General features: G+C 35.2%; 7 protein-coding genes and 1 long non-coding RNA gene across 12 annotated transcripts; 3 read left to right on the top strand and 5 right to left on the bottom strand.

Moving 5' to 3' along the window:
- Window positions 1-6,149: 6,149 nt before the first annotated feature.
- On the bottom strand, window positions 6,150-32,437 carry LOC129000450 (uncharacterized). Its single transcript, XM_054427413.1, has 23 exons — window positions 32,392-32,437; window positions 31,743-31,781; window positions 31,099-31,212; window positions 30,423-30,568; window positions 29,723-29,851; window positions 28,708-28,839; window positions 27,971-28,129; window positions 27,102-27,250; window positions 26,701-26,851; window positions 25,821-26,005; window positions 25,125-25,293; window positions 21,743-21,884; window positions 14,917-15,098; window positions 14,228-14,448; window positions 13,651-13,849; window positions 13,054-13,267; window positions 11,499-11,697; window positions 10,459-10,622; window positions 9,987-10,126; window positions 7,348-7,469; window positions 6,820-6,934; window positions 6,202-6,358; window positions 6,150-6,154 (listed from the first exon to the last, which is right to left on the bottom strand). Exons 1-23 carry the CDS (start codon window positions 32,414-32,416, stop codon window positions 6,150-6,152), a joined length of 3,258 nt encoding a protein of 1,085 aa, XP_054283388.1. The 5' UTR covers window positions 32,417-32,437.
- A 631-nt stretch (window positions 32,438-33,068) lies between these two features.
- LOC128999314 (protein phosphatase 1 regulatory subunit 42-like) lies at window positions 33,069-40,471 on the bottom strand. The gene is made up of 7 exons (XM_054425745.1): window positions 40,215-40,471; window positions 39,795-39,961; window positions 38,504-38,642; window positions 35,212-35,446; window positions 34,558-34,692; window positions 33,767-33,889; window positions 33,069-33,300 (listed from the first exon to the last, which is right to left on the bottom strand). Exons 1-7 carry the CDS (start codon window positions 40,347-40,349, stop codon window positions 33,122-33,124), a joined length of 1,113 nt encoding a protein of 370 aa, XP_054281720.1. The 5' UTR covers window positions 40,350-40,471; the 3' UTR covers window positions 33,069-33,121.
- Window positions 40,472-42,235: 1,764 nt separating this feature from the next.
- On the top strand, window positions 42,236-51,830 carry LOC128999313 (26S proteasome regulatory subunit 10B). Its single transcript, XM_054425744.1, has 9 exons — window positions 42,236-42,487; window positions 42,990-43,069; window positions 45,028-45,067; window positions 47,973-48,208; window positions 49,144-49,293; window positions 49,777-49,900; window positions 50,381-50,481; window positions 51,096-51,258; window positions 51,585-51,830. The coding sequence occupies exons 1-9, from the start codon at window positions 42,391-42,393 to the stop codon at window positions 51,773-51,775; spliced, it is 1,182 nt and encodes a 393-aa protein (XP_054281719.1). The 5' UTR covers window positions 42,236-42,390; the 3' UTR covers window positions 51,776-51,830.
- Window positions 51,831-55,581: 3,751 nt separating this feature from the next.
- LOC128999308 (protein asteroid-like) lies at window positions 55,582-80,708 on the top strand. Of its 5 annotated transcripts, XM_054425735.1 has the most exons (4): window positions 70,376-70,435; window positions 70,782-70,850; window positions 77,146-77,966; window positions 78,919-80,708. In XM_054425735.1, exons 3-4 carry the CDS (start codon window positions 77,148-77,150, stop codon window positions 80,506-80,508), a joined length of 2,409 nt encoding a protein of 802 aa, XP_054281710.1. In that variant the 5' UTR covers window positions 70,376-70,435; window positions 70,782-70,850; window positions 77,146-77,147; the 3' UTR covers window positions 80,509-80,708. The 5 variants fall into 5 exon arrangements, with proteins under 5 accessions (XP_054281714.1, XP_054281713.1, XP_054281712.1 ...); XM_054425739.1 differs by lacking the exons at window positions 70,376-70,435; window positions 70,782-70,850 and adding an exon at window positions 55,582-55,619; XM_054425738.1 differs by lacking the exons at window positions 70,376-70,435; window positions 70,782-70,850 and adding an exon at window positions 70,219-70,248.
- Window positions 64,160-69,702, bottom strand: LOC128999319 (uncharacterized). The gene is made up of 4 exons (XR_008491275.1): window positions 69,430-69,702; window positions 66,226-66,379; window positions 65,367-65,530; window positions 64,160-64,286 (listed from the first exon to the last, which is right to left on the bottom strand). It is a non-coding gene; the product is annotated as an uncharacterized LOC128999319 (long non-coding RNA).
- Window positions 80,709-81,294: 586 nt separating the features above from the next.
- Window positions 81,295-109,541, bottom strand: LOC129000869 (mediator of RNA polymerase II transcription subunit 16-like). Its single transcript, XM_054427924.1, has 16 exons — window positions 109,437-109,541; window positions 107,105-107,251; window positions 105,334-105,532; window positions 104,954-105,083; window positions 103,114-103,233; window positions 98,554-98,709; window positions 98,133-98,308; window positions 97,212-97,370; window positions 96,606-96,771; window positions 96,268-96,368; window positions 95,415-95,661; window positions 94,893-95,065; window positions 90,685-90,880; window positions 85,759-85,868; window positions 85,015-85,160; window positions 81,295-82,030 (listed from the first exon to the last, which is right to left on the bottom strand). Exons 1-16 carry the CDS (start codon window positions 109,502-109,504, stop codon window positions 81,910-81,912), a joined length of 2,415 nt encoding a protein of 804 aa, XP_054283899.1. The 5' UTR covers window positions 109,505-109,541; the 3' UTR covers window positions 81,295-81,909.
- Window positions 109,542-109,878: 337 nt separating this feature from the next.
- Window positions 109,879-120,746, top strand: LOC129001797 (inactive peptidyl-prolyl cis-trans isomerase FKBP6-like). Its single transcript, XM_054429239.1, has 9 exons — window positions 109,879-110,048; window positions 110,991-111,097; window positions 113,023-113,245; window positions 114,159-114,438; window positions 115,422-115,608; window positions 115,999-116,208; window positions 117,260-117,371; window positions 118,914-119,000; window positions 119,501-120,746. Exons 2-9 carry the CDS (start codon window positions 111,015-111,017, stop codon window positions 119,732-119,734), a joined length of 1,416 nt encoding a protein of 471 aa, XP_054285214.1. The 5' UTR covers window positions 109,879-110,048; window positions 110,991-111,014; the 3' UTR covers window positions 119,735-120,746.
- A 1,399-nt stretch (window positions 120,747-122,145) lies between these two features.
- Window positions 122,146-130,562, bottom strand: LOC129000817 (class E basic helix-loop-helix protein 22-like). The gene is made up of 4 exons (XM_054427842.1): window positions 130,355-130,562; window positions 124,920-125,071; window positions 124,229-124,517; window positions 122,146-123,990 (listed from the first exon to the last, which is right to left on the bottom strand). Exons 2-4 carry the CDS (start codon window positions 125,069-125,071, stop codon window positions 123,877-123,879), a joined length of 555 nt encoding a protein of 184 aa, XP_054283817.1. The 5' UTR covers window positions 130,355-130,562; the 3' UTR covers window positions 122,146-123,876.
- Window positions 130,563-144,179: the final 13,617 nt, after the last annotated feature.

Below are 144,179 nucleotides of genomic sequence, written 5' to 3'. Positions count from 1 at the left end.
AGGCGTTATGGGGATAAAAGCTTTTTTCCCATTTTGACCCCCAAAACATAACATTTTTAATTTTCTTTCCATACCGTTATGTAGAGGTTAAAAACAAACAATTAAGTATATTGTTGTTCGCTTAACAATCACAGATAAAAAATTTATAAAAAATGCAAATTTAACTCTCTGAATTTGTTTAGTCTGCAGGTTTTTGTAGCAGGGTTATTTTAGGTATTTAAATATATTATGATATTAGTATTGCAATTTTTTGTAGTTTATGAAATCCTGAGCATACTGACTTTCAACATGTTTGTGTCTAGATTCGAAGAATTGGGAACGGAGGACATATTCTCTCTGACTGATTATATACTGAAAATCACCGGGAACCAAAAGATCTCCTTTGTCTCAAATTCCATGGGAGGGACCTCTATCTTGGCTGGTTTATCTGTGAAACCTGAATACAGTAAGAAATACCACAAGCTGGTGATGTTTGGGTCACACTCCAACATGAAGTACACCTCTGGTAGTGTGCGGCTGCTGAGTTTGTTGAGGCCCCAGATGGAGGTAATTATACACTTTTTGTTATGGAATTAAATAATCAGAGTCAAAATATAGTATATTTCATCGCTAGCATAGATTGACTCTTTTTGAGACAAGCTGAAGTTCAACAACTAAGGCGAAGCTGAAGTTGGAAAATTGAGCCAGGGTTAAAACGACATTTTTTGTTTATGAGCTTAATTTGTTTTGTCATTACACCACTATTTTAGCAAACTAAGTTACAAAACGACTTATCAGAATATTGACACATTTTAAAATCATCGCCTTGGTATACTTCGTTCACAAAATTTAGGAGGTTTGAGGGGAAGTTCCCACACTACTTTTTTTGTATTTAATGTGTTTTGCTTAATCAGCTGCTGAGCGTTATTTTAAAGGTAAGGGTCAAGTGCTGGAGGGGATAGATTTCTTCCCCAAAACTACCTTAATATTCTGAACGAAGTATAATAAAAATCAAACTAACCAAACTTACAAATATTCCACACATCATATATATATATATAATACGTGAAGCCGTTTTTTGTTAACGCAACTCCTCCCTTATTTGTAGACCAATTTTAACGTTTAAGGTGTCAAAAGATTCGTCTCAATATGTAGTTTTGCAATAAGGTTTTGGAATTTAAAAATTCCTACTCTTAAGGGCGTGAGACCTTCTCAAAGGTCGGGTTTTCCCCATAAGAAATACATAGAACAAATTTAAAAACAAAAAACAGCTGTTTATAAAAAAGGGAGTAAATATTAATGTTTGTAATTTTCAGTAGGTTAACACACACTGACACTGACAGATCGAGATATTTCAAAAAATTTAGTACAAACTATATTTATGCCTTGACTTTGATAAGTTCAAGTAGTAAGATAATACCAAATCTTGGCGGACCTAATGTTTTTATTGTAAACTTTTGTATTACTCGCTCTACTTCAATTGAGAAAAAAAAACGCAAAATGGATTGTTTACTTCTAGGTTAGGTTGTCATGCCGGTTGCTTTGACAAACGTATGTTTTATCTATGCTTATACACAGTTTTTTTTACTGAATTCACCAACACAATCCAGACATTTCAAGTCAAAAATAAGAAGTTTCAAAAACTCATTTACTATTGAAATTTTTAGTGGCAATATTAGACCAAACATAAGTGAAGGAATTAGTGTTTATGTATTCACCGATCGAGTAGTTACGGTCAAGTTTGCTCATTTTTATGATTCAGGAAAGGCAAATAATATACGCTGTTCAAAAAGAGAAAATGAAAATTGCAATCGAAAACTAGCTACAAGAGTTATTGAACCTATTTTGACAAATGAATCCATACTTTCAAAACCAACGCGAGAACGTTCTGATGCGGGGCATATACTATGACTGACAGATTGTAATCTGTGATTGTATCTGTTCGTGTACGTTAAAATACGTTAACCAACTTTCAATGGTGTTGCTGCTTTAGCTTATTCAAAGCAGATTATGAGCGTGCAATTGGTATTTCACAATTTGTGGGTAAAAAATGGAGCACATGGAATGGTTGATATCACCCCACTTTTCAGGTTGTCTACGGAGGAAATTTGTTTGATTAGGGGAATGTCTCAAACCAAATAAATAAAATGACCCAGCTCAAATTACTTTACACAGGTTATCAGGAAGGCAACAGTTTTCTTCAATTCTCAATGCTGGATAAACGTTTTTGAAACATGTTAACTCGAATTGTAACGGATCATTTACCATTCATTAGAAGTTATCAGTTAAAACTGAGAGCAGAAATAATGAAGGTGAGCCTTGACGACGCAAATCGAGATATTTAAAATTAGTTTCTAACAAGTGTTTAAACAACTTTAAGATGTAACTAGAATTACTCAAATTTAAGCATAGCGTTTTCCTCGACGTTATGTTTCATACTATGCGGCTCATTGAGCCGCACGGGTTCTCTAGTCTATTCTACAGGTTGAAGATTATATTTGAATATCATCAAGTGAATATGAATAATTTATAATAATTTATACTTCATTTTGTTTGAGTTAAGCCTCTTACGATTTTGTTCCAGAGAATGTCTCGTGATCTAAAAATATTTCAAGTTCCTCCAAGCAATTTCGGAGGGTCGTTTGACTTTTTGTACAACATTTGTTTGAATCAGGACTACGCAACAAATATATGTATGGCTATTCACAATGTGTTCATTGGAAATGGAGCCTTGATTGACTTTGTACGTATTGGTAAACCTAGTTGATATTGTTGTAGAGTTTCAAAAGCTTGGTTTTTATTTTATTCTAAGCATTTAAAAGTTCTAAGGTGAATATCTCAAAATATTTCTCTCTTTTGTTGAAGCAGCAAACATCATTTCTCAAAATGATTTTAAATTTATTTGTTATATGTGGAAAATACAAAAAAAAAACGTATATCCACTTCTTAAACATACATTACAAATTTGTCTACTAATATCATTGACTATTGGAAAGATAATATGTTCATACATTTTTTTCTAGGCCTGATAGGACAAACTCAAAATGATTCTGATGCAATCAAAATATGCTGCTTATTATTTAAAAATGGAATTAAAACTAGCAATGACAATATGTAATCATATTTTATTTTTTCCAGCCACTTTTCACGAAATATGTCAAATATTATCCTACCGCAATGTCTGTTAAATGTCTTCTGCACATTTTTCAAACAATGGGGACAGGTGGGTTTCATGTTTTCTATCAAAATAAAAGATTTAAGTTAGTATTAAAATCACGTATCAACCAAATTATAAACAAACTATGTTTCCTGCTGAAAATGGAGCACAACACAGTATTTACAATTTATACAGAAAAATTTAATTACCATCAATAATACAGTCTTTTCCTACCAGTTATCATGTGTGTTTGATATTTCTGAAGCCTAGAGTATGGAAATGAATTGAGTATATTTAGTTTTGATTTAACAAATTTTAATGTTTTATTTTTTGGTCAAGTTTTTTTCTGACTTTACCTTCACATAAAATTTAATTTTTAATGGTTTATACACAAGAAAAATCAATATAAAAAAAGATCAATATAAAGTTTTAGTAATATAGACTATCATTTTATACCCATTGCATACATAAAACTGAGCTATGAAATTTTTTTAAAGTTGTATTTTTTCAATTTCAGATAAGTTTGCAAGATTTGATTACGGTAAACAAAAAAATTTTAAATTGTATGGCTCACCCTACCCTGAAACCTACAATTTGAGCAACGTTGAAGTTCCAGTCTTCTTAATTTATGCGAAAAAGGACAACCTAGTTCCCCCTCAGGTAAATTCAATTTGAATCTTGTTAAACACAGCACCAGTACCGGTATTGATTTTACTATGAGACACAGTTTAAGAAGAAATAATTCTAATGAACCACACCACAACTATATGAAATCAAACAGCTTTCAGCCATAGTCTAGTATTGAACAAATAGTTGTACCTGAGTAGTTATAGTTTTTGCCTAGTAAAGAAAAGGTCGCCAGTTCGATCCTGAGAAAGGTTAGTAGCTTTTTGATGGTTCATGGTTTGAGACAGGAACCAGTTGTACTTGACATTGGCTTTTAATAAACGGTCCTCACTAATTTAACAGTTATAAATTAACCTAGTTAAATTTGAAAGTAAATGTGTCTTGGTCAACTAATAATTTCTCAACAACCCAAAACATAAATTCCCAGAACATGTAGTTGAAATTACTAGCTACTATTCGGTAGCGGTACTAAGAGTATATGGTAATGAAAGTAAACAATAATTGTTATAAAAATGTTTTATGTCCTTAAAACAAAACACACAATTTTAAAGCTACCCAAGTGTTTTCTATACAAAGAATTTTTCACACAGAAATTCCTTTTGGTATCAAATCATAAAATCTAAGAGTAAAAAAGTAAAGTGCTTACCGGTATGTAAAATAATGGATTTAGTAATAGCAGTGATCCTGATCATCTCTAATGTCTATCAATTCTTTTACTTTTCAGGATATTCAATTACTTATAAGTCAACTTCCAAACGTAGTTGAGACTTTGTACATCACACGTGATGATTTTGGACACTCGAGTTTCCTGTGGCATCCCAACATAACGGAGATTGCTTATAAAAGGATAGTCTCTTCAATATCCAAGTTATAACAGTTTTATTCACTCAGCAAGAATTTTAATATACATTAAATGCTATTTTAATTGTTTTGTAGCTTTCCAATAATTAAAAGAAAAGGTACATCAAGTATACTGGTATAGTTTAACTGGTTGTATTACACTGCCGTAGCATTAAAAATACTATAATATAGATTGTGTAGTTTTTACCACCATCGAACAATATGCAACCTATCTTACATTACATTAATCACCTATATTTCATTAGATTAATCCTGTTTCTTTAAAATAATGGTACAGAGTAAGTTGCCACAAAGAAATGGTAAAAATAAACCACTTATTCAGACATTAAAAACAAAAAATTGAATTCTCAATGCTGCTATTTGTAGAAAAAGTTGTTTTTGCTGAAATGTATTACTTACATTAAAGTAACAAAAACATTTCATCTTGTGCCAGCAATCATGGAACTCATGAATAAGTAATTGTAATACTGGTAATGAGATCTTAGTTAAAACTAAAACATCATAAAAATCAAACTGAAAATTGTCTCTATAAATTGTATTTTGTTGCTAAATAATTAAATGGCTTAATCAGCTCTAATGTAAAGTATTAGAGAACAAAATATGCTTATGAGGCAAATGTAAGGAGTATTTACTTTTTGTAAGATTTACAACAAATGTTGCACCGGTTTCATTAGTACCACTTTCTTCCTCCTTGGTTACTTCCGCATCTGATCCAGCAATGAGGTGAAGAACAGCATCTTCTAAACTTGTTGGTAACTGAAATTAAAATTAAAGGAAATAAAAAAAATGAAATAATAATTCAATATTACTTATTATGCCAAACAATTTTTTTACAACTGTTGTTATAAAAGAACGCTTGGTTCGTTTTCTCAACAAAGTTTATTAACCGTGGCATTGCAAATGACATTCATTTCTGCAGATTTAATTCCTGTAAACATCAAACATAATTAAAATGCAACAGTCTATACATTTTTTACCATTCCTGTTATTCCCTAGATGTGTAGGGAGTTTTGACAACATCCAAACCATTGGGTTTCGTTCCCTTGGAATGGAAAGATTCCCTGTAAATTTTGTGGATTTATATTTTGCATAAAATGTGATGGTTTTAGTTGACTGAATTATCAAGTAAATATAGACAAACAAATGAGAAGAATGTTTATTTGGTTGTTTAATAGGTTAAAAAAAAAAAATGAAAATATCGCTAATTGATTTTTGAAATACAAGTTTTCTCCTATTCATTTACTGAGCACTAAAATTCATAAACAACGTCAACCCCAAAAAAATATTGAAGAACAAAGTTAACCATGATTTTAGAAATCAAAGTAATTTCAGAATAAACTGAGAACTTAAGTAATTCCTTACCTCACTAAACTTAGCGCTGAGTTTCATCACTCTTTCTTGGTTGCTTCTCTTCATTTCTGTCTGCATGCAGCTCAACAGTTGAGGTTTGATTTCTTTATCGCACCACTCCTGATTGTCAGCGTAACTGTTTGATTTCGCAATTCCACAAGTGCTGACCTTCCCTTTAAACTGTTCTTTGATTTTGGCCTCGAACCCAGCCGCCAGTTTCCGCTTACATTGTCCCATCAGCTCTTCCTTGTCGTAGGAGCCTTCAATCGATCCATCCAGCGATAAAGAGATTTCCATAATGTTGGGTGCACATCGCTCTTCGGATATGGAATTTCCGATCATTATAGTTACATTGTTTATCTGTTGAAGAGACTTGATGCAAACCTGAATTGTAGAAAATAGTTGTAGTAATGATTATATAAAATAATATCTAAGAAATACAAGGTTTATTTAATGCTTACACAATATATTCTATCAGTAAAATTCTAAAGTAAAGTTGTAAGTCAAAGTCTTACTGGTCTGTTTAAACCTGCTTATAAGAAATTAGGTAATCATAAACTAACATGTTTTACAGGCGCACTTTGAAAAAAGTTGAATTGCAATACCACACAATTTTCCTGAAGTCAACTTAAGTTGAGAATATTTGTGGATTGAAAATTATAGCAAAAATCTTTCTAAAATAACTGAATGAGTAAAAAGAGAAATATATTTTGAATTCATAACTTTACAACATCCAAAAAAATTGTATTTTTGTAAGACAGTTGTTTTGGTTGCTATCCTACATGATGATCCAAGTGTATTCCCATATGTACTAGACATAGATGTGAGTAACATAGTTAACTTACAGAATATTCCTGACTTGGAGTGTAAACTGTAGAATAGCCACAGCTTCCACTAATTGGCAGACCAAGCAAATATTTTTGGAGGAATAATCCAGCAGATAATGACGTTCCTAAGGTGCTGTTGACAAAAGAAAGTAATGAACACAGTTGTATATGAAACCTGGAGGGGAAAGCAACCTTCTTTAATACAATTGACAGGTCAATTGTTGTACAAGAAACTCTTAACTAAAATATAGCCTCTAGACTACGATATTGATTTTTTTTTTTTATTTACAATACCTGTCAGCAGTTTTGGAAGGTAAGCATCAGTGTTACATGTTGGGTCAGGAAAAAATATATAATTTTGCTGGATTGATTTATTTGGGAAAGGCATTTTGCTGAAAAATAAACACCTTGTTTGTTACCATTGGAACTGCTGATAGGTTCTGTACTTTCATATTTAAGTTGTCTCCTAACACCATTGACTTCGGGTTACTATACAGACTGTTTTTCTACAGGTCTAAGTTTAGATTCAAACCATTTTAAACTTACTTTAGTAGGTTTGTAGCCTCAAAACCTGGAGTAGATCTTAACAAGTTGGTGCTTCCATCATCTTCACAGTCAAATATCTTACTGTGTAAACTATAGCAAAGATTGTCTAGTTTATTTTCAACCTGAAGCAAATAAAGACTGAAATATAACATGTGAAAACCCTGGTAAACACATAGTTAATTGCAAATGCTATTTATTTTTTAAACATATAGGAGTGAAAATTTAAAAACGTACGTTTTCAGGAAAAACACTTTGCAAATTTTTTTCCCCTTTTTTCAAAACTTTTATTATTTTTTTTATTTCATTAACATTTGAAGTTTCATAAAATGACCATGGTAACGCAATATCTTTGGTAGTTTCTTTTTAAAAGAGCATCTTTAGTGGAAAAACACAAAATCCTGTCACGACCATAACGGACGTTTAAATGAATATTAAAAATAGTTAATATTATTTTTATAACTATGTTTTGCTAAAAACTAATTTACTTTTATGACCATTATATAATAAAAAGGTCACTGAGCTTTTTGTATATTTGGTCTTTCTAGAAAAAAATAAAAACTCAAAAAATTGAAATAAAGCCAATAAAATCTTATTAAGTTTGTATAACTCCGAAAAAACTTACCTGAGACCCAAAAAATTGTTATGTTTGTATAGAGGTGTGCTTCTTTTGTGTATAAAACATTGAAATATGACGATATTTTAATTTTTGAAATTTGTATGATAGAAATCATAAACGTGATGGTCAGGGACAAGCGGTACGGTCGTGAATTGTCTGGAATAATCTAAATCTTTCTAAACAATCCTTCAATTATCCTGTTAGTTATAATAAAAATATGTGTTTCAATTGAACTAAACTGTTCTATTTACAATTATATTAAAGTTATTGTCACGACCAAACACACTATAATCCATAAGGCTGGATTGGTCGTGAAAAAACCCGCGATGGTCGTGAAACTTTGGTTGTGAAATTACGTGTTATTTGGCTCTGTTCTGGCGGTAGCCCTGCACCTCATGTTCGAGGATACAAAGTGGACTTCTAGGTTAATCTAGCAATTGAAATATCTTATAAACAAAAATTAACACCATGTCTACTTCATCGAATGACTACGTACGGTCATGGACACACCAAAATTACAAAAAACACAATCTTTCCTTTATTAATCTTGTAATTCCTCCTTTCAACTCGAAACGACCGGCACTACAATCCTGACGTACACCCCGAACTAGTCTCTAAAACCAACTGACTCCATCGACGCCAGGCTTGCCACTGTCGTGCTCCAAAGTTGAAAATTTTTCCCAAATGGTCGTGACGCCAAATCGAGGGACAGACTTATTTTGTCATGGTAGTCAGTTTTTAATGACAATAAAATTATAATATGCTCCTTTTTTGTAAGTTTAATAACCATTGATGACATAAAAATATGGCATTATATATTTTGGCATGAATAATTAGTCTAAAAACAGTGTGAAAGTTGGAAAATGTACCCTAGGGACACGTCATGGTCGTGAATTTCAAGACTTTAAAAATACGAAAAAAATACCTAGAACCTATTTAAAACCAAATAAATGTGTGTAACATGTTGCCCCCGTCCCAAAAAATATTTAAACACATAATAATAAACTACAAATCCAGTATCTACGAAGTAAAAGGCCAGGGACATGAAAACGTACGTTTTTAAATTTTCACTCATTAATATATTATATTTTACATATAATATGAGAGACAATAGCTGAGACAGTTTCTGACACTCCATCTTAAGAAGGTGTTAGCGTTAGCACATAATCATAGCTTTAAATACATATCCGCAATCTCCTGAATAAATATTCAGAAGTTGATCAAGAAAAATCAAAGCTCTCGCTCTGGAACTATGAGATGAATGATGCAAAATTTTCCAAGATGTAAAGGTACATGGTAAATATTATACTGGATAATATTATTGAGGGTGCGCTCAAACACAGTTCGATATATTCGCACAACCCACGACGGTTGAGCAGTTTTGCATGTCGTTCGAGTGAAAAGGTTGTATAATGTAAAAGCCCTTTTTAAGTTATTTATTATGTGTGATTTTTATGGTGTATTGTGTGTGTGGAAATCACATTTCCAACCAAGCCACTAAAAAATGGTACACTTCTATAACCTCCAATAAAAACTTCCTTTCAAAATCATTTATCATATTTACAAACAATTATACTTCACAGCGTAAATACATAAGTCGCAAATCAATGTTTAAAGTACACTGTTTAAACAACTCTAGCGTTAGCAAATGGCCAGAGAAACAGCAAATTGACAGGATATTGAGCAATAATAATTTGTACACGCTTCAATATTTTGAAAGTTGTGCAATATATTTTCAAAATTTTTAATGTAGTGCACAATCTGTTTACGCTTTCAATCCAGAACATACGTTTAACACTGTAGAGTATTGAATATTGTGCAATAATATGGTGTATGTGACTCATAAACCTTGTTTAGCACTCATAAAAAACTGTTTTCCACAAATTGTAAGGTTTCAAAATCAAACACAAACTGATTGCAACATCAACTTATGGTTTTCGCATTATTTAAATAGCTGACTGGTCATATGTGGACTTGCTTATGTTAGTATTCAAGATCTCAACTGAATGATAAATAAACTCACAGTCTGTGATGTTTTGCCCTTCACTGAAGAGAGTGGTTTGCAGTTGTTACATGACACAGATAATGCATCATAGTTCTCACTGTTGGTCACAGTGAATATATCTGTTTGTGTGTGCCATTTGAACCCAACGTGGTTATTCTCTGTAAAAAACAAATAAGAAGGTGATTGCAACTAAACAAACAAAGTAAAAGTTAATAATTGATGAAAATTGTGAATTATTTCAATCCGAGAGAGTTAAATTCAAGTTATTGTAACATATCCTTCAAGCTATTTCATAGCTTTAGTCTGTTTGAACTGTTAGTGTTAGACATGTAATTTTGTTTATCTTAGGAGTTCAAAATGGCGATCAAGTCCCAACAATATGTTTCAGAGAATTATAAACATAAACAGTATTTAATTATCAGACTTTATTATGGTTCCATGTACTCCATAGCTTAGTACATATACAGATAATTTTTATGTATAGCTTTACCTTTATCCAAAGCTGGCTTCAATGTCACATATATGTGATCGCTAAGTTTAATTTCTAAATGAAGAGGCAAATTAAAACGGCTGCTGTGAGAGTTTATGATGCCCTGCCAAATGTCTACCATTGTGTTCTTGATTTTCAAAACAGCTGAACCTTGGGACCAGTACCTAAAAAAGTACATCTAACATAATAGAGGGAGAAGCATAAAAAATATCCAACTGCAAAATATTAAATACAACAAATTTAAATTGTCTTTGATAAAATATTAGTCATAGGAAATTCAGTACTCTATTATGTTCTTAATTTAAACTATTTTGTAATCTCTGCTAAGCCAAGAGTAGTTCATTTGCTGTTGACTTGAAGGATCAGCTTTGCAAGGATTTATGAGAACTTATCATCCACGGGAGGTTCAACAAAATGTTTTGCCTTGAGTAAATTATATCCATAACGCTGTTTGACGCTGTAACATTTCTTGATGAAATTGTAATAAAGGAATTGTCTATTGTCTATAACAAATGATTTTGTTGGAACTGAGCTCATGAACATTTTACTCAATAGTTATGTCCAGACTCGTGCGCTTTCAATTTCAACGTGCATTTCAACATTTGATTCAATATTCAATTCATCATCTATCAACGCATGCGTTATTATTGCATGCGCTTTGTGACGTTTCTTTCAGCTGTCCACACTCATACCTCACTTTTTTTAGATGCCTTTATCTAGATGACGAAAAGAACACTTTTCTGTTGGGAGGTATTAGTTACGGCATATTTAGTGTTAAGAAAGCGTCCATCTGCGTCAATGCATGCGCTTAGCACACACAAAAATGCACAAGATATTTAGCTATTTAAACATAGCTATTTAGGTGTATTAGGTTATAAATTTAAAATAACTTACCATCCCTACAGCTAAATAAATATAAGTGGAGGTATAGCAGTGCTCATTTCAAAAAACTGGATGAAATTCTGAAGAATATTGACAAGAACACAATAAAAGCTAAAGTAAATTTTAGGATTGACTATTGTTTCACAAACAATATTTACCGTAAATCAAAATTCACATCTTGAGTGGAGGCACTTGATGATTTTTCAGCTTTGAAACTGAAAATATTTGGATAATCCAAGGATACAACTCCAGGAAATCCAATATCAGTGACAAAAAATGTTTCCTTGTTAAAGAAACTGGATGCATGCAAGACTGAGAGGTTTAAGATGTTCTGTGATTGGAATGTATTGATCAAGTCTGAAATGGAAAAAAAATACATTCATTGAATTAGAGAAACTCTTTTGGTTAAAAAATTTCAGCACTAAATTTGAACAAAGAATGTGTTCAAAGTGGTATTAGATGTATATAATGTTTTAAGTTACATTCTCGATCTGAAATATTTTAAATATTATTTTCCTGTACTTCTAGTCACAAATATTAGTGCAGAAACAGTATGGATCATAAACATAAACAAATTATGTCACTGGTCCGAAAGTAACATTACATAAAGAACTGACCAAACCAAATAATGTTATGTAATTAGTACAGTAGACTCTCGCTCATCCGGACTAATGTGGCAGGCGTCCGGTCCGGATTACGAAAAATCCGGACTATCGAGAGTCGAGCAAATACACAGTACTGTATATAGCCGTTTTTTCCAATTTAGTTCCAGGTCCACAGTAATGATAGCCGGGCATATGCACTTCCACCGGTAATAATCTTTACGGCTGAATTTTGTTCCAGGTTCACAGTAATGATAGCCCGGACATATGCACTTCCACCGGTATAATTTTTTCGTCCGAATTTTGTTCCAGGTCCACAGTAATGATATCCCGGCGGATATGCACTTCCACCGGTAATAATCTTTACGGCTGAATTTTGTTCCAGGTTCACAGTAATGATAGCCCGGGCATATGCACTTCCACCGGTATAATTTTTTCGTCCGAATTTTGTTCCAGGTCCACAGTAATGATATCCCTGCGGATATGCACTTCCACCGGTAATAATTTTTACCGCCGTGTTATCCGATTTTTTTCATTATTCAAGGTAGTCTCGGCTCTGTTTCGCTTGGATAATCGGACTTCTACTGTACTGTGCCACTAAAGAAAATCACGATTGCCAATCCGGACTACCGGGAGTCCGGACAAGGCCGATCCGGATGAGCGAGAGTCTACTGTATAGGTTACGACACGTAATGTCTATGTTTATGAAACATATCTCATAGCCCCCTTTAATACAAGGCTGCAGGAAGACAAAAATGGCAACGCCACTGACTCGGCATACTGAAACAGCTGTTGCACTCATTTATAATGGAGCTCGCACAATGTTTATGTCTACTTAGGGTAAAAACTATGAGAAGTTTATCAACACACTTTAAAATTTGTTGTTGGTTTGTTTTATGTCTTGGTGGCTTAGTAATTTTTTTTCCTCGGTTTCATTCAGTTAACAAGCTTACAGGTGTTTTGTATGAGACATAGTGACATTTATTTTCAAGACATTTGTCTTTTACTTTCAAAAATTGTTGTAAAAAATTTATCTGGTACTACAACACAAAATTATTACAACATAAAGTTAATCAAAATCTTAAAAGCATATTATCAAATGGGCATTTACCTTTAAGTAAGCCATCGATGTTGTCTTTATCATAGTTCCTCAAGCTGACCACTTGTTGTTGATATAACAATATAAGCTCAAGTTGAAAGTTTTCAGGAATCAGATCATGTTGAATCAGTTTCACCAGAATATCTGCTGCTTTTGAAGGATGAACAATTGTTTGTAAAATATCGTTCAGCATTTCTATTTTGACTCCTTTTAATTTAATGTAAATCTGTAACAAATCAGATCCATACAAATACTTCAGATTGTAAAATAAATCATTTATATAATTTTAAGAAACTGGTCGAGTTTCCTTAAGGATACAATAAACTTTCAACAGTTTTAACACTCTTTGATTAAAACACATTGCCTTTATACACAAGGACAAGAAACATAATATTATTGTTTTAAACATGGGTCTGTTCAACATACCCAAAATTAATTATAATTAATTTTAATTGAAATATTAATTGACACGCCAATGACAAATCATCATTGACAAATTATACATCAGTATAAAAGTATTTTTGTTTGTTAATAAATTTAAGGGATTTGTTAATAAATTTAAAGGGGAAAAAAGGGCCTAAGTAATAAGTAATTAATCTTAAAACTTACTGAATAATAAGTGATAGGATTCTCATCACAATTAGATGAGTAAGTAATGTAAGCAGAACTTCCATGTTCTGGTACTGAACCAACAACTGACAACACTCGCAACTTCCCATCAGCAACAGAAAACTCATAAAAGGAGGAAGCAATCTCGGATATAACAGGTTTCTTCATTGTTCTCATAATCTGTTGAGCAATATGTTTCCTGAAACAAGATATAATATATTACTTTAAATTTCAAAAGCATTTAAACATAAAGGTATTTAAAGTTTTATACCCAAGTTTAGGTGTTAATTCTTTTCAAAGTATGTACAAATTGCTGAATAAATATTGCTTTATCAGCTCCCAAAACATCACTTGGAAAGCAAAATACCCCCACTGCATCAGACCTGCGGACCCAGTGAATTTAAATTTGTCTGATTGGATTTTACTAAAATATTTCCACAAACAATGGGAGTTTTTGGCCACTGGGGACATCAAAATGAAAAAGTAAATCAGGCCCGGGTCTAGGTCTTTCTATGCCACCTTCGGTAATAGTTTCTTTCCTATAAAAGTGTAATTTAAAGTAAAAGAAAATACTGACCTAGTTGAATGGCAGTGCTGCTTGTCTTCTGAGTAGCTTTTGATCAGTTTGTAGTAAATGTTGTGCAAGTGAGAGTTGCACTCATCAACTGTCATAGTCTGATGAAGCTGTGTAAAAACTGACAATTCTTGCTGAGCTTCCATCAACAAAGCCAAGGCTGTTGCCCTTAGTTCCAGAGTGTTATCAGGGTTTATAATAACAGGCCAGTATATCTTGTAAGCCTGCAGAAAAACCGTTGTGTTATTGCTATCTGAGAAATAAGGATTAGAGTTAATAGTTTTACTTGTGAACACACCACCATCAGGGTGCATATTTTGTAGAAGATGAGCAAACAATGACTGTTGTTGAATGGATGAGATGGCAGCTTTGTTACTGACTAAGACCAACTGTTTCTTTAGTCAGGACCATTTACTTAAATCCCAATGATCAAGGACAGCTGGGACCAGTTTCAAACAACCGAAAAGCTAATGACTTTTCTCAGGATCGAACTGGCAACCTTTTGATTACCTGCCGAATAGCTGAGATGTTTACAGGTGACAGTAAACTATGGAACATTGTTTTAATTTTAAGTATTTTGATTCAAAGTACTATGTATCTATGGTCATAAATATTACCATTGACTATATATAGTCAATTATATTACCTAATACCTATGATAACCAATCAGATTCTCTATCCTGTGGACTTACCTTATCAGGATTTGCAGCAACCACTGGGAACACAGCTCGCAATCCAAACACTTTGACAGTCTCACTGGACACTGGGTCTTCTCCTGAGATCAGAGGCTCCACAATCCCAACGAGATTCTCCAAGTGTAGATTGCTGAGACCAGCCAGATAAACTAACTGGTTTAGGTATTCCTTGCTGTTTTCTGAAGAAAAACATATCATAAGTTTAGGAGCTGTTCGATTTGTTTAGAAACAAAATTTTTAAACACTATGTTAGTTTTGGAGTTAAGAGACCATGGTTTAGGAGAAAGAATTGATACACAACTAAATGATCCAATAACAAATTTCCAGGTAGTTTACAGCTCATAAAAAATAACCTCAACACAATATCTAAACAATGATATAGGCTATGAAAGGGCATATAAAATAATTTGCTATGAAAACTGTTAGTGTGCTTCATTTTATGTTGTTTGTTGTTGTTCCGGATCGGTTGACAATCAATAATAGGTTAAATTACCTGTGTCCGCCGGTCGATCCTAAAGTATCCTATTGCAGGATATGCATTTCGGCGAAGTTAAATCTCCATCATCAGTCCTTAATACAAGATCTTGAACTACAAATTTTGAAAACACGTACACAAATTTTACACTTACACACATGACGAAACACGTAAGTTAACCTTTTATTGTTTGTGTGCTGTTAACTGCCTGTAAATCTGTTTCTGTTTTTGTTCATGGTGGAATTTTTCAGAGGAGAAGAGTGATGTTAAGTCATAAGCTTTTTGGGAAAACTGTCCAAACCCATTTGAATGTTCTTGGGTTGGTTAGTTGTGTAAAGATTATGTTAACATTTCCTTTATAGAGTTGGTGGAAACTGAAAAACATTTATTCGTCAAGTGTATTTGTACAAAATATACAAAAATTATACACAACACATGTTTGTGCATTAGTGTTTTCTTGTCTTTATTTTTGTCAATATTATTTATTGTATGGTTGACAATCTTCCCCCTGCGGTTTCGGGGTTAGAATAGAACCGCAGCCTTCCCGGGCTTGTCGTAAGAGGCGACTAAAAGGGTGACCGACGCTCTCACTGGGAGTCCTTGGGAGTGCCCCTGTTGTGTTTGCAGGGGTTGATGTGTGCTCTGCACTGCCGATGGGTATTCTCAGTGAGTCGTGAGGAACCAGCCACTTCGGTCCTTGGTCAGGGAGTGCGGCATGGATGTAGAGGTCGGGCTCTACATTGTGACGGGTGACCCCCGGCACGTCAGGTATCCGGTGCTGGGAAAACGGAGGTTGGGCCTCGGGGAACTGGGGTAGGGGCGCTGTCCCCGAGGGTATACCCGTTCCTGACTATTCCGGGCCGCCCCTTGCCGCACGATGCGCTGGTAAACACAAGATGGCTTTTATAACAAATACCCTGAACACATCTTTAATAAGTAGCTCGAATGAGCAAGAAAAGAAGTCGGAAGTAGAGCGAGACCCTTTTGGGCGAAGCTCCAAGGTCCAGAGATCGCCAACATTGAAAGGCGTGAAGACGTCCCCTCCACCTGCATCTTTCAGGTGTACAAAAGACTTGACTTTGGGATCTCCCTTGACAAGTGGAGAAGGAAACGGTGGACCACCCTCTAAGTCTGGTGAAGGGATGCCGGAGGAATCCCTAACAACAGCGTTAGATTTGGAAGTGTCGGGAATGGTACTTCTGCGTCAGCAATATCTCGACGCAGAAAATGACATTGAAAACCGGCTTCGAAACATGGAGCAGACCATAAAGGCAATGCTTGAAACCTTTAAGACGCAGAGAGGAGTTAACCAAGTGGTTAAAAATGGTATGGCTAAGCTCGAGGACGACCTTGGTTTTGTCTTCGCCTGCCGGCTGGTGAGCAAGGCGGCCATGGAAAGGATCGCCGAGAAGGTGGTGTCCCTACCTGACGACAATGCGCGACCTTCCAAGAAACGCAGGAGGCCTACATCAGAAAGCCCTCCAAAAAGAGAAGAGGTTGTTCAGACAGCAAAGCCTAAAGTTAAGGTCAAGGCGACCCAGACTTCTAGGTCCTTCTCTGACGTAGTTGCCGCTCCAGCGAAACCTCAACAGCCACAGCAACCTGCGACACCCATTGAGGGTAGCTCCCGAAAGGGGTCAGTCGTAGAAACACCATCTGGGACTGTGTGGGAAAAGCGCCTTACGAAAAAGGAGAAGAGGAAATTGAGGCACGCGGAAGTCGGCTCCAAGACATATGTGGCAGTGAGGGCGCAGTCGACCGGCGTGGCACAAGCTGTGCCTGGCTCGGCACTCGCTAAAAAGTCGCGGCCCAAAAAGCCCAGGACTGAGGCAATTTTGGTCAAGCCTTTGGAGGGAAGATCATTCGCCGAAGTCTTGGGTGTTATCAAGGCCAAGGCTAAGCCAGAGCAAACCGACACGGTTGTACGGTCGATTAGACAAACCCGGGACGGGGACGTCCTCCTCGAACTGGGTAAGTCTAAAGATAAAGCCGCCTTTGCTGCCGAACTAAAGGCAGCTGTGGAAGGTCAGGGCACCGTTCGTGCTCTCGAACCCAAGACGTCCGTCGAGGTTCGGGATATGGATTGTGTGTCAACGGAGGATGACGTCATTGATGCCCTAAAAAAAGCTGTCCCCGAGCTTGCCGGACAAACGGCTAGTCTGAGGGTGTGGCTCACGAAACCAAACCGGAGTCAACAGCGGATGGCGGTCGCCGAAATGGCAGACGCAAACGCCAGTAAGGTTTTGGCACTCCAGCATTTGAGGGTTGGATGGGTTAATTGCAGGTTGAGACGGAGGGTGGAAGTAACGAGGTGTTTTAAATGCCTTGATTTCGGCCATTCCTCCCGAAACTGCGAAGGGCCCGACCGAGGCAAGAACTGCCTTCGATGCGGGGAGGTGGGTCACACTCGTAGGGACTGTAAAGTTGAGACCTGTTTCCTCTGTAAGGAGAAAGGCCTCAATGATAAAAACGCTAAACATATAGCTGGGTCTGGGCAGTGCAGTGCATTTAAAGGCGCACTACAACAAGCGAAAGCCCAACCACGAAGATAAGGATCCTCCAGTGCAATGTAGATCGATCCAGGACGGCTGACGCGCTTCTCAGTCAGCTTGCCCTCGAACACGGTGTTGACGCGCTCTTGGTCAGCGAACAGTACCAGTACCGGGACAGGGACCCATCTCTTTGGTTTCCCGATACACTTGGTACTGCTGCGTTCTGGGTTCGTAATACAGCTAAAGTGCAGGTAAGGAGTCACGCGAAGGGCCGAGGATTCGTTTGGGTCCGGTGCGGGGATGTCACTTACTTTAGTGTATACAGCAGAACCTCTTTAATCCGAACCCCCGTAATCCGAACGTCCACTAATCCGAACGCCTCATTGCTGTACTCTATACACAGAACATTAGTTTATCATTGGATACTGTATTTATTGGTATACGCACCGTAATTGTTTCTATTGTAATGTACAGTACTGTTTATTCCCTATGTTTACTACTGTATTAAATAAAGACTGTATTTTACTTTATAAAGCATTTATCACTTTTCCCTAGGGATTATTATGTAAAAACAACAATATGTTCTGTAATCCGAACTATTCAATAGTCCGAACTACCCCCGGTCCCAATTAGTTCGGATTAAAGGGGTTCTACTGTACCTCACCCCCAACGAGGCTATCCGTGACTTTCGTGGAAAGATAGACCGCCTGGAAGAGAGCGTGCGCGATACCGCCGGGCACGTTGTCGTGGCGGGGGATTTCAATGCTAGGGCTGTCGAGTGGGGAATGACTCTCACTAATTCCCGGGGGAAGTACATCCTGGACTTTGCTGCCAGGGCTGGACTTGTTGTCATAAACGAGGGCAACACGCCAACTTTCCAGCGTCCCGGAATGTGGGGAACGATCCCAGACATCACGCTTGCATCTGAGTCCCTCTTGCCGAGGATACGAGCCTGGAGAGTCCTAGAGGATTATACGGCCAGTGACCACCAGTACATCATTTTTGATGTCATGGATAGTCATCAGAGACAAGCTACCGTGTCTCGGCAGGTGCCCGTTCGGTGGAACACCAAAAAGCTGGACGTGGCTAAATTCACTGAAGTCATACTACGGGGAGAGCCAGTGGTACCTGCTGCATCTGGCGGGGCTCACGCAGAGACATCAGTTACATCATTGATGAGGCTGATAGTCTCGGCCTGCGAAGAGTCAATGCCTTGCAGGAGATCCCGGTGCGATAAGCGACCTGTGTACTGGTGGACAACCGAGATCGCAGAACTACGACGGGCAGCATTGAGAGCCAGACGTCTTGCTACCAGGGCCAGAGAACCTGAAGATATTTGTCTTAAGTCTGACGCTTACAAGGTGGCTAGGAAGTCTCTTCGCCGGGCCATTAACCGGAGCAAACGCAGTTGCTGGGAGAAATTAAGGGACGATGTCGATTCCGATCCGTGGGGCCTTGGTTACAAGATAGTAACCAAGAAGCTTGGCACCCGCTCTCCACCTTCCGTTATGGACGGGGCCTCTATGGAGAGGATCGTAAAGTCCCTTTTCCCGACTCACACACTGCGCCCATTGCGGGAGTTCGGAAGGGTGGACGACGTACCGCTTTTCAGTCTCGAGGAGTTGGAGGCGGCCGTTCTGTCCCTGAAGAACAACAAGGCTCCTGGACCGGATGGGGTACCTGGTGAGGCCCTGAAGAAAGTCTTTTCAATAAACCCACAAATCCTTTTGAGCACGTACAATGCCTGTCTGGCCGAGGGGAAGTTTCCCTTCTGCTGGAAAACAGCTAGGCTTGTGCTCGTGGGGAAGGGAAAAGGAAACCCAGACCTACCCTCCTCTTACAGACCTCTCTGTATGTTGGACACTGCTGGGAAAGTCTTGGAAAAGTTGATCCGTTCCCGACTGAATTCAGCCGTGGTTGCTGCAGGGAATCTATCCCCTCGTCAGTACGGCTTCAGGAAGGGACGGTCAACTGTTGACGCTATTGAGGAGGTAAAGCGAGCCGTAATGAGAGCTGAGGAGTTTAACAACTATTCTCGTCGGGTTGTGCTGCTTGTAACACTTGATGTGCGAAACGCATTTAATTCCGCGAGGTGGTGCGATATGCTCGACGCACTGGAGAACACTTTCCACGTCCCGGCATACCTCATGCGCATGATAGAGGACTACCTCCGGTACCGCCTCATCATTTACGACACTACAGAAGGCTCCAGGACGATGGATGTAACTTCTGGTGCTGCTCAAGGATCCATACTGGGCCCGGACCTCTGGAACGTCGCCTACGACAGCCTCTTGAGATCCGAGATGCCTGAGGAAACTGTCCTAGTTGGGTATGCAGATGACGTTGCGGCTTTAGTAGCTGCACGTAGCATTGAGCTTGCCCAGCTGAAACTAAATCGAGTCATGCGAACCATTAACGCATGGATGGCAGAACATGGTCTCTCGCTCGCTCTGAGCAAAACTGAGATCGTGATTCTGACTAAAAAGAGGATTGACACCATCGTGCCTTTGATGGTGGGGAACGTTGAAGTCCAAACGACTCGTGCCGCAAAGTACCTTGGGGTCATGGTGGACAGCAAGCTCAGCTGGCGAGACCAGATCACCCGTACGGCGGACAAGGCCGCTAAAATGGTTTCTTCCGTTAGTCGGTTAATGGCCAATGTCGGAGGTCCACAGTCCAGCCGCAGAAGGCTGTTGATGTCTGCGGTCCAGTCCGTGTTCCTGTACGGTGCGGAAGTCTGGGCAGACGCTCTCAATAAGGAGGTATATAGGATGCGGCTCGCCCGAGTGCAGCGTCAGGCAGCACTAAGGGTAGCATCTGCCTATCGAACAGTGTCCGAACCCGCCGTCCTGGTGGTTGCTGGAGTCATCCCCGTCAAACTTTTGGCGGCGGAGAGGAAGGCAATTTATCAGCGCCGTGGGGAGGACCAGGCAAGAATTGAGGAACGCACCCGGACCTTCCAGCTGTGGCAGGAGAGCTGGGAACAGGAGACAAGGGGGCTCTGGACCAGGCGACTGATACAACAGGTCCAACCTTGGGTTAATCGGCGGTGCGGAGAGGTGAACTTCTACCTCACCCAATTTCTGACGGGTCACGGCTTTTTCCGGTCGTACTTGTTCAGGATGGGCAAAGCCGTGTCACCCGATTGCATATACTGCCCAGGCATTCCCGATGACGTGGAACACACTTTCTTCCACTGCCAGCATTGGGAAAGGCCCCGCCTAGAGGCTCAACAGAACGTAGGACTGCTGTCGGTGGACACGGTCATACCGATGATGATGGAGGGTGAGGACAATTGGACCTGTGTGTCACTTTACATCCAGGGTGTTCTCCGCGCCAAGAAGCTTGACCTCGACCGGGATGCGGTGTAGGTCAAAAAATAAATAATGCCAGAAACAGTGCGAGCCCTGCGGGCTTAGGTCACATGTTGGCCTGACTTGAAGTAATGTGACAAACAATTCCAGGTCTGTGTCCAACAGAGTAGAGGGGGTTTTTTTAGTGAGTAGTCTGTGATAAACTCAGGAGTCTCACACTACAGGCTGGCTACCTGTGTGCGTAAAAGCATTTTCCCTCCTCAAACTAAAAAAAAAAAAAAAAAAAAAAAAAAAATGGTTGACAATCTTATAGGTAAGACTACTGCTAGCATAGGCTACATCTATTCATTACCCTTTTTTCTTACAATAAGCTCTCTACATTTCTAACGCAGCAACACAGCACTCATTTGTTATAATTGTACAAATCAATCCTTGTATTTATCCTTGATTCCAAATTTATTTTCTTAAAAGTAAAAAAGTTAATATTGCTTATGATTAAATAAGTTTTTATACCATTGTGAGATTGTACAAATATTGTTTACCTATAAACTGAAGAGTGTATTTGTTTATGGTCTCAGGATTGCATCTTCCACTCTTGCAAGTTTCGTAAATTAGAGTTGCAAAACTTAAAATTGCTGCATTCCTCACATCGGTTTTTGTTTGTCCAGGAAGATTTAAGAGTCCCTAAAATGTTTGAAATTTGATTAAAAAATCCCTAAAAAAGGTTAAAAATTTCTATTCGCTTTTAGATAACTATCAAAAAGGAACTTATAGGACAAAAATATTACTCTTTTTTTACTTAGTTGTCATGAAATTTCAAATCAAATCAAATCAAATCATCTTTATTCCATAGACACAAATTGTGAAAAGTACAATAGTGTATAGGCTGCGTCAACAATATAATACAACTTAAAACTAATCTAAGGTTGAGGCAAAATAATCTTCTATTTTATAAAAACAGTTTTTTAGAAGAATTCTCTTGATGGCTACTTTAAAAACATTTAATGGTAACTTTTTAACTTTAACTGGTAACTTGTTGTACAATTTGGTAGCGGTATATTTGAAGCTAGCTTGAGTGGTAGCATAAAGGCACTGATCTATTCTTAAATTATTACAATTCCTTGTGGCATACTTGTGCACATCCTTATTACAAAGTAAAATATCACAGTTGTTTTTAACATATAACAGACATTGAAAAATATAAATACAGGTTAAGGGCATCACAGACAATTTCTTAAATATAGGCTTACAATGACTACGTGGTGGAGCATTACTTAACAGTCTAATGGCTCTTTTTTGTAAAACAAACAAGATGTTGGCATGGCTGCAATTAGCCCAGAGAATGGCACTATATACTAAATGACAATGAACATAACTAAAATACACAGTTAACAATACATCTGGAGAAACAATTGATTTTAAATTTCTTAAAATAAAAATTCCTTTGGAGAGTTTTGGAGCGATAAAATCAATATGGGAAAACCATTTTAGGTTGCTCTGTATCATCACACCTTATAAGAATTTGACTGGAGTTTGAGAGTTCTTAGAGTTACCATAGGTCATTTCCAGATTTTGAGTTTTGTTTACGTTAAGAGACAGCTTATTGGCCTTACACCAGTCGGACATTGTATTAACAGACTCAGAAATTACACTGTCCTGCATACACTTAGTAGACTTGATATTCAAACACACGTCGTCTGCATACATAAAACATGAAACATCATTACTTTGGACATTAAAAGGTAAGTCATTAACATAAATAATGAAGAGTAGGGGGCCTAAAATGGACCCTTGTGGCACTCCGTGGGGAGTGTGTTTAAGCTCTGACAGTGAATCCTGGAAATAAACAGCCTGGAATCTGTTGCTCAGATATGACTCAATCAAAGACACGGCATTATCACAAAAACCAAATGACTTTAGTTTGCCTAGTAAAACACTGTGAGACACAGTGTCGAAGGCCCTTGAGAGATCAAAAAATTTTGAGCAAACACCTTGTTTTCTTTCCATGGCCTCTAGAGTGTCCTGAATGTAATTTAAGACCGCCTCCGTCGTGGATCGGTGCTTGCGGAAACCAAATTGCGCACACGAAAGCAAACCGTTTGAATCCAGAAAGTTAACTATTTGCCATGAAAGCACCCTCTCAATGACCTTCGACAGAGTGGGCACCAAGGCCACAGGCCTATAATTGCTAACATCCAATCTATTACCTTTTTTAAATATTGGAATTATCTTAGAAATTTTAAGTTTGTCTGGGAAAGTTTTTCCCGTAATACAGGAGTTAATGATGTGTGCAATGACTTCACATAAATAATCACTACCAAACTTTAGAATCTGAGAACTTAAACCAAAAATATCAAGACTGCTGCTGCTGCTTAAAGACAAAATAGCTTTATGTACACATTCTACTGATACCTCACAAAATTCAAATTTAACATTACACAAAGGAACACTAGACATATACTCATCGGCACTGGTTAAACTAACAGGAATGTTATCAACAATAGCATTAATACTACTTACAAAAAAAGAGTTAAAATTTTCTGAGTTTAAAGGTGAATCAACATCTGGTAATATAACAACTGGGCGCTCATTTGTTGAGATATTTTTTCTAATAATATTCCACATTACCCTGGGCTTGTTGCAGGCATTAGAAATACATGAGTTATTGAACAATAACTTAGCTTCCTTTACTTTCTTATTATAGACCTTTGTTAATAACTTGTACCTAACCTTAAAAGCTTCACAACCAGTATCTTTACTTAGATATAAATAATTTAAACATTCTTCTTTTAACTTCCTAAGTTCACCAGTATACCAATTACCAATGTGTTTGCGTGGTTTAGCAGATCTTGGCCTAACGTAAGGAAAACAACAATTTACAAAAATAATGACTAGATTAAGAAATAACAATATCTTAGTATTTACATCATCTGCGCTGTAGATTTCATTCCAGTTTGTATCCTTGATATGATTACAAAAAACACCAGCGTTATCTTCTGACACCCTGCGCCTAGACTGTGACGCACCCATGGACCTCGGAGGATGTGACTGTGTGGAAGCAGGAGCCAAGTCCAAACACATAGACGAACTTACGATGTAGTGATCAGACGCCGTAGTCGGAATAACAGTAGCCTTCCACCTCGAGGGATGCAAATTGGTTACATAATTGTCAATGCACGAACCATCAAGCATATTTAAAAGGCTGGGTCGAGTTACTTCGTCTCTTAGCATAATGTTGAGCCCAAAACTTGTAATTAAGTTACAAAAATCTTGACAGACATGAGACACGTTATCTTTAACATCGATGTTGAAGTCACCAGCTATAAGAACATCACATTCCAAGGATGCTGTTACAGTTAAAAGTTCTTCGAATTTGAGCAAGAATAACTCAGTATTGTCTTTGTCTGGAATTCGATAAATGCACACCAATAAAATCTTCGGATTGTCTAGGAAGAGAGCACTAATTTCAAAAACATTTACCAAGGCTAAACTGGTAATAATAGGCGCAGGAGACCAATTAATAGCATTGTTGTCCCTAATAAATATTGCTGAACCTCCTCTTTCTAACCGAGGCCTACTAAAGCTTGAACATAGTGTAAAGTTTTCTAGTTGTAATGATTTTATGTCAGAATCCAAAAGCCAATGTTCAGTAATAAAAACAACATCACTGTTTTCGTCATTAGCAAATATTTCAACGAAGTTGACCTTGTCACAAAGATTACGGCAGTTCCATAGCAAGGTATTGAAGTTAAAATTGTTTAGGCCTAGGCCTACGTCAATTATATGTGCACAAGGGTTGGCTACGTCTGTGCTTACCTGGTTTTCAAAGTCAGTCACACCAGGTAAGCACAGACGTTTTAGTTCCAGACGTGTCTTGCTTTATAATTTTACCAGAGAATATTCGTGGTTGAATCTGTTACATACCTCAAACTTCGACAGGTGTTCCTCGGACAGTTGCCGAAGGTGAATTGGCAACGATGAAATTAGAAGTTCAGCCTCGTAATCATTCACTTTATATTCTTCCACTAAATTTACAAGAAACAAAGCTGAATCCTGGCTTCCAACCAAGGGTAGTATTTTGATCAACATGTCACTAAAAAGAAATATTTTATATAAGAAATAAAGATTTGAAGAAAGGTACATTTTTGTTGCTGACTAAGATCAGCTGAATCATCGGTCAGGATAATTTTAAAGCTCAGTGATCAGGGAAAGCTGAACCCAGTTTTGAACTATCAAAAAGCTAATGACTATTCTCAGGATCTAACCGGCGACATTTTGATTGTTAGACAAGCACTTTAACCACTCAGCTACCCAGCCTGCCACAGGTTGTTAAACTACCTCTTTCTATACACAAAACTATAAAATTTAATTGACAGTCACTTTTTGAGTTTGAAAGAAAGACATATTTATGTCCAATAATATGTCCAGGAAGTTCTACCTGAACTGTTTCAATTTTTACATAGAGTGATAATATTTTGTATTTATTATGCCAGAATGAACGTATTCCCATTCAAGAAAGCCTACTTCCTCAACAAAGGTACAGAAATCTAGTTTTTAACAAGTCAGCCTATAGCTAAAATTCAAATAAAACTAATTAGATTTAAATTTAAGACAACATACATGGATTTAATGTCATTATTTTTCTCCAACTCGTCGTACAGTTGCTGTAGCAAGCCAATATCCAGTTTACGCAAGTACGTGATCACCAGCGGGACCAGATGTGGTTCCTGAGCTCCAATTTGTTCTGACAATAAAGAGTTTATTCCCTCCAATTGTGAGCGAACTGTGGGAAGTAGGTGCTGTACCTGTAAAAAGTACTCCAGCAAGTGAAAATTATAGCAAATATTTTATAGTCCCCTTTATTTACATGATATTACATGCATTCATATTAATTATCCTGGAATGGCCTCTCTGGAACATTGAATATGCAGAAAGGTTTAACTAACTTATGTCTAGAATTCTCAAAAGTGACGTGAATAAACTATTAGGGTTTTATTTCATATCAAAACTATATTTTTCAAGTTCACTGACATTAGAAAACTCTAGTACTGTTGAGAGGAGATGTCCTATAGTGGCTTGGAACAAAATATCCAAGTACTTTTTTTACCAATTACACAGGGGTGCGCCACAATTCCATTTTTATTTTTCACTCAGCAATACAATTACTAGACTACAGTATACAATAAATTTGGTCATGGACACTAGGTGAAAAATTCTGAAGTAGGTCAAGCCATAACTTTAAAATGAGACCAACATCACTAAAAACATCTCATCATTTTGCACAATGCAAAATATTTAATCTTTTTATTAAAATAAGTCGTTTAGTTGAAAGATAATAATTTTTAAATTCAGAAAAAGAACCCGAGGAGAAATTTAGTACCAATATCTATCAGTGAATCACTATTACAAGCCCATAAATACGATAAATAATACTGGTATTACAATAAACCAACAAGTATTTAAAATATTTCCTAAAATGATAAAACTGTACATTTCTTACCTTTTTCACAACCTTATTTAAATCTTCATTGGTGGAAAATTTAAAAGAATCAAACTGTCCAGATTTAAATTCTAGACTGTGTATTTCCTCGGGGTTAGGAATATCGACAACTCTGGTGATACCATTCATTGATACAAGTTGCAACTTCTGGCTGAAAAAAAAATTAACTTTTTACTGAGCTTTTAATGAAAGAGTAAAGATCATATGACAAAAACTTCTTTGGAAAAGCCATGAAAATTAAGTGTGAATGAAAGTAGAGAAGAAATTGATATGCAATCACTTCAGGGTAGTCATGACGTAAGGACAGTCACTGTAGTATATTCAGTTCACTAACTCTTTACAGCACAATTTCTTTTATCGTAACGTTAAAAAAAATATTTAAAGCCACAAGTTAATCTTACCTAACAGTAATGTAATGAGAAGAATTTGAGTTTCCTCTCAGGAATCTGTAGGTTTTGCCTTCTGTGAATACTTCTCTTATAAGTAGAGTATCTTCACCATAGGGAGTCACCCTGTAAGTCTTTTGGCTAGTAGACTCCAAATTATTAGTCTGAAAGCAAAAAAAAATAAATAAATAAAAACGGTTTACCTGTTTTACAAACAAATTGTTTTTAAAGAGCAATATTGGGTAATGAAAAGGTGAAGTTATACTATTCTTCTAGTCTTGCCCCTAAGTATCACCATTAAATTTAGTTTCAAAGATGACCTCTTTATGGCACATAAATTGCTGGTTTAGCTAAGAGAGAACATGGTCCAGTAAGCATCTAAAGGAGTCATAATCTCACTCATGTTCCATATACAGTCCTTGCTTCTTAAAGAGAGAAAGGGTCCAAGTAGACCAGGTCAGGCCTAATCCGCTGTTGTCAAAACATAGCTATTGTTGTGAAGCCGAGGAGGCGTGCTACCCAAACCAGCGGTCATTGCCACTACCTCCCTTAAACTCTTAGAAATAAATCGGTCCAGTACAAATTCTATAAGATCGACTAACCAACCAACACCAGTCAGTGAATTGTGATTCAAGTTTTGTGATATTCGTCTTCACTTTGGGAATAAAATTATCTGTCATTAAATTATAGGCATCATCCGTTCGATCTATAGAATTTTTACTGGGCCTTTCTATTTCTACGAATTAATAGCTCGGCTTCACACTAATAGCTATGTTTTGACAACGGTGGATTAGGCCTGACCTGATCTATCTGGACCTTTTCTCTCCTTACGTGGCCGGGACTGTAATAAAAGCTACATCAATTATATTTGTTTTACCACTTACCAGAGGATTAAAATTCAAACATCCAGGTTCAGTTTCCACATTAGACCACTCCACAGTGTCTCCAAGACAGTCTCTTGTGTTGTAAAACTTTGTGATGTGAAGCTTGTTTTTGTGCGGTTTTACTGAATTCAACACTGCACAGAGTCCGTGTATATTTTGCTGTAATCAAGAGATATTTATTTACCGCAGGTCTGAAAGTGTTGACTGTTATTTGTTTTTTTTTGTTTTTTTTTTTTTTGTAAGAGGTTTGCAGCCTATTTTAACCTTGCATTTGCCCGTCCACATACACTATTTGGCCGTGCGTGGAACGTATCCAATCCAGCAAAGCAAGGGGTGAGCTGGTACAGTAGGAAGGTGAACTGTACCAAATAAATGTTTGTGGCAGTGACCAGGATCCGAACCCACGACATCGCTGCCAAGTCCGTGACACTACCGATTGAGCCACCGACTCACCTAAACAAAACATATAACAAGACAAAACAGCTACAGTAGACCCTCTTATCCGGACACCTTTTTAAGTGGACTGTACTCGGTAGAAGTGATATCACTTTAACCAGACAATTTTTATCAGAACAACTATTCAACCAGACTGGATCAGTAGTAAGTGAGAGAGGTACTGAAACGTCTCTTCTCATGGGAAAGATTTCAGATCAGTGATCACTACTGAAACCACAATGCTACTAGAATATCATAGCTCACTGATGAAAAATATATTTAGTGAAGACCATTGCACTTACTTCAGTTGACAAAAAAGCAGAATATTCCTCAATGTTGATTTTCGGTAGATCAAACTGCAGAATACCACTAACGGCTTGCTTTATACTTCTTGACCACATTGGCGTTTCCGATGACATTTCTAATTTGGAAACCTTGAACAGTAAATATACTGAGTGTAATAGGCACATGAACAAAAATATTTGAGTCAATTGCGACTATCGACTTTGAATAATCCTTAGATAATTCTCTGTAAACATTTCCAAAAATACACGTTTTTAATTGTTCTGAGATATGTTGAATAGACAAACTATATCCATGCAACCCTCAACTGAGCATATTATGTTATTTGAATAAATCTCTGATTTTAGTAATAAATCATTGTACTAATCACCATTGTGTTAACCAATAACATGATCAATTTGAAAGCTTCATATGAAATTATAAAATTATGATCAACCACGTGTCATTGTCATTCCAATTAGTGCATACATCGGACTATTTGGTTGAATAATTATTGGTTAATATGAATTCGGAAATAATTGTTAAGAAAATATTAAAATATTTCAAATTAAATTTTGACAATTGTACTTAGCGCCCTCCCCACTTCTGATTGTTATTAGAGTTAAATAATGATTAAATACAGTGCTCGATTTGCGGCGGAACGTGCCTTACAGTGTTCCAGTAAGTACATCTCTTTCGGAAGGGAAAAAAAATCATAAAAATAGGCACATGGCTTTGAACACAAAGGAGTGTATTTAACCTTTCTCTCACTTAAGTATCCAAAGTACAAAGTTTTAAGGCATATTAGTTGTGAGGTGTCAAAATCTAATGAAGAGAGAGATTTGTATTTGTGCCAATAGCCAAAGTGTAAAGTGTGCTGTATACTTCCAATAATCTGAAAGGCAATCAAATGTTACATACAGCTTATTCCATAAAATCACAGTTTAGTATTCTTACTGTAGTTTGAGTTCTTTATACAATAATGATCATGTATTATCCGGTTATATTTTATAGCCAAACACCATTAATTCTTACCTGACCATCTTTGTAATATATATCAAACGGTTGATACAATGTCGCTGCATTGTCTGGTAGTTTGGATATTTTCAACTTCTTTTCAGCCGCTACATCACCACTATACGAAACAAACTTCAAGTTGACAAACTGGAACAAATTAAAACAAGAGATTTAGCAATTAATTATAGAAGTTTAGAAATATGCATTGTTATTGGAACAGAGCAATAAGAGATGCACCAAGTATAAAATATTGTACTACGGATGTTTTGATAAAATATTCTTAAACCACGAACACACACAACTAACGCTGTGAAAACTCTTCACGTATATTTAAAAATACAAAATTCAAAAATAAAATGTACATTGTCGATTAGATTACGGCTTGATATTTACATCAACTACATCAGTTGGGGTCTAAAAACTTGCAAGACTTTAATAAACTCAAAGCAGCTAAAAAATTTGATTATAATAATGGGTCTTGTCTTATTAGTCTTTTTCAAATTTATTTACAAACCGTAAGATTAAAGTCTTTGGAATAGATAAAGATCAATTTATTTTATCACTAGGTCCTAAAAACAACTCTTTTTGACACAAAGTTTAAGAAAAAGGCGAAGCCAAAATTGAGCAAGGGTGTAAAAGACACTTCCTGGCAAGTGTGATGAACAACATTTGTTGTCATACTGCGCCATTAACTAAATCCAACAAAACCTTACAATACCTGTACTCTGGCTCTATTCTTGAATCCCTGCACTTTAATATTTCCAGTCAAATTGAACTGAGACACAAACGGTGCCGGAGACTTAGTTCCAGTTGTAACCACTGCAGAGTAGCTGTACAGAACCTCTTGCCCCTCGGGGTAAAGTCCTGTAAATAAATAAAAAATTTTCAACCAATATGTATATCAAGCAAGTGTATTCTTGTCATTTTGAACAAGTCCACAGTAAATTTGTTCTTTTAAGGTGGTATTATTTGTAATTTGGTGTTTGAGATAGAGAACTAACAGCAGGATATTTTGTCGGTGGCTAAATTGAACTAGCTCCTTTTCTATCCTCAATCTGGCTCCAGCGTTAATCGAGGAATGCCTACTTTACTTAATCTAGTCAAAGATTACTTTATTCCCTGAAGAGTAGGTACCAACAAAAATCTGGAATCTAAATTAATGACAAACTTCTTTATTAAGGAGGTACTCTAGATATTCAACAGGGAACAATGATAAGAGAATAATCTCCATAAATAATTCAGAAGATTATAATTCTTAGCTATAAAAAAATTTTCATTATCTCCTTATTTCCAGCCCTTGTTGGCAATTGCTAGTAGTACCCTGATCAAATTGAATTCAATTAAAACATTGTGTCATGGTGATAACAATAAAACTACCTCCCACAAAATGTTACCTTTAAATGTGTTCTGTGGAACTTCATTATTTTGCAACAGTTTCTGCTGTCGATAGCTGTAGTCCATGCCAGTACAGCTCAATGTGAATTGTTTTGAGTGAAGTTTATCTTTTCCTGCAAACATTTAACGGGGAAAAAATGCATCAACATAATAAAACTAAAACAGTTTTAAGTTTCATAACTGTTAACCCTGTATCCTCTCCTCTTAAAACAAAAGTAAACATTTTGGAATTAATAACGCACAGTGGGTGGTTTTAATATTTTAAATTGCATTTCTAAGTAATATTTTTATACATTTAGCCTCCTCTCTACTTGGTTAATAGCTGTGTTAATTGTAACAGTTTTGCCTACACTAATTTTTTGTTTCATTATTTGGAAGTTTGTTAAGTTCAATAAATTAAAATGACGATGACAGTTCAAAAATTGTTAAATTGATTGTACAGTGTCTTTTTTATCCAATGGATATTTTGTTAGCCAAAAAGTATTCCCTCCAAAACACAAGTCCAACTGAAAATAGGAGACCAAAAGTAGTAAAAAAATGTTGTAATAAAAAAATCTTGGTATAAAATTTTTTTTGGGTGTATGGAATTTAAATGAAAATGGATAGGTATCCAATATTTCCCCCATTTATAATTTTTACTTACCTATCAGTGTGCTGAAGACACCAACAATTTGGATGATACCTAAAACAAAACACTTTTATATTTTGAAATACTTTAGTTGCAAAATTATTGATTTAAAAAGCATATTTTTGGCCAAAAATATTTTTATGGGGAAGCACAGAAGTTTTTTAAGGTACAACTAAAATGTTGGTTTCATAAAAATTTTTTAGACAAAATATTTCTTTAGCTATAAAGCTTTGAATTGCTTGTATTTAGTCAGTTTGTCAAATAAAGTAAAATTTAATCATGTTACGAATGGTTTCAGTTCATAATATTCCTTTTTCACTATGTTACCCACCGTTAAACATAATTATAGATAGTTTAACAACTGCATTTAAGATTTTAATAACAGATTAGTACATAAAAAGCATTTCATCTCAAATGTAATATTTAGTTATCTAATCCAAACATAAAATTAATTATAACAACAATTTACAGTTTCTCAACGTGATACCAATAAGTACTAGGTAAAACAATATTTATGTTCAGTAACTAAATTTTAGTTTCTGAATATTTGAGGCAAATTTTTACAACACGTTATCAAGCTTTGTAAGACTCCAGTAGATAGATGACATTTAAAATGGTTTTAACATATAGTTATAACTACAGGTTTATATATTCTAACACTAACCTACAAACACATCTACCAGCTTCATGTTGAATACACCTCAGACTCCTTTCACCAAGTTCATACGGTAGTTATCTCAAACAAAACAAACAAAGTTTCTTATCATCAAGTTCATTGTCCCTGATAATGACTGTCAAATTTTAGTCAAGTAATTATATTTTGCATTTGAAATTTAACAGTACTTAAAATGTGTGTAGTTTTGAGTTAAGTGTATTGACAGAGTAAAAAATATTAACGGTAAATAGGGAAAACATTACAGACTAATCAGAAATCATAGATAGATAACTTGTTTCTCTCAAATCATTTTACACACACATAAAATATTTCAAGTAATACGTTGCAATTTTTCCTTTTTTATACGAAATTATAGCATTTTTGATTTCAATATGTCATTATTTTCATAATGTATGACTATGTTTAACAAATCATCACACAGTGTATGTTCTGCTTTGATTGAGCTTTCTTCTGATAAATACATTGCCATATCCGAGAAAACTTTCAGAATAAAGATATTTAGAAAAATTTTACTACTATGCACATATTCCATACAAGACCTATTTTTTAAATTTATTATATTTTTAAGTACTACTAAAACTGTTATTTAAACGCATGTAAAAACAACTTAATGAGTTAAAAAACAAAAACAAAATATAGCTACAAACAGGGAATATGAAAACATGTGAAGAGCAAAATGGTATTTATTTATAATTTTAATATTATACTGAGGCTGGAGTTAGGAAGGCTTGGTCATTTTAGGTGAGGAGAGACTGCTCGCTATCCCATCACCGAGCTGTGGTTGAACGTCTCGCTCCTTCTGCCTACTTCTCGCCAAACTCTCGGCATTGGACACTCGTCTAGACGGTCGAGGCTGCAGCCCACTTTTAGCTACCGCACTGTCGTCTGATAAGAACCCTGCAACACATTAGTCGACAAAATAAAGTACCATATCAAGGTTGACAGTACAGTAAAACCTTGATAACTAGACTATCTGTAGACCCAGAGGTTGTCGAGTTATCCACAACATTGAAATTTGTAATGGATTTTAATACATGGATAGATAGCTTACTAATTTCCCCATACTTACGTAAGTATTTTACATATTGAGTCAAAAGGTTCTGATGATTCTATAAAAACAAGAAGTCTAGCCATTTATTGATCATATAAAGTAGCGCGTAATACATAGATCTGATCAAGAATGCTTTCAGTTTTAGAGTACAGTTTATATTTAAAACCAGTGCTCGAACGCAGCAATATTGGCAAAAATGGGTACATAAATATGTAGGGCCTACGGTACTAATCACATGTGTTATAATTCCGGCACCTCACTTTTTACAAATCGAGCTCTGCTTAAAAAATCATTCTTTTGAGAAGACATTACCTGGTGAATGTACAGGCACTTGCATCAAAGAGAGGGTTAAACTCTTAGCTCGAGGGATCGCTTCTTTCCTGACACTGGCCGACACGGACTGTCTCAGAGCTGGAGGCAGATGTTCAGCTATACCTGTATGATAACAATCACTTAAACACAAATACAAGCGACAAGAAAATCATGTAAAGGCTTGCTACATTTGCTGATTATATTAAAACTGCTGGTATTAAACTTTTTCTGTTAGCTTAACACTTAAAATCAAAATCATCCATTATCAAATGCTAGTCATGCAAAAGAGGTAATATTTTTAGATGTTCAAAACCATCCTTTTCAACCAAAATCACATTTAACATTGATAGTCAGTTAAGTACTTGATTATCCTTCCATTCTGAGGTAAGAACTTTAAATATTTTAATTAAGAAAAAATAAATTCCATTTGACGGTCTGAAAAAGCAAGGAAGTGTAGCTACGAATATAATTTTAAAATGTTTCATAAACAATTTTCTTTTGATTTAACTAAAACCTTTACAATACACTATACAAATCGATATAAGATGTCAAAACAAAGAAATTTAGACAATTCGTACCCTGGTCTCCATAAGGTCCATTCAGGAGTCGTTTATTGTTCGTACAAAAGCGCCAATCGACATATAAAATATGCTAATCAAAATGTAATTTCATACAAAAATATTATCCCATTATTAAAACGATATCTGTCGAAATAAGACTAACAGTAGCAGGCTTGAAGACACAGAAATGTTGCTGATTATAAAACTAATCATATTCAAGCCAAAACTCACTAGCTATGTCATCACTGAAAGGAGTCTGGTCCTGGTTGACTTTGGATAATTTCTCCTTTCTTTCTTCTTTCACCGATTCAAACCGATGAATGAATGATCTTGTGATGTCATTGATGTCTTTATCATCCAGACTAACTGTAAACAAATCTTTATATAGTTATACATATACTTGTACTATAAATATGTATTACTTCTTGATCAGTTTTTGTCAATTTTGGAACACAGGCTGCTACTGTGTTTTCGAAAGTGCAAAAAACCACTGGCCGTATGTACAAATGTGTTATTGGTTATTTAAACAAATTTTAAATTTTAAAACAATTTTAACCAAATGAAACAATATATTCACAAATGACTGATGAACTGGTATTGCATTATTATTTGAACAGAGGGAGTCCTCGAATGCTGTTCCTCCTCAAACTGAACCCTCCACATTAAAAAAAAAAAAAAAAAAAAAAAAACACACATACACACACAGCAAACAAACAACAACAAACACATTCAAAAGCATTCAGTTCAATCTGAAAAATCTAACATTGGATTTTAACTAAAAGTTTGTATCCTGAAACTATTTATTGTTTCAAAAATATCCATACAATTTTCTTAGAGAAGAAAGCTTAAATTTAACAAATTATTAGCAAATACAATGTTTCTTACCGAGACAATTTGTGCTTGCTATAATCTTGTCTCTGTATTTGGGAATCCTTACGATTTCATTACCACGGAAGTCTATATTTAAGATTCTCGGCCACTGGCAAATGACCGAGCAGACGGCTGGTAAGTCCCTCAGCAAGTTGTTGCTTGCATTTAGTTTTTCAATGGCCTTCAACTCTTTTAGATCACTTATTGATGAAATATTGTTACCCGAGATGTCTAGTATCCGTAGACAGCGCTGAAACAACAGATTTTATAATTATGTTTTTTTATCCATGTTTCTAGCCCCCTTGATATAATGTTAGATTAATCACTAACACAATTCCCATCAGACAGTTCAAATAATGTACTTTTTAAGGGCATGTTTTGGTGTAAAAAAACCAAGTCAACTTCAAGTACTTGTAAAGTTACTCCGTTGGAAATCTGGTCATGTAGGATGAACACAATTTGAACAAAATACCCCCCACTGCAGCAAACACGCTGTTTAAGCAAATTTTCATTGTCTGATTGGTTTTTCACTAAAATATTTCCCTTTATCAGACTGATTCTGTATTTATACAGGGGTGGGCTGAAAAAAATCAATAATTTCTTTTCGAGTTGTAATACCTTTGAAAAGTTGCAAAATTGTAAGACCAAAACAGGGTAAATGTAAATATATTAAAAATATCGGTCATTTTTTTCTGGTCACCCCCTAGAGTTAGAGCAAAAAATGAAAAACTCGATTTTTTCAGAAATTTTTATAATTTTTACATTTTCAATTTTTAATAGTTGAAAATATCATCTACAAGACACTACAAGAGGAATTGATATTCCAATAATATTATTGTATGTAAAGATCTTCCGGTCACGCATCGGCGGTAAATATAGCCAAAAATCAAGAAAAACGTCATTTGGTGCTAGATTTATTTGAAATATAATTATCGATAACAAAATTTAATACCAAAAATCTGCTACACATTCAGATAGTCATTTAACAAAAACAACAAATTCAGAATTGATCTTCCAGGCGTGCATAGCAATACAAAATTACTTGAACACGGTACTATCGGGTCAGTGACCCGAACGACGTCATGTGGTTTCGAAGTTTAAGTTTCCAACAACAGGATGTTGATGATACAGTAATGTATTCCTGTGCTCGCCAACTGAAATTGACAACTGGAAGACAACGACCAATATTTTTAATATTTTTAGTTTTACCTTGTTTTGGTCTTACAATTTAGCAACTTTTCAAATGTATTAGGCCTACAACTAAAAAAAATTACCTATTTTTTTATTGATTTTTTTCTGCCCAATAGGGTGTTCATAAAAAATGTTTCGGGACTTTGGGAAATGAATCTTCATACTAAAAGAAAGAAACAAGGTTATATTAAGCGTATGTCCTAAAATGCATATTTACCCAGATATCCACCATTTTGTATTTTATACTAAATATTTTTATCTCTGAAGTTTTTCAACCGTTTTTTATGAAACTTTGGTATTATGGTACACAAGACCTATTATGTAAAAAATTTAATAAAGTTGGTCTGGTTATAAATTTCAAAATGGTGGCCGTTTTAATTTGTACTACTTCTAATAATAACTAAAAAATTGATAATTTAATTTTAAAATGTCAAGTTGGTATACTTTTTAAGAATTTTTAATTCCCTATCAAACGATATCAGACGACAAACAACTGAAATAGAACGTTTTTTGGCTGTAAGATCAGGCAAAATGAAGTGTAGCCTGACTAACTTTGCCTTATTTTACACCTAAAAAGAAATATTTCAGTTATTTTTTGTCAGATTTTTTTGATCTTGGTATCCTTTGATAAGGAAAATGCTAAAAAAAAGTGTATTTTAAATTTTTTTATAAACTATCTATTTTTGAGTTATTTAAGTAAAAAGAATTAATGCTGCCACCATTTTGAAATTTATGATCTGATTAACTTTATTATTTTTCTATTCGAACGGATGGTGTTTTTTTGGAGACATCAAAACAATAAAGTAAATACGTCCCGGGACTAAGTCTTACCATGAGACCTACGATAATAACCTATTCCCAACCTGGAAAATTTGCTAAAACTGTAACATTTAAACAAACAAGCTAAAATTGTACCTATTTAAAATAAACATTTTTTTTATTATTGTAAAAATGTTATAACACAAAATGAGACTGACTACACTGATAGCATTGGAAATTACAAGGTTTCAAACTGAGCAACTTAGGCTAGGATTATACTAGGACGCTGGCGTCCGAGAGGCCAGCGTCCGGGACGCTAGCGGGGCATTAAATCAAATGGGGGCGATTATACTATGGATGCTAGCGTCGGATGCTAAAAAAAGCCACCGGACGCTCGAAGCTATTATGTAGGTGGCATGGTAAGACATAGGCCCGGGACCGATTTACTTTTTCATTTTGATGTCCCCAGAGGCCAAAAACACCATCCGTTCGTATAGATTTAACTATTATATATATATATATGTCTGTAAACGCGATAACTGGAGTAACTTTTGTCCTATTTTGAAGAAATTTGGTTTTAAGGTGAAGCGTGGGATGAACTTGAATGAGTTCGCGAACCAGCATAAACAGACCTTGGGAACGGCGTTTTATGTTCTAAAAAAGGGGGTTTGTCATTTTTGACCCATAAAACTGAAAAGTTCCCAATTTCTCCCTAGACAATTTTAATGAGCTTAAAACAAATAATTTAGTATATTTAAGTGTTTTTGTACTGTTATCAGTTATGGAGAAAATTAAAAAAGAGTATATTAAAAATTGCCATGTTATTCTTATAGAAAATGCAGTTAAGTGTTGGCATTTGCTTGTGTATGCATATATTTTGATTAAACTTGGCCAATTTGTTTTATACTAAGCTAATAATACAGTATTTACTTTATTAGCCCCCTTAAAGCATCAAACCTTGCTACTCGTTAAACCTAATGTTATTTATATAGATATAAACAAAAAGTGACTAAACATTGAAAATATTTAAATAAAATGGCAGTCCGAGAGGCTAGCATCCCAACACAAATCGCGTCAATTTTCGGCTCGAGGTGGGACGCTAGCCTCTCGGACGCCAGCATCCCGGACGCCAGCATCCCGGACGCCAGCGTCCTAGTATAATCCTAGCCTTAGCAAGTAGGTACCTGAAGTTAACTGTTGAACGACGATTTTGCCGAAACATTTCCTGAAGAAAAATACTGTTTTGAGCTGTTTGCACAAATTTGAATAAGTAATTTGGTCTTACATTATGCTATTTTTTAATTACATTAGTTACAATACACTTTTTCTTAATACTGTATAAAAGAATCGCACTTACAGCTAGATTTTTGACAGTTCTGGGGTCAAAATAAATGGTTTCTCCAGGCTGCAATTGCTGACTCTCAATGTGCAACTCTTCCAGACTAAAGGTAGACTGCAGTCCTTCTACTACACTGATGCTGTTGCATCCTAGGTAGCTGCAAACAAAACAATACCAGCACAATAAGCGACTACTCCGTTTTTAAAATTTAGGCGGTTTAAAGGGAAGGTTTTCCTGGGTTCTCCCAGTTAATTTTTTAGCTTTTATATATATATATATATATATATATATATATATATATATCAGCTGTCGGCTGTTTCATACTTAGAGCGAAGTGGAAGGGATGGAATCGTTTCTCCGCAAATCCCCTAAATTTTGTAATCGGAGCATAAAGCCCTGCACACACCAGAGCGATACTCAGTACGATACTTGAGCGGGCACGATACTTTTTCTTCAAAATTCTCTTGCAATACCAGTGATCCATGCGATACCATGGTGGCTTATGGAGCCGCACACACCAGAGCGAACGGCGATACCGAAACAAATGCGATACTGTAGCGATAGTATCACGGTAACGCTGCATGCACTGTTATAAAAGTGCCTACATCAGCAATCAATGTCTATAACCATGTCATGAAATACATCTGTACCTATACTATCTTTCATGTACATGGCTGGTTTTACATGAGTAGGCCTACACTAACACTACAGAAATATAGAGACGAAATTGCTTTGAACTATTCTTACATATACAACATTTTTCAAGACGGTTCCCTGATCTAGACAAATTGAACAAAATAGCCTATTTAATCTATTTCTATAGATCAGTGAACTGTCTAGAGACGATTTTTTATTACCATATTACAATTTATGGAGTAATATTATCTTATAGGTTAGAGAACAAAGTCTGTGTCTTCAATAACTAATTAAGTAGGTACCGTACCGGTATATTAAAACAAAATTTCAAGAATGGTAATTTAGACACAAATTGATTAAGAGGGTTTTTAAATACAAAATTGTTACCGGTAATGTTTTTGTCAGTTATTGAGTTAACAAATTTACATTGTTCTGTAATTCCTATGGCATATTTCTCTATTATTCATTAACAACATTTTCTTATTGTACCGGTATTGAATTATTCCTTAATGGATTGTCAGAAGCATGTGCACAGACCTGTATATTTACTATGAATGATAGAATAGACAGACAAAGGATTCAGTTACTAAGGCAAGCAATGGCATTTCGCTGATAGTTTATACTGTAGATGTAAGCACCTGGGGAGACTAAACTAGCTCAATAACTTACTCACAGCTTTTTCAACCGTTTTATGTTGTTCAAGCTATCCATTTTGGTGATCTTGTTGTGTTGAAGATGCAAATGTGTGAGGTATTCATTTTTATCAAGATTTTCAATGACTTGAATGTTGTTGCGATGAAGATACAAAACATTAAGGTTTTGTATACTGGATAGGTCCCCCTAAAACAAATTTATCTCTGATGTTTCATTTTCGATGTAGGCTAACTTACTTAGGATATGGTGCCTTTCAAGTTTCTATGACAACAAACAACAAGAAGACATGAATCAAGACAAACATGAGAATAAGGAAAGATAACTTAACCCTATAAAATATTATTCAAAAGTCCATTTAACTTATATTGATATTTAGGAATAATTAATTTTGATAAATTGATGATCAAAATGTATCTATTGTAAAAAAAATATACTCAACTATAACATCAATTGATTTTTCAGGAAGACTTAGATGAGTTATTTTTCTCAGACAATCGTCATTCTTTGATGGAGAAGTTGCCTTTGGCTTGACAGAACAATTCTTTTTTACATAATCGACAGTTAAGCGAACCATTTACTCTAATGTATACCTATAAATTACACCAACAAAAGCATTTATTTTAATATAACAAGCCAATTAATTAACTTAACTCCCAACATGATAAAAGTTCTAACAACAAAACAAAACAACTGAACTAAACTAACTGAACTGAATCTGACAGGATGTGTAACAGTAAACAGTACTCACGCTGTTGCTGTTACCGGTTACTATGGTTACGCTTTAGCTAATGGCATGGCATGGAATAATGAATTGCATTGCTCTTTAATTTGTGCTCAGAGTACGAAACATAACGGCCGCCTTTTAAGGTGGCCGTGAATTCTTCCTTCTTGACAATGAAAACCAAAATTATTGTTTGATTACTAAAGCCACACACATTACCATGTAAACATATTTATTATCAGGGACTCCACAGCCATCAACTCTCTGAGACTTCATCGACAGCCTTGCCTTCAAGCAAGACTTGAAGAAACGGTGGATGTTTCCATGGTGGAGCACATCAGGGACCTTGTTGCTGAGGATGTCCCCCACCCCCAGATCTGCGAGTAGGCACTGAAACGAAGTTGACGTCTACAGGTAGCTGAGCTACCAGGGCTTGAACCTACAGCTGTCAAGAAGTATAAGCTCCCAGCGAGCAGGATGCTTCGAGTGAAGTTGCGCAAGTCACCACAGTCAACAGGAATCTTTAATTACCTCTTCCTTGATCGAGACCAGCAGAGCCGGATAGGTTGCGTCAATTTTCTATTTACACTATATACACTAAACTTCCATAGATTGAAATATGAAAACTATGTTAAGTACCTACTTTGGCAGTGGATGATTTTGCCGCAGTCTTATTAAAGTTTCTCATTAAAATAGTCTTGTAGGCTGCAGTATGGTTTCTCCCTCAACAAGTTTTTCAGGGCTGTACGAAAGGCTTTTTCCCATTGGTTTTTGATTGACGTAGGCAGGTGGTTGTAAATACTGCAGGACTTGACTTGGACTGTCGCGACGGTCGGCCGTCTGACAGACAGCGCTACACACTCACAGACCAGACAAAAATAGTGGCGAGGGAACCTTCCTTAGACCGTCTGTGGTCTGAGGGTTCGACCATCAGACACGCAGACAGTCTGGTCCGAGGAAATCGTTCCTCAGACAGCCCCACACACGATACGACAAGTGCCAGACACCAGACCGGACTGACCGGAGAGTCTGGTCTGAAGTTGACGTATACAGTGGTCTGGCAGTGTGTGGGGGGCTCAAAATACCTTTTATCATAGACTAAACAACCCAAGTAATCCTACTAATATTATGATGAGATTATAAGTGAGAAAGTTTGGATGTATGGATGGATAAAGTATAATGGAGTATGAGGCTATGCTTTTATTGACTACTTATCCACTTGCAATAAATTGTACAGTATTGTCTCAACTGGAAATAGCCTTTTGAACGTAAAATATTTTGAATGTGTATAAATAAAGTAGATGATGTTGTGAAATATTTTTCAATTCACCCTTATTTAAATTTTACCATACTTTGTAATGGATCTTCAACGAAGTAGGGTTACTTATGTAGAACATATTTATGTATTTTTGTTGTTTTTTTATGTTTTAAAATTACTATGTTTTATTATTACTATCATTTAAATCTGACGATATCATGCATTTTGAATGTGGTTTTCATCACAATAAAATGTTATGATTAGTTAATGATTATACATCTCTTAAGGGATTTAATTTTACTACCCTAACTAAGAATATACATCCCATCTTGGGAGACTATGTGTGTGACATAAGTCTCCAAGGTTTATAATCAATGGCAGTATTATGGATTTCGATATTTTTAATCAGAGGCAGTTATCCTACTCTATGATAGTGACTTGCAAGCTCATTTGTTTTTTTTTTTCTGTTAGCAAACGCCTAATGTCATACAGGTTAGGGGGTTTGCTTATACACTAATCACTCAAATAGAGACAGCACAAATCTTCTAATAACAGTGAAGTTAATTTATATTTTAACACCAACAACATTGTAAACAAAGTAATTTTTGCCAATCATATAAGTGGTCCTGGCTCAAGATGACGACTGCTACAGATACAGTCAGAGAGAAAGCTCTGCAGGATTACAGAAAGAAGTTGTTGGAACATAAAGAAGTTGAAAGCAGGCTGAAAGAAAGTAAGTTATTTTTATTATTAAAATCCAAAGCAAAGCCTAGGCCTACCTCAATTTTACTACCTGGATAAGTTAGGTATACAGGAAACATGTTTGCTGGGGGGTAGCGTTAGGCCTAAACCTAAACCAACTTTGAGGACTAGGCTGGCCTTTATTTGAGTTGTGTAATTGTCCCTATAAATTTACTGTCAAGTCTACAAGCTTATTGCCAGGAATCTGAATCATTTGCAGGCCAGATTGTAATATCTAGGCTAGAGGTTTTCTGGTGTTGATCATGTTGTTGAACGAGTAAGACTATAGGCTGATGTTTCGGATGCGTAAGTTAGCAGTTATCTTTCTTCAAGGCAAACTACTCAACTTAAGAAGGTAGTGCACATTGAAGGTACAACCTATTTTCAAGAGTTATTTCGGCCATTAAGATATTTACAATTGGGGTAGGGGTGGCTGCTGTTCTGCATGTTTATTGCCGTAAACTTATATACTCAGCCTAAGTTATTTTTTACAGTGAGAGAACAACTTAAAGACCTAACAAAGCAGTATGATAAGTCTGAAAATGATCTAAAAGCTCTTCAGAGTGTTGGACAGGTAAGACAAATCAATTTCCTAATTATTTAGGACTTACCCTAGGTCTAAAATTACATGCATGCATCAAACCAAGTGTTAGGATTGAGCTTATTACCATACCAATCATTGAGTTTTACGTTAAATATCCCTTACTAGGCTATTAAACTTATTTAACTTTTTCTAGTTATTGTTGGCATTGGTACCTACTGTTAAAGGGAACATTCATTTCTATCGATTTGATTTCTTTTCGATATATGGATATTTATTTTGTTTTTTGATCCGATATACCAATATTAACGAACGAGATATCAGCTGACAACTACGATAAGTGAATATTGTTCAGTATCAACAAACAATTTAAAATATAATTGAAATGAAACTGTTCTAAGCTAACCTTACCTAGCCAACCAAACTTGCACACACACAACACAACATTTCCAAATTCCGTTTCATATTACCCACATGCCTTTTCTGCTATCAAACAAAATTTTGAAATGGTACAGCAAGTTTGGTTGGTTATGAAATGAAACTAAATGCTTTATTGTCGTTAAGACTAAGTACAAAGTCCATGACAATCGTCAAAAGAAAAAGAAAACAATCAAGATGGCAACTTGATGTTAGGTATGTTAGGTTAGTTTAGAACAATTGAATTTCTGAATCCACATAATATATTATTTTTTCCTTAAAAATATCAGTTTTCATTTTGTAATTTAAATGTGTTTGAAGATATTAAAACAGAAAGAATGGATCATAAAGGAAAACAAATAGCCCGCCGCAGAAAACCTGCAGACTAACTTAAGCAAATTTTAACTTCTCTGATTAATTTTTTAATAAAATATTTCCATAAGTCATAAGTTATTTATTCCCAAAATAACATCAGATTTAACGAGTGCTAAGATTTGCTGCTACCGGGAAGGTAAACAGAGTTTTTGACCGTACGTCAATAGTATAGGATGAGATAAATAAATTTGCAAAATTTTGTCAATCAATAAACAAGTAAACTACGGTACAACAGTTTTAATTTTCTGAAAATCACATGGAAATTTAAAATTACACTATTTTTTTAATTTTCTCTGTGACCGTTAGGCATACAACTGCGCTTCAATAACCTATACAAAATTATTTCTTTTTTTAAGCTCTACAAAACAGTAAAAAAAGTAATGGCAAAACTTTTTTTTAGGGTAAAAAATGGGAAAACACAAGTTTTACCCCTTAAACCCCCGTTCCCATGGTCCGATTATGTGGTTCGCGAACTTGTTAATTGGATAGTTAAAGTATTGAGTTTTTGCGTGCACTAAAACAATTAGACCCTAGAAGGCTCTAGTTTTTTACTTAGTTGAACCCATAATGTGTCTTAACTATTGAGTGTCGAACTATCAAAGTTCTACTGTACTGTCATATTAATGAGTTAGTGTGAACTATACTCACTTTTTAAACTACAGTCAGTATTTTATTTTAGCCTATAGAATATAAGGATGCCGAAACAGGAACCTCTTGTTTAGTCACACCACGATCTGCACGCAAAATTTCACTATCTTTTATGATTGCTTCAAAAGAAACTGATGAACGACCTCACAAAAAATACCCCATAAATAATTGACCACTAAAATCCAATCACTAAACACTCTTTATTCTTAGTGGGGCTGTAGATTCTCATTTAGGCCTACATCGTTATTGGCTACTTAGACAAGATTAATGGTCATGCAGGGGTGGGATCGGTTAGAATAGCTGCTGTGGAAGAAGTGAGGAACTTGGAGCTATGGTCATATTCGAATTACAATTCTTGTATGATAACAATTTGAAATACTGGTATGATTATAATCCAACTTGTTATCTTCTTTAATGTAAAAAGTATAAGTTTAAAAATAAATAAAATACAATAATTTAATGTTTGTGTTAGCCTAGTCTAAGTAATTACATCAAAAATGTCAATAAACGATTATTTGGCTGTCCTACTTTAAATATCTTTGCATTTTTAGATTGTGGGGGAGGTTCTGAAACAGCTCACTGAAGAAAAGTGTAAGTAAATAATCCAAATGAAAAGAAATACCTACTAGTTATGCTGTTGGAACTTAAGTTACCTATATAGCCTAGTTAAATTGAAATAGCAGCAAACTCTTTTATTATACCTACAAAGATTGACTATATATGTCTAACAATAAATAAACTAGGTCTAGAGGCCTAAAAGCTCTACAGGGTCCAAGACGGAGATATTTTTATTTGTTATCTTAAACTATAACTTTGAATGGAATTCAATAAAGCCCAACTTAATGTTGAATGTAGAATTTCTTCTGCCTCTATACACCTTGGGTAGAAGAAATTCCACCTCGGTAAAAACACAAAGCTTAATCATGTTTGTAACTAACCCAATACAAGTCAATATTTCTTTAGGTTGAGAATTTTCAGTGGTTTTTGTCAAAACTACATCCTAGCTTGCACTCTACAAATCCTCAACAATATTGATGAGTTTTCTTCTGAAGTTGCCATCCACAAGCACGGTACAAGGCAACCATCCAAATATTTGATTCCTCCAGTTAGGCTGGCCAGAACTAAGAAATGCTACATTAAAGCCATCAAGGTGTACAACGAATTGCCCAACTTCTCAAAAGCCTGGTCAGAAGCATACTACTCCCAGGGCTAGAGATATACAAGGGCTGGCTCACTCCTTTGATGTTATCGGTCGCCGCCTGATCCTACTTCCCCTCCCCCGCCCCTCCTCAGTGACGTAGCGGAGATACATCGGCGCGAGGCGCGACGGTAGCCTAGCATGGCAGTGCATATTTCGCCCGGCATCTACGTACATATTAATAATTGTGTTTATAATAATGTAATTTTATAGTGTGATTTATAAAGCGGGTTTCGTTAACCCTCCAACTTGCAATGGGCAAACTCTGTAGTGGCAAGGCATTTTTGGCAATTTTGCAATCATATTTTCGAAAATTCAACTAAACCAACAGATCAAACCTATGAACCGTATTTATTATTTCCAACTTGAAGTGTTCGTAATGAAATGAAGAATTTGAAAATGGCAACGAAATAAATATTAAAAATATTGTAGAAAATATTGTCAGTAGGTAGAAAAATTGCTGCATGAACCAAAAATGTTTCATAAGATATACAAATTGTTTGGAATTTATTTCCCTACATGGAAATGTAAAAAGATTCCAATTTCCATTTATACAAAGTTATGGCCCAAAAACAATAAAATGACAAGTTTCATGATTTTGCACAACAAATTTCTAATAAAAAAACAAATAAATGTATTATCAAGAGATAAAGTAAAAGTAAACATTTTTAGGCAATAATATTGGAGATCAAATGAAGTAAGAATTGTTTATGTATACTGATAATTTCAATAGATGTTTATGACTTTTAATAAATGTTTATATTTGTCTAGAAAAACATTTTGTTATTCACACGTATATATTATTTTAAAAACCCAAACCAACTATATAAAATGAAAGTAAACTTATTCCCCTACATGAATATACATAGTTATAAAGGCAAATATACAAAAATAAATATTTTATATTTTTTTTTATAAAATGCTGCTGTTAATTATGACAAAATGTTTCAAAAACGGGCTAAATGTAATGTCCCAGACCTCAAATTAAGTAAGTGTATCCACATAAAACAGTTTATAAACTAAATAAGTACAATTTTTACAACTAATAAATACGATTAAAGTGATAAAGTCTAACCCGCGATATTCGTTGTTGGTAAACAGTCAATGAAGTTCACAAAAACTGGCTAAAAAATAGTGTCTCAAGTTTCTAAAAGTAATGTCACATTACAGTCGAGGCACAATAAATAATATCGTAACTAAACATTTACAACGTATAATCACGATGTAAACTGATAAAAAGTAAAATCACACCAAAACTCGACTTTTTAGTTATTGGTCAACAGAGATTGAGGTTAGTTAGTCAGGCAAGCTGCCATTGCTTGAGACGGTTTTCAGGAGCTGTCAGGAGATCAGGTTCAGGTACTGCTGTGAGGGGTGCACCAATCAGGAAATGTCCGGGAGTCAGTGCTGCGATATCCGAAGGATCATTTGAAAGAGGTGTCAGTGGTCGGGAATTGAGCATTGCTTCGATTTGGGTCAACAATGTGATGAATTCAATGTGTGTTTAATGTATTTTTGCAACAATATGTTATTTTAATGAATTGAAATTTGTAGGGCCTATAATAAAATGTAATTGATTAATTGAAATTATTTTCCTTCCTGTAAAAGTTACAAAATACTAAGTATAGGTAATGTATTATTATACTACCTCAATGTATTTTATATAACCTCAATGAATCCTAAAAGGTATGAATAAGTAATAAATAAATACAATTAATAATCCATACATTAAGATACATTCGAGCAACACGAACACAGATATTACACAGTAACTTTAATGCATTGGATCAATAACTACAGTAATCTTAGCCATCGCTTTACATTCCACTCCCATCCTTAAATATCTAGTAAAGTTAATTTTTTACTTATTAAAATTTATGTTATACGCAATCCTATTTGAAAATCAATTACTTTTATAAAATACATTAATACCTAATAAAAAATTTCCAACATAGAGCTTAATAAACGCTAAATGTGCGGTAATACCAGTGCTCACACAGGCAAAGATATACGGTGCCGGGAGCCCGAGGTATCGCCGTGACGTCACAGCGGCGGAGTGGTGGGGAGCCACCTGGCATTACTTTCTAAGCTCGCGTGGCCTAGCCCTTGTATATCTCTAGCCCTGTACTACTTCCCGGATAAGAGTTTTGATTACCCGCTATTAGGCCTAGCCTGAATTTTTACCAATCCACAGCCAAGTTTTGCTTTTAATGTGATTAAGAAAGTTGTTTAAGAACATCAATCTCCCACAGGGAAAGTTGAACTGGCAGTAGGTTAAAGATGGTGTCTTGTTCTCAGTTATCGTTAAGGCCACCAACGGACCGAGGTACGTGGTGGGTTGTCGCCGCCAGCTGGACAAGGCCAAGTTGAAGTCTGGCACCAGAGTAGCTCTAGACATGACTACGCTGACTATCATGCGACATCTGCCTCGTGAGGTCGACCCTCTCGTGTACAACATGAGCCATGAGGACCCTGGACACGTCACGTACTCTGCAATCGGAGGACTGAGTGAGCAAATCAGGGAGTTGCGAGAGGTGATGTTGCTTATGTTTTGAAATCTTTTTAGAACAGTATTGTATAAAATCACTGCTAGAGCGCTCTACCCAGTACTATTGTGAAAAGTGCTAGACCACTCTAGGCAATCTGAACTTAAATTACGTCTTGGTAGACAGTCATGTCTCCCTTATTTTTCAATATATTTGAGGGATCTCTTTCCTATTTTTTACATAAATGATAACTATTTTGATTGAATTTTATTTGTTATAGTCATTTTAACGCTGACCAAAATGGCATGACTACCAACGCTGTAAAACTTATAGAAAAGTTTTTGCAATTGTTGCCACTTTCCCTACAAAATTTCCTAAATATCTACAGATAGGCCTATAGTCTACACCTGTGATCCAATAACTATATTTTTGTGTTATTTGGAAGAAAATATTAATTTTCCACCTCCCTTGCAGAAGTAAACTCTATTTCTCCCATTGTTGTTTAAGGCTATTAATTTATTCAAAATTGAATAAAATAGGGCTTGTCCTATGGCTAAGCCCCTAGGTATCGTGTTAATCTCCTAAACTAACCTCATTTGCCAGTATGTACAAACTTGAAAAGGTGATCTAATGTATTTTAAGGCCGTTTGTATGCAGCCTTTGGCTGCGCTAATTAAAGTTGGCATGTGCGGTGTTCGTGTTAATGAAGTCCATCTATTTACTGGAAATTGGCTCAGTCTCAGTCTGGACGGTTGTAATAATATAAACAATGCAGAGAACTAAAACCTTTGATATTGAGTGTTATTGTACACTACTCTAAGCATATTGCAGTCCTTACTGCCGTCAGTCAACAGTAAATAGTTTACAATTTACGTTTTGTTTTGCTCTTAAAAGACGTAGGCGTTAAACAAATCAAATGGTAGAAAGCATATGTCAGTTTGCTGATTCCATATATATTTACATGTTCTGGTTGTTTGTCTCAGGTTATTGAACTGCCGCTTCTGAACCCGGAGTTGTTCCAGAGAGTCGGTATCACTCCTCCCAAGGGTTGTCTGCTGTACGGACCTCCGGGCACAGGCAAGACTCTACTGGCCAGAGCCGTGGCCAGCCAGCTGGATGCAAACTTTTTGAAGGTAGCGCCAGAAAAATATTCAGCTAAAGCTGTCATTTATGTTTGGATTGTTTTTAGCATTTTTGTGAGGATAGCAGACTTATCTGAATGGGAAAGAGGAACCAAATTATTTTTTTAATACGCCTATGAGTATTTGATTGTATGTGTACTTATCATACAAAACCGTTTCCCTTAATAAACAATATTAACTTTCTGAGAATGTTACCTTCTTTAGCTAGGTACCGTAATGCTCTAGATACTCTTTAGGAAAGTGCTTTTAATAAAACCAAACTGACATAAAAAGAATAGTATGCTGTTAAACTTGTTTGTTTTCTACGTTGTATTCAGTTCATATGGTTTTGTGAGCAAAGGAATATCATCAATACTGCTTGCCTCGTATTCAATGAATACAGTACAGTACTTTGAAGCTTACAAAGACCTCTGCCACCCTTAGTGTACCTGTTTGTCATGTCAACTCATATTCTTAGTCATCTTTGTTGCTCAGGTTGTATCGAGTGCCATTGTTGACAAGTACATTGGAGAGAGCGCTCGATTGATCAGAGAAATGTTCAACTATGCTCGTGATCACCAGCCTTGCATTATATTCATGGATGAAATTGACGCCATTGGTAAGACATGAACTAAGTTTACCAAAAGAACATCTCCAACTAAAATATTTCAACAAAGTAAAATAACTCAAATCCAATCCAACCCTGTAAGTATTTCATAAGTATATCTTAAATGCAAATACATGTAGTATTAAATGAAAATCATATTTTCTTCTTGATCCATTATTTTAATTATATGTCAATTTCTCATCATTTGAGTTTTGAATTTTAATCTCAAAAATTTCAAATGAAGTAACTGACACCCTGCAAAAATAAGCTATAATATGAAGTACATGGGTTGGTGGAGACTAGGGATACCAGGATCAGAAATGTTGTGGGTTGGTGTATTGCCGTATGACATTTATCACGTTCATTCTTGTACTGTTAGTCCACTGTTTGCTCGATACATCCCATTCACAAGCCAGAGGCCCATGTGGATGAGGATATCCTGTTTATGTTTTGTTTATATCGTGTTATATCCTGTTTATGTTTGTGTGTTAGGTGGACGTAGGTTCTCCGAAGGAACGTCTGCTGACCGAGAGATACAGAGGACGCTGATGGAGCTTCTCAACCAAATGGATGGTTTTGATTCACTTGGCCAGGTAGATTTGCTGTCCATCAAGCTTTTTAAAGAATAATGTTGTTTACTAAATGTTAGGAATGGCTTTAATCTTAACGTTGTGCCAGTATTAGTTGTATTGATGTATAAGACTTACCCAACAAACCTATAGTTTTTGTTTTTAATCAGTTTTAAAAATTTAGATTGCATTTTCTGCACATTGACGGCAAAACTTTTTGGCACAGAAAAAACATTTTGAAATGTTAAAAGTCTATTGATAAATTTTTAATAAAAATAAGGTAGATTTAACGTATTCAAAGAATCAAACAACTTGTGTTGATTTAAATTTATAATTACCGTATTCCAATTATTGTAGCGTACAGTAGCTCTTAGCCAGATGAACTCTGTATGGTTTCAAATGAAAGGGAAACTAATTAGAGGCATCAATCCACTTAATACAGGCACAGAAATTTCCAAATACTTTTACACTACTTTTAGAGAAAATGTAAAGTACATGTAAAAATAGAACCGGAAAACTAGGGAAAGCTCCAGGCTGTATATATTATATTTAGCATTACTATTTTAAGCCTACCTTTAACAATTTAGTTGAATCCTGAAGGTATAATGATGCCTATTACAGAAAATGTTATTTTGCAGGTTAAAATGATCATGGCTACCAACCGTCCGGACACCCTGGACCCTGCCCTCCTGAGACCTGGACGTTTGGACCGTAAAATTGAAATACCTTTGCCCAATGAACAAGCTCGCCTAGAAATTCTCAAAATCCATGCTGGACCAATTGCTAAGCATGGAGATATCGGTATGTGGCCCTACCCTACACCTCTCATTAATTTCTTGTTTCTAGTTTGCCTTCGTAAGACAGAATTATTAATAGTATATTATCCATATACAGCCTAGGTTTGGCAGTGTGTGTAAATGCATTTTATTGATTAAATTAATTGCTCTATGGTTTGGTAATATTTGTTCAGACCTACAGTAAGTAAAGGAAATATATATTTTTAATGTATTAAATTGAAGATTGAGAAACTAGACTAAACTTTGGGACTTATAAAATGTTCAGTCGCAGTCGTGATCCCAGAAAGGTTCGCAAAAAGCTGAACTAATATTTAAATTATTTGTTTGTAGATTATGAAGCTGTTGTCAAGTTATCTGACAGTTTCAATGGAGCTGACCTTCGTAATGTTTGTACGGAAGCTGGATTGTTTGCTATCCGAGCCGAAAGAGAATACGTGATCCAAGAAGACTTCATGAAAGCTGTTCGTAAAGTCGCTGATAACAAGAAACTTGAGTCTAAGCTTGACTATAAGCCTGTCTAAGAGTGTTGTGTTGTAAAATAATTTATTCAATAAAATTTTGGTTTTTCTATCTATATTTTAAGTTAGAGCTTTTTTCTAGCCCGATTCCAGTAGGCTACTGAAAGTTAAAATCTAGTAGTAACATTGGAATAGTTTTTATAGCTCAAATGAAAATGATCAAGAATCATGAAAAAATATCAAGTTTAAAAAATTTACCCCAAGGTTCATGTTTTGAACTAATTTGGTTGGTTCTATTTTATATTTATTACCACTGTCTAGTAACAATGCGCAATGTGTACAGGTATTATTTGAGTGGAGGAGAGGAGCTAACAATTAATAGACATATAAAAATCATCCTCATTGTTTATTGCTAACAATGAGTTTGTTTGGGGTGGAGTTGATGCAACTATTGAAAAAAGGTATAAAAACCCATTAGATTTTTACTAACTACAGTAGAACGCCGCTAATCGGATATTGGCTAGTCCAACTCTTCGCTTAATCCAACCATGCCATCGCTTATCAGTGGCTATGTTATCGTGGTAGGCTAATATTGTGACTGTTTGCATTGGTTGTATGGGGATCTTCACCGTCTACCACAATGGCAGCAGAAATTCTTGTTTATACCTTGCAATCTCGGATACATCAAGTTTTCATCGATCATGGAATCATTTATCGTCATCTTCCATGATTGTGGCAACATATTGATCGTCTCACACGGTTAAGGGAACATTATCATTGTCTTCTGGCATAAACAAATTTTACGGTCACGGAACAAATTATCATCATCTTAGGCAATCGAGGCAAAATCCTGAACACCCCTCGTAGTCGGGTAGGCACCGTCTTCCATGATTGCAGCAAAATAGTAAACATCCCCCAAACTCATAGGGACAATATCAGATGGTCCCCCGCAATCACGAAAACTATCGTTGTTGACTGCAATACTGCAAACTCCTGAAAATCTCCTGCAGTAAAGGAAACATTATTGTTGTCTCTTGCGATCAACATTGAACCTCTCCTGCGATCACGGAAACATTATCGAGTTCTGAAATTGTGATAAAATATTAAATGTTTCTTGTTGTCACTGGAACATTTAGCCTACATTGTTTTCTAAGATAGTGAACGTTCAATTACCAGTTGAGCAATTAATTTGGTAGACCCTCTAGCCTAATTTAATATGCTCCTCTAAGGTACCTATCAATATTCTGACTATGTTCTCTTAGGTGATGGATTAGCGGGGTTGTACTGTAATGATATTTATGGTAATATATATGCAGACCCAATGTTAATTTAGAGGCTATTTCAGACGTAAATTACTCTTATAAAGAAATAGGTAAAATAGGCAATTTTTTGACAGGCTGACTGTTTTCATCAGCTCACCCATTCTTTTCAATATCTACATTCCTTATCAAAACTGCTGAGAGTCAAGGCGTATGAGCCTTGGCTGAGTCTTCTACTGCTAAAGACAGAGCAATAAGTGACGTATCTACTGACCCCTGTTTGCCAGATTCTGGTAATTGAAGGCTAAGTAACTCAATACTGGAAAGTGGAAGAAGTGGATGAAGTTCTCAATCAGGTAAAGTGGACAGTAAGCTTTCTGTAAGTAATTTAGTAATTTTGGTCACTAAACTGTTTCCAGTGAAAATTAGGCCTAACTTATTTGTTGAGAAACTTGGGATACTTAAATAAATAAAACTAAGCGATTAGAATATGTGAGCAACTTTAATTAAGCTTTAACCTTTTTATTGGGTGGTTCTGTAGCAGATAATCTGAGCTCTTTCCGTCTGAGATAATCTTGAACATTTTCAAACTTCCTCTTGAAAAGAAGATTCACAACATTTTTCTTCTGGTCAGCAGTCATATTTTGTTTATTTATTTCCTCCACAGCTTTAGCCACACACCCGGTCATGTTGTCTTGAAACTTGAATACTTCTAGGTTAAAAACCATGCTTTGCACAAGTACAATGTCATTTAAACTCATAACTAGCCATAAAATATTTGAACTCAACGACAAGCCCCATGGATGGCTGTTTTGAAAAGGTATGTTCTGGATAAAATTGCAACAAAACTTATCATTCTCACTTGAGCACTTGTACACTAAACAAGCATTGAAGTTGTCAACGGTTACACAAATTAGTGAAGTTGAACTATCCAAAGAAGTTGTTGCAGCATCAGTAATGGCTGCGATGTTACTTTCTGATTCCTCTTCTCCTTCACCTTTATCTTGACCAAATATTTGGGAGACATTGCAAACAGTTTCTTCTTTTCCAAGTAAATAATTCCAAAACCTAATTGTGCCATCACCAGAAGTTGAAATCAAATATTTTGAATCATGAGGGAGTAGACGCAAAGCACTTACGAATTCAGAATGGCCCAAGCAAAATGCAACAATATTGTAGCCACTGGGATAGCTGGACACCCTTATTTTCTCGTCCCTGTCACAAGTTATGATTAACTGTTCATCAGGTGTAACTAAAATATCTAACAAAAGAGAAAGGTGGCCCAATATGAGTTGTCCAGAGTTATCATCTGATTGAGGTTGGAACAAGTACACATCACCAGATTTGTCAGCAACAACTAGATGATTGTTGACAGGGGTGAATCTAACTTTGCCTGCACCTCTGATAAGCTTACATACTTTAATAATAGAGGGCTTACTATCTTGTAGGTCAACAACACAAAGAAGTTTCCCCAGAGTGCAGAATGCCATCAGGTGTCCATTAGAAGAAATGTCACAACATGCCAGACCTATCCCTATTTCTTCACTATCACTTGATGCTTTATTATTAGTATGAGTATCATCATTAACTTCAGTTATAATCGTTTCACCGATATCTGAATGTTTAAAAGGAAACAACACTCCATCACTTAATCGAGTAATTACAGTTTTAGTCCCGCAAGATACAGATACTACGTCGGAATTCGCACAAATACTTGCCATTGTCTGATCAAGACATAAATAGTTTACAGCACAATAATTAACTTCCTAGACACACAGACACAATCTAAATAAATATTTAACAAAGTTAGGTTAACACTGACTGACTGTAAATCTCCAACCCTAACCTCAATTCAATTTATAAAAAACGTAAACTTACTGACGACTATGAACAACTGACAAAATTTAGCTTCCCCACCATAGCATACCGTGCTGTATGAAAAAAGCATAGAGTGTCTACCCACTGATCCATAACTATGCACAGTACAGTACCATGTTTTATCTATGACAGTACTATAACAACATTATGCTCGAGATGGATCTCTATGGGTAGAATTTTCATGGCATCTGTTTCGTAAATTTACAGACACAGTTTTTAATCTTTTTCATATTTGAAAAATTTCAAAAGGACCAGGATATAATACAATCGGTTTTATAAATGTAGGCTAACTTATGCTTATATGTGCCATCTTGGCAATCCATACATTTATTTGACTGTAATGTAACCTATTGCATATTGCATGCAATAGTGAAAGTCAAACCACTCAAAGCACAGAAAACATAGTAGTATGTTTTCTGTGGTCAAAGTCAGAATAACAATGGTAGAATTAAAGGTAAGACGGCCGTGATATAGCCCAAACAATAACGATGATTTTTTGTTGGTTTGTTGTGCCACAAAAGAAGAAAAGCCATTTTTACTCCGTTCAAAGTTCTTATTTTTTCGAATTTAGTTAAAAATACACTACCAACCGTCCAGTCAACTTATTAATGACGCTGCAAAGAATTTAAAACCACACGAAATAAAATTCAAAGATCACCCTCAAGAAAGAAAATCGAAGCAATCTTCCTCTTTGACAAAAACTTACGAAGCAACCAACAAATAGAAGTTAGAAGTGGTTGCTATTTGAGTTCTAAAATGGATTCATTCCGGTATGTTTTTTCCTTCGTGATGGCATTATTAATGTTATTCTTAGGTTGTCGGTTACTCATCACTAAAATAAATTAATCACAATTTACTAAAAAATGTCGAGGTATATTTCAAGTTTACATCAAAACTCATCTTCATTCTTTTTAGTGATGAGTAACCGACAACCAAAGAATAACATTCTATTCTAAAATGGAGTAATTGTGAAGTTACATATACTTCGAACACCAGCCTAAAAGGGTACGATGTCATAGCTTATAATGTCATAGCTTATAATTGCGAATTTGTTGCATAGCTTATAATCTTGAAAATGTGGCATAGCTTATAATGGGAAATGTAAATTGTTCCATAGCTTATAATCGTGGAAATGTGGCATAGCTTATAACGGTTTTCTTAATATGTGGCATAGCTTATAATGCTATAGCTCAAATGTGCTGCAGCTTATAATATCTCGTTTGTTCTATAGCTTATAATTTTAAAAATGTGGCATAGCTTATAATGCGCGGGAATGACGTCATAGCGGATGGAACAGCTGATTGCTCATCAGTAAACAACCAAATTATCGTGCGATGGTCCTCAAATTATCGTACGGACTAGCAGCCACTACTCGGCAACAGAAGTTGCGTTAAGTGCAGCCAACATAGCAAAACCCAACATATTTTAAAACTCCTGAAAGCAAAAAGGTTATATGTACTCGATGTATATTAAAACGTGTTTTTGTTTAATAGTAGAAAAATAATTTTGGGTATAGGTTAGGTTAGGTTAGGTTAGGTATAGGTCTATGGTATAGGCCTACATTGTTATTCTTTAATTATGTAAACTGAAACATATTATCAAAAGTTTGATACTGCTCGTGATACTAAATTATACTATGCATTTTTTAACAAAGTTTTATTTACAATCGTATAATAACTAGTTCTTATTTTATAATATTTATTTTGTAATATTGTGTAATACCGGCACAAAAATACTTTATCGTATGCCACATAAGTAGACTTCTCATCCCATTGTTAATTTTGAAGCTTGTTTTCCTTGTCTATTTCATGTACACAATACTACAAATAAGAAATAGGATAGTTTATAGGTACTCATCATTACTGAAGACGTAATCTTGTTTCTAATATTTTAGGGGTATTTTCATTTGTGCTTTACTGTTTGGTTTTATAATTAGGACTAGGAGACCAGTTATTGTTTATGATTATATCTTTTATATGGTTAAATGAGGTTTTAAATAACTGAAATAACAAGAAAGAGTAGTGTCTATACTCATGCCTTAAGCTTTTAATGTCTCCTCATAAGTTCGTGGATATGAGCTTATGAAATACAGGAAATAATACATTCAAATTTATTATCTTTAGAAATTATATTTCTTGTTATGAAAAGTCAATTTTTTGTTCATGTGACATTTTATACCTGCAATTGTCTGTTCATATTGTGCGATAGCTTATGCTGTTTTTACTTCATGCTTTCATTTATCTCATAATTTCGTGAGTCTGTTTTCAATAGCAGAAACCTAGATTATCCAGGGTAATGGTGGGAGGTACACCACAGATAAGTATGAAAACCACGGTTAATCCAAACATGTCTAGCATAAACATGTAGCCTATTACAGGCCCATAAATATGGCCAGACTATATAAACGGACGTTAATTGTGATTATTAATAAATACTTTGGGTCCGTTTAAACCACACGTTGTCATGGTTAGGGTATTTATCACCCAACCACAAACTGTTGCAGTGGTTGCAGTGTTGTGACATAGCAGACCGATGTGTTAAGGAGCAGACGATTGTCGGTGCAAAAGCGGATAGTTTGACCTTGAAGCTATTGATGGATATTTTTGTCTAGCTTCAATTTTATTTTTGTCAAATGAAAGGCGATGACAATACACATTCTGAATTGTAAATTTCAAACAGTTCCAATTACTCCATTATTATAGTTTGATGTTATTTTGTATTGTGTTAAATTACTTTTCCTTCTACATTAAACATTTCATTTTGATTGTCAGAAAGTTTGTTTTTGTTTGTTTGTTTAAAAAAAAAAAAAAAAAATTTTGATTGAAATTTGTCAGTAAAGGTCCTTATAATTCTACACAAAATAGTGCAACCCCCATTCCTGTAACAATTATGTTTCAAAAGTTAATGCAACTTTACTTTTCTGTTAAAAAGTAACCCAAGCATGATTTTTTATTGCAAGAAAAATTAAAATATTCTTCCCAAAGATCGGAAAAATACGTTTGACAATAGTTTTGTCCATCATTGATGTAATTTCTGTAATTTCAAAAATGATATATCCAAGTATTTATAAACAGTACTAAAATTCTAAAATCCATACTGAACTCTACGTCATTAGCATAACTTGACACAAGAAGGCACTTAGTTACCAAAGTAGTCATAATGTAATAAGGAATAAGTAATAAGTTCATTTAAGATTTTATTTGTATTGATCAAGTGATTCAGTACTAAGTAAAAGTGTAAAGAAAAAAAACGGATTTCTAAAAACATCTATACTATTATATAAAAATCTAATGGTGTCTGTCTGTATGTGTGTTACTAATAGGTGCAAAAACTACTGAACCAACTGGGCTTAAATTTTACAAAAATATAGATATCATACCAAGGACCATTATAGGATTATTCACATTTCGATACTGACCGTAGGCTTTGCCCCTTTGGTATTAAAAGTTCTGAGGTGAACATTTTAAAAGTAAATATTGATTGGTCTCCATGGCTGCGATGAGAACACTAACAATGTTTGTTTACATTTGCTTTGACATTTACATGTAAACAAGAAGAACTGCTAAACTGCTTATTTCACAATTTCAGACAACTGATACAAAGAAATTAAATATAATATTTTCAATAACTATGAGGTAGGTTTATTTTAATTTAACCTTTTATCATGAATTATTTATTCTAAAACGATGTCAATGATTATAGAAAAAAAAGATTCTATAACCGTTGCTGTATCAACTCCGGCTCTGCTTTGGATTTTTTAAAGCGTCTAAGTTATGAAACTAATGTTATTGATATGATTTCATGGAAACAGTATGAAAATTACAGTGTATAGATGTTTTGTATGGATTTGGAGGCTACTTTAAATAAATTCTAACAGCTTAACAGGTGTTAGATTAACGTAACATAACTTGCACATCACATTGTTTTTTATATGTATATTTAGGTAAATTAAGTTATTGTGTTTTGCTAAACCTATGCTTAAATTAAACTAAAGAATATCCTCAATTACTAAATTGTATGTCGTTGATTTTTGTTTTTTAAAATCTGTTGTATGTGTGTAACTATATTTAACTATCAAATGGTAATACATAATACTCTTATTTTATCTTAACATAACTTTCAGTTCACATTTACTTTATTTGATACATTTATTATTTGTGTTTTGCCATACCACTGATTAAGCAGTACAGTGTTCTTTTGTTTCTAAAATCAATGAAATATCTGTTACTATGTTTACTTAAAGGTAAGTGTGAAAATGTAAAGGCAACGGACGATGGAACCGATTAAAAGAACTGGTTTGTATATTAAGTTGTTATGATATTTTTGTAGAGTAGAATCAGAGATGCAATTAAACACTGTATTTGCTATTACATTTTTTAGACCTTGATGCTTTGATAATCATATTAGTTTTGTCTGCTGTCTTTAATGATAAATTATTTGTTTAACATTTTTATATTACCTAGATATAGTTTCTTTAAAATTTCAAAAGACTGTATTGATAAGGCTCAGCAATATTTCTAAAGTTTATACCAGGTGACTTAGTTTTGCTAATGATTTATTGTGAGTGAAGAAACTGAAGATGGAAGGACTTGTGATTTAATAGAAAGAAGAGTGAAATTAAGATATGTACCGGTAATTAATGGAGATGAAGGTAAATCATGTATGTCAAAGTTTTATTCGAAGATTTGGTCAGCTTTTCTCATATCAGCCTACACAAGATTTAAAATTAATCAAAACCAAAATGGTGGTATCCACTACTTACCAGACTTCAAAGTCATAACTTGAACGTTTCTATTAAGGCCATAACAGTTGAATTTTGTTTCTAAAAGCGTTGGCGGATGTGTAACTACTGTATTATATGCAACAGATGTAAAGATTAAAACGTTTCTATTTTGTGTCCTCTTCCCGTTGCAAAGCACGGGTACAACAGCTAGTATTTAAATAAAAATATGTTGCTTAAAAATGTGTTAAAGATGTTGTTCTCGGTAGAAGAAGTGATTGGCGCGGTTACAATATAGCCGCGACAGTGACATTAAGGTGTGAAATTTTCATGTTTGAGACGATCCAACACAAAAAATCCAAGACTATAAAATTGAAGTGTAGATCTTGTTGTCCAATTTGTTACACAGTATAACTGTACGTAACTCAAGTCAATGGTATGAAAGATTATTTATTATTTATAGCTAAAGAGTGTTATGGCGGATACGTCTATATTGGAAAACACTCCCACTAACTACAATCGCAAGCCAGAATCGAACCTGCAGCCCTTCCAAGTGTATTATTACATTTTCCAATTAATTTCACCATTGGCAATTATACTCTTGTAACCTTTTGTTTGGAATAGTACTGTGTTATGGGAACAATGTGTTTGCAATGACGATTATAATACAAACATAGTACAGCCAAGTACAGTACTGCCAAGTACAGTATATTTTTATGTGGTGATTTTAATTTTGATTTGTTCAAAAAAGAACCTCACACAGTGCATTTCAAATCCCTGATGGAATCTTACAGCATGTTTGCTACTATTTTACAACCCACTAGGATTACTAATGTTTCTAAAACCTGTATAGATAACGTGTTTACTAATGTAGCTTTAGACAGTTGTCAAACTTTTAGTTGTAGATACTGACATCTCTGACCACACTTATCAGATTTTATCGACTAATATTAATTATAAAGTAAATAAAAACAAAACTGAGACCAAAAAGCGATGTTTTAAGAAAGAAAACATGTTAAAATTCCAAGATTCAATCAGTAATGAAAATTGGGATTCTTTATACTGCGCTAAAATCTCTGATCCTAACACTGCTTATAAACATTTTCTTGGTATATTCATGTATCATTATGAATTGGCATTTCCCTTGGTAAAGACAAAGAGCAAGGAGATAACAACAAAAAGCTGGCTAACAAAAGGCATTATAATAGCTAGTAGGAAAAAGAGAGAACTACATAAGTTGAGCAAATTATCAAATGATGTCAACTTTATCCAATACTAGCTGTAACCCGCGGGCTTTGCCCCGTTTAACTTCTTAATTTTCAAGATTATCTCGTTCGCATGGCTCAATCACGTCCTGGTTGAAGTTTGTTCGCTACGCTCACTCACCTTTAGGTTGGAGCTCGTTCGCTACGCTCACTCACCTTTAGGTTGGAGCTCGTTCGCTACGCTCACTCACCTTTAGGTTGGAGCTCGTTCGCTACGCTCACTCACCTTTAGGTTGGAGCTCGTTCGCTGCGCTCACTTGCCTTCAGGTTAGCTCGTTCGCTACGCTAACTCGCCTCCAGGTTGAAGTTCGTTCGCTACGCTCACTCACCTTTTGGTTGCAAATTAGCTGTTGTCATAAATGTAAAAGAAATAATAGTGCTGCACCCTGTTGGTAATCCTTGTAACTTTAATGTTATTGAACATCATAGTACAGAACCAACTTGTTTAATTGAAACAGCTGTTAAGATTCAATAATTCCATTTCTCATAAGGTTAACATGGGAAACTCCAGAGCCACTGGGGCGGAGCCCGAAAGGATTTTTGAAATAAGAATATGCCTATATGTTAATCGGGAATGTGAGCTATCATCATGCCAAATTTCAGCCCAATCCGACCAGTATTTTTCTAGTTTACTTTTCCCATACACACATACAGCAACCACCTCTTTTTTATAATAGTATAGATAGATGTTAGATCTTATAAACTAATTTTTAAAAAGGTTGTACAGTGTGCTAAAATGAAGTTTAATAATAAAAGAATTAGTTGTGCAGAGAACAAAACTACAGTTGCTTGGTCAATTGTCAAGGAGGAAACTGGTAACAGGAAGCAGGATTTTAATTTTAATTTAAACGGAATCCAGAAATCAAATAAAATAATAAAAGACCCAAAAGCAATTGCAGACCTTTTTAATGATTTTTTCTTGCACACCAGTGAACAGCTTAATCTAATGGGAAATATGGATAAAGTGAATAAATATTTAACTAATGCTGGTACAAATTGTACTGACTTCTTAGATTTTTTTAAATTAACTACCTCAAGTGAGATTAGGTCGATAATTAGTGAATTGAAAAATTCCAGATCCTCAGGATGGGATGGCATTCCCTCTTTTATTTTAAAAATTTGTAAAAACAGCATTGTTGAACCTTTGTCATACATCATCAACATTTCTATTAATAAAGGCATATTTCCAGATTTACTGAAATATAGTATTGTTCGTCCAATCTACAAAAAAGAAGATAATACACAGCTTGAGAATTTCAGACCAATATCCTTATTGCCAGTTTTCTCCAAGGTTTATGAAAAATTAATCTGTAATAGACTAGTATCATATCTTGAAACCATCAACATTCCTTGTAGTAATCAGTTTGGATTAAAAAGGGGTTGTAACACTTCAGATGCTCTCTTTGAGGTCTTGAATTACATAGCAAGTGCCGTTGATGGATCACAGTATGCCATTGGCATTTTCTGTGATTTGTCAAGGGCATTTGACTGTGTCAATCACAATATTTTATTGCACAAACTTAAGTTTTATGGAATTAGACAAAAAGCTTATGATTTGGTGGAGTCCTACTTGTTGGGTAGAAAACAAAAAGTTCAACTGAATTACTCTAACTATTCAGGCTTCAAAATGTCACTAAAGGTGTTCCCCAGGGTTCAATAATGGGTCCGTTGTTGTTTCTTATTTATGTTGATGACCTCTTGAAACAAAATCTTAAGTCAAAATTGGTAATGTATGCTGATGATACTACTGCAGTATTAAAAAATAAAAACCCTGATATTTTAAAAATTGAAATTAAAAATGATCTTGATCTTATGACTGAATGGTTTCTGGCCAATAATCTTAAACTTAACAGAAATAAAACATATTGTGTGAACTTCCATTCTAATTGCATAAAAAGTAGACAGATTGACTATAACCCGTTAGAAGACACATTAAGTAAAATTCAATCTTGCAACCTTTTAGGAATAAAATTAGACTCAACTCTAACATGGTCTGATCATATAAATTAATTGGAATCTAAGCTTAATGCAGCATTTCACGTTACTTTAGTGCTTTCAAAATTAATAGATGAAAAAACTCAGATAATGGTATACTTTGCATATGTGCACTCTAACATTGGCTATGGTGTTGAGTTCTGGGGAAATGCCACTGACAGTAAAAAAATATTTAAAATAAAAAAGAGAATTATAAGAGTTATTGCACAAGTTAATCCAAGAATATCTTGTAGAAATTTGTTTAAAAGAATGAAGATTTTACCTGTGCCCTCTTTGTATATATTCAACACTTTAATCTTTGTCAAAAAACATTTTTCTATTTATGAAGAAAAAAGAACTAACTCCCAATACAGCTTTACTATAGCCCAATACTATAACTGGTACAATTCAGTTTCACATCAATATTTACTAAATGCAAAAAAAATATTGACGACTAAATGTTCTAATTAATTTAATATTCATGTTTATGTTGGTGTTAGAAGTTTAATTATTTGTTTTGTTAGTTGTTTATGAAAAATTATTATTGGGTTTTAAGATTATCAGTCACATTCACATATTTATGTTTTGTCATGGTCAGGAAAATTTTATGATTATGTGTATTTTTTGTAACCTTGACCTTTGTAACCAGCTAAGTAAAAAAGTTTCGCGTTTAGGTTTTGAGATTCGAGATTCAGGATTTGATTTTTTTAAATTTTGGTTTCGGTTTTGAGATTCGAAATTTCTGGTTTTGACCATCACTATTGCATCACATTCGGTACAAAAGAATGAAATTTAAATTTTGCGTGTCGCTTGTTTTGGGCGACACACCAAGCCTTAGTTACAACCCAAACTTGAGCATAAATGGGGCTTAAGGTAAATATCAGGGGTATCCCTAGGGTTGGCAGCGCCCGGAGCAAACGTGGTTGTGGCGCCCCCTCCCCCCCAGTAATAATAGTCGCATTCACATATTTTAATCAATTTTATGTATAGATTATGAGAAAAGTTATAAATGAACATAATATTTGTATTAGCAAGCCTATTCTTTAAATATAATAATCTTAAAATTTGGTTGTCCGGATCCAGATTAACTCCTAGGGAGGAATTTGCAAATCCATTAGCCTATGTCTTACTGGGATAATTATGAAGTACTTGTATTTAAGGACTGGTGGTCTTGGTTGTGTTACTTACTTTTTTTAAAGTAGAAAATCAATATGATTAGGCTCAATAATGGAGTGTATTTTAATATTTCATCAAGAATAATAGGCGAACAGCATTAAACATTTTGGTTTATAAAATATTTTTTAGATAAGGGTAGGGACCTTAATAAAACACAACAATGAATCACAATAGGTAGTCTATAAATTGGAGAAAGTTTTACTGTTTAAAAAATACTTCTTACAACACAATTGAAATAAATAAAGATTATAAGGCGAAGTTAATAGCTGAGCAACCCTTCTGCATTCTTCTGTCATGATATCCTGAAACAAATAAACAATAACTCAAAATTGTTATCAGAACTAAATAGAGAAAGGGGTGTCTTGTTAGCTTGGTGGTTAATTTGTCCTGGACTTTGCTGCAAGAGGAATTGAGATTGGCTTCAAGGATCCTTGGACAAGGTGAGAGGATTCAACATAATTTTTCCATGGATATTGCACACACTTGCCCAGCACAGCACAAACCTGCTAACAGCAGGCTACTATTAAAATTAAAGTATTGGTAAATCCTGTTGGTAAATCTTATAACTTTTAATGCCTTTGCATATCATAGAACCAACCTTTTTAGTTGAAACAGCTGACTAAATTCTTTAATTCCATTTAAATATGAGTACTCATAAGGTTAACATGGGAAACTCTAGAGCCACTAAGACGGAGCCCAAAAGGATTTTTGAGATAAAAATATGCCTATACCTATGTTAATCGTGAATGTGAGCTATCATCATGCCAAATTTGAGCCCAATCCATCCAGTAATTAACACGTGATTGAACTTCAAACACACAAACGAACAAACAAACACACAAACTTTCACATTTATAACATTAGTAAGATAGTAGCCTTTCTCATTTCACATGATCTGACAAGCACGGTGTCTCATCAAACTAGTATGATCGTTTTTGTTCAAGCTCCTACATATGAGCAATCGATGTATCTAAGGTTTAATGGGTGTTGGAGAAAAATAACTAATTTAATTCTGTGCTGGTATTAAAATTTTTTTACCACAAAAAGATGTGAAACTACTTTATTGTTACCAGTTGTGTGGGGGCAATAAACTATAAACAAATAACTTGATCTTTCCACATATTTAGACTGGTGTAGTTGTACAGCGTAAGTCTCCGGTTCCGAAGATAACGGATTCTCATCCTGGAAATCACCATGACAATTTGATAGATGGCCACCCTGTGCGTTGCTTCTCATGAACGTTGGTGCGGCCATCTTTAAATGCCCTTACCCACCTGCGTAGGTACAATTCCGCCACTCATAATTTTCTCCCCATACACTTCACTAATCTGTCAATGAATTTAAATGGCTTTCACACCTTTAGCACTTAAAAATCTAATTACCGGTACAGCGCAAACTTCACAGGCGACGGCAGTCTCAATTGGCGGCACCGTTTTGAATGCTCTAAACCGGATGTAAACACAGCCGATTTGTGCCGAATTTCCAGCGCAGGCTTGCCAATACATCCACATACACAGCACAAATGTCCAAAATGCCAATCGCAGCACTGAAACGGAGAAATTTAAAAACAGTACTTACTTAAATAACATGCCTTGTATTATTCTGTCACCATAGGTAACTCTGAAACTTGAACAGTGCTGTAAGTTGATTAAAGTGTATTTTTTCCAAATATAAAAACTTAACCGCCACAGCACATCATAAGTTAACACGATGACTGCTGAAAACAACGTACAGGCGCTCCCCAATGGCGGGCGAAGCCCCGGCATGCAACCGAATCAGCGAACGCAATTGGCATTCAAATATTTCAGTCTGACGAATCACAAAAGAGCAGTGGTGACTGTGCTGCGTTACCCCGAGAGTGGATGTAGTTCACTGAAACACCCAAAGGTAGCAGCACTGCACGGATCCGTATCCAGTGTCTTTGTAATGTGGGTTGATCCCCGAAACCGGGACAAAAGCATTGCCAGACAGGATTTTACGGGAAATTTTAGTACCAACCTACACCAAAGTAAAGCTCGCATTCTAAGCTGGCAGGCTGGCAACGATTATAACGTCTCCGTCTGAGGCTAAGCTCACACTGACTCAATATATTTCTGTTGGTCTGGTGCCGACTTTTGTCGGCGCGCGCCACATTGAAGTGCTAGCGACGCCGACTAGAGTCGGCGTTAGCAGTCAACGTGTTAATGTTAAACAAGGACTGAAAATGCTTTTTAATCATATTGATAACTTAGCCAAACTTACTTATCTTTATTGCTTTCGATTCCAAGAAAATTTCTCTCCTTCTTATTTGGCCCCAAATAAGCAGACAACTTCATCAATATTGTTTACATGTGAAGTACTCTCATACATTAACACCAAACATTTGCAATGCTCCAAGCTTTACAAGAAAATTTACCTGGAACAAAAATAGGCAGTGTACATCATTCAGGTCTACTTCTTGTTAAAAGTAAAAACAGAATATAGAACTATAGCTCAAGGTAGGGCATATTTTCCTTGTACAAATATTTGGATTGGTAGATAAAAACTTAAAAACTCGAAGGCCACTGGTTCTCTCGGACCCAAGTGTCATTACCCAGGTGGAACTAATAAAGTGTGTTTTTTATTAAAACATTAATAGCTTAGTATAAAATAAAGCTTTCAAGTGTGATTTATAAAAATAAATATAGCCTATATATATATATACTTTAAAATATAAATCAAGCTTTTTGTTGGTCGCAAAACATAAACAAATAAAAAGTAGAAGAAGGTAGCTTCTAATGTTATTCTTATGGGACAAATTTAAAAATGTATTTTGAGGGTTTTATAATTACTACTGAACGGAATCGTCTAAATTTTATGGTGTCTTTCCATTGGTGTCATAATTAAGATTCGTGCAATTTTTTAACACTATAGGTGCAACGGTTAGCTTGAGTTTTTTATGCGAACACTTACACACACACACAGTTAAGCGGACAACTAATCCACGACTCCACTATACACAACACGATACATAGATGACATATTATTTTTTTAAATTTCTTTAGAAAGGTCTAGAGAATAATTGATAAATTTTGTGTTTTAAGGGTAAAAAATGAGAAAACCCCATTTTTTGGCCTAGGCCCCTTCTCTGCATAGAACTCATTAAAACCCGGTCCCATGGCCCGATCATGCTAGTTCGCGAACTCATTCAGATTTATCCCGCCTTACACCTTCAAACCGAATTTTCATTTGATTTTAGGTTATGAAACATAATACAAGGATATTTGCCTTTGCCAATTACAATCAATTGTAAGTATGGTGGGCTAATATGAAAAAAGTTGACCCATAGGCCTACTTGCCTAATTTGTAATTTTATTCATGTACTCAGGTATGTGTCACAATTTCATTTTCTTAGGTAGCCTACATGTTTTTTTGCCATAAGTTAACTGCATGGTTTGCTGCCTTGTTTACTGTGTGAAATTAACCTAACTTAAGTTTTGTGACGTTGCCTATTGTAAGTTATTTTATAGACTACTAAATTTCCATTCATACTTGGCTTAAAATACCTAATATGTATCGTCGCCATTTCATTGAATAGTATTAACAGTATTGATGGTAGAATAAGTTAAAGGGTACAGTTTCTTAACTGGGCTACGCTAATTTTATTGAAACTATCGATTCGATTAGTAAACCTACATGCGATTTTTTCACCATCAGCAAGTTTGGTTGGTTAAGTTAGGTTATGATAATTTAATTTTATAATAAACTTCGATAGGTATATTTTAAAATATCTATTATTAATCAATATTTTTTATTCAATACTGTAATTCAATAAAATATATTAACTTAAGTTAGGGTAGCCCAGTTAAGAAACTGTTGGCCTACCCAAGTTAAATCTCTTGGCTCAGTATTATCACGCTTACCATTTCTAAGGTTACACAAATGATACAAACTTGATAGCCTACTTATATCGAATAGGCCTATAGGCCTACTCGAATACTTAACCCTCTATCTGGCGCTGGTCGATTTTCGACCACTAAAACGTGAGTTCTCAGTGGCGCTGGTCGATTATAGACCAAGATGACATGGGTCGGGTTTTTCTATTATTAAAATATGAAAACAGTTTTAAAACGCAATAAATCTTATATCATTAGAAAGATGAGATTCTGAGGATTCATTTTCATGCATAAAACATTATTGAGTGAGTATTATGTAGCGAGAAACGGTAGTTTGAAAAACTAGAGAGTTCAAAATAGATTTTGGCGGTGGAAAGTTTTGGTCACCTGACTACAACAACAGCTGTTTTTGGTGATTGTCAATTAAATTGTATACAATATTAGTACATATTCTGAAACTACAATAAATTCCCTACAATTCCCTGTGAATCTATAATGTTGATTGTAAAAATTTTATTTGTTTTTAAAAATGTCATAAATATTATTTTTTTGTAAAAAAATCTTCAAAATTTTACATTCCGACGTAAATTTCTCCGACATTTTAGATTTCAACTAAATATAACTATATATTTTCAGAAAGATCTTTTTATTGCCTATTGTACAGTATCATTTCATTTTTTGTTGATGCATTCTATTATTTCCTACGTGACAAAAAAAAATTTGCTAGTTTTTCAGAAAAGAAAACATGTATGAAGAATTTATTTTTTTATTATTTTATTTTTATGAGAATTTAAAAAACATTGATATTTCTACGTAGGGAATTATATTTCACACAAACTTTACATTTAGATAAAATGTGTAAAAAAATTATTTTGTGGTTTTCTTGTGGGTTGCTTTTGAAATTTCTAATTTGCATAATCCAAAAATTTGCAAACCTTTTGCTACTACGCCTAAACGCATTGCTAGGAAAAGAATATTTTTATATTATTATATTATAAATTCATCACTGAAATAGAAAATATATATATGTGTGTACTTATATTCACAAATAAATGTTCTGTGGCAAAATATATGATACCACTACAAAAGCGCCAAAATATACCCGCCACTGGTGAATAAAATGACCGCCAGATCTAGGGTTAATACTCATTCAAATGAGTGTAGGACGTAAACTTAAGGGCTGCACTTTACTTTACGTCCTACACTCATTCGAATGAAAATATCGATCGATATATCGATTATTAGATAAGTTATATCATTTGGTTAGTTAGGTAAGGTTAACCTAACCTAACTAACCAAACGATATATCGAATGAAACAATCTAATAATCAATATTTTCATTCGTATGAGTGTAGGACGTAAAATAATGTGCAGCCGTTGAATACATTCACTGATATTTTTATTAAGTTAATTGTTTAGGCCTGTCACAGGAAATCTGTAACTTGAGTCACAGCTACCTTAAGCTTAAGTAGGCTAGGCAACTGTACCTACTAACTTAACCTAATAACACTCAAGCAAATAATAGCCTACTGCATTTTGTTACTTTGAATAACAAGGCCTAGGAACAGGATTGGATTAAAACACAACTTACTGGATTTCAACACCTCAATAGTTTTGGAATTTTTTGATGTTTACAATTTATTAATAATTATTGTTCCTCTTCTTTATCTTCTGTCAACACCAGCCGGACTATTGACAAGATTCATTAATTTTCAATGCCGTTATCCTTCACTTCATTTTCATATCTTTTAACTTCTCACTATAAATATTTCTTGCATTTTCATTGTCATATAGCATGTAATTGTTGCCATTTCTCGTATAAAAATCGTTTAAAACATTTAAATGAATAAATGTTTAGGTTATAAATTACGATATCGCAGTTGTCAGTACGGTCAATTACAATAATTATCGTATCCTACCATAAAATATCGTATATATGGTAGACCTGACTGAAGCGAGCAGCTGATGCCATTCCCACAATGCAACATTCTCTTCAATTATAAGCTATGCCCCAAAATCAGGATTATAAGGTATGACTCAAAATCAGGATTATAAGCTATAGAACAGAATCGGAATTATAAGCTGCGCCACTATTTGACCATTATAAGTTGTGGAACTGAAAATGTGTCATACCTTATAACGTTTTAGAGAAATTGTGGCATAGCTTATAATTTTTCGTGAAAGTGTGGCATAGCTTATAACTGATTATAAGCTATGCCACATTTTCAACATTATAAGCTATGGAACAAATTCATGATTATAAGCTATGACATTATAAGCTATGACACCCCACGGCCTAAAAGCAGATTTGAAAAAGTTTCTAAAATGCAGATAGCATAGGAGCATCATAATCAATGATAGCAGACAGATCACAGAACCAGAAGCAGACTGCGAGCAGACTAAATAAAAGGTTGAAAGGAAAAGTCATAACATGTATATTGTATTGTATACGTACAGTGTCCTAACCTAACACAAACGAAAATAAAAGTTAACATTTTTATTTTACTAATTAAATCTTTGCTGGTGGTAGTATCGCGGTACAATGATTTTTCAAATATTTAATAATATAAATGAGAACTATTTCTGAAATATTTAAGGTAGGATATTTTGAAGATTGTACGTTTATGAATAAGATAAATAAATGAACTCTAACCTATGTCGTTAACCTGAACTACTTAAGATTTTCTATGAAGGATGTTTTGGTGATCAAAACCAATTTATTAATTGATCAACACACATAACATCAAATTTATTAAAATAGCATAAGATCGGATAAAAGTATAAGTTACAGTTAGTAGGCCCCTAACTTAAATGCAAATCGGGCAAGATTTGTCATCGGGTAAGATGGTTCTTTTTGTGAAATTTCCCCAAGTTTAGCTAATGTAATCCTAGAAAATTGCATACTTTTGATTATCTGTCCTTTATCATTCTTTTTGTTTAAAGGAAAAGGGGACGTCTGAACATTTATACATTGTTGGAACCTAGGCCTAGCATAATTTTTAGTGTGACGAGGTAAGTTAATGACGTTACATAAACAGGGTACACTTCCATATCTGTTGGCACAAACAACCGAATGAAAATATTGATCGATAACCAAACGATATATCGAATTAAACAATTGAATAATCAATATTACTCATTCGGTTGTTTGTGCCAACAGATATGGAAGTGTACCCCATAAACACTTCACCTGTAAATTTTAAGGTGTAAGACAACAGAGTCAAAATTTTTCAAATGACCTAACTTACATTTATTTATTATCCTTGTCAATAAGTCATTTATTGGGCCAAACCATTTATTGAGTCAAAATTTTTCAAATGACCTAACTTACATTTATTTATTATCCTTGTCAATAAGTCATTTATTGGGCCAAACTGACAATACTTGCATTAGCCAAGCCAATACAAAAAAAAAAAATTAATTTAGTAGGCTAGGCTCCATCTTAATAAAAAAAAATTCCTTACTGAAAAAACTATATATAGGCTAACTAAATAACTAAACATGGTCATTGACTTAGTGAATGACCACTAAAGTAGGTATTCACGGACGCTGTAAAATGATATGTCTAACAACATGGACTTTAGGCCTTTTCTAAACTTTTTTGGATCTTGTTCGGCCTTCAGTTGAGGTGGAAGCCTATTAAATAGTTTTATGGAATTGCAATGAAAGTTTCTTTGAAAGAAAGAAGTGGAATGCCGGGGAATTGGTGGTAGATTTAAGTATTGCGCGATGGATACCTGGAATTTTTTTCAGATGAGAAAAAGGAAGGTTGTGTATTGAAGAATAAATCTAGTTTCAAATGTGTTCTCTGAATTGTTCCACTAAAGTTCGTCCGCTTAGAGAGCGACCTCCTCTAGCATTGGTTAGCATTAGCGCGCAGGTCGCTTTCTAAGCGGCTGAACTATAGCAACATCTAAGATATGTATAAAGCTAATAAGCATCTCAAACGTTTGAGAAAACTGTAAACTGCACTTGAATGAAGTTCTTCGAATGTGAAACTTCCCACACAAACCTGAATTTAAATGGCCATATTCATTCACATTTAAAATGCAGATTTGTTTTAAATAGTTTGTTTAACTTTTTCTGAGTATGCTTACATTACAATAAATTTATTGATTCTGTCATAAAAATTGTAATGCAAATAAGTTACACAAGAGATTTTCATTGTAATAAGCAATAAGTACAATTTAGATTTGCCTATAGCCTACATTTGCATGGGGTGTGTAACAGTATTTTACAGTAGGCCTAGGTTTAAATACCGTACCTTATAAATCCGACATACAGCTTAATTTTATGGAAGGTCGTTTACATGTTTCGGTTTGTATCCGCCATTGTCAAAACATCACAGTTGGATGGCATGTGTGTATACACATCGCGTATGTGTGTATGTGTATGTACTTTTAGTAGCAAACAATGAAAAAGATTTCACCATCCAACTGCGATGTTTTGACAATGGCGGATACAAGCAGAAACATGTAAACGACTTTCTATAAAATTAAGCTGTATGTCGGATTTATAAGGTACTATCTGGCCCGACAGAAGTCGTCCTGTCCCAATGTGGTTTTATGTCAAATGCTTGTTCATTTTCAAGATCCTGGTTGAAGTTCGTTCGCTACGCTCACTCACCTTTAGGTTGGAGCTCGTTCGCTGCGCTCACTTGCCTTCAGGTTAGCTCGTTCGCTACGCTAACTCGCCTCCAGGTTGAAGTTCGTTCGCTACGCTCACTCACCTTTTGGTTGCAAATTAGCTGTTGTCATAAATAAAAAAAAAAAAAAATAATCGTGCTGCACCCTGTTGGTAAACTTATTAACTTTTAGCGAATTTCCCATATAGGGAATAAGCTATTACAGTAGTACTCATGGTAAGACCTGGACGCGGGACCGATTTTTTTTTTCGTTTTGAGGTCCCTAGAGGCCAAAAACACCATCCGTTCAAATCCATATATATATATATATATATATATATATATATTTATATATATATATATGTGTCCGTCAGCACGATAACTCGAGCAAAAATGATCCGATTTTGATGAAATTTGGTACAAACGTGTAAACGTACGTTTATTCGAACGAGTTCGCGATCCAGCATGATCGGACCATGGGAACGGGGGTTTACGGGGGGTTTTATGGGGTAAAAATAGGTTTTTCCCATTTTTGACTGAAAAAACATAAAATTTAGAAATTTCTTTCCAAACCATTTTGTAGAGCTTAAAAAAACAAATAATTTAGTATATTGAAGCGTTATTATGCGCCTAATGGTTACGGAGAAAATTCCAAAAAATTGTAAATTTAAAATTCCCATGTTATTCTTATGGAGAATAAGTAAACTGTTGTAGTTTGCTTGTTTGTGAACATATTTTGATCAAATTTGGAGAATGTTTTTATTTCTTACTAACTATTCACATTTTACAAAAAAAAAACAGTTTTACCCTCCCTGATGCAGCAAACCTAAGTACTTGTTAAACTAATTCTATTTAAATCAAGAATACATGTTATATTTTTAAGAGTAGACATTTCAGTGTAAATCCAATCAGTCAAATGGAAATTCGCTTAGTCTGCAGGTTTGCTGCGGCGGGGGTATTTAATGCTATTGAACATCACAGAATCAAATTGCTTAGTTGTTCCAGCTGTTAAGATTCTTTAATTCCATTTAAATAAGAGTACTCATAAGTTCATTGTGGATGTAGCCTCCGGATTGCCAAATAATATTAAAAAGGTTCAAATACCTGCTATTAAGCAATCCATTTAATTGCAGTTGCAACTAGTTTCGACTCCTATGTGGAGTCATCATCAGGCGGTACAAGGACTTCTTCTTTCTTCATATGAAGAGTGTCATATTTAACGAGTAAAAATAAATAAACATTTACACACTACACAAAACACGTTACGGACACGAAACATTTACTGATCAGTTACGACAACAGACGACGCTAACCCGACGGAGTTTAAGTCCAGACTGCGGGTGGTCATTGCAGTGGTGTACGTCCGTTATCTTATCACCTCAGGTTAGGTCCTAGTCCTGTCTAACCACTTCCACCACTTCCACTCTCCAGTATCCCTATGGCAGTGTCATATATAAAATTGGACGAAAACGTTAGTTGGTCATTTAACATATTTTCGTGGTCGGATGTTACTGCCTTATAAATCTCAAACTCTTCTAAGGTGTTTAATTTAAATCTGTCTTTAGAGAAATGTAAAATATTCATGTTGTTACTAATGCTGGTATAATTATGGCCTTGAGAAATTAAATGTTCTGCAAAAGATGATGTCTGGTGTACTGGTGACGCTTTTGGTAGATGTTCCTTGAAACGTTTAGTAAAGGAGCGTGCCGTCTGGCCGATGTAAAATTTAGTACAATCGGTACAATTGATCTTGTATACGCCGGATCTGTCTAAGGGTTGCGTCAATGAAGGACTGCGCTCTTTTAACAATGCGCCAAGTTTGTTCTCTGTTCTGAATGAAACTGTAATGTTTTTTGTCATAAGATTTTTTAATTTATTACTCATGAAGGTGCCATATTTTGCAGAGATGTAGTTTGTCTGTTTTTTAGTTCCTGTTTTATTTTTATTTTTATGTTTGAAGATGAGTTTATCAATAATAATGCTTGGATAACCATTTGCTACAGCTATGTACTTTATTGTATTTAATTCTTCATTATAATCCAGTTCATTCATCGGAATTGTGAGCAAACGGTGGACAAAACTGTTGTACGCAGCTAGTTTTTGTGAGTAAGGATGATGGGATTCATAGTTAATGGTCTGGTCAGTGCATGTTGGTTTCCTGAATATTTTGAACTCCAACTTATTTTGATGTTTTATTATGGTGAGGTCTAAAAAATTTAGACGATTATAGCATTCTTCCTCCAATGTAAATTTTATGTTGTTGTGAATATTGCATAAGTAGGAGTTGAGTAACGACAACTGTCTACTGTTACCGTTGAACAAAACAATAGTATCATCTACATATCGGAAATAAAACAGGATTTTTTCCCTGTAACGGTTGGCATCAGAAAACAAGTGTTTATTTTCCAGGTTGTTGAGAAAAATTTCTGCCAAGATACTGGAGAGGGGGGAACCCATTGCCAGTCCTTCTTTCTGGGAATAATAGTCGTTGTTGAAACGGAAGTAATTCTGATTTAGTACTAATCTAGTGAGTGAAACTAACTCATTTATTGACTCTGTAGATAGATTTGAGTTCTTAATTAGGTTTTGGTGCAATAGACTGATCGTTTCTTGGACGGGTACATTGGTGTACAAATTGACAATGTCAAATGATGCCAATTTGTAGTTGTCTTTGACAGCATGGTTCTTAATTTTATCAACAAGTTCTAGACTATTTTTTATGCTATGACTATTTTCTAAGACTATTTGATCCTTTATTATTTGATCTAACTTCTTGGCTATTTTGTAAGCTGGACTTGGCATGAAATTCACAAGGGGCCTAATCGGGACATCAGTTTTATGAATCTTGGGTAGGCCTCTGAGTATGGGGGCTTGTGGATTAGTAACTTTCAATGACGCAATATCGTTTTTTGATAATAAATTCTTACTTTCGGAAATGGCTCTATTTATCAACTTGCTATAATTTAAGGCGGGATCTTTATTTAGAATATCTTATACAGAGGTGTCCATCCCCCCCAAACCCAGAGGCGCAATCCCCCCCAAGCCAAAGGAGTAGTTCCCCCCAATTTATGCTGCCGTCTATTTAAACCTACTCTCCCCTCACCAATTTATCTGACAATTTTCCCTTTACCTCATAAAACAAGCATTTAAAGTATTTAGTAAATTGAGCAGGTACGAAAAACAAACTTGCTGATAATCAAAATTAAATGTTTAATATGAAACGTCATTTAACAATACATCAATATAAATCTAACTAATGGATGAATTAGAAGTTTTTCAATTTACAATTCAGAATCTGTATTGTCAGCCAATATGTGTGCTCAGTATTGCAATAGACAACGTCTTCAAAACGTACAACAATATAGGCCTACTCGGTGAATTACTCTACTCCAACACAGTACTGTAACTGTGCAATATATTAGGTGGCGTTAATTTTTACAGGGCTTAAGAATTCAAACAGCTTTAAGTGCATTAATAATACTTTGGCAAAGAGTATATTATTGATTCACAATTATAGGCAGAGTCACGAAATAAGTCAGACTTGTTGCTCGCCACTCCCAGGCTGCCGCTGCCATCTACAAAAATCGCCGGGCAAAATACCCACAATATCTCTTAATAATTGCCACCAGTACAAAAGGTTTTTGTGACGAAGTAATCCTATAATTCATTTTGATAGCCCCAGGATTGCCTGTTATGACTAACAATGGTAGAAACGCATCTTGTCAGACAATCCGTTTGTACACAAAACACGAAACGATAACAGATAGGCCTTGCGGGCAGGACTGGAAGTAAACTGAATCACTCTGGATTGGTGTTTGTGTTATCAAAAGCTGAAATTGGACTAACTCTAGTGACGGAGGAGAGTGTTGAAAATATAATGGGATTCATAATTGATTTTTCCATTCAAAATTATTGACAATAATAACCAATTTATATGCTGGATGGTCTCGACATTCTACATTACTGCAGAAAAGGAAATTTATTAAATACTTTGAGGAGTTTGAAATATATATAAAACTATTGACAGCACAAAATTGTTTAGTGAAAACACTCAATTAATTGTGAACCCCATTATATTTTCAATACTCTTCTCAGTCACTACAATAGTCCAATATCAGCTGTTGAAAACGCAGACGACAATCCAGAGACCACGTCGGTCCGTCATAACCTGGACCAGATTCAGTTTACTTACTTCTTCTACTTCCAGTCCTGCCGACGGAAATGTACGAATTGACAGGCATATCTGTAATCGTTTCGTGTTTTGTATTAAATGTTTGTCGTATTCTGACGACACCTCCAGAAGTGGATGTTTTTTTAATCCTGACGATGGTGGAGTTAAAGAACCACCAAAACATTTGTAGCAAGTAAAATTCGACACTGGTATATTAAGGATTGCCTGGCAAGGTCCGTTTCTACCATTCTTAGAAGCTATCTTAATTACGAACGGCAAAATGTTGTTATACATTCATTATGACAGCTAGCAAAAAAATATCCCCCCCCAAAATCTCAAAATAAGTCCCCCCCCCAAAAATTCCTGTGGCGCAAACGCGCCACAGTACCCCCCCTCTGGGCACCCCTGTTCTTATAACAAAAATATAGATCTCATTAATATTGCCCCATTGTAAAGTACGGGCAGAATTATGATGAGAATGCAATTTTATAAACTGTCCTTATTTGTTTCAGCTATGGGTGTCAGAGGACTTACAACATACATTAAAACCAATGAAAAGAAGTTTTTAAAACTCCACAAGCTACACAATTGCACTATTTTGTTGGATGGAAATAGCATTGCTGCTAATTTATTCATTTGGAGCAGCATTGAGTCTGCCTTTGGTGGAGACTACGACAAGTTTGCTAAATATGTCAAAGAGTTCTTTAAACTTCTACAGAAGTGCAAAATAAAACCTTTTGTGTTGTTTGACGGAGGTTATGAACAAAGAAAATTAAAGACTGTATACTCTCGATTAAGAGAAAAGTTTAGAACAGCATGCCAAGCACAACCATTTACTGGTTCCTTGAACTTCCCTCTGTTCATGAGAATTGTTTTCAGAGAAGTAATGGTTGAATTGAATATCCCATTTGCACAAAGTGATTTTGAAGCGGACGATGAATTAGCTGCTTTGGCCAGACAACTGAAATGTCCTGTCATGAGTTACGATTCTGACTTCTACATTTATGATATCCTCTACATTCCTCTACCCTCACTCAATCTTATTCCTGTAGAATTCAACAAAAGTGACTGTCAAGATGTTGGACCAAAATATTACCTAGAATGCAAAATATATAGCGTTGATGTGTTTATTGAAAGTTTTGGTGGGCTTGATAGAAATATGCTGCCTCTTTTAGCTGCCCTTCTTGGAAATGATTACATCAAGCGTTCGGTTTTCAAAAAGTTCTATACCAACCTGAAAATTCCCAAGGGCAAAACAAACCATCTTCAAAGAAGGATTAAAGCGGTGATTGAATGGCTGAGACATGAAACATTCGAAACTGCCGTACACAAGGTAAAGAAAAATACAAACTGAAAACATTTTATTACCTAAATGGTTTTTATCTATATCATTTTGCCTGACTGTCTTTCTGGGCAGCCCAGATATTAGCTTATAAGTTTTTACGTAGGATATCCACTTGACGATTACCTTGAGTCATGACTATAGTTCTGGACAGTGGTATCAGATCAAATGTTAAGCCTGTGTCCTGAGCTGGGTGTTGTCCATTAGTGTGGTGGTCGGCCATTTGTTACTGCTGCTGGACTGATTTCAAATTAAATGGGACTAGGAGCCCCTAACAAGTAATTTTCTTTAACACCTTACCTTTGCTGTGGTTGCGGATGGCCAGCCGCTGCAGGGAGTGGGAGCAGCCAATGGCTTAGGACATGGACCAAACCATTGGTTCCACAAATAGCTTGACCACAACTCTATAACTCTTCTGGCTGAAGTAAACAAACAGAATCATCAATGCCAAATAGGTAGCCTACCTCATAAATCCTAGAATGTCTCGCTCCACTCCATGTGTTTGAGCCGTGCTATACACTATATCTTTTTAGAAGTACTTTGGGATCACAATTTTAAAAACTTGCATAGTTTTACCAAATAACAATTCAATAAAAAAATATTCCTGAAAATTATCATTAATTTGTCAAAACATCCTGGGTTAGGACTGTCAGAAGATACATTTTGTATCCTCTCGATTGAACTTTGATCAAAGAACATTTTGTTAAATAAAATGCACAATTCAATGGATTGCAGATTGTCTGTGACAACCTGGAATGCATTTTTTCTTAAGATAATCTCAACTTTAACATTATTAAGCATAATAAACATTCTCTATCTCTGTCTACTTTTTAAACTATCTGCTAATATAGACAAAGATACATTCAGAATTAGGCTATATTTAAAGTGACGTTTCTGAAAACTGTGGTTATATTAATAAAAATTAAAAATCAATTCTTTACAGATACTGTGCCGTATGAGGAAAAACCACAGAAGATTTGTCAAAAGGCAACTAAAGAGAATCGTCCAGGGTTATGTTCAGTGTGAGAGCATATTAAGCGAATATCTGGGACTAGAACTTGACACAAAGAGCACAGAAAGTTTCAGTGTGTTGCCAGACTCAAGTCTCAGTAAAGTTGATTCGTCAATGGTCAACATTATAGAGCGAATAAATGTGGACTCCATAGAGGAAGAAACTCTGGCTGATGTGGACAATAATGATGTATCCTCGTCAAGCGAAGAAGATTCCTGTGAAGAATCTGATGCAGACGATAGTCCCGAAGGTGATTACAACGCAGCCAACCTTATCGAAAACGACAGTGTAAATGAAGTCTGTAGCTCAGTAACAATTTGCAATGGCAACAGTACCAATGTTCCATATTGGTTACTCGATTTTGCAAGAAAAGGGAAAATCCAGTCTTGTGTTTTTGATATTTTGACTCTGCAGCAATATTTTTTCCTACCTCAAGTTGAGGACTTTACTCTTCCTCCTTCTCACCTCATCAGCTTGAAACTTCTGAATGCGATTGTAGGGCTGTTACAAGGAGAAAATGGAAATCTAGTCAAGTATTGGACAAGAAATGGTTCTCAGTTGTGTTCATACAACGTGGAGCCTATTACTGCAACTCCCACTTCACAGTTTCCTCAGTGTGAAAGAATCCCTGATATAAGTCAGGACATTCGCAAAGCGTTGATCTTGGAAGTTGCAGAAGCTGATTTAGATTTAACCTCAGTACCTGAAGATTGGCATTTGTTTCTTATTGCCCTTGTGTTTTGGTTAAAAAACATGAAACAGCCTGCACCATCGGAAGCTTACTTGCATACCATGGTCATGTGTTTGGTAGGAATTTATACGGTAGATAGTTCCATCGGAGTGTATAGAAATAGGCAGACGTTCATGCGCAAGTACAGAAACTTTTTGAATAAAGTTGTTGAAGCGAGAAGTAGAGAGAAACCAAAATTGAAAGATAGTAATGAGGAGAGTAAAATAGAAAACGAGATTGAAAGTTCAGATCTTAGCAATCAGTTGAAGAGCGTTTCTAGCGAAGACTGTGTTTTAATAATTGAAACTATTCTGCCTTATCATCATGTTAGTGAACAAGTTAAAATGAAACCAAAACTGTTTTGTTTATCAACAGTTCATGCCTTCGCTCAATTTCAAAGTAGTTTGCTTCACCTGATGATTTTAAATTCTATACTGGGATATCCTTTGAAAGATTGTTTTGTATCAAAACTTTTTTCTGGGACTTTTGTCTACAATGTCTTCCAAAATTTTTCCAAACGCAACAACATTGGGTTGTATGTAGAGACACTACTCAGAACTTCTCCCTCTCTACTTAAACTGTACAAGAGTTTAGTTTGTTATCTACAAAAATACTTGAACAGTGTTGCTCTTATTGAAAATCCCACTAAAAGTCGTAGGAAAAAGAAGAAAGACAACAAAAGACTAAAATTAGAACAATCTCACGAAAGACGACCAGAAGAGGAAGAAAGCAGTGAAATGTTTATTGACGACAACAACAGATTTTCAGGACTCTGTCTTGAGGAAACATAATTTGTTAAGGCTACCTATTCATAGCCTGCAAGAAAACATAATTTATATTTTACTGAATAAGCTAAGTCCCTGTCTTGCATTTTAATACAAAGATGTCTACATCTTTTTATATCAAGTAAAAAATATGTACTTATGAGGCTAGTTTTAAAATATAACAACTCAAAAATGAATTAATAGGAAAAAATTTACAGTAATTCTAAAACCATCATAATCATTAATTAATTAACTACTAAACCATTATACTGTACCTACAACATTTTGTATTATACCAAGGTCACACTAAAAAACACGCCGTAATGCTCCTCAAGCATGACGTCACGATAGAAGACGGCAATGACGTAATGTTTGCCGTTTTTGATCAGCTGCTTGTTTTAATCTTTGCTTGGAAAATAAATAAATACGTCATTGCCGCCTTCTATTGTGACGTCACGCTTGACGAGCATTACGGCCTGTTTTTTTTAGTGTGGCCTTGATTATACCCATATAAAGTAATGTAGCAATAAAATTAAATATTTATTTAATCTTATATTGTTATGATTAATTTTTGAAATAAAGAAATACTTTCTGTATAGAATTTTGTTAAAAAAGCTACCTTATAAAATAGTACAGTTGTAGTGATTTAGAATATTTCTCATCAAATAGTAGTTTCTTGTAATACAGTAATATCACTCGATGATTAATGAAAAATCAATTTTTTTTCCTAGGACGCTAGGCACGTGCCCGAGATTGTTTTTCACATTACTTTAGGCTAGACCTAGGGGTTGCGGCATTATCACTTAGATAAAATCCATTCGTGACTTGGCGGGATTTGAACCCGGGACCTCGGGGACTGAAGTTCCGCGCTATAACCACTACACCAGCTCGTTCCCCCAAAAAATCACAATGGTGGTAAACTAAATAAACCTTTCAAAATATTGAATGGATTTATTTTTTTACAAAATAAAAATATACAAACACATATTTACAATGATGTTTACGATTTGGAGCATGAGAAATACAAGTCATAGAGTTAAAATGATCTTTGGCCGTTCATTCACTTGAAAAGGAATGTTGATGGTTTATCCAATTTGTCACAGGCTGAAACATATTCCAGGAACTGTGTGCTGGCGGCAATTTCTGTTAAGGTTCGGTAAAATAGCTTTTAATTGTTTTTTTCTCCTAATACAGCACTAAGGAAAAACTTGAAATCGTAAGTGTATTCAACTTGTTTTGTAAAATCTATTCTATAGTCTAGAGTAGAAAAAAATATAATCCGACCTTTCCTTGCCGTGAGCAGTGAGTAGAGATTCCTTTGAATGGTAGGATAGGTGGACAGTAAATCTGCCAAGCCACAAATTGATAAACCAAAATCCAATACATTTTGAGGGATTTGATTCAAGTCAACAAATATGGTGGTTAGGTTCATGAACACTTGTGTATCCGCCAATGGCCTCCACATCTACAGCTCCTCGCCCAGCGCAGATCCCACGCTCTGATGGCAGCTGTCCTGGGACAACTCTGGACCTGGGCCTTACCTCCACACCTGCAAATACACAATTTACCTCAAAATACAGCAAACCAGGTTTTCTGGTTGTTTTGGACCAGAGACTTTTTGGGACAAAAAAAGCCACGGCCATAGAACAACTTGTTTTGCAAAAAACTTGAAAAGTTAACATTGGGCTCATGCAGTTGTGAAGCAATACAAATGTAAGAAATTTTTTTCTGCTGCATAATTGATCTCAAAATACAACAAAAAGATTTTCCTGTATGTTTGGATCAGAAGATTTTATGACCAAAAAAGCCACTGCAAAAGAACAAGTCACATAGCGCAAATAAAAACCTTAAAGTTTAAATTGGGCTTATGTGGATGAAAATCAGCACCATGCAATTATAAAAGCTATCTAACAGTCTTTAGTAAACTAGACATTCCATCCACCATGTTAAAGTTGTAGCCAGGTTTTTTATCAAATTTGTCTTAGTTGATGTGAGCGGGACCGCGTCTCGTTGTCCCTCCGTCTCGTTGTCCCTCCGTCTACTTGTACCTCGAGGTCTAGGGACAACTAGTCGTAGGTACAACTAGACGTAGGTACAAGTAGACGGTGGCTCACCCGACTAGTTGTACCTGCAGATTTTTAGGAGGTACAACTAGACGTAGGTACAAGTAGACGTAGGTACAACTAGACGTGTATCCCACCGACAAGTAGTATCACCTAGCTTGTACGGATGCGACCAGTTGTCCCTACGACTAGTAGTCCCTACGACTAGTAGTCCCTACGACTAGTAGTCCCTACGACTAGTGGTCCCTCCGTCTAGTAGTCCCTACGTCTAGTTGTACCTACGCGTATTTTGCGTCCTTATAGTCTAGTTGTATCTATCCTTCAATTCGTTACCCTGTTTAATTGATTACTGCACGAGTACTTTTTAATAATACCCTTAATTAAATCAGGAACTGCAGTGTTCCGAGTCGATTGTGTATGATTGGCAAATATTTTTCACCGCAATACGATGTTTTAGTAGTTTTACAGACGTTAATTGGAGGCTGAAAGCTACGCATTGCTGTCCAGGGTCGAAATGGCAGCTATAGTTGTGATTAAAATTTTCCAGCCCTAGTACCGAAAATCGCTTATTTAATTAAAACATTAATATATATCATTAAATACAGGGTGTTGAAAATGTCTGGAACCAACATTATATCTGGTGAGTGGTTAAAGAAAAACAACTGATATTTTGTGTACGGATATACTATGGTTTTACCTATCTTTTGGTGCCTTATGACATTTTTTACAACTTATAGGGAACGTCCTGTGGAGGATGCAGTAAAAAGCTTTAATGGAAGCCTAAGGTAAATGATACATCATTTTAAAGGCTATTTTTTTTCTGAGTAAGGAGCCACAAGTTTCATCTCAAAAGGACCACCCTAGCAAAAATGGTGACTGTTTGAAGTTTGTGAAAATAATTTAAAGCTAATTGGTATTTCTGTTAAAAATAAGTTTAGTAAAACGCCATTTTCGCTAGGATGGTCCTTTTGAGATGAAACTTGTGGCTCCTTACTCAGAAAAAAATGGCCTTTAAAATTATGTATCATTTACCATAGGCTTACAGTAAAACATTTTACTGCTTCCTCCACAGGACGTTCCCTTTAAGTGGGTTTTTAAATTTCAAACAGTCGCCATTTTTGCTAGGGTAGTCCTTTTGAGATGAAACTTGTGGCTCTTTACTTAGAAAAAAATTGCCTTTAAAATGATGTATCATTTACCATAGGCTTCCATTAAAACTTTTTACTGCATCCTCCACAGGACGTTCCCTATAAGTGGTAAAAATTCCATAAGGCACCAAAAGATAGGTAAAACCATAGTATATCCGTACACAAATTATCATTTGTTTTTCTTTAACCACTCACTAGATATAATGTTGGTTCCAGACATTTTCAACACCCTGTATACAAGCAGTATATCCCTAATGAATTACAATAGACCGCTGCCCAGCAATTATGTATTACTATTTTTGCTGATTCCTTTAAATATTTTTCACATAACCTTAAAGTATTTGCATTGAGTTTCTCAATGAGCTGCAGACAAGCCAAATTTTCCTGGCTTTTGTAGCAAATTGTTTATAATAAATTGTTGTAAGATTGTATGATTTTTAAAGAAATAAAATAAATCCCTTAAACTGGTGACAAGTTGAAGGGGAGATACAACTAGCCGCAGGTACAACTAGACGTAGGTACAAGTAGGCGTAGGTACAACTAGTCGTAGGTACAAGTAGTCGTAGGTACAAGTAGTCGTAGGTACAAGTAGACGCAGACGTATGAGGTACAAGTAGACGGTGACGTTCCCGACTAGTTGTACCTGTAGATTTTTAAGAGGTACAACTAGACGTAGAGACAACTAGACGTAGGTACAACTAGACGTCCGCACCATCGTCAAGTTGTCTCTACAGCTTTGGACGGGGTACAACTAGACGCCTGTCACCAAAATGCAGCAGGTACAACTAGACGCCGGTACAAGTAGACATCGCCCCATGTGAGCCACCTACAGTTTGCGCTGATCTAAATTACTGATTTCTGCTGATTACACAATGGTTTTTGCCAAGTCAAACTGATGGAATGACTTATTATGAGCTATAGCAACTGTTGTGACCCAGCAACTATGTCAGTAACAAAAAATAAGGTACAAAATAGAGTTTTAGACACTAGCGCAATCTGTGACTGTCTCACACAACTACGTTCTTTTTTAGTAAAAAATTGGCGACAGCTGATCCATATAGATGGGATGTCTTGGTAAAATACTCAAGGTGCCTTAAAAATTTAACTGGGTACATAAATGAATCCAGTCAACTTATATTGTGTATGTTTAATTTTTTACCCCTATTTATAGTGTATTATGGAAATGTATTGTTTTCGTCAACTTTTTTGAGTTTGAGTTTTGGGTGGATATCATTTGATCTGAAGATTCTAAGGACATACCTTGGGCAGCTTGATCAACAGATTTATCTTCTCAAGAGTTTTCAAAATCATAGGTTACTCACCGACAGCACTGTTTAACGACCAGTGGCTGATGTCCCAGGTAGATGTGTCGGATTGTGTCCACTATCTGGTCTGTAGCCATGGCTCCTTCCACAGGGCTCAGGTCTGGCACGTACAGCAGGCAATCAGGCTCTACACCAAACTCCAACTGGGAAATATACATACAATCACATTTAACATTAAAGTAATCATCATTATTATTATCAGTTAGCTGAAGAAAAGTAATTAAGTTCAAGTTTTATCACTATAGAACAAGTTCGCAAACCAGCATAATGATACTATGGGGTGAAATGAAATGATTTGTTTCCATTTTTGACCCACAAAACATAGTTTTGCAATTTTGCCCAATCCATTTTGATGAGTTTGAGAATAGAAACAATTAATTATATTGAAGCATTGTTATACGCTCAATGGTGACAGCAAAACTCTGAAAAACTAATTAAAAAATGTCCATGTTATTTTCATAAAGAAACTTGGCAACTTTTACGCTATTAAACCTTTTAGTTTCATTAAAAACCAGCTTTACTACCTTCCCTGTAGTAGCAAACCTAAGTACTCATCAAATCTAATGTTTTTAAAATGGGGAATAAATCTAGAATTTTTAATAAATATTTTAGTAAGAAGAATCCAATCAAGCAAATAGAAATTTGCTTAGTCTGCGCGTTTGCTGTATCAGGTGGTTCATTTGCTTATAGAGTAGTTTCTGTTTTACAAGGATTTTTACAGAAGGTTGAAGTGTTATGTACCTTGAGTGGTTGAGACAGATAGAAGAGTGCAGGTGAGGTGATGGCGATGATAGGTGTGGCTGTGTTGAGCGGAGGAATCATCACTTGGTTGGGCAGTAGAATACAGTCATCTACAAACAATAAATCCCTTACAAAATATTGCTCTTTGGTACCATACTAGGGACGGGAAATACAGTTGCTTTGCATTAATAGTAAGGAACGTTAATTAGCTTTTCGGTAATAGGTGAAACAGTACTATTAATTTCATCACCAATTATAATGGTATTATCACAAATTATAATGTTGTTTTAACTCTGGGTTATTTTTACTGCCTATTATTTTGCTAATAGGCCTAGTTCCTCAGACATAGGAATAATTTTCAATGAGTTGTTTTTGTTTGGCCTCCAGACATTCCTCAGACAGGTAATTACTACTTAAATATGTTCGGTGTTAATAGGAAGACATCTTTAGCGTTATTTTACTCGCAATTAATTGCTAACTGTCCAGACAACGTAAACAAAATTCATATGATATTCTCACTTATCTATTACCAAGATACCATTATTTTATGTTGTACTGTATGTGGAAATTATTTTGATGTTTTTGACTTAAAGCTCCGACGATGTTGTATTTGTAGCGAAACATCTCAGCTTTGAACAACATTATTTTAAGTTAGACGCAATTTAGGACTACTGACGGAGGTAAGCCTATAAAGCCGTCTACATACTAACTTTACATCTGAAGTACGAGTATGTACCATTAAATCACCATGAGCAATAAATGGAAGACATTTCAGACCTGACGGAAAAGGAATTTAACCAAGCGTTCATTCTAAAAACTAGTTCTGAAGAATAAAAAAAACTATCCTGAACAACTACCTGGGTATAGTACCTAACATTTTATGCCACAAACTATACATACCTTGTGAACCGAGATTGTGAACTACCCAACGACCAAATGCATCAAAACTTCAAAATGTATTTATTTCTTGGTATTCAATGTTGGATTGTGAGGTGAAAGATAGTTTCTTCACTAACACTCCGTTTGTTTTCACAATATTCTATGTCAACAGATTTCTCTACTCCATGGTCCATCTAGTGTCAAGATCTGCGAAGTCAATGAAAAATTTTTCTCTATTTTGATACCATACATATTGTCGGTCTGTTTAAGTTGCACACTCAAACCCAGCTTGTGATAACTGCCATGAGTCTTTTTCTTGTTTGTAAATAGTTTTTTTTATATTTTGAATAGTAACTATAGTTTATTTATTTTGCATACTTGTGTAACATAATTAAAATTTTCTGATAGTGAAACTCCACTCCTTCAGCATGGACAGTTAATAGCCTATGAGAGAAGTGTTTCTCGATACAACCAAGTTTTTTATTGTTTTGTTACCAAACTTTTTTTATATCATGGACAACTATTTATGAGATAAAGATCCTTTTGATTTGATTTCCATACTAAAAATTGACTGTAGGGGACTATCATGATTATGAAAAGATTGTTGACAACACAAAGTAAGCAAATGCTCTAAAAACAGATTGTCTACAATACATTATAATATTGGAAAAACAGTTAAGTGAGTTTAAAGTATTATTTGCTCTGTTCAGTGTTCACACACAAGCTCTACCATTAAAATTAATAATAACATTACATCAGCTTGATGAAAAAATCTTCATTTTATTGTAGGTATTTCAACTAAAAACCTTAAAAGACAAATTAAAAAAAAAACTCACATAAAAAAACAAACAGTATGTTACAGCATAGTAAAAAAAGTAGTACAAGATATAAAGTAATTACCCTAAGATTTATTTGAAAAAAGCAAAAAAACTTCTGACACAAAAGTCTGGGACATAGGAGCGCTTGCAACAAAAAACTCATTAGCCCCTGTGCTAGGAATATCAATAAACACGTCATCATTTTCTATACAATCAAGAGTGTCCTTAGTTTTCTCAACTCGAGGAACTTCGTGAACTGTAATTTCACCAATTGAAGTTAGAGTCTCCTTAGAATCTATACCAGATAGTCTCTTTCCGTTTCCGTTCCGTACAGCCTTAACTACACTCGGTATTCTAGTTTTTGACAGTCCGGATATTCTTCCGTAAGTTGTGGCTTCATTAGATAAAGCATTTACATCACCTGATGACTGACCCAAAATGCTTTGTCTTTTCTCTTCTAACTCGGCAGCTTTGATGAGATCAATGAAAAACTCTTCTCTCGGAGTTAAAAGTGAGTTTGAGGACCAAAAGCGATCGCTTAAGGATTGTGGAAATATCGATGTGAATTGAGTTTTGGGAGAATTATAACGTCTAACAGACAAGTCTTGCATCTCTATGTCAACCGTATTGGAAGCAGGAAACCCATGAAAAGTGAAGCGCTTACTTGAATCACATGGGGCGTTATTTGTATTCCCTCTTTCACCAGCTGGTATCCCGATATCCACTTTCAATGAAGTTCTGAATCGGCTTCTTCTATTTCCTGACCTGTGGATGGAAGCGAATTCCACATTTTCCCTATTTACTCTCGGCTTAACTTCATCAATATTTTCCACGGTGGGATTAAAATTCAAATGATTGTTTGGAGAAGTACGACTATTTTTACTTGGCCTTAAGTATCTTCTCTTCCTCTTTTGTTCAGTACAAACCAATAACACAACCATCAACAGCAACCACACCACAAACACTACACTAACCACCACAACGGTTCCCACGTTACCACAGAGAGGTTCAATGCAAATCTTCACAAAATCAAAGAAAAACGGATAACCAATGAACCAGTATAGGAAAAATACACCCAGGACTAACAATACGATCCCAGCATACTCCATTGTGGCAATGTATAGAGCCATGTCAAATGAACCACTGTTTTCTGCACAGGAAATTGAAGACCACAGACCACATCCTTGCATCCCAATCTTGCATCTCCTGATTATAACTTGGTTTAACATAAACTGTGGGTTTCAAAAAGTATTCAGATTCAAAGCTTTGTTTATCACTAACAGCAAAATATAAACATTATCATTTAAAGATTAAAGAAAATTACAACCGATTTTTATATTTAAAATCGATTACTTGTTACCATCAAGCAGAACATCGACGTGTTAAAAGCATATTTAAGCCGATTTTAAGGAAATAACTTAGTATGACAAGGAATAGGTGTGTATGAAAATTTATCCGTGAAGAAATATTTTACCTAATATAATATGGTAATAACAATTTTTCATTTTTATAGGATTTAGTGTTTTAAACAAATCTTGTAGTGTCTATGAGCTGTTTTTAGTAAATGCTTAAGTTTTTGAAACCATTTACACTACAGTTCTAGTTAATATATTTCCATTTAGTCAAATAGTTGTCAAGGGATATTCAAAAACTCCAATTTTGAATCACAGTCGTAAGCAAGCAACAGAGTTGTTGAGTGTGTTTAACTAAATTCTCAACTGAGCAATAAGGAAATCAAAATCAAACTAATCTAAATTGATGAAATGGTACATTTAGAATGACATTAAGTTACAGAATGTAAGACTGTAAGTTACAGAATGTAGTTAAATATGTGAAAATAGTGAAACATTGGCTTGATTGAGTGTAAACTAAGTTTAGAAGGAGCTAGGGTTGTAGAGGCTCTGATGGGTTTGAATTAAAAAGTCTAATCTTGCCCTGTATTGGTCAACAAAAAGATAATTTAGTTATTATTTGATGGTTCTACTGATACTGAGAAAATTGCTGCATTCAATAATTTATGATTCTTCATTGCATCGCATCTTATAAAAATACATAACGTGTCTCAGAATTAAACTGTTTTTGACACGTTTGCACAATGACCGGCCGTTGTTCATCGATGCACAAGTCGATACACAGTCGTGTATTCTGTATAGTCAGTCAGGTGTTAGAAGATGTTTGTAGATACAGTCGTGTATACTGTATAGTCAGTCAGGTGTTAGAAGATGTTTGTAGACACAGTCGTGTATACTGTATAGTCAGTCAGGTGTTAGAAGATGTTTGTAGATACAGTCGTGTATGCTGTATAGTCAGTCAGGTGTTAGAAGATGTTTGTAGACACAGTCGTGTATACTGTATAGTCAGTCAGGTGTTAGAAGATGTTTGTAGATACAGTCGTGTATGCTGTATAGTCAGTCAGGTGTTAGAAGATGTTTGTAGATACAGTCGTGTATACTGTATAGTCAGTCAGGTGTTAGAAGATGTTTGTAGATACAGTCGTGTATACTGTATAGTCAGTCAGGTGTTAGAAGATGTTTGTAGATACAGTCGTGTATGCTGTATAGTCAGTCAGGTGTTAGAAGATGTTTGTAGATACAGTCGTGTATACTGTATAGTCAGTCAGGTGTTAGAAGATGTTTGTAGATACAGTCGTGTATACTGTATAGTCAGTCAGGTGTTAGAAGATGTTTGTAGATACAGTCGTGTATGCTGTATAGTCAGTCAGGTGTTAGAAGATGTTTGTAGATACAGTCGTGTATACTGTATAGTCAGTCAGGTGTTAGAAGATGTTTGTAGATACAGTCGTGTATGCTGTATAGTCAGTCAGGTGTTAGAAGATGTTTGTAGATACAGTCGTGTATACTGTATAGTCAGTCAGGTGTTAGAAGATGTTTGTAGATACAGTCGTGTATACTGTATAGTCAGTCAGGTGTTAGAAGATGTTTGTAGATACAGTCGTGTATACTGTATAGTCAGTCAGGTGTTAGAAGATGTTTGTAGATACAGTCGTGTATGCTGTATAGTCAGTCAGGTGTTAGAAGATGTTTTCGGAATGGCTCCTAAATGACCAAATGGACTGTACCCCAACAGGCAACTAGCCCAAGGGTGATTTCTACTTAATCCTACTTCTAAGAATAAAATCCATACCTAAACAAGAAAAAACTCAAGACCTGTGGTTACTAACTAAAAATATGGCTTGTATTTTTAAGGATTGAAATCTAACGATACTGACCAATTAGAGCGTCGTCTGGTTCTGTGTTCTGTACAAGACGGGAAAGCAGTTTGAACAGTAGTCCTAGCACGTCTACGTTCTCTGCACTGCTGATGAACACTGGCAGACAGCTGTGACGCAGCAAACCCCAGAACCTGATGATGATCAGCAACTCTCTGATGCTGTTCACTGCCTTACCATCCCTCACAAGCTCATACTGTAACATTGGTTATACAAGAAATTGTAAGCTGTTATAGCCCTGGGATTGAGTGGGGATGTAAAATAATGGCTGAAACATACCATATCAAACAATCCTTGACATACAGTACCGGTAGTACATTTATTGATGGTTGGAAACAGGAAAAATTAGGATCGGTTAGCATAGTTTCTAGTTTATCGGGTTAAAATAAATGGTCCTTGCCAAATAACCTCCTGATCTTAATCAGTAACAATGTAATCATAGTATCCACTCAACACTAATACAGTAGAACCTCGATTAACTGGGGGCAGATCAACTGTGGTCAATAGATGCCCAAAAATTATGTTACATAGCCTCTCCTTAGTCCTTATCCAAGTAAAATATCAAGTAAATGTTATAAATTTGTTTTCTTTAAGTTCAGTATAATGTGTTGAAATGCATAGTATATTCAACTATTTCTGCCCTTTATTTATAAGCAGTAGGCACCCATATCATTATTTTTTAAACATCACAGTTCATAAAAAAAAAATAATATGGAAGCATACTGTAACTAAGAAATATCGTTCAATAGCCTTAAGGTCAAGGCTTACACTCTGACAGTAGTATGCTTCTTACACATCTGTCTGCTGTGCGCTAAGTCACAACACAACACTAGACGACATAATGCTTGTGATTGGGTAACCATGACAACTCTGAAGTTGTCCATGAGGTTGATTAGTAACCATGGCCACTTGTTGAATGTGCGGATGAAGAGAACGCCCCAAGAAAGAATAAACAATGTTTTCATGCCACTGTTATCTTATTTTTACCAGTGTTATTATTAAATGGGTACTATAATTTGATTATATACTTTTTAGATGATCTATCTAATGTTTTAATCCAACATTATTCCGTCCAGAAACAGTGGAAACTTATGGATGCCAGATTCTTGAAAATTATGGATTTAGAATCCACAATTTTCAAGAATCTGGCAACCATAAGGTAAACCAATTTATTATGTATTACATTATAGAAACGCTACTAATCACACTATAATATTTTAAGTTTTGTTTGTAAACAACAGACATAAAAATATTGATGAAGAATTTGTATAACCTCAAATATGTGGTCTAATTTTGTAACGGTTTAAGGTTATTTTCACAGTATGAAGAAAATAGTTGTATATCACACGGAGCGAAAGTGTCCTTTTGGTACTTAATCATATTGCCAAACTTGGCATCGCTTCATTTGTTAAACACGATTGCGTACCAAAAAGAACCACTTTTGCTCCTAGTGATGAAAACTACTACAGTGGAACTTGGATAATTCGAACCTCAAGGGACCAGCTAAAAACTTCGAATTATCCAAAAATTCGAATTAAATAAGTTCTTATAACCAGGGCCGTAAACAATACAAACACGTTTTAAATTCAAACTATTAACTTTATTGATACTATTTGAACATTAATTTATTGAATAATGCCTATTACAGTAATAGTATACAATAAAAATAACTTGCAATCGCTCAAACGACAACGAAATTATGTACAAAACTAAAATTAACTAACCTTAAAATGTCCTCAGCAATAGCTGAACTGCACGCAAACTTCACACGATTACCAATAGTCCAAAGCAAAATATTAAGCAAAATAGGCCCTATACAGGACAACAGGACAGAAATAGAAAAATATCGGCCAAAGAGAACTAAAAGTTTGGAGACCGTATTGACTGATTGTTAAACAAAAAACATATCAAATCTAATTTATTGTTTTACAAAAAAAGAAGAGATTTTGGCTTGTTTCTTTGAGTTTAATCTCTCGGCCATGATAAATGATTCTAAAACATCTAATGATTTAAACTGTACATCACCGACATCATTTCTGCTCTCCACAAATCGCCGAATTTCTCTCAGGTAGGTCATGGCGTCGGCTGCATTCGGTACTGGCGTTTCTTCTTCATCGGCCGGTGACCCGACGATCTCGTCCCCCGATCCATCGTCATTTTGTTCCTCGGTGTCGAGGACTTCTGCTACGATGTCGGCGTCAGTTAATTCACCGCACACAGCGACATTTTCGTCTACATTAAGAAAGTCCTCGTACAAGATGGTTTGATTGGGTGCCACATCCTCCCAGCCGTCGATTGGTAGAGTTTCGTCCGTTACAGTTTCTTCGGCGCTTTCTTCGTCGGTTTTAACAAAACCTGCCTTTTTGAAGCAGTTTTTTATTGTTTCCGGCTTCACTTTGTCCCACGCTTGTTTGCACATTCGCGATGCTTCTAAAATGTCCAGCTTTATTTTGAGGGCGTTTCCTTCCCCGGACAGGATATTCTCGACCAATAAACCCCTGTAAAAGTGTTTCAAGTTTTTTATGATCCCTTGATCCATGGGCTGGACAACAGAGGTCATGTTGGCTGGGAAAAAAACCACTTTGACATTTTCCATGACAGGTATGGTGTTGTGTGCCGTGCAATTGTCAATGAAAAGGAGAACCTGTCGATTTTCTTTAACAAACCGTTTGTCCAACTTCATTAGCCACTTCGCAAAAAGGTCACTTGTCATCCAAGCCTTAGAACTGCTTACATATTCTACTGGCTTAGACTTGACATTTTTAAAGCAACGAGGATTGGCCGATTTTCCAATCATCAACAAAGGCAGCTTTTGCGAACCATCCATATTAGCACCAACCAATAGCGTGATTCTCTCCTTGCTTAATTTCCCCCCGTGGCACTTTTCGTCCTTAAATGCAAGTGTTTTATCGGGCGTGCATTTGAAAAAAAGACCGGTTTCGTCAACGTTAAAAATATTTCTCGGGTCTCTGTCCTGGATCATCTCTTCCAGATCGTTCTTCCACTGATTAGCTTCCTGCAGGTTCACCGCCCCACTTTCACCACACACTGCCTTAAACAAAATTTTATTGCGCTCCTTAAAACCATCCAGCCACCCAGTGCTAGCTTTAAAGTTTTGCTTCCCTAATTCTTTAGCAAATTGCTCAGCCTTGATTCTAATCAAAGGACCGCTCACAGGAACTTTCTTGTCTCTGGTCTGCTTGAACCATTTAAGCACACAATTGTCGACATCCGGATTTCCTGGCTCTCGCGATCGTTTCCTGTCTTTATCAAATTCCTCTGCACTGCTGAGAATTTTATGTTTATTTTTTAAGTAAGTTGATAAGGTGTTGGGTGGAATTCCAAAGTCTTTCGCGATTTCAGATTTTTTCTTGACTCCTTTTTCCACTTCTTTGATCACAGCGACTTTTTCAGCTAATGTCAAAGTTTTATAAGACCCTGGTTTTTTCGATGAGGTTGATGCCATGATCACTACACAGTTACACTCACTAAAAGTTAATGTATACAGTAGTGCAGTACGGTACGTTAAAACTACAGTACTGTACACGTAATCACTTGAAACTAAAAGTCTAAGACAACAGCAAAACTACTGTACGTTAGGTAACGGCCTTCACGCAAACCGATACAGACCACGCACAATGCGACACTGAAAAGAGGTCAGTGGTGGTGGGTGGGAGAGGAGAAAGGGGAAGGGAGTGTAGGGTACAATGACCTGTAGGGCGGTGGCGGGAGGGGAGGTATGAGTCATCAGACTAAACGCAGGCGCGCGAGGGCTGGCACTTGTTCTAACGCAAACATTTCGTCAAATGTGGCTTGGAATATGTTTTTTATTTATTATTTTTGAATATATTTAGAGTAATAATTTAATGATTTGGCACTTAAAAATTCGAATTATCCAAAATAAAATTCGAATTATCCACGTTATTTTAGCATTGTTTTAATACAAAATGCTAGGGACCACGGGAAAAATTCGAATTAAAGAAGATTTCGAATTAAAGAAGTTCGAATTATCCAGGTTCCACTGTATTACCCATGTCATATTGGATTAACCTTGGTTTTCAACTATCCGTGGTCTCCCTTCCTCCCATTACCCTGGATAATCGAGGTTCTACTGTACTTCACTCATCTTCATTTTGATTTTTGCATCAAGGTCTGATGGGGTTGTATCAATCTAATCTAAGTTGCGGCTGAAGGTTGTGTTCACTCACCCCCATAGCTTTCCTCTGCTCCGGCAGCCTAGCCAGCAAGTTGAGCGCAAGGTCCGCCACCCACTGTATCAGCTGATGTAGAGACTGTAGTGTGCTCGGCTCAACAGTGAACTCCTTCGCCTCCAGGTGTAACAACACGGCATCTATGTCTGTCACTGCTTCACTCATTACAGCTGCAACAACAACATTTCCTACTTGACCACTCAGATTGTTGTGTAGAAAACTTTCCTGGAATTACAGCTAGAAACCATTAAGGTTATGGAATAAGTAAGGGCAACTTTTTTTTTAGTGTAGCCACATATCGTTTGCAAATATTTGGCTCTGCATTTTAATGCTATGCGATATTCACCGGAGAATTACTAACAGCCCTATATACCTCTTAGTGCTTGTGGTGGTAAGAAACTGTAGCGCTCTTTTTTAAGTGCAGTGAAGCCAACGAATAGTTGCAATGAATGTCTAAATCCTTAACCGAAAATACAATATAGGATGGAACACAAACAGTAATATTCACTATTAACTAACCCTGTAGGCTGTCAGCAGGTCCCTTGTCGTGGCTGGAGAGGTCGGACGGCCGCAGAAGTGTTTTGAACGCAGTGGACACAGAGTGCAGCATGAGTAGAGCAGTGAGGTCGGCAGCTCGTGATTGTCCTGAGGGGCTGAGACGATACAATGCTGCTCGTAAACTGAGGTGACTCACGTAGTGGTACTGCTGAGTGGTGGAGGGCTGCCTAGAGAATCCTTCAGTCACCCGATCACACACTGCATCTACCTGGACCACAAGACGATGTAACTATCACTAGCACTGTTTTGTCTCTTATGTGATTAATTGCTGTACAGCAGAGGTGTACTAGCGGCTCGATTGACGAGTCGAGTTGAGTCTATCAGCTCGAGAGATCGGACACCATTTTAGAAAAACGAGCTTGAACCAAGCTTTTACGATCTAACGTATGATTGCAAAATGTGTCTGCAAAGATCGCAGATCGCGTGAAAAATTCACATTTTTGCCACTATTACATATGGCAACAATTAAGTTTCATTGAACACAGGAGACGAATATAATGACTAAATGACTGTGGGAGATGCTTTATTATAATTTGCCGCAATCGTTGGGGACAAAAGTATTGTACGACAAATTTGACTATGACTATGACATGCTAAGGATTTAACTGCGATCACATGAGACAATGATGTTTCCGTTATTGCAGGAGATATTCGGGATTTTACCAAACTCGCGGAATACGATGATGACTTGTATTTTATACCCTCTTTAGAAAGTTGCAGTAAAATATTCATAGCATATTACATTGAATAGCTTCTCAGAGAAATATTTTTGTAAGAATTGCCATGTGGTAATCGTGAATGATACAAATCTTACCATTGTAGGCCTGAGAGCAACAAGAACGTCCCACCAATCCAGCCCAGTGACCAGACAGTACTCCAGCAATGTAGCTGCGTAGATGGCGCTGACTCCCTGACCTTTAATGTTAACACATTTGTAAGTAAATATAAAAGTAATTGTGTAAACTTTTGACACTGTTTCTATTACTAAATGGTACAAAATGTATTTTACTTAATTGTTTCTTAAGAGGTTTGCAGTATCTTTGAGTTAAAACATTATCTACATATTGTTTGTTTAGCTATTGTTTTTTACTGTTCAAACTTGATGAGTAGCTTAAGCATGAATGAAAATGTCCAGAAGAAATGTAGTTGTACCTGCTTCTCCAATGGGATGCAGCCTGTACATATACAACTGTCCCTGTGTATCTGCCATGACCAGAGCACCTCCCAGCCAAGTCAGGTCTATAGAGGCGATGTCAATAGTCAGCTTCTGATGCTTCACATCGTCTCTCCAACCCACCGCCATGTATGCTGTCCCTACCTGAACATTGTACAGTGTTGCAAACCCGGAATGTGTGACATAGGCAGAGTCACTATTTATTGAATCAGGGTGTCAAGCATACCATGAAAGTAAAATAAAATTCAAGGACAATTCCAGGTTTCCAGGGTCAAAAATAAAAATTTTCAGGTCAAAACTAGTTTCTCCAAAAAAGGATTTTTTCATCCATAGTAGTAGGCTAATATATCAAGATTACACCTGCTCTGACACAAATTCTCTTACTAAATTTGACGCATGCAGGCCAAAGGGATGTTAGTACATATGATAAGCCTATGCACTTGCGCCCCATCATCTTGCAAATGAAAAATTACCGTTAAAAAAATTATTTGAAGACTCCAGAAATTAACATTCAACAAAATTGTTTTGAAATCAGCCCAAATTTGCTTAAATAAATCAGTAATCTAGGAAATAAGTGGAAGAACCTGTTTAAGCGAGTCCCTGGATAGACAATGAATGGAGCTGTCTGACAACACAACGATGACATAGAGAGGTGGAGGTACTGTGTTCATCAGAGCCATCTTGAGAGTAGTCATACACGAGATCGTAGTGGTCAGTGTGAACTGGCTCTGATGTTGCCACACCTGCATAAAAACATCTGATTGATTGTAATTGTAATTGTAAGTCTTACGGAATAATATTTTAGGTTTCAAGTAGAGGTGCCTTACATTTTTTATCAAGCTGAGCCAAAAGCTCGAGCTTCTTTATACAAAAGATTTTATGTGTTGCCAAATAAAAATTAATTTATTACAAATCTTCTTTTCAAAATGCAATATAATGTTAGGATGTATTTATTCAAGCAGTATGAAATTTAGTAAATCATAAATGTTGTGTAAAGTGCATTTATCATAATGACACAATGTCATCATAATATGGCCATAGTCATATCCATGTGGACATCATCACCGTCTTCCAGAAAAATCTTGTTTATTCCCCGAGGCCATGTAAACATAATCTTCTTCCACAATAAAAATAAAAAAAATGCTTCATGGAGAACACATCATTGTCTTCCGCAAGCACGGCAAAATCCTGAACACCTCCTGCGGTCATGTAAACACCATCATCGTCTCAGTGGTTGTGGCAAAATACTGATCACTCCCGCAGTGACGGAAACTTTATCGCTGTTGTACGCAATCGGGGTGAAAGATTGAATTTAACTTTATCGCTGATGTCCGCAATCGGGGTGAAAGATTGAATTTTTTGATCATGTGAGAATTTGAATTTTGCAGAAGAATTCTACAATCTTCATTACAAGCTGGATAACCGAACTGTTCGCACACCTCTACTAGCAATCGGTAAATAGTAATAATTTGTTTTCAATATCACATGACACATCCAACACTTACCACAGTTCTGAAAGGCTCTGTAGGCTGAACTTTAGGCTGGAAAAGTTTGTGTATAGACAGTGGCTTCTCTTGCAGTTCCCATATCTCAATAAGAGCTCCAGAGTCTCCATTGGCCGCCACTACCAGAGTGTCTGCGTCTTCTCTCACCACAAACTTGACCTGCGACACTGTGTGATCTGCACAACACAACTATCTTGGCAAATCTCAAACTTAAAAATCATTAGGCTAAGTGAGTAGGAATTCTGTTTGGCTCTTTAAGGCCATATCCCGTGTCGCATTTCGGGGTGCCAATAACCGTACTGCTAACCCACTAGTGCTTAAAAGTGTGCTTTATGTTTTTTGTATTTATTTATTGCCATATGTTTGGTTGTTACCAACTATAGGTTGAGCGGAATTTAATTTTAACACTAGAATAACTCACACATGTTGTCGGAGGAGGCGTGGGCCAGCATGAAGAAGCTGGGAAGGGCCTGAGAGTTGATGGTGAGTTTGTCCTCGACACGTTTAACTGACACTCGGAAACACTGTATTGGCATGTTTACACTTCCGCTACTTGCAGCTACCAGATATTGGCCATCTGTTTGGGTAAAACAATAAGAGAATTACATTAACTAATAGCCCAGTCAATGAATGCAATAAAACAGCCTTTTTCGCAACTAAATGGTGGAAAGTTGGATTTTTTATATGTGATAGAACCACATGAGAGGTGTATTTTCCCAAAAGTCCCCACTTCTACCCCTTGAGCTTTCCCCCCCACCCCCCCTCCAAACAGAGAAATTGCAGTGATTTACTTAATTGATCATAATTCGAATGTTATGTAAGTTATCGAGCTGCAATTTATTTTGTTTTATTTCTGATTAGTTTTCCTACAACTTTTGTATTTATAACATTTTTCTAAAACCAATACTTAGGGAGATATAAAATTTAAACTTCGTTAAAAGCTTTGTTTCAGAGTGCAAAATCTTGTTTTTCTCTATGTATACTTTTAAATATTAATAATACGCAATTATGGTTCAAACAAAAGTTTTAGTACGTTTTTCAAGGTTTATAAACATATTATTGGTTAGTCATCTAGGTGACCGGGTGAAGAGCTGAGCGTCGGTAAAGTGAGCGCGTGCGCGCTAGTTGAACACCTCTGCGCTGCGTCATCGCATCTAGCCCAGCCAATAAACGCACCAACTGCCTTTTTTCGTAGCTAAATAGTGGAAAGCTGAGTTTGTTATATGTGATGGAACTACTTAAGACGTGTATTTTCTAAAAGTTCCCGACTCTCCCCCCCCCCAAAACCCCCTCAAAACCTGGAAATTACAGTCGCTCACTGTACTGGATATAATTCAAATTCTACGCATGCCATCGTAGTGAAATTTGGTTTGTATTTTTTATAATTAGTTTATCTACACTCTGTTGTACTAAAGTTTTTCTTATAAAACTATATCCACAGAGATATAACATTTAAATTTTTTTTACAATGTTTATGTTTAAAGAGTACACAATTTTGTTTTACCCTCTATATATTTTTTCCCAAATAAAATACGCAAAATGTTTCAAACAAAAACTTTAGTATGTTTCTTAAGGTTTATAAATATATATTTGATTAGCCATCTGAAAAAAAACTGATGTAGTGTGGGGCGTCGGCATTGTCGCAAAGACACCGGGTGCAATCTTCCGCGCAGCGCAGCACCGCCCGTTGATGCGTCGCGTCATAGGCACCGACATCGCTAAGTTCTCAAAGGTTTTATACAAATGCTATGGCCTTGTACTTTTTAGTTTACTACCAAAACAATCTGTATCCAAGCTTAACCGTTAACAGTAAAAACAATTATTATTTAGATGGAACCCAATAATTTTTTTATAACCAGTTTTGGTTCAGGTAAATTAATCTCTACCTACTTACTTGTTATACTTGCAATACTTTTAATACTTGATTTCTTCATATTTGACCAACGAAAGTTTGATAGATTGAGGTATAGAACACTAGGCCTAATAAACACTTTAAAAATTACTATAAACATACTCTTTGCTCTTCCTTACGTTACAATGTGCTTTCCATTATCTACCACCAATGGGACTCGCTTTGTTCCCCGCAAGATTTATACTAACTGCGCCTCGCGGTCAGTAAAGATCTAAATAGTAAACTGAAAAAAATACTAATTAGATGAAACCTAATCATTTGTACATTTCTTAAATTTATTGTTGGTTTTAACTCGTTTATCATTTAAAATAATAATTTATTTAATTATTTCTGCCAATGGCTAAACCTATTGACAATAATATATATATTACATACATACATATATAACATTACATATATTACATACATATAAACATATGTATGTGTGTATTTGTTTATTTGGGATACATATATTACATTACATAAAGCTGGGTAAGAAACATACTGAACCCAATGATGAGATGATCCAATTCACCTATGGGTCTGAGGATGATTGGAGTGTCGAATCAAAATCGACGACCACTTACCATCTTTTATGTATATTTATAGTATTGTCAGTAACATTATAAGTGTAAATTTATGTTTTAAGTGTTAGACTATTAGACGTATTTTCTTTTATTTACTTTCCTATTAATTAATGTAATAAGGCATATATCCAAAATTTATAAATAAGTAAGTAAAAAACTATTTGTGTCCCCATACATGCAGGCAAGACTATTTACGAGATACATACAGACAGATTATTCAAATTTCTTAACATATTGTGTAGATGTGTCAATCAAATTGAGGTTTTTTTCGTAAAAAATGGCAGCAATGTATTACGAATCTGCTTTACGGCACTAATACGTGGTCCAGATTAATCATTTTTAGAGACTCTATACTGTGAATCTTGGTGAGGTTCTGTTCTCTAATATTTTATTGTTTTCATGTTATCTAAAAAAATAGTCAGCATAATAGTTCTTTATTGGTTTTTGGTAGACAATATGCAAACGTTTATCATCGCTAATAAAGATGAAGGCACTTATTAAGTGTTTTAAAATCTCCTCTATATAGACTTAATAAAACAGTTAGTTTTAACATTGACTGGTTTTAATTTCTGTTCCTTACCATGATTAAAAATGGCTTATAAATACTACCGACAGTTTTCTACGTTGTTCATGATATTATTTTAACACAGGCTACAACTTATGGCAGAGCAGCCATATTTTATTTGCTACAGGAAGCGTGAAGAGAGGGACATATCAGCGATAGGACGCAGTTTGTATCAAGGATTAGTGAGTCGACGAAAAATTTTTACTGACCGTGAGGTGCTTCATTTAGTCACGGTTTAGCTTGGAAACAGATTGTTTTGGTAGTAATGTAGGCTACAAATTAGGAAGTCTTAGGATTTATATAAAACAGTTGAGAACTTAGCGGTGCCGGTCCTTATTAGGCTATGTATCGACGGGCGGGGCTGCGCGGATGCTGATGACTAATCAAATATATATTTATAAACCTTAAGAAACATACTAAAATTTTTGTTTGTAACATTTTGCGTATTTTATTTGGAAAAAATATATAGAGGGTAAAATAAAATTGTTTACTCATAAACATAAACATTATAAAAAAAATTTTAAACGTTATATCTCTTTGGATATAGTTTTATAAGAAAATCTTTAGTTCAAGAGTTGTAGATAAACTAATTATAAATAATACTAAACCAAATTTCACTACATGGCATGCGTAGAATTTGAATTATATCCAGTAAAGTTAACAACTGATATTTCCAGGTTTGGAGGGGGTTGGATGGGGTGGGGGGGGGGGAGATTCAGGAACTTTTTGCAAAATACACGTCTTAAGTGGTTCCATCACATATAACAAACTCAGCTTTCCACTATTTAGCGACGAAAAAAGGCAGTTGGTGCGTTTATTGGCTGGGCTAGATGCGATGACGCAGCGCAAAGGTGTTCAACTAGCGCGCACGCGCTCACTTTGCCGACGCTCAGCTCTTCACCCGGTCACCTAGATGACTAACCAATAATATATTTGTAAACCTTGAAAAACGTACTAAAACCTTTGTTTGAACCATATTTGCGTATTATTTATATTTAAAAGTATACATAGAGAAAAACAAGATTTTGCACTCTGAAACAAAGCTTTTAACGAAGTTTAAATTTTATATCTCCCTAAGTATTGGTTTTAGAAAAATGTTGTAAATACAAAAGTTGTAGGAAAACTAATCAGAAATAAAACAAAACAAATTGCAGCTCGATAACTTACATAACATTTGAATTATGATCAATTAAGTAAATCACTGCAATTTCTATGTTTGGAGGGGGGTGGGGGGGAAAGCTCAAGGGGTAGAAGTGGGGACTTTTGGGAAAATACACCTCTCATGTGGTTCTATCACATATAAAAAATCCAGCTTTCCACCATTTAGTTGCGATAAAAAACATTTATTGACTGGGCTATAAGTTTAATAACTTAGGCTTACCAGAGAGAAAACCAGGTGGTGTAGCAAAAAAATATAATTGAGTTGTCTAAATATTAATGATATACCGTAGCTTACTACTACGTCTATTAAAGGGGGTTGTAAAAAAGAATGTGTCGTTTTCTCTACAATTGTAGACAAACACACTTCTCTCCACACAGCTGCTAGACTCATTGTTCCAATAGCAGAATGTGATTCTTGTAAATTTAAATAAGTTTTTAAATACTTCATCCTAAAATAGTTTGCATGTAAAATTATTGATTTCCTCGTTTCTATTTTGTTGTGTTTGCCATTGTAATTGCCTTAACTACAAAACTTTGGAGCTGTTTGCGATTACAAGGAATAACCTAAGAAAATGTGAAATATTGACTTTAGTTAGAAGTTAGAGAGGAACTTAGCCTAGGACCTCATAGTGTATTTTTGTCCCCAGATGTTGTTTTGAGGATGCGCAGCAGATGAGGAATGTCATCTTCACGTAAACACAATAGCTGCCACTATTTTTCTGGCTTAAAATTTGGTTTTGACTTTGTTTTTAGAGAAATGTTTTTTTACAGACATACTCTTGCCATAGCAGATATCCACTGCTGTGATCCGTTGTCTTGTAGATCCTAGACTTTCAGTAGTTGTGAGTAGAGATTGGCTTGTCCCATCCTTACTGACAGCTAGTGCTCCAACCATCCCTGCCAAACAAACACCACGATTGACTATAGTATTGGTCATATTAAAGGCATTAAAATATTGTAATTGTGTACATGTGGTGGAACTATACATTCTATTCTCAGGTTAACTGTTTTGTATATAGTGCAAAGTTACATTTTTTGTGTCAGTTTAGAATATTTCCATTTCAGTTCTCACTAAAAATCCTATTCCTATGTTAAAGTTACAGCTGGTTAAAACATGAACTTCATTGAATTGGGCCAGACAGCTGATCTACATTACCGATTTCAGTAAGAATACACCAATTTTCCAACCTAACCATACTGAAAGGAAAATTACAGCTATGACATGTTTTATGAAACCAAATAAACTTTTGCGAGTTACCAAATATAAGAGAGAGAAATATAATTTCAGACTGTATTCTATGAGTGGCTCATTCATCTAGGATCTATTGCAATAACAACTGGATACAACTGGTTCATGGGGTGTCTAGTGTAATACGTTTGGCTCATTCATCTAGGATCTATTGCAATAACAACTGGATACAACTGGTTCATGGGGTGTCTAGTGTAATACGTTATCCTAAAGACAACGTACTTAACAAGATTTTGTTAGAATGAATACACATGAACATTCATGTTTCTGTACACAATCTGATTTATACGCTTTGAAGAAATACAAACTAAACTGCCCAGTAAAATACATCTATATATACACAATCCAATGTATGTTTGTTTGTTTGTCCTTTATGGACTCCGAAGCCGCTCGACAGATTGTAATGAAACTTTCAGGCATTATTAAGCATTATTCAAGGATGGTTTGTGTGAAGTTTGGTGCAGATCCGCTAAAAGGGCTCCGCCCTAGTGGCTCTAGAGTTTCCCATGTTAACCTTATGAGTACTCATAACATAATTAAATGGAATTAAAGAATCTTAACAGCTGGTTCAACCAAACAATTTGATTCTGCGATGTTCAATAGCATAAAAAAGTTAACATGTTTACCAACAGGGTGCAGCACTTTTAAATTTATGATAACAGCCAATTTGCAACCAAAAGGTGAGTGAGCGTAGCGAATGAACTTCAACCTGGAGGCGAGTTAGCATAAAGAACGAGCTAACCTGAAGGCGAGAGAGCGCAGCGAACGAGCTCCAACCTAAAGGTGAGTAAGCATAGCAAACAAACTTTAACCGGACGTGATTGAGCCATGCGAACGAGCTCATCTTGAAAATCAACGAGTATTGACATAAAACCACATTAGGACAGGACGATGTCTGTCGGGCCAGCTAGTGTTTAATAAAAACTGTCTTGCTGTAATCATGGAAAAAAGAATTGTTATTATTATTATTATTATTCTTTGTCATGAGAGCCGAAGCCCCCTGACTACATACCCGGTACCTATCGTGAGACATGGAAAAAAGAATGAGTAGAAAGATTTAATGATCTTGTTACGCTACGTCTTTTATGTGCTTTTATGAGGGGAAATATCCAAATAATTTTTTTTACTTTGCCAAACCTGTTAAATTTTATCATAAATCAATGACTCAGTAGAGAATTACTCATTCTTGTGATCAAACCAGATATTATGTTCACATTATTTTAGTGATGAGCGCTCTAACCATTTAACTGCCTAGCCAGTAGTTAAACTTGCTCTAACCAGTACTGGCCAGCTATAGTCAAACTTCAGTCAGTTTTAGAGCAAGTATTTAGTTGATAATCTAAAATCTTTAATGAAATAACAAATTACCTGTGGTACTAATAACCAGACATCCTTCAACTGATCTTCCGCCAAACTGTCGAACGGAAGGTGCAAATCTTACGTGTGTGAACTTCTCACTGTATAAGTAATTGTCTTTCTTTTCGGGTACGATCACAATCTGCAATACCATTAGACATGTTTATCATATGATTAAAGCTATGAACTAAACTAGTAAAAACTGGTAACGTTCATTTAATCCAACACACAGTTCCAGTAAAGAGAACTTCACAATCTATGAACACATGTTTTGGGACCACAGTCAACAAATTTGGCTTGAGCTCAATTTTAGTTGCACGAGCTTGTAGGCTAGGCCTGTCTCAAAAATAAACATATAATAAAATAGAACATGGACAACGAGAGTATCAAACCTTCTTCCCATTGTGAAAGAAAGCAGCACCAATGATGTGTTCTCCCGGGAAGCTGACGGAACCGAGGCATTGCCAGTCGTTGAGAATGTAGTCACGCAACGTCCACAAAGACACGGTCCCACTGGAGTCGGCCACCAACAATTTGTGTCCCGGGAGATCCCATTCCAGTGCAGTGACAACAGCTGGACTTGACAGAATCCTTGAGGCAAAATCAACTGATTAGTTAATGATACAGAATGCTATTTTATACCTACAAAATCAGTTTTTTTTAAACAAAGGATGAAACAGATTTAACACAATTTAGCTTAGCAAAATATTTTGGTATCTTTTACATTATGGAACATGGGATTTCATCTTAAAATTTTTATGAGTAGAATTACAGATAATTAAGTTGTACAGAATGATTATCTAAATCATCACTTAAAAGTATTTTTTTTCTCCGTCACTCTTTAAGGAAAATTTTTTTTAATTAAAAGCCTATTTTTCTATTAGACTGTATTTGTTTACATTTGTCATGTTTAACAGATTAGTTGGTATAGTTACACCAAGTAGGACTACAATATAGCGGATATGGATATACCAAACTTTAATAGCTAAGGCTGTTCCAATTACAACATGGCTCCCCTGTTCTTTAATTTTTAACTAAATATTATCAACGGAAAGTAAATAAAAGAAGAATCTTATAACACTTAAAACATATATTTACGCTTATACTGTTACTCACAAGACAGTAAATATACAAAAAAGATGGTAAGTGGTGATTGATTTCTATTGGAGTGTCCAATCAAAATTGATCACCACTTTCTTTGTATATCTTACCATCTTGTGAGTAACAGTATTAGCGTAAATATATGTTTTAAGTGTTATAAGACGTTTCTTTTATTTACTTTCCGTAAATTTAATAACATGTACAATGCTGATCAAGAAGTTATTTAAATATTGTCTTAAATTTTGAAATAGACTGGAAACTATTTTTACAACAGTAAAAAATAAGATATTTTGTATTTAGGGCCTTCTTATTTTACCATTATTTACCAAAAATATTACTTAGGTACTTATTACTAAAAGGCTTGTGATGGTATTTGCCTACTAGGAAGATGGTGGCGGAACAGCAGCTCCGTTCCGTGACTACTTTAATCTTTTCTATTGTCCTCTACAGACTGCATAAATAGCTTGCATAAATAAACATTGGCTATTTGTGCATGTTGAGTCTTGATATTGTACGAATTATAAGTGAACTTGAGGTAGAGCATGGTGTTAATTCTCAGCAATGCAGCGAAAAGTGTGAATTGTGGGCAGGAATATTTGCTTATTGGAAACACATTATTTTTCTGGTGCCACCGCGTGAGCATTTATCTGCAGAAATGAGAGTCTACAAGGTTTTTATAGGTGCCTTAGAATAAACAGGCTTACTTAGCAAATTCCATGTGTCTGTCATGTAAACATTTAACAGATTAATTGCCTAAAAATGATGGCAATGTAGATAAATAAACACACTGTGCTTCAAGATCTCTTGTGCACCTGTTTCTCGGCTGCATAGCTTAGGTTTTCTTAAGTAATCTCTCCACCTCCAGCCACATAATAGCCAGCCATATTTATATAGGTCTACAGTAATTTGTTCAACTATAGTAAAGTGTAACTAGATTGGGAAGAAAAGCAATATCCTAATTAGAAAAAGAGACACTTCCACGGTTAGGAGCTCTTCCTACAACAGGAGAACAATTTTTTGTACTTTGTTTTAAACAATGGGGTGTAAACACCAGTGACTTACTTGTGGCTGAACCATGGTGTGTTCAGATCTGCCACGTAAACATGTGAACCCCAAGTCTTTCCTGATACATCGTCGAGCTCAGTACGGGTTGTAAATGCCACGATGTTCTGACTTGACACAGAACATAGTGTTTCACCATCATGCAAGCTGTAACATTTAAATTCCTTATTAAACTAAAATGAAAGTTTAAAAAGAACAATATGTGTCCTCCACCTCTATAGCCTACTAAAATGTAACTTAATAAGGAGCAGGACAGGTGTAATGGACAATCCCCAAACTTATTTAGGTAACTCAATAACTTAATGCTGTCAACTCCCACTTAACTTAAGACTGCCACTGTTTATTTAAGGTGGGCCTCTCCCATCAGCTAAGCCACATATTAAGTTAGGTTCTAATGGATTACACACGTACGAACCCACGCATGTAGAATTAATTGCTGAAACTAACTGGAATTGTGTGTACAAGCTTGAGTCTCCTGATGAGGTAGAGCATTTTATTACTGATCATATAGAGAAAGTGAAAGTGTTTGGTGAGGTTGCTCCTATTGTTTGTAAGAAGGTAAATAACACGGGAAAAAGCTCCTTGGATAAATGAAGCAATTAAAGAATTGTCAATTGTTGAAAATAAACATTGTAACAAATATTGGAGGACCAGAGATTCTTCAGACTGGTATGAGTATAAAACCATAAGAAATAGTAGTTTGAATTTCATGATCCAAGAGGCTAAGAAAATATTCTTTTTTAACAAGCTTGCCTCATGTGAAAACCCTACAGGTTTCTGGGACCGTTTGAAAAATAGTGAGATTGTAAGTAGTAAGAGAAATAGTAGGCTCCCCCTTGATTTAGACATTAATAAGAAAAAATAATATTTTGTCATGGGATCTGGAAAAGAGATAAACACTGAATTGCTGAATAAACTTCAACAAGAGATAACATAATTGCCTCCCTCAGGACATTAAGAGCTCCAAATCATAGGCTATGGTTCATTCAGGGCCTTAATCAAGAAAAAACAACTCTAAAATATAAATTGTAAATGTTTTTAATTTGTAGTTATTTGTATATTAAGAACTAGAGTAACTAGTTAATAGCATAAATGGAAGCGGAGCGGAACACCATGTTAATCTCTTCTACGCGCCTAGGAAAACCCAGCTTAAGTTAAACTTAGGCTACACAACTTGGTATCATTGAGTCTACATGATACTTTAATGTAGGCTATGATATAAAAGTTATAGTCATTTAAGTTAACCCTCCCAGTGTTACTTGACGAAAATTCGACAAGCAGCACACTTTGTGTAGTGTTACTTGTCGATTTTTCGACACGCAGACATCGTTTACGGCGAAGGCTCTATGACTGACTGAATCGGATTGAACTGGATCGAGTTAGGTATCGTTCTTTCCGTAATATTCTAAGCTTTCTCCAGAGGTCTGTCTCTAAGCGCTATTCATTTTAGTTCCGAAAATATTGTAGCAGACAGCTGACGTGCGTGTATTTGTAAACAGCTAGGTTCCCCCGGACCGATGACTGATGTGTTTTATTACGTTTATCATTGTTTTAGTGTTAAAAATCAAAAGTAGTGATATACGTGGTGCATTATAAGAAGATTTAAGTGGTTTTGAAGTGCTGGTTGATGATCCTGAAGAAGTAGGTAGTGATATTGATGTAAATTATCAGCCAGATTCCTAGCTATGGTTAGGCTATGCATTCTTAGCTAAACGCTATGTACTGAAATCAGTTTTTTGCCCATAACTTATTTATTTGCAAATATACTTCCTTATATTATTATATATTTGTAATCCTCATAAAATTTAGAACAAAGTGGCTATTTTCAAATATTTATAGGCCTATAATTTATACAATTTCATTGAGCGCGAACTTATTTTTTTTTTGAAAATTTTCGAAATTATATTTTTTTTACCTAAAAATTTTTTTTTTGAAAAAATGTTCCTTATGTTTTATATATAATATTGAAGCCCATGATTTTCCAAACAAAATGGTATATAGAACATTAGAATTAACATTGTTTTAAGCTCCTCAGATCCGTTTTAATAAAACCTTGCAAATGCGCCAAAAATAGGTGGACATTAAGGCCTAAACTATGGACACTTGGAGGGTTAAGCAAGGCCTAAGATTAGGCCTATTCACTGTAGCCTAAGTTAGAACCTTATAAACTGTGAATGCAGTTTATAGGCTATACGAACATGAACATGAATAGACTAGGCTTAAGGCCATACAATCAAATGAACCCTTATATTATGTCAGTGAAATTAGTGAACATAGCCTAGACCTATGTATGTGTAACTTTTGGACTGAAGAAAAGAAAAAGGTTACCTACCTTTCGAATTCAGGGTGTATCTTCGCAGATGTGTTATGTTTTCTATATAAGGCATAGACCAAATCCATAATGGATAAATAATATTCTGTGTAGTATATGCCTAATGACGGGAACAGTTATTTTTGTTTACGTTGTTTAGCTTGACTTGACAGTCTTGCTTGACACCGACTTTGACTTTGGCGACTTTTGATTTGAATCTATACTCAGCTCAGTCCAGTCCAGTCCATAACCCCAAAATTAACACAGCCTTGGCGATGTTGGCGATGATATGATGTAGACTTGGTTTGGTTTTAGTATTGGATTGGACCATTATTGGACCTCGTGGACGGACTTGTGTTGTGATTGTGAATGTGAAACTGTGAAAGTGAAAGTGAAACTGAACTGAAACACTGAAACTGAAACATGAAGATTCAAGAAGAAGGAAGTTGTTGTTGTTAGACGGACAGAGAAAAGAAAGTAGGGCAGACATAAGACATAAGTTTAAAGTAAAAAGAAGTAGTGATTAGTGAAGTAGACCAAAACAGCACAATTACGTGGACACCAGTGTTTTAACTTAGAGAATTTGGACAACCAGCCTACTGTATATTTTTAAAACTTCTAAATAGCCTAGAGGTACATTTCATGTTGATTTTTTGTTTCTATTTATTATTCCTAGTCCAGCCAAATGTAGGCCCTAAACTTACTAAGCCTTGGCCTAGGCCTAGGTTTAGTTGAAGAAAATAGGCCTTTAAGTTACTTACTAGGCCTACTATGTGCGACCTGTATTACCCCAGATCTATTTATTGAGCATGTTAACATCCAGTTTTCTCAAACATAACAATTTTACCATCATTCTGAAAGTAAGGCTTAGGCTACTAATAACACAGGTAATAAAAAACAGGCACTGGTAGGCCTATACTGTCCACAAAAAAGTCAGCGACGCTATTGCAAGATCTCTGAAGTCGGTACATCGTGTCGATTGCTGTGTAGTTGGTACGATGTTGCTGCCTAGCGAACAGGTATCTAGAGTGAGTGGCTGAAGGGGTCCTAAACAGGATCCAGCTCAGCATATTGGGACAGTCAATCATGCCAAAATGGGTTGGCCATTCCCCACTTCTAACATTGGCCACTGCTAAGTTAGGGTTAAGGATCTTTGACAGCAGTACGTCAGCGGAGAATCTGCGATCTGCAGAGTTTGGAGTCCCAGATCACGAGATACTTCCTCGATGGGAACCTGACGATAGAGAAAGCCGTTCCTGACACCCACCATTCGGAAAAATCTTCAATTTGAATAGTCTCTAGTTCCTCTATGAGAAACTTCTGGTGGGGGTTCCACACTGGAGAGCCATATTCAAGAATTTGGCGTACCAAAGCACAGATTGTTGAAATTAATTATTTTTATTTAATCTTCACACAGTAAAAATGTAGTTGTCAAATGTAACTTATTAATCAGTTAGGATACCCTTTACCTGTTACACCTGTGAATTGTATTTCAGTCAAATTGGTAAATCTTTGTAGGTACTACTTAAAAAAATCAAATAAATAGAAACATCAACAAATACTTTTGTGTTACAGGAGCTTTTTTGACTAGGCTTCAAAATGCCTGTAAGCGAAGGAAGGCAACCAAACTACGATGACTTGAACGATCCAGTTATGAATATAAAAGGAGGACTGCATGTGCAGTGAGTAACTAGCACACTTTTTCTATAATTTAGAATACTTCATTGCGCATCCACATTAAACAGATTCAGTAGCCTACTTTAATTTTTATATGTATTAAGGTGTTTTAAAAGGCAATGTACAGTGTGCTTTAACAGTTACTGGCTGAAGAAAGTGAAGGGGCTTAGAGAGGTATGCCTACATGAAATATTTAAAAATATAAGCTGATATATAGGCCTATGGTTAGGTTACTGTGATTTGTTTGGTTTTCATATTGTAAACTAACACCAGAGCTATTTCAGGGTTTGAATTGGCAATGTCTGCCAACATCTCTGGACAACAACATGTCAACATGTCTGGACATATGCGGATTAGTAAATTCAGAACAGTTACTTGAATCCTTCAGTGTTTTATCTGTGTTCGTTGATACAAACTATTAGGCCTATATGTCATATTACACTAGATAAATTACAGATAGTTACCGGTATACTATGTACACTAAGCCCACTCTAAAGAAAATTTTTAACATGTAATGTGTCTGTTGTAAGAAAAAAGCCCCAATTATTTCTTCAGTCAGGAATAAGTGGCCTGTTTGCTAAACCTTTTAATATCGTATAGGTCTACTTTTGAGTAGATTCTGCTGTAAGAGATTGGCAGGCAAAGCCCACTTTATAGAAGGGTCTAGTAAATGTTAACCCATTGAGGGCCGCAGTATTTGAGGTTTGCCATGCATAACTTAGCCTACCTGCTAGGAATTACAGCCATTTCCCCTCATAAGATTTACCCGTTTAGTAATATCATCATAAAATACTGTACTTGTTTTATTAACATTTTTGGACTCAAATTGTTTTGTTTGGTAGATTATTAGATTGTGCATTGTAAAATACTAATTTTACTTGAACTTAACTTAGGCCTATATGAGTTACAATAAATGTAGAAACAATTGACATGAGACAATTGACAGAAATATTGTAAAATTTATTTTCATTTCTATAGTTTGAATTAAAATATAGGCTAATTTTAAATTATTCATTGACATTCAAATATTTATTTTAAAGAACAGTACCAGGAGACCAAGTTTGCTCAAATTGAATTAAACATTTAATTAGACAAATTAATTAGCTAAATTAAAAATATTTATTATATAGGTTCGGTAATTAAAGTGAACACATTTTAGATGATACGAAAAAAAATTTAATACACTATGCCTATGCCTATCACATAATGTTTTACGTTTCAACTACCATATCGATCAGGTTGTCGTATAACAGGATCGGAGGAGCATTTTAATGATAAATTATTGTTTATAACTTATTTCCAAAGTCTACTACATTGCGGGTGTGAGTAGGGTTTGTTGGCGGTAAGAACATTTTGAAGCCGTTTTGGTTCTTAAACCCAAGAGTAGGCCATGCAATATACAAATGGAAGTGGACAGATGATCCATTTCTAGCACAATCTCGGCCGTCTTGGCACTCAAGCTACGACAATGGTGCGTCTTGGAGCGAGTCGCGATGGCACTCACAGGGTCAATGAAAACGGGTGATAGCTCTTTAGCGATATAATATAATACCTAAGTGACTTTTTATGCAGTGCCGTTGTTGTTGTAGTCCTATTTGCCAACAAATGTTCCACATTTTATTTTTCAAGTGAACAATACTGTAAAATTCATTATTACTTACCTGCAGTTATTTATTGGGAATGATTATTTAATTTCCTTGTCTCATTACTTATCACAACACTAGTACTACAAAGTTTTGAATATTACTTGCTTGAAGCTTCTCACCAAACAGCACATAAGAAAATGTAGAATACAGATGATTGATATTTGCTTACGATACAGCCTTTTTACAGTGTTTAAACCAAAACTTAATTCAAAATTTATAAATTTAACTGGGCTTTTCCACTGGTTATTGTATTGCTTATTGTGTGTTAAATTTGTTTCTTTCAGAGAATTGTTAGCCAATCGTAAAACTGAGTTTGAGATTAAGCCTGATGAAGATCTAGAAGATCAGGAATGGACTTCTCCTGAATCTTGTTTTGATTTTGAGAAAATCCAAAACACTATAAATTTGGACATGATTGATGTTGAAGATACAGAAGATGGTACACCATTTGATAAGTTCCGTAGAAAAATGGTGGACATTAGGGAAGACGGAAAAGTGAAAAAATTTGTAAGTAACCATTGTTTATATGTTTCTTTAAAACAGATTTATCAATCTGCGATGATAGAGATTTCATGTAGAATGAAATTGTTACCTTCCCAAAACCTTAAGGGTTAAAAAATATGGGCTATAATAAGCTACTGTAGTGTAACATGATTAACATACCATTTACTTTAACATTCTATTTGTTCTATAAATCTAGAGGCCTATAAAAACTATTAAGCCTATTCGTATTGTGTAATGGGCTCCCTCACATCAGTTTCAGATTCAAAACGAGGATGAACGTTTTTCCTATATAACTATTGTTTACCAAAATACTTCCTTCATGATTTCCTAACTGTACATGGTCTATCTGAAAAATTTTTCCAGGCTTCTGCAACCCAGTATGCAAAATTTTTTGTTACTGTTATTACCTTCTGAGTTGCAGAAAAAAAATTTTCCTTTGTCGAACTGTTCAATCAAGGAAGTCATAAGCAGGCCTGGGTCCAGGGTGAATAGTGCCCTCAGCTGCAAACAGCTTTGGCCCTCTGTACTGGAGGAGGCCCCAAAAACCCAAATGGCAGATAGCTATAATAAGCTAAAACACCAGAACAAGTTTTTTTTTACAAGCCCCAGCAGCCTAACGGTTAATCGTATCGTAAAACAACATGATTCTAGGCCTGATGAAAAATCTCTTTAACTCATACAATAGGTAGTTGAAAATGTGACAGTGACATTTAAATATTATTTAAGTTAATGTTTTATTTACTGTTAGTTAGTGTACATTTGTGTTTTTTGTGACGATTTGGCTTTCCCATTCAGGTCTTCATTCAGGCCAAGAGCCTGCTCTTCTCACTAATATCCTCTTACACCATATGAAAACCTTTTGAACATTTTTCACCTGTAATGTTGAATAAAGTAATGTGAGATTTCTATTTTACAGGTAGTTAAACGTGGAGTGGGTCCCCAAGTGCCTCCCAACGCTGTAGTCTATGTGAGGTATCAAGCATACGTTGAGTATTCGGAGGTCCCGTTTGATAGCACATTGTGGCAGGCTGGAGGAGAGAAAGACGATCCTATTCCCTTTGACTTCTCCAAAACTCAAATGTTGCCGGGGCTACAGGAGGCAATCCTTACCATGCAGAAGGGGGAGAAAGCTGAAGTACTCATACACCCGGACTTGGCCTTCGGAAAGTTGGGGTGTCCTCCTCGTATCCCTCCCGGTTAGAATATATTTTCATTACGCATCTATCTTTGCCGTAGACAATTTTTTCTCCACATTATTCTGTATGGATTTTGTCTCAAAAACTATTGTTTGATTTCTGCTTAGTTAAATGGGATTTCATATCGTACAACAGTAATTTTGCTTGATATACCAGCTCATATACATCTTTTATATTTTTAGTTTTATAAGACGATTCTTTGCATTACAATTATGGGCGTCTGGAAAATAAAAAAAAATGTTTGGTAACTTTAGTAATTGTGAATATTCTTAAGTAACTAAAGTGAAATAACCACATTGGTTTTTATTAATTATGGGATAGGGATGATTCCAGAAATGTTCGATTCCGATTCTATTATGTTAAAAACGTTTCCTGCAACAGAGTAGACATGGTCATTGTCTCCCTCCTTTATGATCGCTGCCAAATTGTAAATATTCGAGAAATTGTCGCAGACGCGTTCTGCGATCGCACTAACATAAACTTGACTTGGCATGACTCGTCCTATTTTCCTTAAAATACTCTAAATTTCGCTAATCTAATCATCCAAATTTTTGATTACTATTCAAATGGGGTCTGGTACCAATTGATTCAGATAATTTGAGTTAATAGTGTAACATTAGGTTTGCTGCTACAGGGAAAATAGTAATGGCTAATTCTCTATATGGAATACTCGCTAAAAAAAGTTTGTTATTAAGGAGTATATTTTTTATTGGCAGTGGGTATATATTATAAACAAACACACAACTTCTAAAAAATGTTGATAGTAGTCCTAGTGAGCCCTTCAAGTCAGTGTGTGGTCTTTTAGTTTAGGGTAGAATATTCAAAAATAGTATGACACTCGTCTGAAATGTGTTTATCATACTTGTTTGGTAAGAACCTTGACTCGTCCGTGAAACACTATCTCCTGGACTAGCAATGTACCAAAGCAAGGCTTGTTTCTATCAGATGGATTGGTAGTTTAATTGTGTTCTGTTTTGTTACAGATGCAACTGTCTTGTTTATTGTGGAACTCCACAGATTCATAGATTGTGGAGACGTAGTCGAGAACCAAGATGAACTTGATATGTATGAACGAAGGGCATTCAAAAATACCAAGGAGATTGCCAACAAGCATCACTTGCTTGGTAATGATTTGTTCAACAATGGCAACTACAGGGCTGCCGTTGATAAGTAAGTGCTTACTACGTCTCAATAAGTTCAAGTTGTATTAAATAAGACTCATATGACGATTATAAGGTTCTCTTGGAGTGAACCGGATACAGACTGTTTGTAGCCATTTTCCTAATAGGAAATGGCCTTTGCATAAATACAGTGTATTTATTTTCACTTGCCACTGTCCAACTATAGCAAGCATTCAATTCAGATCCCACTGATCACTAATGGATTTTTTCAACGTGATATTGCCACTACCTAAAGGCCTATTCTGAATCAATGTAAAAAACAATTCCGGGGGAGAGCCTTGGAAATAAAAGAACAGTAACCTATCTCAGTTTCCTACTGCCAAGTGAATAGGTGAAATGAACGTATGGTACTTCACATTGATTAATATCTTCTTTTCAGATACCGTCAAGCAATCAACGTGATGCATAATACAAGATTGGCAGACGATGTGGAGGAAGAAGAAAGAAATACTCGTTTGATACAGTATTACAAAAACGCTTGCCTATGCTACAAAAATCTAAAAAATTACAAGCGTATTTGTGTATTGGTCGCAGACGCTATCAACGTTGATAAAAGCAAGGTGTTCTCTGAATTCAAACTGCTCTACTTGTAAGTGTCATGACAAATTTACAATTTATAAGTCTCAAATAAATGAACGGCGACATTTTTAAGTAAACTGCCTTTGCTATTAAATTTTTATTAACTATATCAGGAGTTCTCAACCTCTTTTGCATGCCCCCTAGAATCACAAATAATTTATCTCATGCCCCCATATCCACCAATATATAGTAAAATGTTGATGTAGCATATTTTTGATTAGGTAATGTGATTCAAAACTTAAATATTTTATTTTATACAGCTATAACCCCAAATTGTAGTGTCATTAAAAAAAAGTTGATAGTTGCTATAATTTGTCCTTATAGCAAAAACATTTTCATTTCTCAATACCTTATTGCTGCAGTATTGAAAGTAAGCTAGGTTACTTAAAAAAAACAAAAAAAAAACAGATAGTCTATAGTACACATTGGAAGCACAAAACACTCAATACTTTCACCTGAAGGCTTTACCAAGTGTAAACATAGAGCGTTTAATACATAACGTTGACAAATATTGTGTGTTTTGTGTCTATTTTCTGTTTTTTCAATGTGTACAATGGCCTATCTGAACTTTTTCCTCACTTAAGCTAGCTGCTATCTTTCCTCTTATAAAAATCAAAATCCCGCCTGAAGCCTTTCCTTGAACAAAGCTAAAAGTGTCGTAGGGTTAATCCTCTATTCGACAATTAACTAATAGCTCTGTTCATAACTACTTTACTAGGCAAAACAATTATTTTAGAACTGACCAATGTAACTATCGAAGGGGAATTAATTCAACTTTTGAGCTGGGTAGAAGAATGTATAATAAATTACCGAACCATGTAAAGCAGCTAGATTTAATTAGATATAAGTCTTATTTGAAGCGGCTCCTCTTAGAATTAAGTATATAAAGTGTTGAAGAATTTGTTAAATATTTAGATGTTTATTTGTGTCATAGCTAGTTGTATTGTTTCTTTTTTCTAAATGTTATGACGATGCACCAGTTTGATGTTACCTGCTGTAACCCATAAATGTTATGTGCAAATAAATACTTTGACTTTTGACTTTAACTCTCATATTTTTAGTTGGGGGTATGCGAAAATGATGCTTGGAGAGTATGGGGCTGCCAAAGATCATCTGCTGAGAGCTCAGCGGCTGCGGCCACAGGAGACGGCTATTTCTCAGGCACTGAAAGATGTAAGCAAACTGAGTATGGTCTAGTTGTACAACATACAGCATTTGGACAACATTTAATACAAGACTTTAGATTCGTTCAGCTCGAGCTTAAATCTTCAACAAAGGTTATAGGTTTTAATTTAAGCAAACGGATTGGTTATTGACTAATATTCTTAACTAGCTGGCCCGACAGACGTCGTCCTGTCCTAATGTGGTTTTATGTCAAATGCTCGTTCATTTTCAATATGAGCTCGTTCGCATGGCTCAATCACGTCCTGATTGATGTTCGTTCGCTGCGCTCACTCACTTTTAGGTTGGAGCTCGTTTGCTGCGCTCACTTGCCTTCAGGTTAGCTCGTTCGCTACGCTAACTCGCCTCCAGGTTGAAGTTCGTTCGCTACGTTCACTCACCTTTTGGTTGCAAATTAGCTGTCATAAATAAAAAAAAAATAATAGTGCTGCACCCTATTGTTAAACCTATTAACTGTTTAATGCTATTGAACATCACAGAATCAAATTCTTTAGTTGAACCAGCTGTTAAGATTCTTTAATTCTATTTAAATATGAATACTCATAAGGTTAACATGGAAAACTCCAGAGACACTGGGGCGGAGCCCTTTTGACGGATCTGCACCAAACTTCACAAAAACCATCCTTGAATAATGCTTAATAATGCATGAAAGTTTCATTAGAATCTGTCGAGCGGTTTCGGAGTCCATAAAGGACAAACAAACATACATTGGATTTGATATACAGGGTGAGTTTTAATTGTCCCCCCCCAACTTTTTTCTACATTTTTTCAAATATCAATCCCAGACCACTTCCAAACATTGGGTAGTAGGTACTTCATTTTGACAAGGTGGTCATTTCCGGCCGCCATCTTGGATCCGCCATATTGGATGCAAAAATTTTTTTTTTAATGTAAAGGTGGGGTTGTGACCCATTATTTCGAACTACATTTTTACCCTGATTACAATGCCGCAACTCGTTTTTAAAAATCTTGATTCATTCTAAAGTTATGAGGGCTTTTTAAAACTTTATTTTTAGCCCATTTTAACATTGTGCATTTACAAACTAAGACCATAAACTCAAAATAGTGCTAGATAAAAATAAGTATACACTACCAGTAATTGTCGACCTATTTTACTTGGTTATGACTGATGTATTTTTTTCGGCCGCCATCTTGGATCCGCCATTTTGAAATGTGATAAATTATTTTAAATATGAAGGGGGTGTTGTGACCCATCATTTCGAACTACTTTTTTAAGCTGAACTTAGTTCCATGATCCGTTTTTCATTTTAATTTTTTTATTTTGAAATATTGACATTTTTAACAAAAAAATTGCAATATTTCATAAATAAAACTTGATAACAAAAAATGGATTGCGGCATTGAGTTTAGCTTAAAAAAGTAGTTCAAAATGATGGGCAAATAAAGATTAATTGTCTGTTGTCTATTAATAAGCTTATCAGCATAAAAAACAGTAGTGTTACGGGCCTAGGGCTCTCTGACAAACATTTAAGTTCTGCCACAACATCTCACATAGCTTTTTTTATGGTTCCAGCTTGAGGCGAAGAAAATTCATGCTATGGAGGAAGAGAAATTAATGATGCGTAGAGCGTTTGGAAACATGGCTCCTTCTACTGTGAAAGTAGGTTATTCAATAGTTGACCAATCTTTTGTTTTGTATAAAGAAATGTTAATCCAAAAATTGAATGACTCAAAGAAAGAGGCAAAAGGTTATGAACGAGATTCAAATATGTAGTAATTAAAGCTTGGAGAGGCTGAGGATTGTTGGTTTTTTACGTTTATTGTTATTGAGTTTATGGAAGATACTGTGTATACATTACTCAATAATTCAGCTATTTATAATATTTGGATCTCCATATTTGGAGATTGGCTGTATACTAACTGAGATCTATGTTTATAGTAGGATCCATCTTATTTATGAAATACAAGAGAATATTAATATAAATTGAAGAAAACTCTGTTTGACATATTATAGCCTTTTTCTTATAAATCGCTAAAAATACAACAGTTAAAGCGGTTTGGATTGAGATTTTGTATTCTTACTCCCAACAATAGTTACCATTTTTCCCTGTTTTGTCTGACACTACACTACTGCTCGTTACTAACAATTCTATTTCTCAGATAACCGAAGTGGATGACAGTGAGGCACAGTTCCGGGACACAGTCAGGGAGGAGTTGAAGTGTTTTGCCGATGATTCTTCACGAAAGGATATTTTCAAGAGAGACCAGCAGTTTACCGGTGAAGAAGAAAGAGTTTATCTGGACGAAGCGAAAGCTTTGGGGCTGTACGCAAGAATTGTTGACAGTGTTAGAAGAGTCATCCACATCACAAAACCGGCCGACTACAAAGATTAGTCTGAATACCAGCTCTATAACAAAGAAAGCCCTGACAATGTAAACTAAATTAAAACACATGGACGTTACATAGAGCACAAGGGTCTAGGATTTTTTTAGGATAGTAGGCTTATTAATATTTGAATGGAAAAGAGTCCAAATTGGCCTGAATCTCTTCGCAACTCATACCTTCCCGAGTTAAACATTCTGTCAGTAGCTGTGAAATATTCCAATGTTTTGTGTTTCCTATGCAATTTTAGACTCTTTTCCACTCAGTTAAGCATGCTATCCTCACAAAAATCCTAAATACAGACACAATGCTCGATAAAAAAAAAATTCAAATTGTCAATGAAATTACATTTACAACACATTGGGGAATAACAAGAGTTGATTATGTTTAGTTTCAAGTATTGGCACAACAAATTTGTTTCCTCAGTAAAATCATTATACTCTAGCTCATGTGTTTCTAAATTAATCGAATTTATTCGTCAATAACTTAATTAATTAAAACAACCAAGTAAATACCTCACATCTTTAGGCTATTCTATGATTAAAATGTATATTAGAGGATGACAAAATCAAAGTTGAAAACAATTTCACTTTTTTGTGGCGTAGTTAAAAAATCTTTATATTTATTATTAAAAAACTAACCAAACCTAACCTAAACCTCTTTGTAATAACAAAAGGATTTTGATTGATAAGGTTTCTTTTGGATTTTAAGGGTTTTGGTTCTATCACTTAATGTAAATCTGAGTCCAAACTTTTTTCAAAGGCTTAAGCTGAGTTTTTGGCTTTCTGTAATAGTTATATAACTGGTATGGACCTAAGTAATTTTAAATGACAAGTGATGTCTACTCAAGTTGTTTTTTGCCTTAGAATGTTAAAAACTTGATACTTTTTTGAACGTAGGCTAATTGACTTTGGTTCACAAGTTTTATATTTTATTATGTTAAGAGAATTTTTTATTTTCATGTTTGTTAATTTGTTATGTAAGAGAAATAAATGTAAATACATTTTCTCTTTCCAAAACCGATTTTGTTTTGCTGTTATGCTTGTCTAATCCACGTTTCCTGTAGAACAGCTTCCACAGCAGCAGCTAGCCAGGTAGATGTGTTTCTGCGTGTTAGTTAAATTTATATAATGAAATTACTCTGGATTATAATTGTTTTGGATTGAACAAAATAGGTATGTTTGCTAACTAAAAATAAATCTGAAAAGGTTTGGAATGTGTGTATTCAAATAATTTGTTTAACTTTTATTAACACACTTTTACTAAACTGCATTTACTCTGTTGTTTTAGGGCTGTATTTTAAAATGTTACCGAATATGAGGGCTAATAAAGGAACGTTTCCATCTGACGTGATAGCTCATTTTCTATTACAGTCGTGTCTGCTTATTTAAGGACTGTTCAGCCAACAGTAAAAGTATCATTGTCACAGTATTAAAGTTTAAATAAAGGGCATCACTAATCTAACATACTTTCTCCCATTAGCTTGTCAACAACACTTACCAAGCGGTGGTAGTTACTTGGTTTTTAAGAAAATAAGTTGCAAAAACTTTTAAACCTGTAATTTTTACAGAAATAAGGGTTTTTTTTTACCCTTCGCGGACGTGTGACGGATATTTCCGCCTAAGTCTTTGGCGATAAAGGACGGGTGAAGGATATGTCCACATATGGTTTTTGATGTTCCGGACGGGAAGTGGTTATATCCGCCTTCTCTTCAGACACACTAGCAGGTGCTTGAGCAGTAACCAGATGTTTCGCAGTACCAAGGCACCTCTTTCCTGCTCTTTCCAATGACTGCACTCTTCCCCGCACACCCCCCTCTCTCCCGCACCAACCCCTCTCCTACACCTCGCCCCCTCCCACGCACCTACCACCACTTTTCATCAAAATAGTTTGAGGCTGGGTAGCTGAGTAATTATAGTACTTGCCTTCAAATCTGAAGTCGCTGGTTTGATTCCAAGGAAGATTGTTTCTGGATCCAGATGTCATTTGCTATTGGGCTATTGGGGGTTTGAAATTAATGATGCAAACAAAATTTTAACATTAGCTAGTAATAAAATCATTATGTAAACAGTTCCCTCACTCTCACAATGTTAAGACATTTCAATGACGTAGAAAAGTGGACAAATATTGTAGTTTGCTGTGTTGAAAGGACAAATCACACAACCATTGATGCCATGAACATTTGTATGAGTATAGAAAGTAGAAAATGAATGGACTAAGTTAATTTCAACCAAATTCTTTTGAAATTACCATTTAAGTTGATCGTGGCAAATTAATATAAAACAATAAAACTAACTTTTTGGTACTTTAAAGAATGAGTGTTTTAAATAGGTGTAATGTCTATCTAAATCCTATGCTATCATATAGGGTAGTGAAATAAGCGACAATATATTAGTTTCTTCATTTATTGCTATTTCACCCATTAACCATTAAAAAAATTACGCACAGATCAATTAAAATGCTTAACTTATGGACAATCTTATTGCTATCACGTTGCGTAGTTAAATGCTATCAAAATAAATAATTCTATGTAATCAAACAAACAACATTTATTTATCACACAAAATTGCTTACTATTAACATCCACAATCTGCTGAACATATTGAGCCTACTAAATATATTCTCTACACAATCGTAGACCTGGTGTAAGCAGTTAACTTACCATTTGAGGTAAAATGGTTTGATTAAAGAAAAATTTCTATAGTTCGGCCGCTTAGAAAACGACCTGCGTGCTAATGCTAAACCAATGCTGGAGGAGGTCGCTTTCTAAGCGGCCGACCTATAGTTCTAATTTTGATGGAGAATTTTTTAAAGGGATCCACAAAGAAGGAATTAAATCTGACATTTTTTTAAAAAACATTTTGGTAAAAATCCAATGAGACAAATGGAAATTTGCTTAGTCTGTTTGGGGTATTTTGAATTTTTGTACAAATGTAGAATACCTTCCAATGAAAAGTGATCAAAGTTTTAGAAAATACAAGAACACAACTTGAAACTGGCCCTTTTCTTATTTTATTTTAAGCCAATGTACATTCAGTTTAAAACTATGAAAAAAATTACAGCAGTAAAACCAATTAAGAATAAACTTTACCCTCCCAACAAAAGTCAATAGCAAAGCATTTGTAAAAAAAACTAAAACAACTCTTATGGGACCCTTAGTTTGTAATTTTCTTTGACATCAGCAACCATTCCCCAAGATAAGAAAATTACATCATGATTATGGTTTGTATTTTTCCTGGATCAGTTCAGCTTTTTCTCTAATCAAGTTTTGCTCAAGAAGTAACTAGAAGTGAAAATCTACTCATAAATTTGTTTTTCTTACTACTATTTGGTTGCACAGTTTTGTCAGTTTTTTTCATTATATTTCGCCCCATCAATTTTTTTAAGGAAAAAAATATGCTAAATTAAATTAACCACTAGTTACAACATAAATTACAGTGACAAGTGTTTTAAAGTCCGAATTTAGGGTAATTTAACTTTGATCCTTATCATTTTGGAGACAAATCCATAGAAATTACAGAGCAGTTGAAAAAAATAGTCTGGTTCGGCTGGGATTCAGTAAGGAATAATGAGCATTGTCCTTAAATTAGGTTCTCCGCTGAGCTACCGTCACAGCCACGCAAGCTATATCAAATCCGAGTCCAACATCATGAAACGTTCCTTTTGAAAAAAGTGAGTTCCCTCATATTAACTAACTGTTTTCCCCAGTTAATAAGAGTGGCCTGGCTAGAAGTATTGGATGACATGAGAAACATGGCATTAGTTTCGGATTTGATCTAACTTCCTTTGTTGAGACGAAACTCAATGCAGACCATAATTTACTGATAACTTCTTGTTTTCGGTAATTTAGGCTATGTAAGGTAAATGTGGAAGGTTATAATGTATCATCATTTCATAGAATGGCTAGTATTTCACAGAATGTTTTCATAAGAACACACCAAACTATTTGTTCAAACTGTACAGTGCTCGAAACATTTCAAAATAATTCGATAAATAATAACTCTAGTTTGTGCTACGTCCTTGGCGCAAGTCTTCTTCATTCGTAGAAATCAATATATAACTGTTGGCAAATATTGCTGCAAGGAGGAACTTAATTGACTAGAACATACATGAAAGTGCTTTAGCGTCTGTAGCAATTTCAGTCTTGATTAGTTCATGAGAGAGGTGGCTCAGAGGGTGGTTGTGGTGGAGGGGAGGACGGAGGCTTGCCTGGGTAGAGATTGGCCTGGAGATCGAACCCTGGGGGCATAGACATGGGGCCTTGTGCCTGGAAATGAGGAATAACAATTAATACTTTTACTTGAAATGGCGACCATGCACTAGGTATATAAATGAATGGAGTTGAGTGGCGCGAATTGTAGTCTTTTTACTGACTAAGGCCGACATTTTCCTTAGACGTAACTGTTAATCAATTATAAAGGTATGTGAAGAAACCAATTTGATTTGGTCACATTGCTGAATTCTTTTTTAAGTTTTATTGCTTTAAAGAGAGAGAATATCGTTACCTGAAGATACGCTATGAGTCTGCGAAGTTCATCCAAAGCATTGGCCTGCATCAGAATATAGTTCTTGGCGAGTAGAAGCGTTGCTATCTTTGATAGTTTGCGGACGGATGGGGAGTGAGCGTATGGAATGACGCTGCGAAGTTCGTCTAAAGCATCGTTCAAGTCATGCATCCTCCGTCGTTCCCGAGCGTTAATGTTGAGGCGGACTGACTTTCCTTGACGGTTTTTCGGTTTACCTCCAAGACCTGACGAGCTGCTACCAGGCCCACCAAGATGGTTTGGAGTCAGTCTGAAACATATGAGAATTAATTTCAAACTGATATCTTTATTTCAATATGCTGTCTAATTTTTCTTAAATAGCAGAGCTAAAAATTCAACTTAATTTGAATTATTATAAAACTTGATTTGCGAGAATTCATGGAATAAGTTCATCATTTTGCAATAGATCAAGGTATGAAGATGAATGTGTCAAACCTTTAAATGTGGTGACTATTAATAGTTTTGATAGGAGATGGTTTGATTTTAAATAAGAAAGTTAAATAAGTTAAAATATAAATCTGATAGAATAATATTACACAAATGATTCCATAATAATACGATCCACAACTGATTCCATACAGTATGAAGAGAAGAGCATTAAACGTTTCTGTCTCGATGAATGAAATGATTTGGTACTGGTTTGGGTGTTTACCTGTGAGAGTGATGGGGACTAGGCTCAGGAGTGTTCTCATCTGAAGGAGGTCCAGGGGGGTAGTAGTAGCCCCCCAGTCCCATGGCCCCCAGTGGGGTACGACGCCCAGGAACTTGGCTGGACTCACTGGAAAAGTATGTTCCACTCTCCATCTAAAAAAAATTCCAAACATATATATGATTCTTAAGTACCTACAATAAATATATCTAATATATAAAATTCTCGTGTAACAGTGTTTGTCTGCAAACTCCTCCGGAACGACTTCACCGATCGTTATGAAATTTGGTGTGTAAATTCTGTAGGTATGCGAATCGGACGTAAACTATTTCCCGTTTCGAAATTCTTAAAAGGGCTCCGCCCCAGTGGCTCTGGAGTTTCCCATGTTAACCTTATGAGAAACGGAATTAATGAATCTTAACAGCTGTTTCAATTAAACATGTTGGTTCTGTTCTATGATGTTCAATAGCATTAAAGTTACAAGGATTACCAACAGGGTGCAGCACTATTATTTCTTTTACATTTATGACAACAGCTAATTTGCAACCAAATGTGAGTGAGCGTAGCGAACGAACTTCAAACTGGAGGCGAGTTAGCGTAGCGAACGAGCTCCAACCTAAAGGTGAGTGAGCGTAGCCAACGAGCTCCAACCCAAAGGTGAGTGAGCGTAGCGAACGAACTTCAACCTGGAGGCGAGTTAGCGTAGCGAACGAGCTAACCTGAAGGCAAGTGAGCGCAGCGAACGAGCTCCAACCTAAAGGTGAGTGAGCGTAGCGAACGAGCTCCAACCCAAAGGTGAGTGAGCGTAGCGAACGAACTTCAACCAGGACGTGATTGAGCGATGCGAACGAGATCATCTTGAAAATTAAACGTAACAGTACTTTCTTTCCATCGGTCTGTCTTAGGGGAAACCTATAACTTAGGCGATACGAAGTTCGCCGGGTCAGCTAGTTTATTATATTATTATATTTATTATAATTTTTTTTTTGTGTAGGCCTATAGTCAATTTTTTATTCTGAAAGGGCGACCATCCAATTGTTAGTTGTTGATCCTGTGAGAGCATAGATCACTATTCTAAAAATATTTGATGATTTTGAATTAAAAGAACTTCAATCCTCTTTATTTTATCCAAGAGCTTCTGGAAATTCTGCTGAAGTAGGTCATGCTACTTTTACTTTCTCCCCCTACCTACACCATAGTATATGGAGAAAAGTATTGTTTTTGTCAAAATTTTTGAGTTTGAGTTTTGAGTGGATATATCCGTTTTGGGTGCCCCTAGACCCAAAAAAGTAGTTTTCGAAGTGATGTCTGTGTGTGTGTGTGTGTTTTTAGAAATTTTGATTTTTAATGGGTTTCCCATAAAAACCATTAAATAACGGAAAAATCTTATTTTCTAAAAAATGGCTTGAACAATTTTTGATAAAAATGTAGTATGTTGTAGCCCTTTGAATTCTGAACAAAATGGTTTCACTACCATTTCTATAAAAATTACGGTTCAAAAGTTATAGTAAATTATGTTATTTTCCCATAAAGCCCCCATAAAATAACGAAAATAGGTTATTAGAAAAAAGCCGGGTTTTATTTAACTTAGTATGCTATGGTCCTTAAAATTCAGAACGTTTTTATCTTTTTTGAAATTTTGATTTTCAATGGGGATTTTCCCGTAAAACCCTATAAAATAATGGAAAAATCGGATTTTCTCGAAAATGGCCCGAACGATTAAAAAAAAAATAGTATGTTATAGTCCTTTATATTCTGAACAAAATGGTACAAATCCCATTTACGTAAAAATTACGGTTCAAATGTTATTGTAACTAACTTATGTTATTTTTCCATAAAATAACAACGAAAATCGGATTTTTGGAGAAAAGCTGGTTTTGTTTCAAATTAATATGTTATGGTCCTTATGATTCTGTAAAATAGTTCAACACACCATTGCTGTAACAATTAATTACGGGTCAAAAGTTATTGCAACTTTTGTGTATTTTTTGCATGTGTGTGCGTTTTGAGTTTTTAACGACAAGGCCCATTCCAGTCTACTGGTCGGCTGCTTTCTTCAAGGTTATCAACTATAAAATATATTTTACTCTCACCGCTTACCCATGCATGATAAAGGTTGTTGACGAGCTTATGGGAGAAAGTATGTGTCAGAATGCTGATACCGTTTATTTATTCTCGTGGAATTCTGTTTTCTGATATTTTACATTTGGTTTGAAGACAATTTTAACCAACACACTTTCCTATTATTTTTAAGTTATGCTTTATTTTATAGTAATTAAGTTACATGATTTACGTGATGTGGTTTTTTTCTGGCGAAGTCCATAGTTAAATCGATTGATTAAAATTAAAAACTTACTATTAAAATGTTTTTAAATTTATGTTTTGGTGCAAATTTTAACTCTGTTTATCACCAACTTTACACAATTATCCCTGATCGGTTACCAAATTTGTTATGTAGTTTGTTGATCGGTTAAACATTTTACCAGCCTAAAAAACCATACTTTTAGAGAATTGCAATATTTTAAGTTCTATGCTATTTCATGCCAAATAATAATGATCTGTCCTATTTTGCCTCATCAAAGATAAAGAAAAACTATCCACTTACAACTAAACGTCATGCTCTTCAGTATAGTTTTGCGGGAACAATCAGCTCGTTTGGGCAACATTTGTGTCAGTTCGAGGGACAATAGCCTCTCCCACACTACGGTCCATGATCTGCCCCATGATGCGGTATCGATTTTCACTTTAGTTCCAATTGTCCTCAGACCCCTACTTGGACAAAGGACACATCGCGGGGGGGGAAGACTGCCCTGATGGCAGATTCGAGACGGCAGTTAACAAAATCAGTGTGCTCGCCAGCTCGATCATGAGAAAAGTCAGCAAATTTTCGGTGGTTCGAAACTGGACCCAGATGTTCTTGACAATTGGGGTTTTAATAAATAGTCCGCCTAAACATAAGCACCGGGCATCCTAAGTTTATCAGCGTCGTAAAAGTCGAGTATAATCGTCATTTTGTTGTTTCTGGACCGTCCTCTGCTGACGATTCTTATTTTTTCCTCGAAAGTGACCAAAGCAAACTGAAGGAATGATGCGTTAGTGACGAAATACGCGAGTACATGGTCAGAAATAAATACTAAAACACTTGGATAATATCATATTATCATCTATTGTCTGGTAGAGGAGTTAATATTAATGATAACTGGTTCCATATCCTTAAAGAAAAACCTCAGATCGTATTTGGATCTTATTAGAGAACTGCCATCTTTGATTGTAAACCGTAGGCTTACAAAATTTTCACCAGTGGGAGGGAGATTATTTTTTTTTATTTGATACAAGTATAAGTTTGTCTTTTCCAGAGAGCCAGTAACAATCATACTTCGAAGGGGGGCTAATACTTGTGCAGCAATTTCGATTCCTTTCCTTACGTCGGACACGGACATCATTCTGTACTTCTGTCCTAATTGATTCATCTCGCTGTGAAATCTTGCCATGAGGATTATGTCAAATTTGACAATTATTGTTATGCGAATGAGTGTCCATTGCCTCACCGTACCTAACACATGGCAGAGTTGTACATGTATAGTATCTCTTTGATATTTTGTGCATGGAGTAGACCATAACTTTAGTGAATCTGGCTATTGATCTTGAACAGTTGGGGACCACCACGTTCATAATGGATACAGAATAATAAGTAACAAATAATGCAAATTAGGTGAGATGCGACGGCACTGTTGTATTTCCGAATGCTATCTGTAGTGAGGTTTAGATGCGTTGTTATATCGTTCATCAAAATTGTATACAAAGTGTGATGAGATCTGATTTGAAGGAGCTCAACCTTCCTATTAAGTCAGCAGAAGGTAACCACTCTAGTGCAAATAACCTCACCGTTCAATTGCAATTTTTTACAAAAAAATTCATTCGAGAGCAAGTGGGACAAAGTCCAAATAGGCCACTGTTGTATACTGTATATGTAATCTTTATACCGTCGAGAGCACATTTTAGGGAAGATTTTCGTGATCGGATGCTGTGCGTCACGACAGGAACACAATTAACTTCTTCAGAAGACAATTCATCTCTGTGGGTTCAAAAGAAAATCAAACCAGTTTATGAATTTCACGATCCAAATGCATTCAATTGATCTGGACCTTTTCATAGTTTACGAGCTGGAACAGTGTTATATGTAGCTGGGTAACCTTTTTGGTATTTTAAGGCTACTGTTCGATGCAATTTAGATGTTTTTTATGTGGTTTCTGCCAAGTATCGCTGGTAAACCTGGTACATTTTGTTTGCTAATATATATATATTTAGATGTTATTCAAATGTCCTCTAAAAGTTCCAGTTCTAATTAGTATATATTATGGTTCCTCTTAGCTGAATGTATTTAGTTTCTACGCCCAGCCGTTCTCTTAAATTAGTAGGGACAAGTCATCATACTACCAACGTCGATCGGTTTGACAGAAAACAGGTAATTTAAACATATATTAGTTTATTCAGACGATCTAGAGGCCATTCCATCATGAAGTTTTTTTTCTCTATAAGAATAATATGCGATGGGAAATTTAAAGGGCGCTGCTTGGGGCAGAGCCTTGAGGGAATTTACCTCGCTTCTCTTTTGATGGCTCATCTACGGACCAAGACATTGTTTAGGCACATCTACCAAGCTCCTAAGCCCAGCCGTTCTTTCAAATTAGTGGGCAAAAAAATACATCAGATGTTAAACCATTCCTTGCAAAAAGAACTACAAAATTCCACTGGCATGAATACTGCAAACACACTATCCAACCATAATATCAATTAATGAACCACAAAGCTGTATGTCTTAACAATAAATACAATGCAATAATGATGTATCTGTAAGAATAACAGACACAAGAATATACCACAATAGCTTAAATTTAGGTGAAATTCGTAATATAACAAAGGCAAATTGTAAAATTATGTCTCTTTTTGTAGGGTATATGATTTTGCTGTTCAAATTCGGGTACCTTACACGTGATCAAGAGTGTGTTTGTAATAATTTAATCAAGTTTTGTTAAAACAACAAAGGGAAGATTTAAAAACTGAGTCGATAACATTAGAAAATAGAACCGAGGTCCTGTCTTGCGTTTAGAAAAACCTATTTGCAATCAGAATCGAAATTGATACAGTAAAGCAATGTAATTTAAATTGAGAATTACGAAAATCAATTCAATATTTTATTAACACACTCTGCATTTGATACATACACAATTAAATAATTTATTTTGTACAGGTGATGCTACAATCATGGGGCATCTACTCAATGTTACAATACAGATTTCTTAACAATACAGTTAAGACAGACAACTTTAAACTGTCAACACAAAAAACTCCACTCTTAGAATTTCTATTGATACATCGTACAGTAAATTAACTACTAAACTAATTTATATTATAGGGAAAGCAAAATAAATCCCTACCTTACGAGCGATGCACCACAAACAATGTTACGGACAGCAGTAGAGCTGGGGTAGCTTGCCAAGTCTTGCCAACCTAACTTCCGCAACAAACACTGCAAGTCCATCCACACTAAACTCAGTAGAAAAACTATATTTATCAGTTAAAACACTTTAAATTTGCTGTGAGACATCCTATGTGCCAGGGTTGTTTGATGTTTGGATGCTTAGTTCCGTCGGTCGCCGCTAGATGGGAGGGTTGTTTGAACATATGGCGTGGTCCAGGGACAGAGACGGTTGCTAGGCAACGCTACCCTCTCTCCCACCCACCGCCCATCTCACCCTGCGATCGTCAATATCTTGTTATAACAAGTGTTTCCCTGAATTGAGCATTTGCAATTGTTTGCGGTGAGCTGGGTTCTGCAACAAGCTCGAGTAGTTACTTCAACATTCCTAAAAGTTGTTTACTTTACTAATTTTTTATCACGTTTTTAACGGCTTTGGATGAAAACATTATGTTTTTTGAAAATATTTGCTTTCATCTATATATCTAATTCCGTAAGCCCAAAATTTTACAATGAAATTGTGAGCGAACGGGAGGCCGTAGAAAGCTGGGAGAGGTCTCATTTTAAAGGTCTGGGCATGAAGTTTTGGGGAAAATTATTCATTTTTCTTAATTGTGCACCAAAAGGTTGTTACGTAATAAAATAACTTACATTTAAATAACATGGGAGTCCAGGTCATGTCTGCTTTGTTTACTTGAAAACATGTGGTTTAACTTTATTTAAAGCATATGGTAATATGTACTGTAATATGTATACTATTATAAAGCTGAAATATAGACTTTTTCCCAAGTTTAAGGGTCTGGATTAGTTAATGGAATAGGATTGGTTGTGATAGGTATGTCTGAAAAAAGTGTAAAGTTAGAAGTAATTACTGGAGTAGGCAAAGGGAACATATTTTTCATGCCAAAAATAAAACTAACATCTAAAGATCCCTTTATGCCGTTTAAGTTTAGGGATTCAATTCCTATTGGGATTAGCTTTCGATATTACTATAAATAAAGCGCAAGGCCAAACCTTCAACAATTTGGCATTTATTTGAAAAAAAAACCTGTGTTCACCCATGGTCAACTTTATGTTGCTTTTAGCCGGTTAAAGTGGCCAGATGATGTTAAAATAGTATTATAACAAAATAAAGACCAAGGATTCGATTAAAATGGATACTATACTCTGTTGTTTTCAGAGAGATTTTGTTATGATTAGCATTATACAATTTGGAGGATGACATATATCTATGTGTTTTATTTAAGTGAATAAAACACCTATATTCCTATATTCAAAGGAATTGATAAATATTTATTTAATAGTAATGAAGATTATTATTGAAAATGTTCCTTAGTTGTATATTATGATTAGAAAGTTTGTATTATAAACACACTGAATGAACAGTCCTTTGGATTGGAATCTATATTTTAAACAGAACAGACATCAAAAAATTTCATTATGCAGATATGTAATAACTTTTATACATATTATAATATACAAAAATGTTAAACGATAATTCAAGGTAGGGTAACCCATGAGACTAATAATTTGTACAAAATAATTACTAGAATTTTTATATAGGGGCTATTGCCCCTACAAGCCACTAGTACTACTGTAGTTTACTAATTATAGAGTACACTACGTTACAGATAAGGGCGCGGTTCTTAAATGTAACCGTCTATATATAACACTGAAATATTTGTGTTACTGTGCAAAGTGGCAAAGACACTTAGGGTATATTTAGAATCCTAACAACTATGTTCCTCCGAACAATTCCGAATTAAGTTGTTCGGAATGAATCCGAACAACTTTAAGTTACCTCATAAAGCATGCAAAGTAGCTGGTTGCTGCATTTACTTACTTTGCCGCACTCCAGTATTCCAACCAACACAAAACGGTGTGCTTTTATTGGGCAAGTAATACGTGTACGCTTGAAAATAAGTTGGAAACACTTAAAGATACTACGACTGACTACGATAGGCTGGTGCAGCGTTTCACAGCCTTTAAAGCGCCAAAGGGTGTTTTAATGCAACCCAAATTATAACTACCATATAAGACACTAACTTTTTAACGACAAAACCAGCTCTTAATTTGGTATCACTGTAGTTGTAATTATTAATGTTACGTTAAAAAGTATTCTCCATTTATACAATACCACAGGGAGTACATTTTATAATCCCCCTACTCAGTAGAACCAACCAAGAAAACGAAATCTTTCTTTCTCATTGTTCACACAAAGACTCGCAGCATTTTTAGTTGAACACGATGTAAAAGGTTGAAGAAAAGTTGGAGTTTGGCTGTAACCCAACCCTTATACTCAATTGGGGAGCTCTGACAAAAGGACTAAATAAACCCGACAAGTTTAATTCAGTTTATAAGATGTAATTCATTCAGGACAATTATTAAAGACGAATACAGTTGTCAGGTGTCACACTTAAAGAAATCAAGAGAACCTCCTTAAATGAGTAAATACGTCCCTAAGACTATGGAAACGAATTAAAGGCGTTATAGTTTTGACATCTTGGTTATACACTAAATTTTTGGATTTGTGAAATTTTCTATTCTGTATGATTTTTCAGTAAAATACTACTAGACGATTAAATACGTATTCCATAGGTTGGCTTGTAATTTGACACATTTAATTCTTCTGGAAAAACCACATTCACCCGAAATCATTCAGTTTGTATTTTTCGAGTTTGCTGAGCAGACCTGCAATTAAATACAATTAAATTGAGTCCATAAACTCCGACAATATTTCCCCCGTTATTCTTTAACTTAACTCAAACATACAATATTGTAATTGTGTGCAATATAAACAAGTTCCTTCATACCCTAACATGTTTGGTGTTATGAAAGTAAGTTTCAGAACAGAGTAGCTTTTTTAACACGAGAAATCCGTTTTAGCCCACTGTGATATTTGGTGTGCGATTTAATATAAATTTTATATCGATATAAGCTTTGAAGCATGTTAATTGTTGCATATTTTTTTTCAATCCTTAAAACTATGCTTTCTAATATAAATTGCCCTCGATTTATTTGACATCGCCTCACATTCCCAGTAAGTGCTGCGCTCTGTTCAAACTCATCGTGGAAGTTCTCAAAATCAACGCTAGGTTTCAGCACTCACAACAATACTATATATTTATGATTGAAATGATTAATAATTGTAATATTCCAATTCGTTTTGGTGACTTTAATAAAAAACCGAGCTAAACAAGTGTAAATGAAATCGAACGACAAAGATTAAGTAGTTTTTTTCATAGTTAGATCAACGATATAGCTAAATAGTGTACAGAGTTGGTAAGAAATTAATGCTTAAGTCAAGGCACTGAAATGGTCAAACTGAATATAAAGTATAAAAATATATTTCTTAATTGGAATGAATTCAACATCGTATAAGGAACAAACCTGGCAACACACAACCTGTGAGACTTTCCAAGATACATAACTTCCAGATCCAATCGCGGAGAGTGTTATTGTTATTCAGTTTGTGCTGAATAATTCGCTTCAGACTGTGTTCAGTTTTCATCTGTTTACTCAGGCGTTTCTAGACAAAAGCAGACATTTTAAACCTGTTGTAAAACTACAGAAATTGATTAAGAGCTCGCAATTGTGCTCTTTTCATATACTCGGATGTGTTTCGTCACACTATTGAAATCGACACGTGTAATAATTTAAGCTGGAAAATCAGAGTGTGCTTAAATCCATGGTAGAATGGAGTGATATGACTTTTGTAGCCTTTTTACTGACTATGATCAGCTGTGTATGTTCCAAAAACCATTTATTATCTCAGTCATATGGTTCTAGTTTTCAAACAAAACTAAATAATTCAGCCAATACATGTAAAGGGACTGTGATGTTCCGATATATTTCAAACATATTGAAAACATATTGAAAACATATCATACTGAACACATATAAACTGTCGCGTCCTTAGTCCTTAGGTAGGAGTGTCGCAAAAGTAAATAGAACAATTATATAAGTATAGTTTTTTTTATTTCAAGTACCGTAACTATAATGTCAACAAATAGTGTCGCAAATATTAAAACGAGTACATTTGTGTGTAGAGGGGAATTCCTTCGAAGATGGATTATTTATTTCGTTTGTAGTTTCAAAATTGTGCAAAGGCAAATGAAGCAATACCTAGACACAGGTGGAAGAAAAATATTATAAGGTTAATTAAGTTAACCATAACTTGAACAAGATAACAAGTGTTTTACAATCACAAAAATGCCCATAACAGTTTGAAATGAACATTTCATTACTTTTGAATTAATTAAACCCCAAATTGTTAATATACGTTTGCTGAAATCGTTGTATAGACTACTCTGTAGTTTGAGGTCAGAGAACCAAGTGGTCCCAGAGGTGATCAAATGGTTCCAAACCCACCTAACTTTATAGCCTCTCTTTATATTGGACTCAACCTCCTCCTTGGCTTTGGTTTAACTTGCCAAAGGTAACAGTGGGGTGTAAAGTACAATGTGCTTGTACAAACTTATTTTAGGGAATTTTACAACAGCTGCTCCATACAAAAATGTTTGTTTACCGACGAAGATTTGAGTAAACATCTTATCCTAATCCAAATATAAGCAATAGTGTTTTTTACTCTAAAATTAAAGTGTACACATACAGCTTCACCAGCTTTTTAATATTCTAATATACTATATAAATATTACTACATTGAAAAGAATATCGTTTGAGTCTTGCAGGAAGTTAAAAACAATTAAATTAGTTCACAGCAGAATACTTAATAACTTAATAAAACTTATATTATTATTGACACAACTTTTCAGTATCCAATAGTCAATGGACTTTTCATATAGTTGTAACTTGCATATATTTGCAAGATAACACTGTATAACTATTTAAATGCTTAAAAAAAAATTGTATGGTTACTTATGATTTATGATCTCAAGATTAATAAATACAGACTAATCTATTTTCTTTTCATTTAACTGTCATAGGAAATTATGCAGAAAAATCCAATTTTAAATTAAAATTTTAAGTTATCTTACAATTGTGGATTTTGTCTAATTTGGATCTTAAGTGACACTTTTTCACATAGTTATCCTGATGGTACTCAACAATTATTTTAAAATTTTTTTAGACAACAATTTTTTATACGTGTTTGACTTTTTTTAGTTCAAATCCGTCAGTGATGAGATTAAGAGACAAATTACTATTAGTGATTCGTAGGGTTCGAACCTAAGACTCCAAGACATAAGTTCCATAACCTCGCAGCTTTAACACAACAAGTTTAAATAATAAAACCTCGTGTTAGCAAGCTTATTTTATATATATATAAAATAAATAAAACCCAAACACAATTCCAGTTCACATATTCGCCCACCCCTGCGTGGAGCAATATTCAATAACCGATTCGGACCGAGTTTCGACAATGTGTCATTCACCCCGAGCGGAATTTTATTTCCAAACGAACAAAGGGTTTATAATTCGTCGATTCGGAGATAAAACGCACGCCGGGCTAAGCGTGGAAATGTTGTTACAGGGAGGGGGAGGACACAGCCTCTCACAGGATCAATATGGGGTTGTCATAGCAACGGCCGGGGTAGACCGGGCGGCTCCTGCCCTTTAAACTTTGATTGCCTCGCCCAAGCCCGAGCTAACCAGGAAAACTACACTTTCCGATCACACCGGAGAAAACTACTAACAGTTGGCTGGATTGGAACTGTGATTGGAACATCGGAAATAATTTCAACCATTGAACATTGATTGAAGAAGATGTTTCTTCTGTGCGAAGCACGCTTTAGCCAGGGATTTTATTAGAAAAGAGGATATAGTTGAATTCACCACTGATTTTCCAATATACATCATTTTTATATATCTTAGTGTTGTTACTGTGATACAACCATTTTTCCTTTCCGTTTGTCACGATGACAAAATGGTGTGTCAGATAGAACCCATATTTTATTGCAGCACACTTAAACTTGTCTACGTTTTAGCGAATTTCCCTATAGGGAAGTAGCTATTGAATGAGTTCGCGAACCAGCATGATCGGACCACGGGAACATTTATGGAGGAACATATGTGGTTAAAAATGGTTTTTCTCATTTTTACTCTCAAAACACAAAATCCCCAATTTCTTCCTAGACCTTTTTAAAGAGCTTAAAAATGCAAATAACTTAGTATATCAAAGTGTTTTTGTAAAGTTATTGGTAACGGAGAAAATTCAAGAAATTATGAATTTAAAATTCCCATATGGAGAATATTGTAAAATATTGTAGTTTGCTTGTTTTTGGATATATTTTGATCAAACTTGGCCAATTAATTTATTTTATACTAAGTTATTAATATTTTGACATAAAAACACACTTTATTAGTCTCCTTGTAGCAAACCTAGGTACTCGTTAAACCTAATGTTATTTAAATAGATTTAATTAAAAGTCAATTCAGACAAATGGAAATTCGCTTGGTAGGCAGGTTTGCTGCGGCGGGGGTATATTTTATTCTAATACCTGTCACGACGTTTAGGGAAAGAAATGCCTACGTCTGAGAAGTTTATGTGTAACTCAGAGGTTCACCTTAAGCTAAACCCTTTAGCAATAGCGTGTGATTTGAACATGTTCCCAAATTTGAAAGATTCCAAGATATAGTGCTGTCTTAATCCAATATGCGTCATCAAACATAAACATTGATAACTATAGATAACTGATAGAAATAATTAAAAAAAATGACACCTTCTTAATATATGTATCGATATATTAGGAATATTTAGTAGACTCATATGCATTGCTATAATGACAAAATGTTAGGATGATGGAAGAAAACGTGAGCTCACAAATCTATTGCTTAAATAAAATACATAAATCAATAGAGGAAAGTTAAAGTAGACGAATGTGTTCAAGCTTACATCAAACTCGGAGTAAAACCATCTTCTCTGTGAATGAATAACAGAATTACACCAATATTTAAGAAAACACAATTAGATCATAAGCATATTAAACCCTTAATCACCAATTTGAAGCGGAGTCATTTTAATACAAATAACTGTGGTCGATTTTAGTCAATTATCTAAGAATACTATAGTTTGTAAATCATACTAGTTTAAATCACGGGGAGACTTGAATGGAAGTAAGAGCAGTAGTAGTGAAATAGTGGAAATCTCAAACTTGTTTAATCATCAAACAATTTGTTAATAAAACACAGAACTGTGTTTATTTGGATATGTCAAGCATTATTTTCCAGTCTGTAAACTTTCAATGGTTCGTCCGGGCAATGGATAAGAGAATCGGAGCTTCTAGTTGTGTCCCTAAAATCAGACGGATCTTACATCCAGGGAAGTAGAAAAAGATATCTTCATTACTTTTATTTTAATTTATACGCTGATATACGATCGACATTTATTTCCTTATTGCCATTTAATTTGCCCACGAAATGCAGTTGATTGGAAATAATGCTGATAAAAACTATTCAATATATGATTTTAGTGGTAAATTTCTCCCCATGAATAAGCATTGTCACCTTAATGTATAGTTTATGTGAAAGATTCTATGAGTTGTTAACAGAGTCACCACAATGATGTGTACACAATTGAACTCTGACGCAATATCAAGTTACTAGAAATGTTTTCATCAGCATTGTTAAGGCTCCATTGATCTACAGTATTAACTACACTGTTATTACAATACAAGGTTTACCTGGAAACCGCGTTGTTATCCTCCTCGAGCGCTCACAGGATAACCAATCCCTGCTGCTGACATTTTTACATAGTCATTTCCTCTTCGATTCCTGGAGACAGGATAGAAATTCGATACACTTTGTTCCGAGAAACGCTCTCTATTGACGTCGCAATGGTTTTATCAACTCGGATATTTGCTATCTAGGGTATTGTTCAGATAATTTAAATGTATTCATACTTGCTATGAACAACAGCTAGTTTCAAATAGTTAATTCATTACTTACTATTGATTAGTTAGTAATTTCCGCATTCGTTTTTTATTTCAGTGATGTCCATTCAGTTTTGGGCTTTTCATTCCACCATAAAACTTTTAACATGTATGTTTGGTAAGCATAGAAAGCCTCGATGGCGATTCATATTTCTTCTTTTTTTCTAATGTAAATTTTACTATTTTGTGTTTACATACCTAACAACCAAACGATAAGAAAAATATTACAATAGTTTTCTTTGGTTTAACTGTGTTAAAGATTAGTGAACAAGAAATAAAACCTAACATCAAAACTCACTCTATATACCACATAAAAATACCTTAAAAACTGCCATAAACCACTTTATAAGGATAATAGTTATTCTAAAGGATAGTCACTTAACCAATGCGCTACTTTTATAACAGTCATTAAGTTTCCAGCCTCAAAACATAAACAAATGCAATTCAAATATTTTATTTCGAAAAAATCAGTAATCCAAGAGTATATTTTTATTCATCTAAGTGTGTTTTTATGGGAACCAAACTGGGAATACATTCAATATTAAATGTAACTTTTTTAAAGCGACTCGTAAATAAAATGGTGCAAAATACTTTGTCATCAATAAATTCCCTTTACGTTTACTATTTTTTTTTTATAATCTTACCTTTCCCAATCAAATTTATCTTATTTTTCCCCAGACAAGTTAAGCACTAACTCACGTAACCACATATTCACACCGGAATTGAACTTTTGTAAGCTTTAAATTACAAATTACTCACGAATGTTTGATAAGTTGATTTGCGTCTCATGTATATTTAACACTGCACGCTCCCCTAATCCCGCATACAAGATGGAAAATTGCATTCGTGGTGCAAACTAGATTTTACACTCAGTCGAGGGTTATTAAGTTAGCGGAGACCCAAGTTGCACTGAAAACGCTGCGACTCGAGATATTACGAGCAAATCACAAAGTGGGATTATAAAACTCTCTTGACATGTTTTATGTGTTAACACGTAAATGAGATGAGTGCTTGAAAAGAGGTAGTCAAAAATACTTTTGTTAGAAGGATATTTATTGTCAAATATTTCAAAGTTTCTATACTTTTTTCATAATCCAACATCTTAGTGATAAAAATTGAACAAAATAAATCTTACCGCTGAATAACACAACTTTTGTCAATTTTAATTTCTCACAAGTAAAAATACTGTTTTCGGTTTTACATTTTAGGAACATACTTTTTATTCTTTAGCCTAATAAACTGAGAAAGTGTGATTTTTTCCCTTTACACCATTTCAACATACAAAGAGGCTTTTTGGCTGATTTATACTAGACTAATCGTATTTAAAAACATAAAAACATCACCAAGGTTTTTATTAAAAACATTTGTATTTTGCTACCAGCACACTAAAATACTTAAGAAAAGCCCCTCGAAATTCGAAGAAAACCTTTCAACCATACCTCTAAACACCATAACTATTTGACAAACCATGATGATCCAAGACCAGAATCTTACCATGCGAGTCATGCCAATAGCTTAACTTTCCACAGGGAATTCAGTTATAACGGCTGACTTGGTAAATAAAAGCTATGAAAAATAGTGTAGCGAGTTGTGGAAGTGAGTTTTAGAGGGGAGGCTGCGAGATGGTTTCCATGACGACCAAATCGATAGTGATGCTTTGCCCGGGACCAGCTTCGCTACCTGCTAGTGCTGCCTTCTGCTCGTCCAGGGTTACTGGTGGACTTATCCTGGTATAGGACGACCCACATGGTTGATGAGTATCATTGTGGAGGCTTCCTTCTCTAACACCACCTAGGGTTTTGAGTTTGTTGATTATCATTTCTGACGACCCACATGACCAGTGGGTTGAGGAGGATCATTGTGGAGGTTTCATTCTCTAACACTACCTAGAGTTTTGAGTTTGTTGATTATCATTTCTGACGACCTACATAGTGAAGGAGAATCATTGTGGAGTTTCCATTTTCTAACACTACCTTAAGGGTTCAGGGTTTGTTCATAATCATTCCTGACGACCAACATAGTGAAGGAGAATCATTGTGGAGTTTCCATTTTCTAACACTACCTTAAGGGTTCAGGGTTTGTTCATAATCATTCCTGACGACCAACATAGTGAATGAGAATCATTGTGGAGTTTCCATTTTCTAACACTACCTTAAGGGTTCAGGGTTTGTTCATAATCATTCCTGACGACCAACATAGTGAAGGAGAATCATTGTGGAGTTTCCATTTTCTAACACTACCTTAAGGGTTCAGGGTTTGTTCATAATCATTCCTGACGACCAACATAGTGAAGGAGAATCATTGTGGAGTTTCCATTTTCTAACACTACCTTAAGGGTTCAGGGTTTGTTCATAATCATTCCTGACGACCAACATAGTGAAGGAGAATCATTGTGGAGTTTCCATTTTCTAACACTACCTTAAGGGTTCAGGGTTTGTTCATAATCATTCCTGACGACCAACATAGTGAAGGAGAATCATTGTGGAGAGTTTTTCTTTTATAACACTACCTTAAGGGCTGGAGTTAGTTGAATATCATTTCTGAACCTATTTGTGTTTAATGAAAACCATTGTGTCGTTTTCCTTTTCTAACACTACCTTAAGAGTTCAGGGTTTGTTCATAATCATTCCTGACGACCTACATAGTGAATGAGAATCATTGTGGAGTTTTCATTTTATAACACCACCTAAGGGGTTGATTTTGTTGATTATCATTTCTGACGACCTACATGGTTGAGGAAAATCATTGTGGAGAGTTTTCTTTTTCTACTCTAACTTATGGGTTTGAGTTTGTTCATAATTATTTTCTGATGGCCTAAATTTTTTTAGGAGTTCGATATAGGGTGTTATTTTGTTCCAACCGAAGTGACAAAAAGTTAAGAGTCTTTCATCATAACTCATAACCACCTATGATGATTATAATAGCGCTTTATCTATATTACCTAGGTGGCAAAATTATGAGAAGTAATATGGCTGAAACTGGCAAAGAAAATTCCGAATAATGTTTGGACAAAAATCCTAATTTTGCAGGGTATTATTTTTATTTTAAGGGCGCGGTGTTATTCTTAACACCTCCATGATATGTTCAGCGTAATAAAAACAATGCAGCCATTAAAATAATATATAATACAATAAGTTTAAAAAATATTTTTTTTTAAGTGGGTAAAAATATTTAAGTGTTAAAAATTAAGGGAATACAGTATACTAATTTAAAATGTCCAATTCGTTCTAAATCTCAGGTAAACACGCGGAAAAACATATTTCCAAACCATTTAAAACATTTACTCTTAAATTATTCATCGTGGTCCTAGATGAATAAAAAAAGCCAATTCAAGACATTTCTAGTAAATTAAGCATTTTATATAGTATTTTTTCTTGAAATGTGAAATACACATTACAAAATACATATTTTTAACAATTTATATATTTTAACTACTCAATGCAACAAAAATACAAATTACGATACCTAGGCTATAAAATGAGATTTTATTTTTTTACCAATACAACCTTACAGCAATCATGGGAGGCTGGTTTACCCCCTTTTCACCCGATTACAAGAGGCAGTGTTGACCTCTGAAGTAGGTGATTGCCGGTGTTGCAGGACCAAGTCTCCCTCCAGTGATGAAGAATTTAACAGCTCACTGACCACATCATCGGACCAGAACCACCACACAGTGATTAGCTTTGGTGCTTTACATCTCTCTAAACATTCAACAACTTTGAAATAAATCTCTCACAATAAATCTGCATGAATTTGTTCAACTCCCTCCATCTCTTAAGCTGGATCAAAACATTTCAGAATAAAAAAGAAATACCCCCGCCGCAGCAAACCTGCAGACTAAGCGAATTTCCATTTGACTGATTGGATTTACACTGAAATGTCTACTTAAAAATATAACATTTATTCTTTATTTAAATAGAATTAGTTTAACAAGTACTTAGGTTTGCTGCATCAGGGAGGGTAAAACTGTTTGTTTTTTTTGGAAAATGTTAATAGTTAGTAAGAAATAAAAACATTTTCCAAATTTGATCAAAATATGTTCACAAACAAGCAAACTACAACAGTTTACTTATTCTCCATAAGAATAACATGGGAATTTTAAATTTACAATTTTTTGGAATTTTCTCCGTAACCATTAGGCGCATAATAACGCTTCAATATACTAAATTATTGAAGTATATTCAGGTTTGCTGCTACGGAGAAGGTAAACAGTGTTTTTTGACCAAACAACAATAGTATAGGATGAAATAAATAAGTTTGCCAAATTTGATCAACATATATCCATAAACAAGTAAACTACAACAGTTTTCATTTTCTCCATAAGAATAACATGGAATTTTAAATTTGCATTTTTTTTTAATTTTCTCCGTGACCGTTAGGCATACAACAATGCTTAATATACTAAATTATTTCTTTTTTAAGCTCTATAAAATGGTTGGGAAAGAAATTCTAAAATTTTATGTTTTTAGGGTCAAAAATGGGAAAACCCCAATTTTTACCCCATAAAACCCCCCATAAACCCCTGTTCCCATGGTCCGATTATGCTGGATCGCGAACTCGTTCGAATAAATGTAGGTTTACATGTTTGTACCAAATTTCATCAAAATCGGATCATTTTTGCTCGAGTTATCGCGCTAACGGACACACACACACACACACACACACACACACACACACACACACATATATATATATATGAATTTGAACGGATGGTGTTTTTGGCCTCTAGGCACCTCAAAACGAAAAAAAAATCGGTCCCGCGTCCAGGTCTTACCATGAGTACTACGGTAATAGCTTATTCCCTATATGGGAAATTCGCTAAAACTAAAACTTCAATTGATAAATTCAATCTGTATGCGGCATCCAAGAGTCCCTATAAAATGTTGAAAGGCGACATCTTCGAATATTGTAAATATTAGAAATAGTAATAGGCATACTATTAGTTTCTTTACTAACGCAAAATGTGTTGTTATTGATTCGGTCCAGTCAAATATTTCATTTTATTTAATTGTTATTTTTATCGAATCATGTCTTGTGGTGGTGGTGTTTTAGTTACGAGACATATTCAGTGATGTAGTGGTAAACAAAACCTTTTAATCATATATACCTACACTTTTGGCCCTTTTTGGAGGCAATATAAATCTTTACAGGATATTTTGACTCTAAATATTTTGGGCAACGTTCATGGGCCAAAAGCAAAATTAAAACATCACCAGACGATTGCCGAATATTCCCAATCATTCATCTAGCTGCCATATTGTTTCAATGAAATATTGTATCGCCAAATTATCTGGTTTAGTCTTATCATGAATTACTGGCTTGTTCATAAAAATCATGATTGAACAATGAATATCCATTGAGCCCTTCCTTCATATTAAATCATCTAAGCAATTGTTAAAAGTAAGAATCACTTCGTTATTTTTCATTAAAAGGGTTGGTGCAATATGTATACCAGTTCTAATACTTAAAATAAAATACCCCCGCCACAGCAAACCTGCAGACTAAGTGAATTTCCATTTGCCTGATTGGATTTACCCTAAAATGCCTCCTTAAAAATACCACATTTATTCCCTATTTAAATAGCATTAGTTTAACGAGTACTTAGGTTTGCTGCAACATGGAGGGTAAAAAGGTTTTTTTGTAAAATGTTAATAGTTTAGTATGAAATGAATACATTTTCCAAATTTGATCAAAATATGTTCATAAACAAGCAAACGACAACAGTTTATTTATTCTCCATAAGAATAACATGGGGATTTTTAATTAACAGTTTTTTGGAATTTTCTCCGTAACTATTAGGCGCATAATAACGCTTCAACATACTAAATTATTTGTTTTTTAAGATCTACAAAATGGTTTGGAAAGAAATTGCTAAATTTTATGTTTTTTGGTTCA

The sequence above is a fragment of the Macrosteles quadrilineatus genome, unplaced genomic scaffold (genome assembly GCF_028750875.1).
Source record: "Macrosteles quadrilineatus isolate MER2022 unplaced genomic scaffold, UCM_ALF_1.0 Scaffold_8__2_contigs__length_117827958, whole genome shotgun sequence".
Classification (NCBI taxonomy): Eukaryota; Metazoa; Arthropoda; class Insecta; order Hemiptera; family Cicadellidae; genus Macrosteles; species Macrosteles quadrilineatus.
Note: the sequence above shows the minus strand (reverse complement) of the source record. Positions and strands in the feature narration are given on the sequence as shown.

Excerpts from the sequence above, each read along its gene's own strand:
- LOC129000450 (XM_054427413.1), bottom strand. The coding sequence starts at position 32,416 with ATGAAGCTGGTAGATGTGTTTGTAG. Across the intron at positions 28,840-29,722 it reads TATATTACAAAGATGGTCAG|GTTTCCAAATTAGAAATGTC; the intron begins GTAAGAATTAAT and ends TTACTGTTCAAG. Across the intron at positions 28,130-28,707 it reads CTGCTTTTTTGTCAACTGAA|CAAAATATACACGGACTCTG; the intron begins GTAAGTGCAATG and ends TCTTGATTACAG.
- LOC128999314 (XM_054425745.1), bottom strand. The coding sequence starts at position 40,349 with ATGGTTCGCTTAACTGTCGATTATGTAAAAAAGAATTGTTCTGTCAAG. Across the intron at positions 35,447-38,503 it reads GAACTGTCAAAAATCTAGCT|CGCTGTCTACGGATACTAGA; the intron begins GTAAGTGCGATT and ends CTGTTGTTTCAG. Across the intron at positions 33,890-34,557 it reads TTTCAGTGATGACATAGCTA|GTATAGCTGAACATCTGCCT; the intron begins GTGAGTTTTGGC and ends GTTATCATACAG.
- LOC128999313 (XM_054425744.1), top strand. The coding sequence starts at position 42,391 with ATGACGACTGCTACAGATACAGTCAGAGAGAAAGCTCTGCAGGATTAC. Across the intron at positions 45,068-47,972 it reads ACAGCTCACTGAAGAAAAGT|TTATCGTTAAGGCCACCAAC; the intron begins GTAAGTAAATAA and ends TCTTGTTCTCAG. Across the intron at positions 50,482-51,095 it reads GTTTTGATTCACTTGGCCAG|GTTAAAATGATCATGGCTAC; the intron begins GTAGATTTGCTG and ends GTTATTTTGCAG.
- LOC128999308 (XM_054425739.1), top strand. The coding sequence starts at position 77,148 with ATGGGTGTCAGAGGACTTACAACATACATTAAAACCAATGAAAAGAAG. Across the intron at positions 77,967-78,918 it reads TCGAAACTGCCGTACACAAG|ATACTGTGCCGTATGAGGAA; the intron begins GTAAAGAAAAAT and ends AATTCTTTACAG.
- LOC129000869 (XM_054427924.1), bottom strand. The coding sequence starts at position 109,504 with ATGGATTTGGTCTATGCCTTATATAGAAAACATAACACATCTGCGAAG. Across the intron at positions 98,710-103,113 it reads GGATATCTGCTATGGCAAGA|ATGGCCAATATCTGGTAGCT; the intron begins GTATGTCTGTAA and ends TTACCCAAACAG. Across the intron at positions 90,881-94,892 it reads AGCAGAGGAAAGCTATGGGG|TATGAGCTTGTGAGGGATGG; the intron begins GTGAGTGAACAC and ends CCAATGTTACAG.
- LOC129001797 (XM_054429239.1), top strand. The coding sequence starts at position 111,015 with ATGCCTGTAAGCGAAGGAAGGCAACCAAACTACGATGACTTGAACGAT. Across the intron at positions 111,098-113,022 it reads AAAGGAGGACTGCATGTGCA|AGAATTGTTAGCCAATCGTA; the intron begins GTGAGTAACTAG and ends TGTTTCTTTCAG. Across the intron at positions 119,001-119,500 it reads TGGCTCCTTCTACTGTGAAA|ATAACCGAAGTGGATGACAG; the intron begins GTAGGTTATTCA and ends TCTATTTCTCAG.
- LOC129000817 (XM_054427842.1), bottom strand. The coding sequence starts at position 125,071 with ATGGAGAGTGGAACATACTTTTCCAGTGAGTCCAGCCAAGTTCCTGGG. Across the intron at positions 124,518-124,919 it reads AGTCCCCATCACTCTCACAG|ACTGACTCCAAACCATCTTG; the intron begins GTAAACACCCAA and ends CATATGTTTCAG. Across the intron at positions 123,991-124,228 it reads GACTCATAGCGTATCTTCAG|GCACAAGGCCCCATGTCTAT; the intron begins GTAACGATATTC and ends CCTCATTTCCAG.